Below are 128,005 nucleotides of genomic sequence, written 5' to 3' on the forward strand. Positions count from 1 at the left end.
TGAAACTTTTATTTAAAATGAAGGAGGGCAAGAAAGAATAAAAACATAATCCCTGAATAAGCAGACACAGTTAGCATGCCTCCTCAATAGCAGGCTGTGTGGCTGCTCAGAGGACAAAAGAGATGCTTGCCCCCATAAAATTTTTAGAAAGCTGAAAATGCAGTAGATAGATAAAAATAAAAAAATATTGTGGTTCAAGCTATAGACAGAGAAACTAAATGAAGAAATATTCAAATGAAATGTCTGAGCCCAGGAGACTGCCAGAGGGCATCTGTTAAAATTGAGCCTGTAACAACTCTGTTCTTGCTTCTTCACAGTGCACCACTCTCCAAAATACATCCTAGAAAACCATTTTCCACAGTTCTTTAAAGTACTGGCTACCTACTTTGCCTTTTACAATTGCTTACAGGCTGATTTAAAAGGATATTTGCTCTAAAATTCAGTTCTGATTCTGAAAAATCAGTAGAATGAAAAATCCCCTTTCGTATTCAACATAATCAAAAGTGGTGAATTTAATAATATAAAATCTATGTGCTGTGTTTTACTGCATTAGCCCTAAAGAAACAATCTGAGATGAGAGGCAACCTTGTGTGAGATGTGCAGTTGTTCACTAATATCTACTTACGACAAACTCAGGCTAAATTCTGTGCTTGATGATAGTAAAATAGAACTAAGCCTTATAACTTGAATGATGGGTGCTAATATGTGAGGTGAAAAGGGCCTTGAATTTCAGAGATTATGGGACTCACAAACAGAATCAATTATATTTCAGATGTAGATTAAATTCTCCTGATGCAGACTTACTTGAGTCATGACTGTTAAAATGCAATAGTCACTTGACCAAAACTCAGAGACTTGTGTCTCAACATGTATATTTTAAATGCAATGCCCCAACAAGAAATTACATGGAAGTATTGTGTTCACGGTTAATTAGAAACAGTGGGAATTCCATAGGCATTGGCAATGCTTTAGAAAGTGTTAGCAAGAACAGTGTTTCTCAATATTTTTTTGGATTGAAGTACATCCATGTTATTTTCCATTAGTTACAGCTGTGGACCAGATATTGAAGTTTCATCAGTCATAAAAATCATAGAATCATAGAATGGTTAGAGTTGGAAGGGACTTTAAAGATCACCTAGTTCCAACCCCCCTGCCATGGGCAGGGACACCTTCCACTAGGTGACCTTCAAAGCCCCATCCAGCCTGGCCTTGAACACGTCCAGGTATGGGGCATCCACAACTTCCCTGGGCAACCTATTCCAGTGCCTCACCACTCTCACAGTAAAGAATTTTGTCCTAATATCTAAGCTAAATCAACCCTCTTTCAGTTTAAAACCATTACCCCCCATCAAAATTCTTCTCTTCTGTTCAGTCCCCAAATCTGCTGTCCCCATTTGTGGTTTAGATTGTACTTGATACGAAAGCTCTTCAAATAGAATCATAGAATCACCTAGGTTGGAAGGGTCCTTTCATATCATCTAGTCCAACCATCAAGCTAACTCTAACAAAAACCATCACTAAACCGTATCTCTAAGCACTATGTCTACCTGTCTTTTAAACACCTCCAGGGATGGTGACTCCACCACTTCCCTGGGCAGTCTGTTCCAGTGCTTGATAACCCTTTCAGTGAAGAAATTTTTCCTAATACTTTGCAATATCATAAATAATGCTTGTGAAATGCAAAGAGAACTGACATATTTTTTTCAAAAAAGAAAAGTGACCTCATGTCTCCTGGGCAGAACCCTCAATTTCCTTGCCCTGTATTTCCACCAAGTTTTCATTTTATGTCTTCTCTTCTAACCCTTTTCATCCTGTTCAGTATCTCTAGTTATTGCACTGTGTTTCAGTAGTTAAGGCCTATACTTAGGATGCTGGAGATTTCAAGTTCCACTGCTAACTTTGATCCTGACATGATATGTGGTATGATTCGATGATCTGCTAACTTAGCAGTGCATGTGTAAAAGGGAGTTGTTTCTATCTGCCCAGCAACATAGCATGTTTTGAAATTTACTCAATAATTTCCTATGTGACTATGAGGTATTATTAAGTACCAAAGACCCCAGTACACAAAGTCAAAAGACAAACTGAACACCCTAATTAGCAGCAAAAGATTTTCTCCCAGACTGATGAAATAGAAACAAATGCATTTTTAGTAGGCCTCTATGAAGTTAGATGAGTAAGCTGTGCTTTCATTCACTTCTCTTCGCAAAGGCAGGATCAGCTTTCCTTGTGACATTCCTGCAACTTCTTGCTCAAACTCTTCTAAAAAGTTTGCTGTGAGAATACATGTGACTTTTTTTTTCTCTTATAGTAAAAAGAATCTGACTTTGTCATTATGAAGCCTGTCGCTCCTTGGCCTCTCCATAACGGACATGGAGAAAAGCTTATTCCTGTATCTTCAGAGTTATTTTTTGCATATGTAAGCCCTTTTGCAGATTTCTTCTCTCTAAACTAAACAAGGCTGGTGTTTTCTATTTTTACAAATGTTTTAAATTTTTGCAGTTCTGCAACACAACCTTAATAGTGCTACATAGAGCACTACAATGCCTTAATTTGTACAACAAAAAAAAAAATTGCTCTTTGTATCCCAGCATGCCATTTATCTTTTTTACAATTGTCTTCACAACTGTTGCTGTACCTACCAGATCCTTCTCTGCAGTTCTGTTAACTGACAGCTTCTTCCCTATCCATTATTTATGCCCATGTTTATTCATATCTATAAGCATTTGTCCACATTTTTTCAGTCTGCATCTCCAGTGTGTCAAGATAATTTTGAATTCTGAATCTGTCTTCCGAAAACTTTGCAGCCAGTCCAAGCCTGGTGTTACCTGCAGATTTAATAGTTCTCCAGTCACTAGAAAAATAAAAGTACCCCTGAATATTGGATGCAGTATTCCAGATACTGTCCTTAGAAGTGCTGAGGGAATCACTTCCCTTAATCTACTGGCTATGCTTCTGTTAAAACAGCCCAGGCTACTGTACACTGTATACTGTGTCCTTACTGTCCCCTCCTGCCCTGTAGTGATGCTAACTTCCTGGCTCACCTTCCCTTATGGAACAGCTCCTCCTGCTGCTCCTTGACACACACATGGCAATTGTAATCTATGCTTCATTGATAATTCCCCCTCTGGTTTTACCCCATGTCGTGTAGCTTTTGAAATGGATGTACTGATAGCAGCCTCTCAATAAAGAGCATATGGGGATATGTGCTTCGTTAGTTGTCTCCATGAAGATGGGGAGTGCAGGTTCAGCTACCGCCCATCTGATCTCCGTGATGTTCCCTGGGGAATACCGTTACAGGCCTCCAACTAGACTCTTCGCTGCTGATCACAGCCCTCCAAACTCTGCCGTTCAGCCAGTTCTCAATCCACCTCACTGTTCACTCATCTAACCCACACTTCCTCAGCTTGCCCATGAGGCTGTTATGGGAGACAGTGTCAAAAACCACTTGTACTTCCTGACACAGTAAAAATGACTGCAATAATACACAGACAGCAATATGGCGGCAAACTAACTGCATTCCTTCATCAGCAAACACTGTTGGAAGACACATAGAAAAGATTGCTGGAGGTTTGAAGAAACAAGCATCAGTACAACTTGCACAGTGTGAGAGCCTTGCTATGCAGCTGGATGAAAGTACAGATGTTTCTAACATGTCTCAGCTTATGATATTTCCTAGATTCTGTTTTGATCATGAAATACATGAAGAACTACATTCTGTGAGCCACTAAAGGGAAGATCTACCAGAGAAGCTATATTCGCTACAGCAAATTACTTCTTTAATAAACATGTTTTATGGAAAAACTGCAAGTGTAATGACAGGTGGAGCAGCTGCCTTTTCTAAGAAAAGGATTGCGTGGTAAGGTTACCCAGACAGCACCACACCTGAAATTCAGTCACTGCATTGTCCGTAGGCAAGCTACTGCAGCAAAGAGATGGGAGCCAGACACGCACAAAGTGCTACAGGATGTCATCGACGTGGTTAATTTAATAAAAAACAAGACCTTGAAACAGTAGAAACTCTACAATACTTCATCATGAGATGGCAAGCGACCATGGAAATCTTTTGACCTTGGCTGGCTGCCAGGTGCCCACCAAGCCACTCTATACTGCTCCTCCGCAGCAGGAGAGGAGGAGAAGATACTGTGAAAAAGCCCATGGGTTGAGACAGGGAGATCACTTAGCAATTACCATCACAGGCAAAACAGACTCGACTGGGGGAAATTAACTTAATTTATTGCCAATCAATAACAGAGTAGGGTAGTGAGAAAGAAAGAACAAAACCAAAAACCTTTTCCCCCGACCCCCTCCTCTTCGTTTATGACTCTCCTACCTCCTCCCCTCTCCCCCCGCCCCCCCCAACCGTGCAGGAGGATGGGAAATGGGGATTGCAATCAGTTCATAGCACTTTGTCTCTGCCACTCCTTCCCACTCACAGTGTTCCCTTGTTCCAATGTGGGCTCCCTCTCACGAAGTACAGTCCTTCAGGAACTGCTCCATCATGGATCCTCTCCACAGGGTGCGGTCCTCCAGGAACAGACTGCATCAGCATGGGTCCCCCACAGACCACAGGTCACAGGTCCTGCCAGAAAACATGCTCCAGTGTGGGCTCCTCTCCACAGGTTGCAACTCCTGCCAGGAGCCTGCTCCAGTGTGGGATCTCCACAGGCTGCAACTTCTTTCAGGGCACATCCACCTGCTGTGGCATGGGCTCTCCACAGTCTGCAGGGTGGATATCTGCTCCAGTGTGGTCCTTCCTCCATGGGCTGCAGGGGGACAACCAACATCACCATGGTCTTCTCCAGGCGCTGCAGGGGAATTCCTGCTCTGGTGCCTGGAGCGCCTCCTCCCCATCCTTCTTCACTGACCTTGGTATCTGCATAGCTGTTTCTCTCACATTTTCTCACTCCTCTCTCTCACAGCTGCTGTGCAGTGGTTTTAACCCTGTCTTAAACATGTCATCACAGAGGCACCGCCAGCATCACCAGTTGGCTCAGCCTTGGCCTGCGGTGCGTCCATTTTGGAGGTGACTGGAACTGGCTCTGTGTGACATGAGGGAAGCACCTGGTCTCTTCTCATAGAAGCCACCCATGCAGCCCCTCCCACTACCAAAACCTTGCCACATAAACCAAACACAGAATTACACAAACATTTGCTAGTTATCTTGTGGCAATGGGCTTAAAAGAGTTGTTGAATTTAAAGACCAGTTACACATTTTTCTTTTACAAAAAAGTGTTCTGAATTTTCTGACCTTTTTTATGACGACGAGCATCTGTCAGCAGCAGGTTACCTCGCAGTTATTTTCAAAAAAATAAACACTGAAAGTATCCCTTCAACTTGAAAGTGACATCCTAACGGTGGGTGAGAAAGTAACTGCTTCTCAAAAGAAATTTGTGTTGTGGAGACTTTTGTGATTTTCCTGCCAAAAATGATGTGTGTCACCTACAGAAACTCTCATACATGTGCACTTACAAAATTTGAAATCAGAACTTGTTAATCTGTTTAAAAATCTTCCAAAGGAAGAGTTTCAGTGGCTTTTGAACCCATTTGTTAAAAATGCAACACCTTCTGATTAGTTTGCAAGAACAACTGATTGACATCAGGGAAGATGGGCATTTACTAGCTGAATTTCAACAGAAACTTTTGTGTAAGTGGTGGATGGGATTGACAAATGAGCATCATGATTTGGTCAGTGCAGCCAACAATATACATCTTCCATTTGGATTTATGTATGAGCCAGCAATATACTTCCATTTGGGCTTCTGTATCTGTGTGAGATATGCAATCACATTTCTCTGACTAAAAATAATTATTAATAATATTTTTAGTGTGAACAAGAAAAGGCATTGTACCATTAATAAAATAAAATAAAAATTATTTTTAAAATATTGTTAATTCATCTTTAATCCCTTTTTTCATTTCTGGTCTTGCGTGTGTTTTATAATGTACATAATAAGTGCATTATAGAAGAGGCCATGGTAATTATTTCTCATGAACTCAGAAGTGATAATTGTGCAATCCAGGGAGAGGTTTAGGCATCAGATATAAAATACAAATATGGGCATGTAAAGTGGGACATCAGACACCAGAGTTCAAAACTGTAGTTGTAAAAACAATTCAGCTGCTGCATAACCCCAGACATGTCTGTATTTCCTAGCGTTAGGATGTCGGTATGTCGTCTGGTCTGTCACCTCTTCCTCTGCCAGTGCAACGGAAAGCATCTGGTTTCCCAGTGATCATTGAGCAGACCCAAAGGAAGAAAAGGAAAGAAAATGCCCAAATCTCTCTCAATGGAGTGAAAGAGATGTAGATACTTTCGCATTCAGCGTATTATTCACCTTGGAGTACCTTTTCAAGGTAGAGAGAGATTTCTGTTCTTCTTGGTAATGTCACCTTCAAATAATTTCTGAAATTATAAGGCCTTTTTGCCATGGGAAATGAGGCAGGGACCCTGTGTCTTTCTCTTCTACTTTATAGCAGTCAGGTCATTTAACTGAAAGTTAAATGGAAGGCTTGGACAGATCCTCTTCTGACCTATCCCCCAGACCACTCTGCTCCAGCATGGTGGGTGAATAAAAAGAGGGACAAGAAGTGGGCTGGCAGCAGTCAAATCAAAGAAACAATGCAGTAGATCAGATCCACATCATGACGTGATGATCAGCAAGAGCAAATTGTGTGCTTGCTTCATCAATTACCTGGTAGGAGTGAGTTGCCAATCAGTGTAAACTGTACTTTTCTTTTCAGTTGGCTTTGGTGCGATTGGTCCTTAAAGGTGTAGTTAGGCTGCTGGCCACAGAACTTTAATGCTTAGGGGCTAGCTCTTCTGACGGGTCAATACATCAAAAAAACCCACCACAGATTCAGTGGTGGGGGGAGAAGAAGGAAAATAAAAAGGCTGTAAAGCAAGTGCACTAAGGTTCCCTGATGGATGGGATGCTCTCCTTAGATAACACTAAATATTCCATTACAAGTCCATAAGTGGAGTTGAACCAAGCTCTGAATCCTTTGTTTTGTTAGGAAAAATCAAGCATATAGTAGCCAGGCTGTGAATGTCTTTTCTGCAAACTTCAGACCCACAGTGAGAACGCTGGTGAAACAGTTGCAGGAGTGAGGGAAGAATATTAACTGCTTGATGGTCAGATGTGGAAATCAGATCAGGCTCCTCAAACATGTTTAAGAGACTTTAGGCATTTGTGTACAAAATTTAGTTCATTGTGTATTTTCTGAAAAAGTTTAGTATTTCTTGCACTTTCTGATGTTGAAACAATCTTTCTCTCCCCCCAGATAGGGGTATGGGGCTCAATCCTAGCATGAGGGAGAATACACACATCTGAAACTCTTCTCCATCTTTACATACATAAATTCAGAGGGTTCTGTGCAAACTGGACTACAACATTTTTTAAAATGTGTCTGAGCCCCTTAAATGCAAATCCTTTCTCTGAATTGCAAAGACTGTAATTGAATCTTTATCCTGTTTGCATGCTTAGAGAAAGCATCTGAGCTATTAATAACCCCCCAAAAATGTAAAACAACATAATATTAAATTACTTATTATGATACTTCTTCCTCTGAGATAAATAGGTGAGCATGTGCTGATAACAGCTAGTTGGGATTGGCATTGACCTGCAAATTTGAGGCTTTCAGAAGCCCATGAAAAGCCAAGTAAAAATTGTGATTTTTTGAGTTGCTATGTTCACAGTATTTTACCTCCTTTTTCTAACAATTGCTATAATTGAATCCATAGCAGGACTTCTAGGAAATGGAATTATCTTGACTGTCAGTTCAACTAGCTGCATCAGGAGCAAAATATTGTCCTCATATGATATGATTATGATCTTTCTGAGTTTATCCAGATTCTTTTTGCAGTCCTGGCTGATGTTGGATTTATTCCTAAGTCTGTTTTGCGAAGGCTCCTATTATCAAGAAAATTTGTTTGTAATTTTCAAGACAGTTTTTGTGTTTCTGAGCTACTCCAGCCTCTGGTTTTCTGCCTGGCTTAGTGTCTTCTATTGTATCAAGGTTGCTAGTTTTACTCAGTCTATCTTCATCTGGCTGAAGCAAAGAATTTCCAGTCTCATGCCCTGGATGCTGATAGCATCATCTCTTTTCTCCTTTGCAACCTCTCTTCCTTTCGCCTGGGATGTCTACAACGTACAAGACAACATCACTGCTCCTTTAACCATGACAAACTCTTCAGAAAGGAGAGTCACAATGAAAGACAGGGTTTTTCTACTGATTCTTCTCTGTAATGCTGGTATAGTTTTGCCTTTAATACTGTTTGCTTTTTCAAGTGTCCTGCTGATTAGGTCTCTGTCAATACACACCAGAGAGATGAAAAACAATGCAACTGGCTTCCGGGATCCCAGCTTAGAGGCCCATATTGGTGCCATCAAGTCAGTCTTTTCCTTCCTTATCTTCTATGTTACATATTTTATTTCTTTGGTTCTCATTTTATCCAGCATTTTTTTACCTTTTAGCATTGGGGAAATCATATGTATAGCTGTAATGGCTGCCTGTCCTGCAGGACACTCTATGGTCTTAATCTGGAGCAACCCCAAATTTCGAGAGGCGCCAGCTAGGCTTTTGCACCACACAAACTGCCATGTCAGAACTAGACACATGTAAAAGACGCTGGGCTAGCCTGGACTTTCTAGTTTAAATCCAAACTAATTAAATTGAAGTCACCAGAGGTACAAAATAATAGAAGCACAAATGAGTGGATTGTGGCCCTGACCTGGAATCATGAAGAAGCTGGGAATTTGCTTCACTTGGATGTGATCCTTGTAATGAAGATTTCTGTAAGTTCTCTTCTGTTTTAAAAGACAGTTGCCTGCAGAATAGAAGTACTGTACCTGCTGTACTTTCTTCAGAAATCATCACCATTTCTCAAAGACAGCAGAAAAACAAGGCCAAGACTCAAGATAATAAGGTAATCAATTGAAAAGTTTTAAGTTACAAATCAGACTCTCATCAAACTAAGAGAACAGACCTGCTTAAGCACAGGCACGCTCAATTCAATGAAGCCTGGAGGCTGTTTCTGGTTAGTACAAGCACACAATGAGGATGCTAAGTAATACCCAAGAATTTGGTAATTTCTTACTGATCATTTTTGACTGCTTGTTGATTCTCTAAGTTGAAAAATATTTTTTGATTCTAAAAGCATCTTTAAGATTCAAGCATGATCCAGTAAAGAATGACACAGCCTTTTGAGCTTCATGGTATTGCTGAACTAGTAATCAGTGTCTGCGTTACCAACAAAAAGACACACTGGAAGACTCCCCAAAATCCTGTGATTAGAGCTAACAGGAAAAAGATTTTCCTTATATGAGACTTTTCTGAAGAATTAATTAAAAGGTTAATATTTCAGGTTTTGTTATGGAGAATATATTCCTCAAATCAGAGGCATGGATTTGTGTAATTTAAATATTGTCAAATATATTTAAATTACTAAATTATTAAAATTAATTAATTAATTAATTAGCATTATTGAGAAAATAGTTCACCAGTGTTTACATATATGGCTTGAAACGCTCTTTAAAAGTTTCTAGAAATCGCACTTCTCCATGATGTGTCTCAATTTTGACAAGCTGTCCCCTGTAATTTTTTCTACACAGGAATTCCTTCAACTTTGGAAATAAATTAAAATTTCCTCAGCAAAACTCAGCACATTACTGTTACATTAGGACTGGAACTTTATGATCCTTTTCAGTTGCAGTGGGAGCTTACATTCTTTTAAAGTGATCATCACTGAAATATATGTGGCTTGAGCCTTGTGTTGACTAAATGCATTCTGATTTAAAATATCTGGTTTTGATGTTGTCACAGTCAATCTGTTTGAAGCAATGGATCTGTTTAAACTGAGTTTGTGCCAGAATTGCTTTTTTAAAAAGATTTAAAAATACCAAGTTAAAGAATTTTTTCTGTTGGAGTCTTTCTTCCCATTATGACATATACTGTTCCAGAGGTGACAGCAGTGGCTTGCAGAAGAATTTTGTATGACATTTAACAGACACGGGGAAAACTCAGGACGTGGCAATAACACCATGACATGGCATTTTCACCATCTGTGAAAAATGGTGAGAGATTTGATCTGTCTTCTCTATGGTGTCCCCTCGCTGGCCTTAGGGAAAAAAATCTCAGATCTCTCTGACCACAGGAACAAGCAAGACACATGGGGCCTGGTCAACCCATAAAACATATTTTTTCCTGCTCCAGGGTGAGCTATAAGGTACGTGGCTGCTCAGCGGGGATACCCTGAACAGCCTCTATCACATAAGTTGGTTTACGTTACATTATTTCTTCTCCATTTCCCCCCTCATGAGTAAACAACCTAACCATGTTCCTCAGTGGACATGAGATTTGAAAGAGGTTCCTGTGTTATTTTTCAGACTCTTTAAGTGGGTCTTCCCTCCAAAGCTTTCTTTGCATAGAGCTAAATGAAAAAGTTACCTGTGCATCAACATGCATTTTGGAATCTAAGAGGGAAAGTAGACAGAAACACTGGAAGTGACCCCTTATAGGGTCAGTCTTCTGGTAGACCTTTCTGTAACTGACCAGCTAACTAACTTGGCATACTGATAAAAATATCTTTAAAATGAGTTTTATAAACAGTCTACTAAACCCTTGTTGTTCCACTTGATAAATTATTAAATAAGATCGTTAAACATTTGTTCTGGTGAAAAAAAACCAACCCATGTACTGGTAGGAAAACAATAGTTGCTAGAGTTATGATTCTTTGATGTAATGCACCTTATCTGATAGTAGGCATTTTTCTCTTTTCTCTGTTTTGTTTGTAAGCTGGGAGTTGGTTTGAGTCCCCCATCTTAAACTTACGAGTTTGCAAGCTGAAGAAAGTTTGAAATTCATCTTATCAGACCCTTCTAAAACATTTCAACTATTTCCACACACACCAATGCTACTTAGAGATACTGGCAGCTCTATTTAAAATCTGGTATGATAAATCAACTCAGGAAAAAAGCAAATTCAAAGCTCATCCTGTTCTAACACTAGCAGAATGAAATGATACAAATCATGTTGTCTTGTAGCAATTTTCATTGAGGATCCAGAAAAAAAAAATACAAGATTTTCTAGAAAAGTGCTCAAACATAGCATAAAACGAAGATTGCAGTATTTGAAACAAAGCTCTTTTCCACTAAAGAGACTTTTCTGGATTTCTGTAATTTACCAGTTTTACTAGAAGCCTTTCTTTGTGCCTGAGCAGCAAATTCCTTGTAAACTCTATGTGATGGGATTCCTGCTCCCTGAAGGAGAAGTACTATAAAATTGCAACATTATGACTGTATTTTAACAAAGTGTATTGTCTTTAGATTCCTTTGTATTGGACAGACAGAAAATTAGTTCCATTATACTGCATGGGTCTGTGGACTATCAGATACTGATGAAGCCATACACAGAAAAGGCCCCGAACAAAATGTTTACCGGTTCACAGTCAGAACTTCAGGTTTGTGACAATATCAATATATTGTATAAAAGTACCCTGCAGATGACTGGTAAATCATAAAATCCTTCGTAATGATAAAAAATAATCAATGAGAAATTCAGAGGAAAAAGGACAACAGCCCTCATTTGTTTTCTGAATCAGAGTCTGGCCTCTTTTCCAAGTGATGAAACAGTAATTTGATTCTAGTCATTAGCTCAAGGCAAGAAATGCAAAGATGTGCTATGTAATTGATAGATCACTACGGGATCATTCTCTGATTTGCATACCAGTAAGCACAGCCGGAATTTTCCTAACTGAAATTCTAGAAAACATGCTATGGATTCTGCTTTCAATGCGCATCAAAATGGGATTTTAAGAAATAGGAAAACCTGTCAATGGTACACAGATACAGCTCATTCCTCACAGACCTTCCTGAAACAAACACTGCACGTGCACACCAACATATACCTGCACATGCACACACTGGCAAGCAGGCGACTTGTATGATGGTTCCTCATACTTTTGCATGTGCATGTAAAAATGGACGGCAGGACTTCCACATTAAGCTGGATAGCAACTTAAAGCAAAATATACATCTTTTAAAAGGGCATAGTTTCTTCATTACACTTCATTTTCTTTCATCTTCATGTGGCTTAATTTGTGGACATATGGAAATGCAACTGTTAGTCATGCCTAAACCAGCATATCTGATATGGCAGGTTACAAATGTCTTCCACAAGTCCAATTTTGTTGTTTATTTAAGCCAATTCACTGAGCTCTCTTTGTGTCCACTCTCTTACTTAAGCAGGGATACCTCTTAGAACAGTATCTTTGTTGCACAAAGGGGAGTTAAAACAGTGATGCCTACACTTAGCATTTGAAATATTTCCCTCTGTCCTATGAAATGGAATTCTTTTCTTTCCTTTTTGTCACCTGGAACGCTACGCTAAGCTCAGAGAAGAAAAATGGGATTGCTGTTACTTTCAGGTTGTTGCGAAGATATGTGTTGTATGAATCTAAATTACAGCATGGACAGAAATTCCAGTTTATTGTGATAATATATATATGTTTGTAAAATCCCAGGAGCCGTTAAGATCAGTTCCTGCAAAACGGAAGACATTTCTGCTGAAAGGATTTGTCATCAAAACACAGTTTGTCGAAACAGAATCACAGTAAGGCTACATCTGCAAGTATATCTTACATTTATATGGATTCCTACATCACTTATTTTAAAGGGCAGAAAAAGACACCTGAATAGAAAACCTCATCTTTCCCAGAAAAAAATGCTCATTTTAAAACATCTCAGCTTCTGTGTGTCTTTGCATTTTTGTGTGTGTTTGTGAAAAGCTGTCCTGAAAGTACGTATTTGCCAAACCCATTTTCTGCAGAAATCACTTTTGTAAGGCTTCTAAATTTAAACTTCTTCATTGATATACAGACACTGAGGTTTGAAAAGCTGAAGTGACAGACATCAGCCTTAATGGTATAAGAGCTACCAAATTTTTTTCCAACATTGTTTGATCAAAGACTAAGAAGATGCCACTGTATAAGAACAAGGCACGAAGTAACTTACACTCTCTAAAGTGGGGAAAGAGTTGAAAGGGAAGACAAACACGACACATACTCAGTGCAGGACAGAGAAAAACTAAAGGAAAAAAGTAGACTGTTGTAAGACTGGTTATGAGTACAGGAGGCTAGCAATACGAAGGGAATTAATTAATTAATTGGTGGGACTTTCCTTAATCATCTGTACCGGCTTTTTCTCACCATCTGAGCACATGTTTCTTCACCATTTTTGTTGGAGGTCACCACAGTTTTCAACTCCTGGACAGGCAAGATCATCAGAGTCTTCACTGCTTGACACATTCCTTCCAACCAGGGGCAGGAGCAGAAGGACACGTTATACAAATAGCCGATATCATTTCTCAATGGGTTGTGTCTTTTATGGCAAAACTTGGTCATCATATGGAAGTAAAGCAGAGGGGACAGCATGCTCAGACATATTTCAGTTGCTAGAAGAACAATATAGACTTTCTCAGGAAGAAAGAAAGTAAGAGAAGGACATTGAATTATAGAAGAATTTCACATACATATGGATTTTCCCTGCAAATTTGAAAACAATTAAGACTATATTTTTGAAGGAAGCCACAGTTTTTGTGCCTAATATTTTTTAGCAGGGTAGCTTAGTCTTGTAGTTACACCAGAAATGAGGCAGAATTTTGGTTAATTCTGTGCTCATTAAACACAAATGTGTCTCAAGGGTTTGGTGGGTGACTTGAAACTCCATACATACTTTTCTATGTACCCAATACTTTAATGAATGAGTAAGTGTAAGGTAATCCTTCAAATTGTTTTGAAACGCCTTTGTGCGGTTATCATATAATTGTATAATTATTTGGTTTGAATGTAAGTTTTTAGCGTAAATGGTATTATAGTTTCACACTATATACACTGTATTTACATACCGTTTCAGACATTTTTTTAGATAATTTCCTAAAATTGAATAATTCTAGCTTTTGCATTTGCAAGGAAATTTTTATGATTAAATAAAAGTAAACTGTTCTTAGTCCTGTAATTTTTTTCATCAAATAATACCATGTTATGGATTAAAGTGTTCTGCATCTCACATCCAAGCTTACAGGCATATGGTATCTGTGGATGGATTTTTTGCAGGCTGTTTTTTCACAGTTTCCTGACAACAGTGACTTTGAGAATTTTGAAAATAAAATGACTGTTGTAACTGCTGTTATCTGGTGTGGTTCATCTTTACTAACGGGTTAATCAAAACACTTATGAACTGTGGTACACGCCTGCTCCCTGATCACAGTAAGAACTCACAGATACCAGGGCTACAGGTACTACAGATAGCTACGTATTTAGGAGAAGGCTACAGAGGAATTAACTTGAGAAGCAGTAACACCAGTCTCACGTGTGGGCATCATTATGCAAGTAGGTTTGATATTCTTGAAAAGTAACTTTTCTCTGATTATTGTTGCACTTCTTTATATTTTTGTGACTTGCCGACAACAACTCATCCTAAACAAGGGTAGTGTCAAATATAAAGTCATTGTCACTCTGTTAGGAGCAACAACCATGCTATTTCTGCAAGCCAGAAGAGGACTTAAACCTTACTATTTCCTTCACATAACATGTTGTAAGAAAGCCAGATTTGAAACAGAAGTCCAAAAAACACTGGAAGAAACTCCTAAAATTTTCTAGATCTCTCATTGCTTATCTTTGAAGTTTATTTGCGCCTAGAGCTTCAGTTCTGCAAGCACCAAGAAGCAGTCTACACTATTTCTGACTCAAATTCTGGTGAATAAAAAACAACACCTAGGTAAAGCAGCACATACATTTGCCATGCATTATGTTTGCCCTGCCCACATGAAGTGTGAATCAATAGAGTTGAGCAGCTTCAAAGATTTAATACCAGCCACCTTATATTCGTGAAGAGTTAGTAGGAGAGGAACATGGCTCTCCTCCCTTTCCTTGCCTACTGTCTAGAATACTTCTTCAAGGAAAAGAGCCTGGACTGAGTGTCTTATGAAACCTGATAACATGCAAACAGACATACCAGCAAGAGGTTATTAGGCTGTAAGCATGAAGGGGCTTGGGCAAGTAGGAGGTTCTCTCCACTCACTTGGTTGAGATGCTTCCTAGTATAAGACTAATGGCACACAACAGAGAAACTGCCTGCCACTTACCATAGTAAGTGTCCTGAACTAAGAAGCAAAGTCCTTGTTTCCAGTTCCTTTTCTATCCATGGATTATTAGATTTAGATGAAATGTTTGTTGGACAAAAACCCAGTAGAAATGGGGGAAAAAAACCCAGATGCAATCCTACACGTAGGAGCTGAAGTGTCTTCCTGGGAATCTGATGTCATGCTCGGGTTTGGGCTACACACCCTCGGCCTACATTTTTCTATAGAAGAGTCTTAGGTGTTCTTTGTTTGTACATGGGTTACCAGTTCCCTATGGGGACCCTATCCCTTTGCTTTACCAAATCAATTTCATACAACCTCCAGAGCCTTGGTTACTGATATTAGCTAAGTCAGCTTAATTCTAGGTGTATGATATTCAATTTTTCTTCTGTAGAGTGTTAGGCTGCAGTTACAAATCAGAAGCATTTTGACTGGCACATCTTGCAAATGAATTCCTGATTTTTTTATTGCCTGTTCTTTCTGGGCACAGGATGGAATTGTACAGAAAGATGATACACAGGTTAAACATAGAAAGATTTAAATGATCCAAACAGGATATGCAAACAGCCAGTCACCATAGTTTGCATTCTTATGATTACTGATTGGGCTTTTACAATCAAAACATTCTTTCCTGAGATAAGAGAAATGTCTTTGGGACTTTCTGGGAGATCCACAACTTCGTCTTTATCTGAGTATGCATTGTAAGAGCAGTACTATCATCCTGATTTTAGTTTGATTAAGATCTATATACAGATGGTACTTGTGAAAGGCGATAAATAATTTTAAGGCAGCATCTTGAAAATATGCCTAATATATGTTGTATAAAAATATAAAAACCTCTAAAGATCAGTCAAAAGGGACTAATCATACTTGATGCTCAAATTTTCAGTGCTGAAATTATTTCCTTGAAAAGATATAGGCATTCTTCTATTCTCCAAACTTGAAAATGTAACGATTCAATCACACATACATAACCGGAGCATTTAAAACTCTTGAATAGATTTTCTGCTTCTGTATATCAATACATGCGACATCAGGGTTATTGCAAATTCTACTTTCCTTGACAGAAGATTATGTCATGGAGAAACCCAGATCACAAACGGTATTTACTTTAATGTCTTTTATTAATTAAGCTGCTATTTTATTAGAATACATTTTTCATTAGTAGATAGCTATTCACACAGTACAGACACTTAACTCCTTACACAGTTCCCTCTCTCTCTCTGTCTCACACACACGCACACACACCCCCCTCTATAAATGCTCACTCATAGTAACCTGGTCAGAGTAATGGCTGAGACCAACCCCAGCTGTTTATTCAACAGCTGTGCAACAGTAGCTTTTAGGTCAGTGCTCAGAAAATTCCTAAAGAGATCCTTTATCTCATCAAGTATATATATATATACACATATATGTGTACATACGTATACCTATATTTGTATATCATCTTCTCCTCTTTTTATAGAACAGCTATCGCCACCTCGGTTGACAAAAATTTTTGTGCTTTTGCTGATTTTCTTACATTTAGGGGGGGTTTGTAGCCTAATTTGGCATTTTTTTGGTGTGCCACCATGTAGATGCAGATGAAGGTGGTCATGGTTTCTTTCTCCCTTTAAGCCTCTCTGACACTTTATGGAGGGTCATAAGTCAAATCTGAGATCTACTGAAGGAGTGATTGTTTCTTTCAAGTGTTTGGTGACATGTTTCCTAACAATAACATTCTAGAAGTTCAAGAGTACGTGCTAATTCAGAGTTTCCATATTGTAAACGTCAGAACTATTTTTTTAGCCTTTTTAAGGATCAAGAATCCTGAGACACAGCTAAGTTCATAGGATAGGTATACTTCAGATTAATAAGTAAAAATCTGTTAAGGATATCTGGCTAACAGCTATACAAATACACAGAAAGCAATGAGTGGAAAATCAAAACTCAGTCTAATCCCTCTGAATCAGCTACTCCTAAAACCACTGAAGATTACTAATTTAGTAATTATCCCTGTTGTAAAACACTCAATGGTGATTCAGTTCTCTTTGGAATGCAATGCAAGTGAAGACAGACTACTGCATAAAGGAGTACAGAGGTTAAAATGGGGAGCTTGGGGAAGAGGAGAATTTGGGGATTAAACAATGGAATTTTGGGAATGTAGAGGAAGAATTAAGGGACGTTTACAGGGAATAGGGAGGATCATCTTATGGAGGAAACTGGAGAAATTGGGAAAGGGGAGTATAAAGGATGCCATTGCATATAAGCAGTAAACTTGTCTGATCACTACAGACTGTCCTGTCTTCTTATTAAGTTCTAACTGTTTTCATGTGAGTATGTTCTCTCTTTCTTCTGTGTCTGTGGTCTGCCAGCAAACTTCAAGCTTGACTCTCTAGTGAGTGAGAAGTTCATGAGCTAGGTACTGGAGAATCCGAGGGTCCAGAAGCCAGCTACCAGAAAGACCCACTGGTTTTTGTTGGAAAATTTCTGACGGCCACTTCTCCGAAAGCATTTGGACCCACGAGAGAGTAACAAAATGTACAACTAGCTTTTGGAAGTTTTTGACAAACACATTCATAAAGATTCACAAATGTAAATACTACTCCAGATGACTTCATTTCAGATGTTTGTTTAAACCATTGTCAGTTTGAGATACAGAGATTAATCATTCTCAAAGCTCAGTTTTAACTTAACCACAGGATACATCTCATTTCTCTGAAACTTAAAATCCCTCCAGCATGGTCTGAGTAAGGAAGAAAGTGGTTTCCTTCCTAACTGCTTGTTTTCCTTCAGACACCCCCATCTTTACCTTAGCATTAAGTGTATTAGCTCCATCTCTTAGCTCCATCTATGTTTTATTTCAAGATAACATCAGTTCGAAGATACGCATACTTATATAGTCCCAAAACAAGTGCTGAAGCAGCCTATATTAACTTTGGACCACAAGACATGTGTTTGCGTGTGTGTATTTATCTTCCTCACCCACTTTCATAGATGTATGGGACCGAAGGTCTTAAGACCTGGAGGAAACTTTTTGAAACATGTACAGCCTCCTGTACAAAAGGGTTCATATTCTGATTAAATCAATTTAATAACACTGTAGGACAAATATATTCAAGAATTTGGTTTTACTTGTAAGCCTAATAGTTTGAGAGCTTACCAGAAACCCTTACTGATGGCACTGTCTGGTAAGCAGAGAGCACAGCATCTCTTCCTGAACACTGCAGAGCAACAAGTTGCCCCAGCGCTGGGGCAGTAGCTCCTTCACCTGCCTGCCTTTAGCAGGCTGGAGAGGCTGACGTGGGTAAGCAGCCAAGGGGCAGCAAAAGCAGCTGCACAATAAGAAACGCTGGAATGCTGTCTGGGTGGAGACCAACAAATTACAGACAAAGATTTGCTGTGCTCCGCCAACGTTAATTGGAAAACTGTGTGCCCCTGGAGTCAAAAGTATGGAAAACAGAGCTCTATATGGATACAGTTCCTGTCATTCTAAGGGAAACACTGTGTCAGCTGTGGAAACACAGCCACCCTGCATGGTAGAGGGAATTAAACAATTGGCGTAGAGCTGTTTGCCTCTTAGTTATGTTGCAGTGAGTGATGTATTTTAAAATTCTAAGTTTTAATGTGCAGCAACCATAAGACACAAATTTCACACAGATAGAGGAGAACTGTGTCCAAAGGGACTGGAGGTAAAGATTACTGCTGCAAGCTGAAATCGTGGGAGCGGAGAGTGTCTTGTGGAAAACATTTTGGCTTATGGGTCAGCTCTGGTACTGCATTTCTGTCATAAAAGCCTGTATTGGGTGAATATGTATGAACGAGCAGTGCCTATGTGTGTGAATGGAAAGACAGTAACCAGAAATCTGATCAAGGAATGGACGGGTAGGTGCTGAGAGGCAGCATGTTGAAGTCTCCCAAAAATATATACGGTCTGGAGAGTCTCAGTCCTGTGGATCCACAAGAACAGAAAAACTCAGAACATCAAGAATCTCAAGTCTGTCAGGGCCACCAGCACACAATGATACCAGCTTAGATAACTTAGACCACATCCTAGGATGCAGTGTCTTCTGTATACAAAGACAACAAAATTATATACACACCTGCTGAAAAATGAGCCCTAAAGGACCTTTCTGAGCTCAGTTGGAAGCCCTTGGCATCACAACCCTTTGCTTTTGGGATGGGCCTCCCAGTCTTGCCCTAAACGGTAACTGACAGTGAGTGCCCGAGTGTGAGGCAGTAATTGAGCGTACTGTGTGAAAAGTTATCTGCTATTAATAATAACAGCTTGTTTCTATTAACATTTTAACTAGTAAAACATCATTTAATAAACATTGATTGTGATCTTTTTCTCCCCTGACTTGAACACCTATCAGGAAAATTTACAATTCTACTGATGAAACCATCCTGTCCTTGCTTGACTTTTTAGGATTAGCACAGGCTCATCAGTGGTTGTCTGCCTGAGTCCCACCTGTACCTCACTTGACCAATAAGTATTCTGTTAATACTGCTCATTCCCTCTTCACTGACCTGCCTCCCCTGCACTTTGTTGGTCACGGTATAGGGAAATCTGAGAGTTTGCATGTCCATAGAGGAGGGTCCATTGCCAAGTACCAGATGAAAATGCTACATTGTCATGACGAAGTACGTTTTTTCGGTCTACTCTACAGCAATCTTCCTTGTTCACATTCAGATTTACTTCTCTGGATAATTCCAGGAAACAGAGGAGGTTGTAGTTCTACCACATCTTGCACTATGCATTCTCTAATGTTTCTACAGCAAAAGTATGATTTATACAGAAGGTCTATTGTGGTAAGGGATTTAAGGGGACAACCCCAGTCATCAAGCCTACATTTGTGTTAACCGAAAGAAACGTGCCCAGTAATTCCTTTCAGTGATTCCGACCTTGGTCATCACTAAAAAAGTTTCTTTCTGTTACCATTTTTGTTGGAAGCTTATTGCAGGACCTCATTTTTCTGATTGCTAGAAGCCTCCTTGTGACATCCAGTCTTACATGTCTTCACAGCATCTTTATACTTTTCTTCACATTATACAGTTCTTGTTCCAGTTAGTGTTAACCTGTCTGAAAATACTTAGAAGCAGAAGTTTCTTTTGTGAGACTGGCATTTTTTGTTATTTTCTTCATCACCCTTTGACCGTAAGACAGACTCTGTATTCCTCTGATTATCCTTAAAGGCCTTCTTTGTATTGTTCCAACTCTAGTACATTATTTTACTTATACATGAGTAAAATTGTTAACTGCAGAAAATACTCTGTAGAGTAACCTTAAGAATCCTCTATCTGTACTGCAAATTCTCAACTAATACAGCCTAAAATTGCATTTGCCTTTTTTTATAATGATATGATTCCGCTTCATTGATTACAGAATGAAAAGATCTAGGCATTTTTCTTCCTTTTATGTAGTAATATGTTTCATCCAGTCACCTTACCCTCATCCTCAAGTTATCTCCTTCCTCCTTGGTGCTGTTGGTGCGTCCTAACTTTGCATTATCTACCCATACTACTCTTACCACTGTCTTAAGGGAACACCATGCTTGTTTCAGCGGAATGTCTCAACAAAAAGTCTTTTTCCTCTATATGGAATTGTAACAGGTCTGCTTTTAAAAATATTTGCCCAGAAGAACAATCTGAGAGCTAACACAAAGGGCTGTTGGTAACCACAAGGGTGTCTTCCTCATGAGCAGAAGAAAAAACCTCATAACAGAAAAGATTTTGAGTTAAAATTAAAAACTCATGTCCAAAAATCCATAATGGAACAGAGTCTTGATAGGATTAATGTTGCAGCACAACCAGGGTATAACATGACCCAGAAAACAGAGGTAAAACCTGAAATTAGGAATAGACAAAAATTACAACCCAGACAACAGAAGGAAACAAAAGAAAAGGAGCTTTAAGGGAAAAGGGGAAACATAGCTAATTGTAGAAGAAGGAACTGCTACAGATTCAAAGAGTTGTCTCTAAAAGAGAACACTGAGAGCCTCCTGAATATTTAGAACATGCCTTCCACCTCTGTTATACATACAAGCAGAAATAACAGACACCATATTAAATCCAGCGTAGCTTTCTGTGTCCCTTATTCAAATCAACCAAATATTTTTAACAGAAAGGGAGATTTGGAAGAACTGGGACAAACGATATACTCTACATTTAAAGACGTCTCATAAGCTACTTCTAAGGAAGGAATGAATTAAATGAGATTCCCTATTTGTTTAAGAACGCAAATATAAGATGGAGATAGAACCTGCCTTTCAAAAGTCTCTTTACCATCAAGAAAAGAAAAAAAAAACCACAACACAAAAGAAAAGTTAAAAAAAGAAACATTCCAGTTCAGAGAAACTGAAAGACTTGTTCTCTAGACCCTTCACCAGCTTCATTACTCTTCTTTGGACGTGCTCCAGCACCTCGATGCCTGTCTTGTATTTAGGGCCCAAAATTGAACACAGTATTTGAGGTGGAGCCTCACCAGTGCCAAGTACAGCGGGACAATCACTTCCCTTGTTCTGTTGGCCACACTATTTCTGATACAAGCCAGGATGCTACTGGCCTTCTTGGCCGCCTGGGCACACTGCTGGCTCATATTCAGTCAACTGTCGACCAACACCCCCAGGTCCTTTTCTGCCAGGCAGTTCTCCAGCCACTCCTCCCCCAAGCCTGCAGTGTTGCATGGGGTAGTGGTCAACGGCACCACTGCCTTCTTTTTATCATATCCCCAGGTATCTTCTAGATACCATTGGCCTAAACCACTGCCTGGAGGAGCAGCTTTTCTCTCATCCCATTGCAATCCACCAAATATGTGGCTCTCAGCGAGGCAGCTGAAATGATTCCAGGTGCTGCAAGAGAGACCAGGCAATTCCCAGGGAGGTGATGCCTGTCTGTGCTCCCTTGTCACCACACGTTGCCATCCCTGTGTGTTGAGCCACCCCCAGGCTATCCCTTTGGCTATGGCAAGGCTGGCAAGACCGAAGTACTCCTCTGCAGCAATAGTCAGGAAATTGCAAACGGCAGGCCTAGCAGCTCACCTCTGTTTCTGAGAGAAAGTTCCTCTTCTGAATTCCTGCTGAGGCTGCCATTGGGTCTGCTGTGTGAAAGGTTCAGCAAGGTCTAGTACTGATATGCCTAGAGCTGAGGAAGGTGATGGCATCTCTGTTGCTCCCTCACTACTAAAGCTTCTGGCAGCAAGAGCCTCAGAAACAGTGTACATCAACATCCCTGATTTAGCCTTCTTGAAAAGCCCTGAGATAGAGCTCAAAGCAGTTTGTGGCAGGAGGGCTTCTTGGTATGCAGAGATCAAACCTGACAGTTGCAAAGATGGATACACTGAGCTTTTTGTGACCTGAAGATCTGCTGATGTCCTGGATCTCCTGTCCCCATAGGTTCCCTGTGTCTACCTGCTGGACAATCCTGTGTCAGTGCAGCTGAGGTACCCATTCCCATTGTCTCCCATCCCTCCATGACTTTCTTTGCTTCACCTCTGTTTCTCGGGAAATGGTCTCTAACAAATGTTTTCTGTGTTTTCTTTCCTATGTTCTAAAAGGGCCTGAACTGCCTCCTTTGTTGCTTACCCTGCACCAGTGTGCATGCCTGGAATCCTGCAAAGGCTCCTTTGTAGTCCAGATGATCCAACAGAGAGCTTGCTAATGGGTCTTCTTAGCCATCTCCACTACAACTGCTTCCTAAGAGATCTCCCACTAGACAGCTCTGTACTGCCAGGTCTTCAAAACTCTTTTAGAAAGAAAGTTTTTTACAGACTGCAAGGACAAGACTTTTCTTGCTGACGTCCTACTCTATATACCTCATCTTCATGTGCGTGGGGAGGGATGCCCCATACTGTCATGAGGATGAATCCTGGCATGTGTCAAGAAGGTCAGGGAGCTCTTCAGCTGGAGGAGAGAGAGATGGGAGGGACCGTGTGGGTACAGCTACAGTGCACGATAAGCAAGCAAACTCAAGCACTTAACCTCTGCCCATGGCTCAGGTGCTCGTTCAGTCGCTAGCTTTGCTTTGGCACACTTCAAGGGAAATGTGAGATAGAGGGAATTAATCCCATGCAGTGCTGGCACAAGTCAGTCTGTGTCACTTGACACCGGTCCCAGGAATCAGTCCCTGACCAACTTTTACTTAGCACTGTAGACAATACTTGTGCTGACTGCTTCAAAAATGAGATGAGCCTCTAACCACATCCTTCATTGCTTGCTCCAGAAGATGAAAGCCCCAGTGTCTCCATGGTACTTGCTGCCTTAGGTGAATCAGTGTGAAAACAGTCCCTGCACACCTCTCAGCTAAGGGGTCCTGCCGCGCAAGCCTTCCAACTACTCTTGCTACACAACCCGCGGGTGGTACCCATGCAGCCTGCTTCAAAGCCATGCAGCAGCATCCTTATGTGTGTCAGTTCCCCATGCTATCTTCCTTTGCAAATGCAAAGTGGCAAACTAAGGAGCATCTGAAGAGAAGAGAGAACTAATGTCTCACTATACTTATGATATAAACCAGTGATTTCTTTATGAAACAGAGGGCTATTTATTGGGCTTCTCCCACCACCCTCCTTTTGCAGGAAGGTAAGTATCTCCTGTATATGGACAGATCCTGAGAACAACAAAGCTTCACTTTGTGCTCCAACCAGATTGTAGGCCTGCCCCCTATCTACTTTTCTTCTTCCTTCCTTGCAAGCCGGAAAAGGTGGGCTCTGCCACCTCTAAATTTTTGCTTATTGCAGTAAGGAAAACTTTCTTGCAAAAGAACCAAGAAGTAATCTTTAGCCAGTAGGTACCCCTAGAGCTGACAACAGGAGCCCCTGGAAGAAAGTGCTGCTTGGGTGTCTTGAAGCACCTACTCAGCAAACACAGAAACAGCTGTCAACCAGTATCCTCAGACCCCATTTTCATTTCTGTGAAGAAATATACTTCATTCTGCTCTCAGAATGTGTAGTAGGGAAGTCAGACAATTGATACTAGTACGATGTTTCTCATACAGCACAGGAAATTCTCTCTTTATTTCCTTCCTGCTTTCTCATGCAATCTAACTATTGGCTGCAAAATTTCACAGTTTATTGGGGATCCTGTAAGGGTCTTCTATCTCTTTCAGATTCTAGACACCAATACCTGTTACATCTTCCTGTCCAAGGGTGTGTGCTAAACCAGTGTCCCTGCAACTCTATATGCAATATGATTTTAAGTTACAGAGTTGTAAAGTTTGTTTTCAAGTACTCAATGTTGAGTCTTGTCCCCAGCACATTTTGTTGCATGCTTCCAGACCATAAGGGTTAGTTTTTGTCCATCTTCCCAGGCTTTTCTGGTGGGGAAACCAATTCTGAAATAACCTTCACAAGTGACAGAAACCATCCAGAAGTCCCAGAACTCATGTGGAGTCAAAAAAAAGAACACCAAGAATTCAGAAATGTATGTTCACATTGGGAAAACTAAACCTAAAGCAAATATACTTCAGTATTTCTTCATAAGTCTTGAAGTCATTCCTAGTCTTCCAGACCCTCTTGATGACCTGCTATCAGCTGCCCTTGTTTTAAACTTCCAATTCCCTCTCTTTGTCCCATTACAGACTTTTGCTGTGGTGATCAACATTTTGTGGAGGAGAAGGCATCTATTTCTAAGGCTAACAGCAGGAATACAATGTGGAAAGCATCAGGGAATACTTCTGAAAAGGTGGGGATGGACCTCCAGAGGGATGAAACTGATGGCAGAGAATCTTTTCCAAACAGGTACTCACTTTATGACATTTGAACTCTGCTTTAAAGACAACTGCAAGATTCCTGCTCAGCATCCCTATTTCCAGGAGAGAAGAGACAGAATCCTCAGCCTGTGACTGGCTTATAAGCGGCACGGGAAAGAAGTGAAGAAGGGAAACAGTTTGACTGGAGGGGGTGTGGGGAGACGGGAGGTAGGGGGACATAGGTGGGTTCCTTAGAGAAGAAGGAATTGTTTCATCCATCTGAGGAAGAAGCAGAACTTCTGGACGTGTAGACCAAGATGTTTGTGCTTAGTGGAGATGATGCTGGTTTTCCTTCTGCTATCTGAGCATATATGGTGTCCCAGAATGCCCCTCTATCCAGACAAAGGATACAAACAGTTCTGATGGGCTGTGGAATGGTAACTGATGAGTTACTGTTCCATATAGGAACATTCAGTATACAAGTCTAGTGAGAAGATACCTTTAAGGTCCTTCACAAATATTGCTAGATGGATAAGGCTGGATGAAAGACATGGTGTCACGTTTCCACTGAACTTGTCCTAGAATAGATGTCTTCTCCTGGTCATTTGGCTAGAAGCACACCCTGGTCTCACCAGACATATTCAGGACTTGTTAAAGTCATCAAGGGGACTGTGGTTTTTAGGTAAGCCCTCATGGCCATTGGGCACAGGAAATCCATGCTGCCAGTCCCAACCCAAGTGAATACTGATCCTGATGGCATCCCTGTCTGCAGTGGGAAAGAGAAGAAAAGGAGAGTAACAGCTTCTCCCCAGAGAATTCTGGAGTTCTAACATCCATGGGCATGTACCTGGTTACTTGGTCATAGTGCCCGTGAATGAGACTCTGTTTATCAAGGGACAGCACGCTGAGTAATAGATCTCACTCTTAGACTTCCTGGAGTGGGTTTAAAATGTCAGTGAAAATTCTGTTGATAGCTACTAATCAGCAAGGAAAAGAGTGTTAAGTGAAACCACTGAACTTCAGTACAGGAACAGATATTATAATGGATACCTTGTCTATCTCTCATTAACACATCTGTAGTGTTTTTTTCCTCACCCTGGCCACATTTCAAACAGAGTGGAAGCGACTTTCTGTTTTTCAGAGATCTATATCAAGGAGGAGAAGCAGGCTGCTCTGCAAGGGAAGGTCAGCCAGGAACTGAAGTTGACAGCAAGCCAGGCATGAGGCAGGATCCTCACCAAGGGGTACAGTCCCATAGTACCTGAACAAGAAGAACCAAATAGGTCCAGTGACTGCACCCAGGTTAAGTCAGCAGCTGAGGCAATCCAAACGAGACCATAGTAAGGTGGCAGGTACAAGATCAAGCCATAAAGTCAAGTCAGCAGATCAGCTGACTAAAGTCAGTCAGCAAAGTGCATGGCCAGACCCTAGTTTGTGTGCCATATAGCTCTAGCAGAGACCACAGGCAAGTGTCTGAGCTCCTGAGCAGCTCCTGAGCAAAGTATGGGCAGCCTCTATCCAGACTTCTCTCTGCTCTTCCTCATGCAGCTCTTTCCCCAGCAGTCTGATCCAAGGTTACACCGCTGCGAGGTTATACAGACCCTGCACAGGCAGTCAAAGCCCAGTGAGAAGGGAAGAGGTTGCAGAGCTTACTGGTGTACTAAGGACCTAACAGCTTGGACATCACTGAACTTGGGATTCTGGATAAACACCAGATAGCTGCCATCAAACAAAAAGAGCATGTGCGTTGCTGTCATAAAGAGGATTGTGTGTTCAGACCAGTGTAAACAGATCATGCTCTGCAACTGGTTCCAATTGCAAGAATGAGTCTAGTAGCCACAGTTTGATTAACAGCAGCTTTTATTTCCCTAAATTCATCATCATAAGAGATTGGGCAGAACTACCAGCAATGGTCATACATAACCTGAAACAAAAAGAAACTCAGTAGACGAAACAGGAAGTCCTGTAATTCGCATCCTAAGGAAGATGGTCTTTCAAGAGCCTCTGCCCATATAGTTCTCAAGTTTTGACCGAATAAGGAAACTCCGAGCAGCGCTTGCCTCAAAGACTGAGTGAGTGTCAACTACTTACGTTGATTTTACGGTGGGGGTACAATTGGTCCCAAGGAGATGGATGAGCTACAAATCTAGGGATTTTCTTTGCCTTTTTCTCTTCCAAAATGATTCACAAAATGACCAATGTTCTGGACTTTCACATTGTTTTGTCAGGTGAGAAATAACCATTTTGCGTACTGCTCTGCCTGTACTACCAATGTTGGTCCCATAGTAAAACAAGACAATATCGATAATGACATCAGAAGCGCAATCATCCTTCATATATGGTCACAGGCAAAATTTTTGAATTTTATTGGAGGTTTTGGTTCTTTCAGATTTGAGATTAATCTGTTGATAATGTCTAAAAAGGTGAACAATATTTCTATTGGTTCCTTCATGTAGTTCATGCTATCATGTGAATCTATATTTCCTCCTTTGTAGTCATTTGTGAGACACAGAGAAGCCCATGCAGAGTTTGGTCTAGGCAGAGCCCAACAGAGAGTGAAGTTTCTTCTGTCCACAATCAGAATGGCAACAGAAGGACATCTTTCTACTCCAGTGTTGTGGCTGCTTCTCCTCTCCGTTCAGGTCTCCCTGGGTAAGTACACACTTCATTTCACGTAAGGCAGTGAGGTAGGAAAACTATGTAAATTCAGTATAAATACGTTGTTATTCCATCAATATGTAAGGCAAAGTGTCAAGAAGGTGTTTAAATACATTTTTGTCTTTGATTCAATCTCCTTGGTGATCCTGAGAGAAAGAAGGGTAAGCCATTTGTAATAGTTTTCTATTTTACACAGACGTCAGTGACCGGCCATTCTCATAACAATTCGAATCCAAGCTTAGTAAACGGCCGAGCTGTAATGGAAGCCAGCTGGGTATTGTTACTACTGTCTTGCCTCACCTGTTGAGCTCTGTGTAGACAGAATTAATTACCCCAGGTCTTAATTCAACACCAGTTAAAATGATGTTGCTGTGCTCTGTGTGTCCAGTGGAGTTTGGCTGGGTAACATACCGGCCCTTCAGTTGTTCCCGTATACCCGGAGCTTATTGCTATTTGTCTCTCTGCTCTTTTAGAGCTATGTGTACATGTTTGAAGCTGATGACGAGAGCCAGATTTTGGAATCCCCATTTTTGTCTCTATACACATGGAGGTGGCGCTACGGCATTGTGACTGGTGGTCGCACCCTCATGTGATGAGAACAAGACTTCATGGTTGATACTTTGATGTAGCGTGGCCCTAATCTTAATGGTTCTCACCAGTTGTGTGGATGCAGTCACCGTTCAAGCAGATGGGAAGAGACGGCATGGGCCTTTCTGTGCAAAGGAGCGTGAAGAACCATATTAAACATTTGTACTTGGACATCTTCATAGCAATGTTTGAGCATCAACTGACCAGTACTGTAGAAATGAGAGTGAGTTTTCTGCCAACTTCTTTTTATTAACAGGGGATAATACCCGAGTGACTCACTGGCAGATGCAGACACGAGTAGCTCTAGCTTGACACCATGATCAGCACCCGCAATCCATGTCTCTGCTCTGGCAGTACTTGCACTCTCCGTGCTGCCTCAGCCCCCTGCTGTTCCCCAGGGAGGGTGCAGCCCGCAGGCAGTGCAGGAGACATGGCCCTCGGGGAATGAACAGGCAACCTGCGACCGAGGTAGCACATGTGTGCCGAAAACCTCCACTGAGGCTCTGGGTACAGGGCTGCACGGCTCATTCTCATCCCTGGCCTAGGAGAGGAATGAGATATTCAGCTAGAGCGAGCCAAAATCTGATGCCGCCTTAGCCAAGCAGAACCTCACTCTGGGACTAGTACCACTGAATTCAATGAAGGGTGGGACATGCTACGGAGCGTGAGGGATACAAAAGAGTGTGCCTGTAGGTATCATAAAAAAGCACATAAGACTGATTACAGCAAATGATAGTTTTGATTAGGGAATATTTAAATCTGTTGATTGGGTTATGCCTACTGCTGCATCCAGCCTTGCATGCTGTGACACGTTAAAAACATCAGATGTTGGATGATTTAAAACTTTAAATGCAAAGAGGTCGCTCAACCAAGCGACAAGCTGGTTTACTCCTGGATATGGCTGATGGAAATACATTATCTGTTTCCTTTAATAATGTATTATGAATTTAATTTTTCTTAGAAATTATTTCTCTTTTAAATATATATATATATTAGCTAAGAAAACTCCTTTCTGGGATATGTTCTTCAAGTAAACTGTGGGTTGTTCTCTAGAATGTCTTTCAGAAGAGTCTTAAAAGACTTATTACAGAAAGATTATACTCCTGAGACAACATGTGGCAAGTACAAAGGGATTTCGTAGTTATTAGAGACTTGTACTATGTATGTGAGAAACTTTTTTACTCAGGAAATTTGAGAAGAGAGGACAGTTTGCAGAAAAAATAGTTTTTGGAAGTTACTAGTTGTCAGTCACTTGAATAATCTCCCTTAAATTTTTTGCATTTCTGAATCTAAATGATAGGCAGGAAATTGTGAGGAAGACTAGCAGTATTAGCAAAGAGGTAAAACCTTTGCCTATGTACAAGAGGTGATCATGTATCAAAGGTGTATTGTCTGTGTGTGATGAAGCAGGGAAGAAGCAGGCTACAGACCATATGGAGATGGAGGCAAAATTTTAGTTGACTACTGCGAGGGCTTTACTCTGGAATGAGAAATGAAACGATGGTTAGTTACTGAAGGAAGTGGCTGCATTAGCATCAGTTACGGGCTAAGACTGACATACTTACAGTGAATAGAGAGAGGAATTATACTTGTTTTCAAATGCAAAGAAAAATTATATATTCTTGTTTCACAATCTCAAATGACAGCAAGCAGTGTGATACGTAGGAACCCCTCTCTCTTGATTAAGAGAGGGAAGGTAATATTTTCCACACCAGATTGTTTTAAAAACTCTTACTGGAAAACCCAAGGGTCTTAGTGCAAATTAATTATCTTTTGTCATTTATCAAATGCCATGATTGATAGGAGATGATCTCTGAGAGGTGTCTTTCTGGACTATTTGCAAGATGTGCATAGCTGGACTGTTTTCTCTTCACATCACTGTCCAGTGCTGGGTCATAATGAGTACTGCAGGTTTCTCTTGGTACCTGGTCAGGTTCTGACACCTTTCTTGCTTCCAGTGCAGTCTTACTAAGAATTGTGGTTGTCTTAGCTAACTGTGTCACTTTTGGAGAGGTGACTCTGATGAGTTATGAGCTCTAGAGTTGGCATGAGGGCAAGGGCCAGCTGCTCCATCTGCAATAACATGTCTGGCAGGGTGAGGGCCTCACCAGCCCAGGGCCCAGCCCCGGAGAATGGAAGAGCAGCAAGAAGGGCAGACCTAGGGGTGGCAGTTGGGTTCTACTCTTGTTGCCAACTTGCCTCATATCATCAGGCAAGTTCATAGAGATGAGGCAGGTCCAAGGTCAAGCTGAGAAGTCAGTCTGTGCCTCAGAGTGCCGATCAACAGCGCCCATGGCCAGGTGCAGCTGTGCCCAAGTTGAACACAGATGCACCAACGATGTAGCTCAGGCAGGACAGAAGGTCCATGCTTGTGCTTAAATAGAGGCCTGGGCCCATGGGCAGAGTGTGTGGGTGGGGACCTCAACTGGAGAAGCTCAAGGCCATTAAGGATTATTAGTGCACCCAGGGCACTGACAATTGGATCAAACCAGTCCTATAGATGTTTGCTTTAATTTTCCATTGTGTGTCACGTTTTGAAACAGCGCTAATTTGAGACCAAAGTTACTAGGCTTCCTATGTGACTGTCCTGTAAGCGTTGTCTAGCTATGTGGTCAATCTGAATGATCCTCCAGTACTCAAAAGAAGTTGCCAGCCCTCTTCAGGGATTTCCCTGTTTCCTGACATGCTGAAATTCAAATCTTGTCAAAATGAAGACAAGTCTCACATGTAGTGGCTAAACTCTTCCTGAGTGCACTTAGTTTGTAGTTTGTCCTTAATATGGAAATACCAAAGTCTTGCATGTGGGTTTCTACCATTTGATTTCCCACCCATTTTGTTGTCTCCTGTTTCGTGCTCTAAACACCAGTGGCTTTGCATTCACCTGGTTCAGTAATGTCAACACAGCTTTTTTTTCCATTTTCTCCTTTTAATTTTTCGCCTTGAGAAGCACAAAGCTCATATCCAACAACTTGGTTCCAAGGGGTGTATGAGGTGACTGATAGATTTAGGTTGAATATAAGGAAGCCATTTTTTACAATGAGGGTGCTGAGACACTAGAACAGGTTGCCCTGAGAAGTTGTGGATGCCCCATCCTGTTATCCCAAAGCGGGGTCGTTTACCCGATGTGCAAGATGCCACTATACACACAGAGTAGAGGTATTTATTGAAATCATCGCTGCTGAGATGGGTGCTAGGTGGCAATCCTCAAAGCCAGCACACAGGCCTACACACTCCTCAGAATATTTATACAGTTCAAAACACAGAAATACACACCTTTAATTACAATTATTGGTTAATACCTTATCTTAACAATCTGTATTGGTTAGTACAGCGTCTCGCTTTCATTTAAAGCCACAATGTCTTTTAATTGATGTGCGCATGCTCCGGTACAGTGGGAGGGGCTAGTTCTGTTCAGTCTCTAATTGAGTCAGTGGTCGCCATCTCCCACTGCCGCCTGTTCCTTTCCCCAGTTACTGCAGATCTTTGTTGACTTTATGCTTCATCCAGCAGCTGTCCGGGTTTCAGCTGGTTTCAGTGCCTTCTGCGGAGGGATGTTCCCTTGTTATCAACCTTCTGTTCTTCTCCAAGGGTATATTCGTTAGCAAGGCATGTGTTGTTTAAAGTGTCCTCTTTCACAAGGCCTTGTAACCTTTTCACAGCTCTTTGCTCTTGCTTAGTGAGAGATTCTACCTTCTGAAATACATTCTACCTTTTAAAGTTCATCAATTCTTGGAAGTGTTCAAGGTCAGGTTGGATGGGGCTTTGAGCAACCTGATCTAGTGAAAGATGTCCCTGTCCATGACAGGGTGGTTGGAACTAGATGATCTTTAAGGTCCCTTCCAATCCAAATCATTTTGTGACTCTATGATTCTGTTTTCTTCTCTGACTGATCAGAATAAAAATCCCTCAGTGGAAAATATGCAAATACATACAATCTGGATTCCTCCAGACACTCAGCCCATCCAGTATCTGGTCCTGGATCCTCAGCATCTGTAGCTCATGCACTGACACAAATGCAAATGGGTCTTTGAGTTGACACCCTGACCCTACCATCTCTCCAGTAGTTGGTCCGGACCCTCTGGTCCTTCTAGTAGCCAACTTCTCCAGTTACTCGCTTCCAGAGACACATACTTCGCTCCCAGGCCAATTAACTTACTCACTGGCTAGTCCAGCTTGATATTCGCTAGCAATCACACACTGTCATGCAATACCCTCACTCACTCCAGTTGCTGGCATCTGTTGTGGCTTAACACCAGTAGACAGCTAAGCACCACACAGCTGCTCACTCACTCTCCCCTGGCGGGATGGGTATCACAATCCATTTGGATCTCTTAAATTTACAGGACAACATATACTCTGTGAATTAATCTTTGTTTTAGCCGCTCATTAAGAAATACAATAAACAAACACAACTACAGGAGCTCATTTCCCCTTTGCCCAGGCTAGTCTGTCATCTGAATTCACTGATTCAAGTTATAAGGTTTCATAACTTATAACCCGTAACTCTTAATTTGTGCACTTATGAGAAAAAAAACCCAAACAACTTAGTTACCTAGCCAACAGTGAGATTCCTCATCCTTCCTCCTCCATCACAGTGTGGGCAACCCCTGTATCACACTGGGAAGCATGAACGCCTCAGCACTCCAGCTGCTGCTGCATCTCCTTCAAAGGCTTTTTGGGTAAGCTGATGTTTTATAACTTCCAGCTTGGAAGTTTTGTCTATACCATTTCCATAAGTTAGCAGCTTCTGAAGAGACTGCCAGACAAAAGCCAATGGCTGCAGGAACCAGCAATCTGCAGGTGATAATGGCTGTATTATAATGGCCCTTTATCTCTTTCTGGGCACCTAGACCGCCTACATGGTGCTCTCCCTTTGACCTAATGGCTCTCCTCCCAGCACACATCAGGGTTTAGCATGAGCTGTGTTAGCCAAAATCCGATCAGGAGCTGAGTGAACAGTCGCAGATGGGGGAGAGGTTTGGAAGGGTAAAAATGAGAAAAACTCATGGGTTGAGATAAAGACAGTTTTAACGGTAAAGCAAAATCTGCGTGTGCAAGCAAAGCAGGGCTCCATCACTCCTAATGGCTACTTGGGAAGACAAACGCCCTAACTCTGAACATCCCCCCTTCCTCCTTCTTCTCCAGCTTCTATTGCTGAGCAAAGTGTCATATGGTATGGACTATCCCCTTGATTAGTCGGAGTCAGCTATCCCAGCTGTGTTCCCTCCCAACCTCTTGTGTACCCCCAGCCTACTCACTTGCAGTGTGAGAAGCAGAAATGGCCTTGATGCTGCATAAGCGCTGCTCAGCAAGAACTAAAACATCCCTGTGTTATTATCAACACCGGCTTCATGACAAATGCAAAACATAGCCACATACAAGCTACTATGAAGACATTTAACCCTATCCCACCCAAAACCAGTACAGCACCAAAGACATGTGCTTCTGTGACCTGTGGTCCAGCTCCAGTTACTGGCACTTGAAACTCCATACACACACATCCACACTGAATAGAGTCACCTTACCCAGGAAAACAGTTAAAAATAGATTTTAATAGAAGGACACAATGGACAGTGCTGATTAGGTGCAGGGCATAACCAGACAAGCATGCTGTCCAGCAGCCTGCTTACCCACCACTGGACGTTTTCACAGAATCACAGAACTGTTGAGGTTGGAAAGGACCTCTGGAGGTCATCTGGTTCAACTTCCCTGCTCAAGCAAGGAAGCCAACTCCACAACCTCCCTCGGTAACCTGTTCCAGTGCCCAGTCATCCTCATGGTAAAAAGTGTTTCCTGATATTCAGACAGAAACTCCTGTGTTTCAGTGTGCCCATTGACTCCAGTCCTTTTATCCACTTACCCTTCTATTTTCCCATGCTTTCTCCTAACTTAACATCCTTGATCCCTCCCTTTCCCCACCTTTGATTCCTCTTCTAAACATCCCATAATAAACCTTATGCCATTCCAAGATGCTCTTCTCTTGCATCCCACAGAGTGTCCCATAGCGTCTAGACAGTAGCCCCCCTCAGTCCCTAAGGTGACACAGAAAGCCCTCATGTTGATTCAACTGATGGGTTTCATACCTGGACAACCCTAGAAGGGGGCAGAGCAGGGTCCTGACTAGATTATTGGTGTTCCCCGACCTGCCATTGTTCCAGTGTTCTTCGCACATGGAGACAAGCTTTCTATCACATAACCTAACAAATGAATGCCATCCATATTGTTGTTTAATTACAACAGTGACTGCTTTTGGTGGAATTTGGCAGAAGGTTTGGGCTTTTTTTTTTTTTTTTTGCTTCAACATTTGTTTTCACAAATATCTACAGAAAATCATTGTCTACATCAATTCAGAATGTAAACTCAACATGTTCTATAATTCTGTAATTCTGCATGTGCTTTTTACTCAGAGTTTTACCTTTCTGCAGGTAAAGAATCTTTTTTATGAAAAGACGTTCCAAAATTCTTGCCATAAAATTCCTGACTGGGAAAAAAACCTTAAGACATTTCCTGAAAAATTCCACTTTTTTTCTTTATGTGTCATTACATCTTAGGCTACACACTTCAGTTTTTCCAGTGTTTACTGTGTCTATGTAAGACACAATCTCAGACCTGTTCCCCTGTGTTTCTAGGGTCCTAGCAGGCCTTTGTGTAGCTTGATTTCCTAAGAACTGCTTCTGTGTCCCACCATCATTCCTGCATTTGAATGTAACAAAATGGTTCCTGTGTTTTCTAGCCTGTAAGTCCCTGTGCTAAGCTACTGTATAACATTTGATGAAGCATCTATAGTAGCAGCCCAACATTGTAAAGCAAGAAACCAACATGTGGATCTTCCCTCTTCTGTCCATCTCTTTATCAAGTGCTCTGTGATGACTGTAATGTTATTTTGTAAGTCCACGGGTAAAAGGACTGGGAAATGTGTATCCATATAAAAGGAAAGAGGCAGACCTGGGAGCAGAGGAGGAAAAGAGGTTCCTTTGGGCATCAGACCCACCCCAAGAGATGGCGGGGCATGAGGAACAACATGAAAACCTACCTGTCTTCTGTTTATGCTGCTGCATCTCCTGAGATAGTTTGCCACCGCTCATGACTAATTATCTTCTCTCCTCAAGTACCCCTGACTAGGGGACCCTGTGGCTAGGGCAAGAGAGAAGAGAAAGAATAAAGAGTATTGGGACACTGAGTTGCAAGTAATAGTTTATCTGAGGGGAAGAAGTTGAGGCAGACAAGAGAAATTGCTTCTTCACACCATATGGAACACGGGAATGAAGAAACTGGTGCCCAGTGAAAATTTTCAGCTGGATATCATCATGCCAGAACAACAAAGAGAAAGGAGGAGTTTCTGTTGAAGCCTTTGTGAATCACGCAGCAGGGATATTACTCAGCATTTCCCAGCCCTGGTAGGTCAGAAGAAGAGAAAGCTCACCTGTCATTAAAAATAACTTACATTTTAGCAGTGCAGTTAGCTCAAACTTGTAAATACAGACACAATTCCCTGCAAGAAACCTTTAAATTGGACTACTTAGAAAGGTGAGCCAAATAGCTCTGATTTAAGAATAAATTAAGAGTAATAATAATATCATTAACCCTCTGGAATAGATAATCATGGTTAGGCACTGTCCTTTCCATAACCTTGCTCTGTCTCTGTGTATGAAGGTGCTGATGAATTGAGGTTGTCAAATGGAACTGGCCCCTGCTCTGGGAGAGTGGAAGTAAAACACGAGGAGGAGTGGGGAACTGTGTGCGATGGTGACTGGACCATAGAAGATGCTGAGGTTGTTTGTAAGCAGCTACAATGTGGATCTGCTGTTCAGGCCCTTAATCGAGCTCCTTTTGGAGAAGGAACCGGACCAACATGGTTGTATCGAGTTGATTGCCGTGGTGATGAATCTGCTCTCTGGAACTGCTCACACACAGGATGGGGTGCCTTTACCTGCCCTCATTACTTTGATACTGGAGTGATGTGTTCAGGTAAGAAGTCACCCAACCTAATATAATAGAAAAATGCTATGAGGCCGAGGTCAAACTTTGTCCTAGCTGGATAAAGCCCAGTATTGCACAGAGGTAACACTTCCTCCATGGCCTCCACTCAGCTAAAGCAAGTTGCACTAGCATTAAGTCTTCTGCTGACTACAAGTGTATGTCTCCTTTGCCTAGGCACAGCAATGACATAGCCTTAAAGTACACATAGTAAATGACATAGAGCAGAAAAAGAAACACTATTTGTTTCTACCACAGCTCTCCCAGGCAAGAGGAGAGCAGTACTAAACTTGTCTTTGACCAGGCATGGGGGCTACAAAAGCAGGTGTAGATAGAGAAGCAAGAAAATGCTGTGTTTTGCCATACAGCTACCCTTCTTCTCCAGATCTCTGTGTAAGCTGAGATGGGACAATCTGCAATGGCAAAGAAATCCAATGTCTGTCTGGCTGCCTTCCTCTGCAAGATGTGTTTGGTTTTGCTTTTTGGATAAAGCACCGTTGCAAGAGTTTTTTTCTTCCTGACTTTACATTTGCCCTTTTCGATTTTTGGTTGTGGTCAGCCCATTAATCCAGCCTGTCTACGTCCCTCTGAATGGGAGCTCTGCCCTTGGGTTTATCTCCCACCACCCCCAAATGCACTCCATCACCTCCTCCAGGTTGTTGGTAAAGATTCTGGTTCCACAAAAGACTCAGCAAGTGGTACTCCACTTGTTTCCAGCCTCCAGGTAGAGTGCAACCCACTAATCACTACTCTCGGAGCCTGACTGCCCAATTACCTTTTTAACTATGTAGTTGTCCACCTGCCCAAACTGTAACATCCTAATTTGGACACAAGAACATTGTGCAAGACAGTGTCAAAGGTGTTGCTAAATGTGAGATAAATGACATGCACTGGTCTCCCCTCATCCACAAATTTAGTCACTTTTACCAGAGAAAGTAATAAGTTGTTGGCGTGATTTACCTTTGGTAAATCCATGCTGAGTCTTCCCAGTCACCATCTTGTGCCCAGAAATGTTTTCCAGGAGGACTCACTCCATGGTCTTCCCAGGTAGCAAAGCAAGGCTGACCAGCCTCCAGACTGTCTTTTCAGGCTTTTCTGAAGATGGCTGCAACATTTCCTCTTTCCAGCGTGCTTCAGCTTCCTATTCATTTGAATAATGACATCTCAAGGACACACAGTAGTACATGGCTTTTTTTTCTTTTTTTTTTTTTTTTTTCATTTGGGGATTGCTATTTCTGAAGCATTTGGCAAATGCTCAAAATTTCCCTCCTTCCAAAGGATTCAGTATTTTCACATATTAAGAAACAAGCATTCCCACACACCATTTTCTCTCTTGTCAGTGGCATACAGGAATTGCCACAATCGTTATTTAAAAGTGTCAGCGGTCCTCAGAGAACTTGTCCATGAAGGTATGGTAGTTATTAAATTAGGTCAGTACAACCAACCCTTGATGCTGGGTTTCTTGGGGGTTTATTTCCAGGTTTCTCTGGGCTGCATCTGACTGGAGGGGACACTGCCTGCTCAGGACATCTGGAAGTAAAGCAAGAAGAAACTTGGGCTACAGTCTGTTTTTCGCACATTGATTTCAAAGCTGCCTCTGTTATTTGTAATGAGTTAGAGTGTGGCCAGGCTGTGGATATCTTGAGAGGAACTCACCTTGGAGACAGACATGAACTGATCTGGCAAGAAGAGTTTCACTGTGTGGGGAATGAGACTCACCTCGCACACTGTCCCAGGATACTGCACCATATTAAGACATGCTCTCATGATGCCACTGTTGTATGTTCAGGTGAGACTTTGGACTGATGGATATAATTTATGTGTGTCCTATATGTTTTTGTCCCGTCAACCCACAGTTCAGAGCCTCTGTATATTTCTGTGGTCCTCAGGGTGCTTGAGTGCTTCCCCTATCACACCTTGAGCCATCCAGGGAAGGCCAGGAAGTAATAGAGAGCAGCCCCACGATCTCTCATTTACTCTACTGAGAGTCTACATTTAGCATGGGCTGTTGTTACCTCTTCACTTCTGCATCAGGGATGCAGATCTCAAAAGGGCTGTAATTTCTTTTATACTACTAAAGGTATGCACTCAATAGTGCTGAGAATTCCTTCTTACATAAAAGGAAAGATGGCCAGAGCAGACAAATTGAATGTATTTTCTGTGCTGCCAGTGTGCATGTTAATCTCTGGCACTTTAGTTAATTGTAAAACTGGAAGAGGTACCATACCTCCAAAAAGTCAAAGGAGGCACAAGTTACAAATTTAAGTTATTAAAAAAAAAAATAAATAGAAAAGGTTGTCAGAGGTCTGGATAGCTTTAGTTGTGACTGCCAGGTAACATTATTTAAGAACTCCCTAGAGGCAAGGCTGCTGGGGACTCTAAATACAGTTAATTTATTGCCACCCACTACAAAAGTGATGATTAGACCTAGCAAACACAACTTTTTTCCTGAGGGCACAAATCAAAAGGGGCAAACTGAATGTGGGGCAGAGCTGCTGGCAACACCCTGTCACAAAACAAGCCTGGAAAGGACTGCAGTTCATATCCATTTCCCAGCCAAAGGGCTGCAGTCCGTTTCAAGACTGTCTTGGACACTGTCCCACTGGCCATGGCTATCTGGAGCACTGGCTGGGGACCTGTCACAGCCAAACGGCCCAGTTAAGGTATCAGTAGCTGATAGGTCTTGGTTCCTGCCTCCATCTTGCAAGAGTCGCTGCTCAGAGTGGAAATACAGGTCTCATTAGGGGGAGTATGATGCAAGGACCAGGCAAGGGTAAGAAATAACAGCGTGAGAAGATAGAGGGACTGCACAGGGCTGGGAGTAGGACACCACCTACCCATGCTGCACTTAAATTATTGTGAATATGCCGATGGGCATGGCCTGTTGTGTTCAGAACCTTGTGCTGTGGCATGGGTGAAAGTTGAGAATGGCACACTGCAGTTGCTGCTTACCAGGTAATGTGAGATGACTGAGAGAGTGCTACTAGTAGCTCCTGCTCTGAGTTTCTCACATGCTCCATTGCATGGCAATGCTGGAACTGCCTCTGCAAGAAATGATGCTGCAAGGTAGCAGAGTATTGGGGGGTGGGGAGGGGAGTGCAGGGGAGAAAGCAGAGGAGAGGAGGAGAGACTGAACTTAAAGAGTCAAAAGGCTTTTAGTCATGTAGCGCAAGCTACAACCTGGACAATAAAGACTTTTTTCAGAGCTGGCTTATGAGCATCCTGGTCTAACATGCTTCCCAGTAACCTGAGACATACTGAGTGCTAGTTCCTTGCAGTTAGATCTGTCTTACAAATTTCAATGCAATAGCACACCAAAAAAATGACAAAACCAAAAAAAACCCCTAACAGCTAAGTTCCTTTATTCTTCCTGCAGGCTATGGTGGGTACAGGCTGGCAAATGGCAGTACCACGTGTTCAGGGAGAGTAGAGCTTCTTCATGGAGGCACGTGGGGAACCCTGTGTGACTACCTGTGGGATTTACCAGCTGCTAATGCCCTCTGCCAGCAGCTGGACTGTGGAGTCGCCCTACTGATACCAGGTGGACAGTCCTTCGGGAAAGGAAATGGATCTGTCTGGAACGGCACATTCAGCTGCAAGAAGAATGGCTCAAGCCTGGGAGCCTGTCCTGTCAGTGTGTTACCGCAAGATGAATGCCCTGCTGGAAAAGACGCTCGTGTGATATGTTCAGGTGAGCAGCGGAAAGGACTAAGAGGAGAACTGAAAAACTCCTTCTTTGAGGAAAAATATGGACCCAAAACCCAGAGGGCGTCTGTGGAGCCAAGCTTTGTTTTTTGTCTGCTACTCCAGGCATTTCCAGGGTTTGAGGCTGCACTTTGAGCCTGCACAAGGCTGCCCTCTGTGAAATGCTCCCGGTGTCAGGCAGCAGCAAGAACAGGGCTGCTCCACAAAGTGGGATGAGCTGGGGTCAGAGGGCGAGGACAAGACAGGCAGTGTCCTTACCCATCAAGGCACAATCCAAAGCATCTGCACAAAGGACAGAAGGAGGTACTGATAACAATGTCTATGGACAGTCCTAGACAAGGCAAAGTAATCAATCCGATGCTGGGTCCAACTGGAGAATAGTCAGGAGCAGCAGGAGACAAGACTGGAGACAGTTACACCATTCACAGACTGCAGGCATGGTCCAGGTTTAAGTGAGGCCTTGGACCAGTAGGATGCACAGCTGGAGGCCCCAGGCGAGGCTGGTCAGAACAATTAAGGTCTATTAGTTCACCCAGAGCCCTGAAACCTAGTGTCCCGAGTTTAAAAATTGCAAAGGGGACCAGATCCTGATTTCTAGTCATTCTTCTTAGTAAGACAGGGTGGACTGAAGTCTAGTTATGAGTATGGAAGTTCCAGTGGCCCAGTGGAATCTTTTTCACTACTGAATGATAAGGGAAATTCATTTCCATTTCCGAGTCACTTTCAGGCCATGCCCATGAGCAGTTATTAACATGACACCTCAGTACCCACTTTCTCTTATATTCAGGGTGCCCAGGGGGCAGGCTGGTGAATGGCACCACATGCTCTGGCAGAGTGGAGATCCGCCATGGAGACACCTGGGGAAGACTCTGTCGCTCCCACTGGAATTTGCAAGCTGCCGACGTTCTCTGTCATCAGCTGAACTGTGGCTATGCAAGGTCAATCCAGACAGGAGATCGTTTTGTGGACGGGAACGGGCCTGTATGGAGGGATGCTTTTCACTGTGAAGGGACAGAGTCCTGCCTGTGGGACTGTGCTCAGGTGACTTTGGGCAATCCAGCCTGTTCAGCCGAAGACGCAGCCACTGTTATTTGCTCAGGTAAGTCAGGAGTGGCCTTTTATGGGCAGTGCGACTTCAGACAAACGCAGCATTGGTGATCTCACTCCGACAAGTAAGTCTGGTTTGTCAGCCTGTCTCTAGTGCCCCTTCCTTTCCCTCACCCGGCCAACCTTTGCTTCAGCATAAAAACTTCATTTAGTAGAGGGATTCATATTGTTTAGATGTACTTGACTCCTCATCTAGTCTTTGAGCTGGGGAAGCCTTTCTCACTTCCCATTGCAGACTTATGTACATGAAAGCAAACAAAGCCCTAACAGAGGTGGTCTCCTTAACCAGCGGTGAGAATTATTTTCTTTACCAACATAGAAATTTGTCTTCCATCTCTGTCCTGCATGTTATTTCTATTCTATGCTCTTACTGCAGTAAGAGCAGTAAATTCAATACATTTTTCAACTCTCTTGAGCCCAGGTCTTGCTGAATCACTCAGACTCTTAGGTGGCGAGAGCCGCTGTGATGGGCGAGTTGAGATCTCTCTCCATGGCACGTGGAGCAGAGTCCTGGATGATGACTGGAACATTAAGGATGCTCATGTGGTATGCAGACAGCTTCAGTGTGGAATTGCCGAGAAAGCCTATTACCTTCCAAGGTCCGAGCGAGGCAAGGGTCTTGTGGCCTTAAGGAATGTCCAGTGTGCTGGAAATGAGACTCAGCTGATGCTCTGTAAGACCTCCCATTCTCAGACAGTGCCAATGGGAGTTGCTGAAGACGTTGGTGTGATTTGCTCAGGTGAGTTACTGCGCGAGGGGAACAGAATGCTTCCTGGGTTGCCTCTAGCCCCGCCTTGTGCTGTGGTCTCGCCAGATCTTAAATAGGCATGGGTCTGAGCGTGTGATACCCACCTGCCTGTATAATGATAGTTAAAGAAGCAAGTGTAATTTATATAATGTTTTCTTCTTCTGAATTTGTTAAAGAATCTATCTCACAGAATCAAAAAGAAATGATAGAATACAGAAGTCATAAAAACATTAATTTGGCCATGACTGCCACACATTCTGACTTGGGAGTTAAATAGGTTTTATGTTGTGACATTTCTATATGTATAGATATCTGCAGGCTTTCTAAAGTAAATTAGAACTGTTTCTAATCTTCTTGTATTTTGTAACCCATCTGTAACAGAAACTGTCTCTGTTTATGTAGAAAATAGTTTCTCAGGCTTTCTAAGATAAGATGATCTCCTCGTATACTTAGTATGACTACACACTCCTTGTTTGCAACAACTCACAGGAATTATTCAAACATTTACCTGATGCAGGAGAAGGCCTTTCCCTTTATGAGGTTTTAGCATCACAGGAGTTCTGCCCAACAAATCATAACAGAAGAACTGGAGTATAACAGGAACATGACATGGGTATAACAGGGAACTGCTAGAGAGGGTGCAGCAGAGAGCTACCAAGATGATCAGGGGACTGGAACACCTCTCTTATGAAGAAAGGCTGAGGGATTTGGGTCTCTTCAGTCTGGAAAAAAAACGGCTGAGGGGGGATCATATCAACACTTATAAATACTTAAAGGGTGGGTGTCAGGAGGATGGGGACAGGCTCTTTTCAGTGGTGCCCAACAACAGGACAAGAGGTAATGGGCACAAACTTGAGCATAGGAAGTTCCACCTAAACATGAGGAGGAACTGCCTTAATTTGAAGGTGGCAGAGCACTGGAACTGGCTACCCAGAGAGATGGTGGAGTCTCCGTCTCTGGAGACATTCAAAACCCGCCTGGACGCGTTCCTGTGCAACCTGCTCTAGGTGACCCTGCTCTGGCAGGGGGGTTGGACTAGATGATCTCCAGAGGTCCCTTTCAACCCTATGATTCTATGATTCTATGATGATTCTATGATACCTTAAAAGTGTTTTAAACATACAGTCATTACACTGACCTGTGCGTTCTCATTATATCGCATGTTGAAAGCTGGGTTTTCTTCCTGCAGGTAGCAGACAGATCAGGCTGGTGAATGGAACAAACCGCTGTGCTGGGAGAGTAGAGCTTTATCATGACGGCATCTGGGGCACCATCTGTGACGATAAGTGGGATCTATCAGATGCTAATGTTGTTTGCAAACAGCTGCGATGTGGACATGCCATCAAGGCATTTGCCTCTGCTCATTATGGCGAAGGCTCTGGACAGATCTGGCTGGACGATGTGAACTGCACTGGGGCTGAATCTGATCTCTGGGCATGTCCCTCTAGGGCATGGGGCCAGCACAACTGCCAACACAAAGAGGATGCTGGAGTCCTCTGCTCAGGTCTGTTCAGAGATTCTTTTTCTGAGCCTGTGGGTTGAAAAGGGAGGGTTACATGAAGGGTAAGCAGAGAATAGTGGAGACCTGTTTGGACAGCCTCTTGCTCTCTCTTGACTACAAGCATAGTTGGTCGGCACATCCCCTTGGTTCCACCAAGACGCAAAAGGTTTACAGAAGTCCTTCTTTTGCGTTAACAGTCACACACAAAAAGTGTGTGGTGGGGTGGGATACTTGGGGGATAAATTGGAGGGTTTCCAGCAAGGGGCTGTGGGTGTTCCTTGTGCAGGAGGAGGTCATCCACTGCCGTGTGCCCATTACAGTCAGTTACAGCTGGCTCTAAAAACAATGGAAACAACCCACTGTGCGCCAAAGCATCAGTCAATCAGAGGAGCACATGGCCGATCTGCTCCTGTGTATTTAAGACAGAGTTGCAGCTGCAATACAGAGGAGAAATGAAGAAGTAGGAAAAGACAGAGCTGGGGACATGGCTGGAGACATGGTTTCCATGCCAGAGGAGGTATGCCTCTGAGAGGGCTGTGTCCTGTGGATAAGCCACACTGGAACAGATACACTCCTGAAGAGACTGCAGACGGTGGAGGGCCCACGATGCAGCAGGTACCAATCCTGAAGGAACTGCAGCCTGTGGTCCACAGTTGGTCAGACATGTTGGACCAAGTACAAACCCTGAAGAGACTGCAGCCATTGGAGAGCCCACAATGGAGGAAATACAACCCCTGAAGGGACTGCAGCCTGTGGAGCATCTATGCTAGAGCAGAGGAAAATAAATAAGAAGCAAGGAGCAGCAGAAAAAAACCACAGCCTCCTGCACTGCCACCCTCACTGAAGGAATTGGCAGGGAAAACAAAGGAAGTTAGGACTAATGGAGCGCATCAAAGGTGTTTCCCTCAGTGTTTATTTAATTGTTAATGTTTCTTTTTTTTTTTCCTCATCGCCTAAAGCAATAATTAGGATTATGTTAAGTGCAAAAAGTAAAATTAAGTTTCCTAAGTGGAAACTGTCTTGCTCATGATAGCAGGCAGTAAATGTTGGAGACTCTCTTGCCCAAACACGAGTACCCGGCATGCCCTGAGACTGGAATAATTGTAGTGACTTCAAAGCTCCAGAGAAGCCTTGATTGTGATACTGGAAAGTTGTTGTGGTGTGGTGTAAGTGGTACACCTATTGTTGGGGGAGTGCGGTGGAAGGATATGGACTATGTGTAAACAGGTGGGAAATGGAGAGTGTGACAGACCTTGTTGAAGGGCAAAGTGATTGGGAAGAACTCCAGCGGCCTGTAGCCTGGATATTTTTCTGTCCAAGAATATCAGCCTGAGAGATGCAAAGGGGTTTTACTGCCTGTGAAACACCAAGAGAGTGGTGTGTTGCTTTGCTGTGGGGTACACCAGAGCCTACCATGTGTTCACAGCAGGGCTTCAAGAGGCACTGGGACAGCTTAGCAGAGCTGGGCAATCTGGCTGACAGTCTCAGTCAGAGCAATGGTCTGGTAAAAGTGGTATTAACTAGCACTCCGCACAAAAGGGACAATTCCGATCAGAAATTAGCAGCTAGTAGCACTGAAATGGTCAAATTTCAAGCTTCAGGCTGCTTGTGGGAACACCTAGAGCTTAAATTCACGGAACTGGACACCTTGGGAAGTGAAAGTAGGGGCTAGTCATGAATTAAAAAATGAGTCCTTTCAGACAGCCCTAGTTACAGTAATTAAGGAGCCCCACAGAAAAGGGTACGCTGCTCTCCAGACTGTGACCACTCAATGGGTCTTTACTCTGAGTGTAAATGAATAGAGAAATGTGGAGAAACTTACAGTCCCTGCTCTGCAGTGGCATTGCTGGGACACCAGAGCAGATGAGATACAGCTGAAAGCTTGAGACAGCAGGACTTTGGGGAGCTTGGGCATAAGACACTTGTAAACACTGTCCTGAACAATGTAGCAGGGCTCTGGGATCAGTTTCTGGAGAGATGTGTTGAGTGGTGCCTAATCCTGCTGATCCTACAAACAAAATACCCCTTTGAAAGGACTGGGAAGAAGGAGATAATCAACAGCAGTCTCCTGGACTCCTGGAGTGTGGTTACAGGCAAAGGGAGAGGGACCCTGAAAAGCCTGTGATCACTAATGTTAGGGCTTGAAATCTCCAATGGCTAGGCACAGTTGCTAATGCCCCTCTTGTACCGTCTGGCGGGATGGCCTGTTGATCAAGGAGTAACCTATGTTTACCATTCTGGAGTGAGGACGCCAGAAGAAGAGCGCAAGCTAACAGCACAGATGAGGATAATACCGAGGATCCAGCAGTATGGTCAACCTCAGGAAAAACATGAAGAGAGAATGAGAATTCTGCATGTTCCCCTCCTACACGCCAGGACTTTAGGATGTATCTGAAAGAAAAGGGAGACAATATGAGAGACTGGGAGGAAAAGCCCTTCACAGACCTAGCATTGTGGGCACAGGAGAGAGGTGAGAGCTTATTTAAACTATTTCCTTCTGCTGCCCCCACTTCTGGACCACATACTGCTCTGACAACTGATTTGAACTTAATGCATCAGGGGGGTTCTCCCTGGCCTGGCAGTGGATGAAGCTAACCAAATAATTTTGACTGTCCAGACAAGGTGGCCAAGCACCCTTGCCTCAACAATACTGTGCCCTAGTGGGTACCTAATAATTGCGGTGCTCAGTGCACCTTATTATCCTCTTTGTGTAGCAGTGATAAACAAAGAGTTCTTGGAGTAACTAGAGGATGTTAAGTCCAAAACATGCCCAGCTTTCGAAGAAGGGAACCTAAACTTGAATAGATGGGTTTGGTACACCTCACTTGTGGCCACTGGCCCTACTGTCCCTGTCATCCTTGCTTGACTATCTTGACCACTGGAGATGGATGGATGTGTAAGGAAGGCTTTGGGTTTTTTGGAATAGGCAGTGTGGCTTGCACGGGTAAGAACCAGCTATGGGACTCCCCAGGACTCTCTAATCACCCAAACATTGCTGAATTTGCTTAAATAAACCCAGGTGTCGGTCCCTTGGCAATACAAGTAATTTGCTGAAAGTAGTATCAAACTGACCAAGGGGACACTGATGAAATCCCCAAAATAATTGTTTCCCTGGAAAAACAAGGGTTGGTCTTAAACAAACAGTCACCTTACAACAGTCCTGTCTACCTGTGTGGAGATCTGCTGGAGAATAATCGTTTACAACAGCCTTCAGAGCTCTGAATAAAGTCACACCTCCACTAGCTGTTACAGTTCCAGACACATTGTCACTTTTGTATGAGCTAGAAGCTAAAGAATACATCTGGCATGCTACAACTGCTTTTTTTTTTTTTTTTTTAATCCCACTGGTCAAAGAAGCAAAACTTCAGTTGTCCTTCACCGCAGTGGTGTGCAGTACGCCTGGAACCAACAGCCCTTTGCATCTGCCATGGCAGCATCCACAAAAATTTAAAGCAACAGAATGCCAAAGAACTTTTCCTCTACCTTGATGATGTTTTGATTGGAGGAACAACTCCAGAAGTAGAATTAAAGGGCTATAGAAAATCATTACCCCTCTCAGTGCTGGATTTGCCATTAAGCACTCTGAAGTAAAAAGGCCTCCTCAAGAAATTCAGGTTTAAGCCATTAAAAATGGATGGAGATATATGCCAGCTGATCACATTGCTTGGATAAGCACCATGGGCCTCCATGCAATAAACAAGAACCCAGGGCTTCTTTGGCATTACTGGATTTTGATGTACACGCATCCCCTGTTACAGCCAATTGACCAAACCCACATACCAAGTGACGTGAAATAAGTCTCGTTTTGAGTGGTAAGAGGAACACCAGCAAGCTTTGGAGCTGATCAACAGAAGATAGTCCATGCCATGCCATTAGGACCAATATGGGTAGGTAGCAATACCCAAAAAAAGTGTAATATACACATGCAGGAAAGAAAAGCATTAAATGGAGCTTGTGGCAATGAGCATCTCAAGAGATGAGAGACACTGTTGGAACTCTGGAGTCAGAGCCACAAAGGAGCAGAAGATATCTTCTCCCCTCTAGAACAAGAAGTCCTAGCTGCATGTGCAGAGGCTGTCTGAGTGCCACTGAAGTGAGTACAGAGCAGTCACTGTGGTTATGCCCTAGACTAGCTGTCCTGAATTTTAGGTTCAAGGATTCAAGACTACTGAGGGAAGAGCAATCACAACTACCTGGCAAAAAAGGCTACTGGCCCTTTACCAATCTGCACATATCGGTTCAGGTTCCGGACCAGGATTAGTTGAATTTACTAAGTCAATAGCTGGTAAATCAATAGTATGAGGAAGACCAAACATCTTTGGCTGTCGAAACCCTAGCATATGATGAATTAAGTACTGAAAGTAGACAACAGAGTTTGTTCACTGATGATGGATCCTGCAAAAGCACAGCAGGAAACAGGCACTGGAAATCCTTGGAACCCCTCTACAAGAGAAGCTGCCATCTTGAAGGAGACTTGAAGAACTTTGGAAGGCCTTGAAAATAGCCAGGAGCATTGACAGACCCATGTATACAGACTCCTGGATGGTGAACAACGTGGTAGGGAAATCACTTAAAGAATGAAACTGTGATAACTGGCAGCAGTGAGGAAAACCATTTTGAGGAGAAGTATGGAAAGTAGTACAATCACTGCTTGAAGAAAGACCTGCTTAGTATGTCATGCTAATAATGCATATATCCCAAATTCAAAGACAACTCAAGAAGAGAAACACAGCAACCAAGCTGAACAGCTGGCTCAACATGTCAGTAGAGATTTGGGATGGGAGCGTAAAGGAAAACTATTTTTAGATAGATGAGCCTATGAAACTGCTGAGCATGCTATGAGGGATTGAGGACAGAGAAGGCTGCTGAGGTTTGTCTTGGGAAGATATAATGCAAGCAATTAGGCTGTGTGATGTCTGTGGAATAACGCGATATACAGTGTGAGTGATGAAACAGTATGCACAGGGAAAGAAATGAATGTTTGGAGACGCCTGGCAAATGAATTATATAGACCAACCCCTTCCTCCCCAACACCACTGGCAGATGCTCTCACAGTGGCAGAGCATCACAAGGGTGGTTAGAAGCTTTCCCCACTCAAACAGCAAATGCAGGTAGCATCCTAGAAGGAACAGAGAAACATCTCTGTTGGCACCATGGAATGCTGCTTAGGCAGGAATCAGACAATGTAAGTCATTACAAAAATACAACCATTCAAGAATGAGTAGAGTGGGTACATCACCACGTAGCTGGAAAAGTAGAGCTGTGCAATGGTTTACTTAAATCCATGCTAAAAACACTAGGGAAAGGATCTATCAGGGAATGAATGACATCCTCGCCTTCCTCACCTGTGTGGCTAGCTAACCTTGAACCAGGAACTTGTCATAGCAGCCCAAAAGAAAACATGAGCTCAGCTGGGTGATAAAGTACCAGCCAGTCCTGATGCTTGGATTGGGAAGCCTGCAACAGTTGAAATTCCTAAGGAAGTGGTCTTTACTGTTCAAAGAGCAGAGTTTACTTACAGGTTGGTCTTTGGAAAAAGAACAATGAAATGTGTGCCTTTACATCAAGTAAACAGAAGAGAGTAATCTTACTTTGCCTCATAAACTACATTCTTGTTCATGCGTTTTGCAGGCACAAGGTCTGAATTTCGTAATAAATGTATGTTGAGATTGGTATGATGTTAACTCCTATACTGTTGTTCCCAGAATGAGAGGTAGCATTTTATTGACAACATGTGCACATTGTTACAACATCAGTACCTGTTGTCTGGGACTAAGAGTAGAGTTTATAAGGCATGTATTTTGTGATTATGGTGATGGTAAAGTAGAGTGTATAATGGATGTATGTTCAAACACTTCTCTTAAATAGGTGTTTCTCAGAGGTGGCCGGTGAAATGTACTGTCTGTAACTGGCAGGGTTTCAGGCACCAGAGGCTGCAGGGGTGCCCTGTGCTTCTGCAGGGGAACTATTCCAGCAGGCTCCTAAATTACTGTAAGCAAGTCGTTGTGCACCAAAACTTCAACAGATCAGAGGAATGGCACGTACGCTTCAACACACCAAAGAAATATGCCTGCGACTGTGGGGGGTGGCCATCACTGTTGTTTGTTTGTGCAGATGCTGGTGAATGCTGGCTAACCAGAGAGGATCACTGTACAATTTTTTGGTTTTAAGCGTTTACCACTCTTGTAGTGGTTTCCTCTGGCACCTTCTCATTCAGAGTGATTAGCAGGATTATTAGCAGATTCTGGTTTTCACTTATCACAGCCAAGTTCCTAGCAGGGTCAGGCCCCTCTAATTCCATTTTTATGTCTTCACTTCTAGAGTTCCTGGATCTGAGGCTGGTGAATGGCAGTGACTGTGCTGGGCGTCTAGAGGTTTTCTACAATGGGACATGGGGGAGTATTTGCTCCAACCGTATGTCTCAACTCACTGCAATAACTGTGTGCAAACACCTGAACTGCGGAGATGGGGGGGAAATCGCAGCAGACTTCAAATACGGCCCAGGTTCTGGGCCCACATGGCTGGACCACATCGAGTGTACTGAACAACATAACTCTCTCTGGCAATGTCAGTCAGACCCCTGGGATGCTCAGTCATGTGGTAACCGAGCAGAAGAGACCCATATTTCTTGCTCTGGTAATTAGAAATGCATCTGTACGGGACTACTCAGACATACACATAAACCTGTGCATGCATATATGGACACTGTAGTAATTACCTCATGTTCATTTGCTATCTGATATATATTATTTCTAGTTTCATGCAAATGGCAGAAACACTTTTCTTTGGCTATATCCTTGATGTAAATGAGTGAATTAAAATTACAGGAGTGTCAATGAGTGCAGTTACCCAGTGGAAATCCCAAGAAGACCCTGATAGGATGGTGCCATTGTGTATTTTTAAAGCAAAAATCCATGACACATGGTCAGTCTGTGGGATCTGAGTTAGGATCAGACTTCTCAAGAAGTCTGGAGGCATGTATGTGTTTCTACATGTATGGAGGCATACCAGCGCATATGTACATGTACACACATGCACGCGCACAGCCATGGACAAGTGTATGAATTAGTTCAGTTCTAAAGGTCCATTTCTAATGCCTGCTCTTATGACAGTATTTCATACCTGTGGGTTCCCACTATAATACAAATGAATTCTAGATGACATTCAGATCTCTTGAAAGGGACTGCGGCTGCCTCACACAAGAATAAAGAAAGCACAGTCATCAGGAAGATTATTTAATTCACAGCAATAGACAAAGTGATCCACCAAATACTAAATAGGCCATATATATATATATATATATCTCATAGGAAAAAATTTACTTAATTAATTTTCAAGCATTTTATACTCCCTCGCTCTTTTCAGAGAACAATGAATTTACCTCAGTATTTAAATTCTGCAGGAAGAAAAGAGGCAATGTCTCCAGCCACATTTGCTGAGTGTCCAAACTCTACAAGTTGTTCAGGTACCTCTCCCTCTTTGTTTCTCCTTGTTGGTCACTTCGGACCTTCCTGCAGTTTCAGCAATACAGAAGGTTTCTGTGTTTTGCAGACAGGGAGAAGTTACGAGTCATAGGAGGAGAGAACGGATGTTCAGGCAGAGTGGAGATTTGGCACCAAGGTTCTTGGGGAACAATCTGTGATGATTCCTGGGACGTGGCAGATGCTAATGTTGTATGCAGGCAGATGGGTTGTGGATCTGCTGTGTCTGCTCTGAGTGAAGCCGCCTTTGGGGATGGGACTGGTCCCATCTGGTTGGAGAAGGTGCACTGCAAAGGAACAGAGCTGTCTCTTTGGGAATGTCCTGCCAAGCCCTTGTTTGGCAAGAACTGTGATCATAAGGAAGATGCTGCTGTGAATTGCTCCGGTTAGTGACTGGTCCTTTGGCTTATTACACAGACCTGGGAAGGAGGTGGATAGAGGAACATTATGTCAGCTGTACATCCCAGTGACTAGCCCCCTCATAATTCTGACTACAGGAACCTCACAAATGATGTGGAGATGTTCTTGCTATTTTTCACACTTGCCTCTTCCTTAATCTGGACTCACCTTCCTTTTGCAGGTGTGACAGAAACAACAGCATCGCCCACTAGAGCAGGTAAAACGTTCCTTCTTCCCCCTTTTTTTCTCCCATCAAATGAGGATTTAATGTCCCCGATACTGCATAGCAGGTAAATCAGCAGTATATTCCAGCTCATGAGAAAGCATCTCCTGCAGCCTTTTGCAAAGGAGAGCCGAGTGGCACTATCCCCAGCTGCTGAATTCTGGCTGCTTGAGCAGGACCCACAACTGGGCAGCTGGTGGCCCGCCTGACCCTGCCAGCACAGCAGGAGGCTACGGAGAAGCAGCCCTTTGGGTCACCTGATTCTCTACCTATTGCTTCTTCATTTCCACTCAGATCGTCCCCGCCGCCCTGCAACAGAGAACACAAGAATTTCAATGCCTGTCATCTTCTGCATTGTCCTGGGGGCCCTGCTCTGCATGGTCCTTGCCATTCTCGCTGGACAGATCCGAAGTGCCAGGGCACAGCAGAGAGGTGGGTCCCTCAGGACTGGTATGGAACACCTCCTCCACACAGCTGGAGCCGTTTAGTTGGATGGGGAGGCTGGGGGGATGGGTGACCGGGATGAATGGCATCTGCTGCCAAGCTGAGATTTTCACTTACCATCTGGCAGTGAAAGATTCAGCCCAGCAGTGCTTATCCCCAGCTGGCACCTCTTGGTGAATTTCTGGGTACCAACTAGGCCACATAGACCCAATTTGGGTCACTTCTCCTTTTCACGATCCCAGAGACTGTGAGTGATCACTGCCTTTTACTTTCAGGCTCCAGACTACCCTATGACCCCTTCTCTGAGGCCGTCTATGAGGAGATCGACTATAACCTACTGAGGGAAAAGCAGAGCATGACTGGCCTTTCAGGTCTGTGTGTCTTGATCTTGTCAAAGGAAAATAACTGAGGCTATCTCCTCCTGGTGGCCCAGATCCCCATCTGATACTTTGCAGCTCCCAAATCCACGGGGAAAAGGAAAATTCCTAGATTTGAGGAGAGGGGTTTCCTGCCCACTGGACTCTGACAATTCCTCTCCTAGGGACAATTCATTCTGTGCTATCTTCACTGCAGCCATAGACCATAGGTCAGTATAGGTGAAACAACCAAAAAAACCCCTTCTTTCCCCGCCAAAAAAAGGCTTTTGCTGCAATTATTTGAAGCAGGAACAAACAAAGGAATAATTGTATCTCCTTCCCAGCAGCTATGTGTCTCTGTAGGCCTCCTCCTGTCGACTGCTTTTCTCGTGTCGTGGCTTGCCTCCCAAAGAGCCACGAGAGGCCTTGTGAGCCCCCTGAGGGATTCTGTAAGCCCTTTACCTTGCAGGAGTAATACTGACTGCCCAAGAACCTTCTTGACTTGTGTGGTATTGCTGTAGCCTATTCTTTTCCTCATGATGCAGTCTTAGCAGGTAAGGAGAATTTAATCTGATATCGCACTCTTTCTCATTCTCCTAGATTATTATTCAGAGAGTTCAAAAACAAAGGCACGGTTTTATAGCGGGGACAGTGATGAAGAAAATGGTCCTGGAGCAACTCAAGGTAATAGAAGATGGGTATTCTATAAAGAAAGAGACCCAAAATCAGAGTAGTTTTTCATTTCCAAAGCATTATTGGTGATTAAACTAGTTTCTTGCTGCACTTCATGTCCACTATTGATGTTTTGATGTGAACCAAAAAATTTCTGTTTAACTCTTGTGGTGGAAGAATGTCATACAATCTCGTATACAAGTGCTAGTCTTCTCTTCTGTATCGGAAGTTGAAAATAAATGTTTGCTAGTATTATTGCACTTTTCACAAGATCCAGTCACATGAATCCAACAATGTGACAGCTGCTTCTCCCAGAAATTGCAGCTGTAACAGCTTGTAAGCTTCATTTCTGAGCTAAATGGGGAGAGTTTAGACAGAGCTCCAAATAAGAACAGTGGCATACCATTGGAGTTGATCAGGGAATTTTAATCTCAGTGATCTGAAGAAAAAAGCAGTTTTCCAGATGTGGTTTTTTTGTTTGTTTTTTTTTTTTTTTGTTTTAATTTGAAAAAGCTGAGGAAGAGAAAGTGTTTGGAGAAGGATTTCATTTTCCTACAGCTGATCTTAGCTCTCAGCTGGTCTCAGAGTTCAACTGCCAAATGCACAAGCAGTTTTGGACCTCGGCTGCCCATATCCCTAACTCTCTCTTGTGTTACGTCTTTATTTCTGTTGTTTTCCTTATATTAAGATTTTTTTATTATTTAAATTAAAAGCTTTTCTTTTCTGTACTTGCTTGGAAATGCTCATCACAAAGACAATTATTCCAAATAAGATCTCTTTTTCTTATTCAGATTGAATACTGAGTACTAGGTAAAAAGTGAAGTAGGAGTGCTTTGATTGACTTTAAATTTTATATACGTATTATTCGTATGCCCATGTGTGTATGTATATACTATAAAACAGTGAAAGCTAATATTCTCTGAGGGATGGCTTCCAGTTGAGTACAGACCACAGCGCTAGCTGCCCCTGAGGAATCAGAGCGCTGGCTACTCACAAAACTGAGTTTTATGAATGAATAAGGAATTGGCTGGATGGCCGCATCTAAAGAGTTGCAGTCAAAGGCTCGATGTCCAAATGAACATCAGTAACAAGTTGTGTCTCCCAGGGGTCCGTACTGGAACCAGTACTGTTTAATATCCTTATTAATGACATAGGTCATTAATGACCTGAGTGCTGCAGTTGATACGCTTGAGGGAAAGGATGACATCCGGAGGGACCTCCAGCAGGTTGATGGAGGCGATTTTGCCCCTCAACTCTGCTCTCATGACACCCTACCTGGAGTACTGCATCCAGCTCTGGAGACCTCAGTACAGGAAAGACACGGACCTGTTGGAGTGGGTCCAGAGGAGGGCCACAAAAATGATCAGAGGGATGGAGCACCTCTCCTATGAGGCTGGGGTTGTTCAGCCTGGAGAAGAGAAGCAGAACTGCAGACATTTTTCTCTAAAGGTTTGGCCTAAATTTGTAGCCATGCATCCATAAGTGTCCTGGCTTATTGTTTTAGATGTTGCTAGGTAACGTTTACATTAGTCAAGGTCTTTTTCAGCTTCCCATAGAAGCTGAGAGGGAGCACAGACAAAGGAATATTCCATACCATAGATGTCAAGCTCAGTATATAAATGAGGGTTGTGCAGGGGGCAGGAATCCGCGATTAGTGCTCGGGATGGGATGGGCAACCTGTCATTGGGTGGCAAGAGTGACTTGTGTTGTATCGTTTTATTCTCTGTATTCTTTTACCATTATTATTATTGTTATTTTACTCTTCCATTGCTGTTCTATTAAACTGTCTTTATCCGAGACCACAAGTTTTTTTCCCTTTCTTCTCCTTTTGTCCCTCCCCTCCCTACCCTGGAAGAGGGGGGAGAGAGCGACTGGCTGCGTTGGTTCTGGTTGCTGGCTGGGCTTAAACCACAACCATAGGCAAATGACCAAGGGTGGCTACTTAGCTAGAACATTTCAAAGAAATTTAATAGAAGGTGGTTAAAGTAATGAAAAGACAAGGAAGCAGGTGCTACACAGAGATAAACAAGGAGCAATTTGTCATTGTTCAATTATGAAATGCAATGGGGAATCTTACTCTGAAATAAAGCCTGTCACTAATTGTCTACTTCTCCAGATCGTCTTTCCCCTCCTGTCCCTCCTCCATGTTGATTTTCGCTTTCTACTTGTTACAGCAATGTATAACAATTATTGGAGCTATACCATTGTTGTCTGGAATACCTTAGAGTCCTCAGAAGGATTCTTGGTTTATGATCATTCATTATCATCATGATAATATGAGTATTACAGGCCCTTATTGCTGGATCATCAGCTACTGCTTTCTCTAGCGGAAGATCTCTCCCTGTTACAGTTAATACCTGTACTGTTCCAGATGTCTCTCCACTGCCTGGAAATGCCCTGGAAGATGGTTATGATGATGTGACAGAAGCTCCTGGACCCAAAGATGCTTCTCTTTCTGGGCAGAATGAGCAGGAAATCATTGGGATCTCTGAAGAAAGTGACAGAAACAAGGAATCACAGACAGGTGAGGCCAGAAGAGCAGTGCTGTTAGTTTTCATAATCTATAGTTACTGTAGCGAACTCAGGGAAAATCAAGGTGGAGGGTACCTGAAGGGATCACCTAGGTTTTATCTAACTACTGTCAGGGAGGAACACTACTTACTTAAATGAAAAGTGTAGGTCAGATGTTTGTTATTCTGTTCTTACAGCCATTCAGTCGCAGTGTTTCCACGTCTGCAGGTAATCTATACCCAGGCAGTGTTTTCCTTACAGCTATAGAATTCTTGCCTGTGGCCTAACCTAAGTTTTCACTGCTGCAAATTAAAATTGTTACTTCTAATTACAATGACCATGGAGATACAGGAGTTGCATTCATCTTTGTAGCAGCCTTTTAAGTACTTGAAGACTGTTAACATATCTCCCCTCAGTTCTGTTTTGTATTTCATTTCTCTAGACTGCCGTAACCTAAATTAGTCAATTTTCTACTTAGGTCTTGTTGACTAGACATCTGCTCATTCTGTATGTCTCCAATCAGGCTGTGTCAATAGGTCCGTATCTTCCAAAAAGTGTTTCCAACCCAAAATTTTACAGTATTTCTGTACAGCATGGTACTGTGACTTTACTAGTGGCATGTAGAGCAGAAGGACCACCTCATGTCTTACAGGATATCCTTCTGTTTATGCATGCTAGTGTGAAGTTTCCCTTTTTTGCAACAGCATAACACTCCCAAGAGTGTTCAATGTCTGGCCTGATGCAACTTCAAATCCTGGCCTGTAAAATACTACACACCATTAGACACCAATCTTTCTAATTATGCAGTTGATCACTTCTCTCTTCATCTGTAGTCTTATAAGTGTCCTTATTAAATTTCATTCTATGTTCATGAATACTCTGCCAGGATCATTTGAATTACAGTATACTATAATATCATCTGGAAAACGTAATAAGAACAGGTGTCTTTTATCTTAAGAGTTAATAAAAATACATAGTTGTATCTAGGGCTGTCAAAGGATCTTATTTGGTACACTGAGCTACACTAAGAATACCATTTTTGACTGAATTTGTACCCAATCTACTGAGCTTTGAGTTAGACCATATTTCTCTAGTTTACTTATAAAAGTATCTTGTGAAAATTTTTTCTACTCCCTTATAAAAGTATTTTTAGATAATCAAAAAGAAAAATCAGATTTATCAGGTGTGATTTATTTTTGACAAATCCATGTTATCTGTTATCTACCAGGTTTTTTTCTTCTGACTCCTTACAAGTAGTTTATTTGTTCTCATATCTTTCTGAAGTTGAACTTTCTTCTACTCCTAATCTTGTTTCTTCTATCGCACACATCATCTTAAAAATAAGTATATGTTGTTCATGTTTTCCCAGTCTTTCAGAGCCTGTTCTCTGTGAGTTTTTAAAGACAGTGGATAGTGCCTGGAGGATGGATTCAGCTAGGTTTTTATCCTAGCACTAAATTTTGTCAGGCCCATCTAATTCAAAAAGAATTAGCCAAAAAAAATATTTAAGATAGACTTTTCTTTCTCAATATAACTGTGGAACACCTTCTGATCAGCAGCTCAACTCCACCTTTTGGGGTAGTGATAAATATATTTGACAGACTGAAGACATAAAATAATAATCAAAATGTTTTAGGACTCAAAGTGATTAGAGAAACATTAGAGATTTTTTTTAACAGCCCGTGATTATATTCATTTTAACATTATATATAAAGTTGTATATATCTCTACCTTGCTTAAAGGAATTCTCAGTGTCTTTGTGAACCTCACTTGCTGTTGACTTCATACAAAGCTGCTCTGTTGCATTGACAAACTTTGCTGTTCGCAAAAACTCTGTATAGCTAAAGTATATTCATCTCTCCCATCTGTTGTTTGCTTTCTAACAAGTAGAAGATAGTAGGGTTTGCTAAATCTGGTAGTCTGATGGAGGTTCCATGTCCCTACATCCAGCCAGTAGTGAGGCTGAGCATGCGCAGGCATGCACATATATGCACGAACATATAATACATAGATGCAGATACACAAGGCTGGCTTGTAGAGCCAACACAGACCGAAAACAAAGCACTAAAGCACAAGCCGCACCAATAGCCTCATCCTGTTCCCCTCCCTGGATGACCACAATGAAAGCCAATTAGTGGAAAATGTATATGTACACACAATATATGGATCCCTCCAGCAGCTGGCTTTAGACAATCTATCCAGTAGCTGTCCCTGGATCCTAGGTCTCTCAAGTTGCTGGCATCTGCATGTACGGACCCTGGAGGCCCACAGACCCACTCCAGTTTCTGGTAATCAGACCTACACACGCACATATGCATACGAACACTATCCTTCTGCCAGTAACTGGCCTTAGACACTCTGTCCAGTAACTGGTCCTGGAAAAAACCATGGCTTTCCAGTTACTTCACAAACCCACATGCACACTAACACCCACGCATATGCACAACACGTCCCCCAGTAACTGGGCTTAGACATCCAGTCTACCAAGTAACTAGCACCTGGATCCCTTGACCTCTCCCAGCCGCTGGTGCCTGGGCATGTGAGCTCCCGAGACTCAGAGTCCCACCCGAGTTGGTAGCACTTGAAGAGTTCTGTCCACTCCAGTCTCTCCAGTTGCTGGCACCACAGATGCACAGACCCCTCTGACACATGGTCCAGCTCTGGTTGCTGGCACTTAGACCTCCATACACACACACACAAAATGGAGAGCCCCCTTCATCAGGAAAGCAGTTAGAAGTGGAATTTACTAAGCAAACTCTTATATTTGAGAAGTCGTGGCAGTCCAGTGAAGTTCCCGCTGACTGGAAAAGGGGAAACATAACCCCCATTTTTAAAAGGGGAAAAAGGAAGACCCAGGGAACTACAGGTGAGTCAGTCTCACCTCTGTGCCCAGCAAGATCATGGAGCAGATCCTCCTGGAAACTATGCTAAGGGACATGGAAAATAAGGAGGTGATGGGCGACAGCCAACAGGGCTTCACTAAAGGCAAATCGTGCCTGACAAATTTGGTGGCCTTCTACAATGGGGGGTTCCAGAGTTGGTGGAGAGAGGAAGAGCAACTGACATCATCTACCTGGACTTGTGCAAAGCATTTGACACTGTCCTGCCTGACATCCTTGTCTCTAAATTGGAGACACATGGTTTTGGCAGAGGGACCACTCCGAGGGTAAGGTTTACTTGCCACCAGCCCCTTTTATCCCGTTATCATTCCATTTTCTCATGTTTCTTCCTCCCCAAACTATGTTGATCCCTCCTTTTCTGTGCTTTTGTTTCCTTCTCGAAGCAGCCCATAGTAAGTTGTCTATAATCCCAAGATGCTCTTCCCCTTTATCTCATAATAAGTCTCCTACCTTTGCAGGCAACAACACGCCCCAGTAAGTAAGGTGTGTTACATCTTCTTAATGGGTTTCGAACAAAGACAATGGGCTGAGCTCCTATGAGGAGCCACATCAGGGCACACTTGTGGGATGGACAAGGACCGATCTACTAAATTTGCAACGTGTCAGATAACGCTTGAGGCAGTAGAATGGAGTTGGGCTATCTAGGGATTTTGAAGAATTGCCTTTATTAGAAGTGTTTCCAGTTAGAACAGTAACTCGTTTTCTGGGAAGAGTAAGCCTGATCCTTGCATATGTGTACGTATAGCAGGAGGCTGGATGAGACAAGCATTTCTCAGGGCTTTCACAGCGATGCATATCTATGGTTCTCATCTCTGGAGAAGACAACGGACAGGCCATGCTGCCAAGTGCACAACTATATAAAGGTAATACCTGCAGGATATACGTTTATCTGAGTGTTCTTCCCTTCATGTTTTCAGACCGGAGTCCTAATGTGTCAGGAAACAGGACCTCTGAGTCAGAGAGACATTCATCCCCTGCTCTTGAAGATACAAGCTATGATGACATTGAAGAGCTGGGACGCTGACAGATACTGCTGAGCTGTACTGACCCTTTTTGGAAATACACCTCTGTTCACAAAATGCTAATTGGGTACTAGCAGAACACGAACAACCTGCATTTAGGATTAGTTTACCTAAGTTTTGTTTATTTTCAGCATGACTGTTAAGAAAATCTTTCTAATTTCCCTCTTAGTTTCTTGTTGCCAAGACCGTGTGAACACTTTTGCTTTTTATTTATGAATATTTTCATTGCAATTTTTTTTTCTGCTGAGTTAATTTTTCAAGTTATGATCTTTTCTTATTAGAAACTGTTTAAAGATCTCTCAAATTTATGCTTCTCCTTCCAGATACACAAGGCAGCTTTCTGGAGATTATTAGGAATGGAGACTGAACTGCAAGAAAACAATCATTACGTCTTTTGGACGTAATTATTATATCATTTCATCTTTTGGATATTCTTGCTTGTCACACAGAATGTGAGGACTAGAATAAATTTTCTAGATAGTGCTTTGTGAGACGAGAAACTCAGCAAGAGGTTATTCTTGTCCTCACTTTACATGCATGTCCGTCATTTGAATTTTGTACCAGTGAATCACACATTTGATTGGAGGGAAAAGCTGTTCTCTTTTCTGCCTCTATACCGTCATGACTTATTATCTCCCACAGTCATACCAGTTATACAGTAAGAGTATACAAGTAATAAATTAGAGGACAAAGAGTGGGTTTTGCTTCCTTCTTTCTGTCTGCACTTTATTTTTTTACCTTACTATGAGTGTTGCCAGATGTAATGTTCAGATGGACAGCACTAAGTAACGCATGGTTTGGGTAACCTTAGACAGCTAAGTCAAACACCTTAAACACAAAGAGGAACGACATGTGCTCCACTCCAAGGCAGCCAATCTGACTCTCTCAGCCAATCTCTCCCTCTCTTTATATAAATAAGCATAATATGTAATATAAGCAGTAATTCTGAGCTAGTCTGGCTTCTCCAAGGGAAAATTGAACTTCTTGATTGTTTATACTATCAGTGAATGAAGAATTGAAATCAAAAAAGTGAACTGGATTCAATTTGTAGAAGCACTCAAAATCATTTAGAAAACACGTATTGATTATAGCTGTTAATGACGTCAGCCCATCCTTACGATGTCATTTCAGAACTACCTGTGAAACAGCGCATCTTCTTTCCAAGGGTAGATCTGTAATGACCAATCAATATAGTTTCATAGATTAAACCTGTTAATTATAAAGACAAACAGTTCTATTATAATGAACGTCTTATTTTTCTAAGGCATAAAAGTTTGTAAGAAACCATGGTTCTATGCTGGAAACTGTTATAATCTCTACATTTAAAATCTATTGTCTGAAGTTAGACACATTAATGTTTTAACTTATTGAAGAGGAACAGGCCCATTTTCAGAGCTTTTGAGCACTTAGAAACCTATAAAACCCAGTGGGAGATGCTCATCCAAGAGCTGAATTTAGCCCAGCATATTCAATATTATTAATTGATATAAGGGAGGAAGAAAAGACCAAAAAGCCGAGTCTGTAGATGGTACCTCAGTTACTCCAAAGAGCAAATACTCAATGGTGGAAGAAGGTGGTGGGGAAACATACTGCACTTCCAGATCAGGGAGCATAAGAGATGAAATCCACTTCTCTAAGGCCAGATTGTGACTGTCTCTGAGGATGAGGAGTCACCTGAAAAAAGAGAGGATGGAATTAGCACAGGCTGTGTGCTTTTGGAAGAGCCGGCTTTGTTCTGTTGCTCACGTACATAAGCCACACCTAAAATAGTGAAATGAATTTACTGAGCATATCAAAAACGAGATGGTGTGCCCTAGTTTGTTGTGACCCAAACCCCAACATGGTGGCAAAATTTTATCTTGCTACTATGAGGACAGGCTGAGAGAGTTAGGGCTGTTCAGCCTGGAGAAGAGAAGGCTCCAGGGAGACCTTATAGAGGCCTTCCAGTACCTGAAGGGGGCCTACAAGAAAGCTGGAGAGGGGCTTTTTACAAGGGCACGTAGTGATAGGATGAGGGGTAATGGCTTCAAACTGGAAGAGGTTAGACTTAGATTAGATATCAGGAAAAAAATTTTCACGAGGGTGGTGAGGCACTGGAACAGGTTGCCCAGGGAAGCTGTGGATGCCCCATCCCTGGAAGTGTTCAAGGCCAGGCTGGATGGGGCTTTGGGCAGCCTGGTCTAGTGGGAGGTGTCCCTGCCCATGGCAGGGGGGGTGGAACTAGATGATCTTTAAGGTGCTTTCATTCTACGATTCTACTTCCCACGTGATTCAATGGGATATTGGAATATACTTGCCAAGACTTTTAAATATCAGAAAGGAGACAGAATGAGACTTACAGATTATTTGACTAGTGTAACACAATACAATACCCGAAAAAAAGGATAATAAAAAAAAAAAGGAAAAATAGTAATTGCTTCCTGTGCTTTAGATTGTTGCGTAAGAAAATACTTAAAAATGTCAGCGTACTTAGAAAGAATGGTTCACAACTATGAATTTTCCAGCTAGCAAGAACTTCAACTTGTTACCCCAACTGATTCGGTTTTGGGGGGGAATTTTTTTGCCTTTTTTCTTTTTTTTTTTTTTTAATTTTACATACAGGCTCCAGCAGGGAAGGCGCGCTCCCGGGAAAACATGCTGGGCTGCTCCGCTGAGTCAGCGCCCGGCTTCCCTTCCTCGGGAGCCTCCTCTCCTCCCGCCTCGCCATGGAGAAGGGCACAGGCTCCCCCCGGGCTCCCGCCCTCACCCCTCCTCCCGCTCCCGGGCCGGCCTTCAAAGGAGAGACGGCAAAGGGCACCTCACAGACGGGACCGGGCCTCGGACAGAAAGAACCAGATAGGCGGAAGGAGGAGCGCGGCCTAAGGGATCCGAAGGCCGCCCCGCCTCCGCCACCGCCCGCCCCGGGGGAGGTGGTGGTGCCGCGGGGGCGCGCTGGGTAGAGGCGGCAGCGGCGGAGGTCGGGACGAGGCCGAGATGGGGCGGACGCTGGTGGAGCTCTTTTACGATGTGGTGTCCCCTTACTCGTGGCTGGGGTTCGAGGTGAGGGCGGCCGGAGGGAGGCCCTTCTCGGGGCGCTCCGCCGTTCTCCTGCCGGGGCCGGGCCCGGGCCCGGGCCCGGGCGGTCGCTCTGCCGCTGCCTCGGCCTCGGTCTCCTTCAGCAGGCGGCTGAAGGGCGGCTCGCCCGGACGACTGGCGAGGCCTTTCCCGCCCCGCTGCCGGCGGCGCCCTCCCCGCCAGCAGTTTCGGTGTTAGTTTTACCTCACTTTTGAGGGGCATTTCGCTATTCCGGTTTCTTCATGGGGTTGTTGAAAACCAGGGGCGCCCGGGGAGGCGTGTCTTCAGCCAAATGGCAGCGGTGGCCGGCGCTTCTTTGCTGAACGTTGTGCTTTCGGGATAGTTAGGATGTTTAACACATGCGGGTGTGCACTCATAAGCGGGATCTTATCCTTATTTACCGCTGCTTACACTTGTGCAGTCGTAATACAAATGTGGTCCTTTCAGTTTTTGTGAGATGGGAGTTCTCGGGCAGCCTCCAAAAAAGGATTTTATCCCCATCACTAATGTAATAGAAAAGCATTTATCTGCAGTGTCTATTAGCGTTATTTCCTAGCTGCACGCAGCTCTTACAGACATCTCCTCTGACTGTCTGTCCGTCACTGCTTTTTTTATGTTGCAGGTGCTCTGCCGGTACCAGCACATCTGGAATATTGATCTGCGCTTGCGTCCGGCTTTCCTTGGCGGCATAATGCAAGCAACTGGTAGGCAATACGGGGAGATTAGCTCTGTGGGGAAGTGCCTTCACTAGTAGGACACTGGGGGGAAAGCTCTTAGTGAGTGCAGAGCCCGCTTTAAACTAAGTTTTGGCACCAATAATAGATCAATTATAAGGTTGTGGAGCTCAGTAGTGACTGAGAAAGCAGCCACGAGGAATTTCACGCAGCACAGACAGTCTATGCCAAAGTTCATCATCCCTAGAAGTATTTAAGAAAAGTGTAGATTTGGCACTTCAGGGCATGCTCTAGTGGCAGAGATTGTAGGGGTTTTTTGGGTGTGTATGGTTGGACTCAATGATCTCAAAGGTCCTTTCCAACCATGAAGATTCCATGATTTTATGATGCTAAAACAGGATAATAATAATTTCATATGGAATGTTTTCCTACAAGTTTCCTGTTGAGTTTAAGCCAGAATTAATTTGTGGAACGCTTGCAGGTTGTAATATGCATGAAGGATCCAAGTATGCCATAAAATAGAACTTGTGGCCTTATTAGAACAAGTTAATCACTGACATTTATAAATCATGAAATTAACAAGTCTCTACATTTGTTTACCCATGCATTAGTAGTTGTTTAGCTTAAAAGTCATCAGTCTGAATCAATATAAATCCCTGCTAGGACATATGTGCCTTGGTTTAAAACTTACTCTGCTAACTTAAAGAGTTGATCTGTGCAAAACCAAAATAAACCATGTTTAAATCCTAGCATTATCTTTGGAAAAGCTGTGTATGTTTCTGTAAGCCGGTATGAAATCATACTTTGCCTTAGCCATGAGGTCTAATTTGTCCAGTTTTGTTTTGTCTGGTGTTATTATAATATAGTTGACAATCTAAACAGAACTTTTTCTGAAAGGTAACAAGCCCCCAGCAATGTTGCCAAAGCGTGGAGAGTACATGCTGAAGGATATACAAAGGATGGCAAAATACTACCAAGTGCCTGTAAAAATTTCAGAAGGTGACTTCCAACGTATCTTTGGTACAAGTAAGTAAGAGACTTAGCTTAGCTGCTGTCTTTCAACTTCAGCATTTCTGGTTCAAGTCCTGCGTAACAGTAAAGGTGAAGATGGATTTCCTGTCCACAGCCTCTCGCTGTATCTGTGAGCAATATGAAGTACGTGCATTTTTAACCATAAAAGGAACTTCTGGAGAAACATCCTTGTGAATGGTACTAGCATGGAAGATACTGTGAGTCAACATAAGCTTTACTAGTAGTTTGGGGACTGTTACAGAGAAGATCATACTGTTCTTAGGTAGCGGTTGTGCAGGCAGTATATGTTACTGATCCTGTGCCTCGTCTCAGTATATTTCTCTGTCTTCTCACTAATCCCAGGCACTCTTGGGGCCATGCGCTTTATCACAGCCATGGATATGACACAACCAGGATACTTGGAACCCTTATCTAGAGAGTTCTGGATACGTTTTTGGTCACAGGTCAGTATTTTATGAAGTCGACTTCCTGATCCTTTCTCTGTCACCCTTCCTGCCCCACTTCGCCCAAATGTGGAAATCGAGCATGAGAAAGGAAATGTCTTTTAATGAAGAGTCATAGCAGAAAACTTAAGGTCTTAGAGGTTCAGGAGCCATTACAAGAAAAGAACTACCTTGTAGTCAGCTTAATTTGCCTTTTTTTAGGTGTGTATGATGAATCCTGTGGGCTGAGTGGATCAGTAGTTTGTATCAGAAATCAATACATTCCCAGATTAGGTGACTTACAACTTTTTCTGAGGAAATTTCTCCAGCAACTAGTATTGGTTTTATGTATATTTTCTTAGAAAACTGCTGAGCTTTTGTTCTTAGGTACTGAATTATTTATTTTATTCTTTTACCAGTGTGAAGATATCAGTCAGCCGGAGAATATATTGGCTGTAAGTGTCTCTTTTTTTGTTGGTGCTTCTGTGTTTCTGATAGTGATTCTTATTGATGGCTTGGATCAGTAATAAAAATGAAGACAGCTTAATCAAATGATAATTTGGAGCTTTGAAAAATTTCAGCTAGAAAAAAGTGGATTTCATTTCCCTAGCAGCTCTGTTTGGAATGATTTTTATTTTATTATATTTTTTGTTATGCTTTGAATGACACTCGGAAAAAGAATCTCCTTTTTTGTTAATGCATCTGACAAGATACCCACAGTGGACAATGCATTATCTGTTAACAAAACAGTAGTGAAAATATGAACAGTGTCTCCAGAATGCATTGAGGTTTTGCTGCTATATGGAATCTTCAGGTGAAATGCAACACTTTGGAGCCAGGCTTTACTATTAAGTTCAGTGTTGTATTGCCCTTTTACATGCTTAGAAATTGTATCATAAATATGTGCAGAAAGCCCTTATGTAGTCTCTGAATACATCATTATTTAAATAAAGATAAAGCAAGGACATGCATAACTTCAGAGAAACAAACTTCATACTCAGAAAGATCTCTGTGTAATTTAGTTACTGTTTGGCGGCCGGTGAGTATGCCTCTGTCTTCCGCAAGGCAGAGAGGTAGGCATCTCCTTGTTTGCTTCTGTCTCCCTTCATTCACCCCTGCTGCAAGTACTAGACTTACCTCTCTTCTGAAGATATGCCATCCAAAGGTGGGTGAGGGGTCCCAGCCTTTTCATCTGAGTCTTTATAGGTGAATTTATTTTACACATCAATTAGAAAAATGGACTGCTGTTTACTTGATAGAGTTCCTTAGTATTTTTTTTTACTTCTTTTTTGTTTTAGTCAGCAGTAACTTCACTTAAATTACTATAGAAGCAATGTATAGTCTTTGAATCCTGCCCCAGTCCGCTTAAGTTACCCCATCTGCCCTAACCTGGTGAGGACCAGATACTACGTCTCTGTGTAAATATTGCAGTCTAAACACTGTGGCTGCCAAGCACACACAGCATTTTGTTCTACTCCAGTGCTACACTTATCTCCTGTTGAAGCAGAGTCAAAAAGAGCTCCTAAGCTCCCTGATCTGGGAGTAGGAGAAGGTACAATAAAATGTGGATAATAAATGAGAAAGTGATTGAGGGAGAGAAAGAAAAAATCATTAACACCTGCATGTGCAGGATTACTGGCCCATGTGCAATACTGTAAGCATTTTTTAATTCTTTTGTGAAATACTTTATTAAAATAGGTACTTGTAACTGCGATGTTAACTGATAAACTTTGGACCTTTAGCTTTGGCCGCTGTCTCGTTCCTGTGTGGCAGAGGCACAGAGGAGGCTAAAAGGAAACAGCAGTTAAGACTGGGAACTGTTAACACCTGTGAGAGTTAACAGTCTCTTTCGTGCAGCACCACTTACAGATCCTGCGTGACCACATTTGTTACACAAACTGTTTTTGTCTTAGCAGGCTTGTACTGTAAGATTTTCTTTTTCAGAACATTATTTTTTGGGGGGTAAGTTATTTGGTAAGTCATCGGATCAGAGGTTACACTTAGTATTTATCTTTTTTTTTTCTTTTTTTTTTTTCTGTTTAGGAACTCCTGAAAAAAAGTGCAGATTTGGGGCTTAGAAGTTTAAAATATCCCTTCTACTTTGTATCTGAAAGTTGATAAATGATGAACGGGTGGGGAATACAGCAAGACAGTGCTTCAACAGTACTCTGTAATTTTTTTGGTAATAGACCTTGGGTGATAAAACTGAAGATTAAATTAACTAGACCATAGTAGGAATGAGAATGTTTAGTATTTATATCATATTTATGTTCATGTACTGAACATATCATGTTCAGTATTTATATCATCTTTTCTCAGGTTGCCAGACAGGCTGGGCTATCATCAGAGCTCACCCAGAAGCTACTTGAAATGATTTCATCCCCTGCAGTGAAGAACCGACTGAGAGAGACAACAGAGGAAGCAATAAAACATGGGGTGAGAACCTTCCAATGCCATTTGGCATCACAGCTATGCATTCCTTCCCTATTGAGAATACTGGGAAGCAAGGAACAATGAAGGTGATGAGTAGAAAGCACCATATAGACCATATAAAGCACTACAGGTCGGTTTTGCTTTTTGAACATGTGCAAGCTAACTCACTGTTGTCGGTAGTTTGTCATCTGGGAAACCAAGGTTGACCCATTCAGCTCACTCCATCGGGACAGCAAGAATGGGGAGCTACAGGACCAGTACTAAGAGATACCATTTGTCGCTACTTGACATAAAACTCTGGATTTATCAGGTTGCTTTTTTTGCACCTTCAAAAGGGGCACACAAGCTCTGGAGAGTCCCCTACTTTCTGATGGCTACGTTAGACTCATCTTAAGAATGAAGAAGGTGAAAAGAAGGGCAGGAAAAAAAGTCAAAGCTTTTGCTTTTTATTCCTGAAGATTGATCATGTGTCTGCAAAAGTTTCTCTCATTGTAACATTCTCTGTTTCATCTCCACGGTGTCAATAGGCATTTGGGATGCCTGCTGTTGTGGCACATTTTAACGGAGAACCTCATCTCTTTTTTGGCTCTGATCGTTTAGAGCTGCTAGGCAGTGTTATAGGTGAGTGTACCTTATAACTTCACTTTTGATTTCATGCTTTCACCCTCTTCTAATGCAGTGTGCAATAAGCTAAATAAAACGCTCTTAAGGTCTTTCAAATATTAAATAATATTGGTATCCTTCTCATGGGATGAAACTGCTGATTGGAACATACAGTTCAAGTGGCCAGAGATGTAGTCCTTTTCCAAACAAGAAGTAACTCGAGTTCTGCATCCTCTCTTTGTATGTTTCAGGGCTTTGTGCTTCACGTGCCATACTCAAATTATTATTGAAACTCTTTAGTTTTCAAAATGTTCATATTTAACTTTTTGATACCGGGCATTAGATCTTGACTAGGATTAAGACTATGGCTGATACTGCTTTTATTTTGTTTGTAGCTTTAACATTTTAATTTTACATCTGTTCCTTCTTAATATAAGGCACGTTATCACAGCTTCCCAATACATAATTTGTAATTACTTAACTACACAACTTTTAAACAGAAATACATATATTGACCATCTTTCTTTTCATTTTTCTGTTAATAGAATACGAACTTCAAATTTTTGAAGAGAATTGGAATAGGTTGTGATAACTAATAAAACTCAGACACCTGCTTTTGCATGAGTTAGAGGGCATTTGACTAGAATTTGTCACTGGAAAGAGTTACGCACATACTTATCCCTTATACATTTGTTGAAAAATTTCAGCAGCAAATCTTAATGTAAATTAAAATTAGTTTTAGGCTTAAACAGAAGGGAATTTTGCTGAGGTTTATTTTCTTTTCTGGATGGATTTCTGATTGTATAAAAATATTCTTGATGAAAATGAGAGTGAGGAAAATAAACCCAACACCCCCTATGATAGTCACTAATCCCGATTGGAGTGTTACAGCCTGGTTTGTAGTCTGAACTCCAGGGACTTCAACAGATTTGCCTTTTGTTTCTCTCACTCCCCAGCCTTCCACCCTTTTTCTCTTCCTTACCCCCAGTCCCTCAAAAAAGGACTCCTAAAAAGAATTGGCTTCACCATCACGTGGAGTGCCACAGACCTGTAGAAATCTCTCATCTGTGACAGAGGAAATACTTCTTCTGTACAGCTTCAGTTGTGACTAGATGGTGAAGGATTTATGGCGCTGGCTGAAGTATGCCAAACAAGATATAAATCTGTATTCCATCATCAGTAATTACCCGTCAAAAGAGGAGTAGGAACGCTCATCCTACTGCAGGGATGTGACTGGCCAATCACTTCTGTGTATTAAAACTTAACTTTCTCTTTTGTGCTGGATTGCTTTGCAGGTGAAAAATGGCTGGGACCAGTTCCATCAGTTCCAAGTCCCAAGATGTGAAAAGTCCTGGGGAAGTATATGAATGAAAATACATATGTACATGGTCAGTCTTCAGCAATTATCTGAATGTATCCAATTTTATGGAAAGATTACTTTCTCGTCCTTAATGGCTAACTTTACAGCTCATTCTCATTTCTAATTAAGAAGAAATTCAAGGTTTGCCAGTATTACCAGTCTGGTGAGGTCTTTACCAATACAAATGTGCTGCTTTTCTTTCAAAAGATTAATGATTAACATAAAAGATGAAACACTAACTTCTTGCAGATTAAACATTATTCTTTTCTGATTAGTTCTTTCTTTTATTCTAAAAGCATGAGGATTAAATTTTTGTTGTGGGACTGTGATCTCAGACTCTTCTTGCCTGTCCGTTAGAAACACACACACACACGGACACAGCCGAAGAGAAGCTGGCTGCATTCTCCTTTTATTTTAAGTCCAAGATAACTACATATACACTAGAAGCACAGGACAAGGTATTCACGCTTCCTTTTACTCTGCAGTATGGCAAGTGGAGGGGACACAAGAGAGAAGAGTAGAAGAAAGAGGGACAATTCCAAGCCCAAAGAAAAATCTGGGGAACCAATCAAGTATTTCAAAAGGAACTGTCCCCCCTCCTGGACAGTGTTTTGTACTGCAGGGACTGACATGTGAGAAGACCACCACACACAGGCATTCTTGGGCATGGACCCCAGACCTTGCAGGGGTTTTTAATTAGTGCCAGTTTCACAGTAATGTCTTTGGAGGACAATGGTGAATACCATATAAGTTTGGTTCAGTTATCAACTAGACTGTGTTTTGCTTCCTCGAGGATGGCCTAATTGCTGCCTATCCAAAGGTGATTTGAATAGGGCTCTGAGGGACTTCCCATCATATAGTCTGCAGAGGGAAAGAGATGCAAGCAATAAAATTAAAACCAAAAGGCTTTGATTTTCACTCTCATCTCTGATTACAGTAGTTAGAAATTTCACACTGAACTAGTTTGAACCGGGCCCTGTATTGGCTGAATTGGAATAACACACTGAAATTGATTTGTATGAGGCTTGATTTCTCAGTGGTTCCTGGCTGTCTCTGACACATCACTGAAGGAAGCAGAAGAACTAGCAGCAGCTGGAATTCCATTTTTTGTCTCTTTCTGAACTTTAAGATAAAGCATATTCATGCTTGTTCACTTGAACTGCAAATCCTGGAACAAAGCATCAGAAAAAAAAATATCTGTATCATGCATGTTCTTACAGCTCTAAGTGTTCTAAGAATATAATTTGTTCCCCTGGCCACAGTTTTTCCTTCCTACACCTCTTCAGGAAATATCCTATAATTTGAGACCTCTTTCTTCCTTTCCAGCAGTGCACCCATTAGTCTTTGGGCAAATCCAGCCTGGAATTTAAGGAAATCTTTGTGAGATATAAGAGGCCACATTTATTTAGGAGTTAGAACTGCGGGGAAGTTATCATTTATGTGGACACCATAGATTTCTTTGAGTCCCTTGAAGCCACATTAAAGAAATTTTTTTTTACTATTCTTCCCCCCTGAAATTTGCTAGTTTCCAATTTGTGCTATCAGACTGATTCTGAGGTTGTGATTAGAAACGGAATGACTGAAACATCACTTTAAGCCAGATCATCCCAGTGACCTGGGGCCGCTGCCATAGGCAGTGCTGTCTGAGAAACAGGTGAAATAGGAGGTAAATGAACTCTGGTGGGGAGGTGGAGAGAATGCAAGGAACATCTTGAAATAATCTCATGGTGAAAGCCAGGGTCTCACGAAGCTTTGTCCTTCAAACCAGCTTGACTTAAAAAAAACAGCCTTTGCGACAAAACATTGTTGATTTGGCAGATGGACCAAATGAGATGGATCTTAGAGACTGCAACATATGTCCCAAAATGATCTTAGATGCCCTTAGACCTACTTGAAATCAGTGGAAATAAAATGCTCAAAGGCTTAGGTACTAAAATAGTACTTAAACACTACTGAAAGAAGGAAAATCCAAACTCGGGATTTTCCTTAACATTGCATGTTGCCTTTGATAACCACTAGTAAGCGATTACAGCCTTTGCGTCTCTCTCAGTGAGTATGCATATTGTTGCAATTCTGACTGCATACCTACTTCGAGAAAAAGTTGTCTGTTTTGGAGTAGATCTTTGAGGAAGTTCTGCCTCTTGTTTAGGCAGCCTTACTCCTGCGTTACAGAGACCTGATCGCATGCACAAGCACTTGGCAGACTCTGTTGATTACCCCAGTGAACGCTGGCTGGCAGCTATACATTCTCGGTACTTGTCTTTGGCGTAGCGTGCATTTAAGTAGTCTCAGAGCTAAGCACCAGCTTTTTTACCTGGCTTCATGGAGTTGACCGTTGAACTGTTTATCTGACTGCTCTGAATGCCACCAGGTGGCAGGGCAGCCAAAAGTGGAGCATTACTTGAAAAAAACATAAGAGGATCTAAACACTTGTGTCTTTTTACCAGGCACGTGGGTAGATGCTAAGCAATAATAAGAACTGCCAGCTATTTAGGAATAGCTGGAAGAATTTTCTTCCATGAAGAAGAACTTCTTTATGGAATTCTTCTACTTTGCTATATACCAAAATAGTTCCTGAGAGCCTCACATCCACATCACTTTCAAGGTAGCATGCTGTTCACCTGTCAAGCCAGAGAAGATACTGGGCAAGGAAAGGGACTTTGAGCCAAAAGAGAAATTCTCAGCGATGCAGGCGAAACTGGATTACAGACTCTAGGGAACAAACTTTGAGTTGTGTTCCCTTTGCTCTATTACAGACCTCATCAGGAGATCCAGTCCCACTTCCCATGTCTGGAAAAGCTGTGAAACTGGCATGGAGAAGTAGGTCCAACCAATGCTAGGCTGAAAGCAAACGAGCAAGAGTAGAGATAGGCACAAAGTCACAAAATGAGAAAAAGAAAGTGGTTCAGCAAAATAGTGAAACCATAGGAAGCAGAGAATAGGGACAGGTAAAGCCAGGTGGCATCTGAGCAAAGGAAACCAAACAATGGAAGAAAAAGAAGAGAATAAAGCTAAGCATAGATTAGGGCAGGGAGAGGTGTCTCAATGGGAAACGCTGTTCCCTGAGAGGGAGCCGGCAACCAAGAAAGGCAGAGCTGAGGTCGATTAAACAGGCCGGAGTCAGCTGGCCACGGAAGATCATTTGGGGAAGAAGGTGTAGGATTAAGTCTATTTGCTGTGAAGCCCTACAGTACTTGCTGCACTCTTTCTGTGAGGCCAGGGACAGCCCAGGGGCCTGCCTCCACCCTGAGCCATGGCGCTGTGGCGCTCTTCCATGTCCGTTACCTGTGCTCCTCACCCAGCGCACGCCGAGACTCTCCTCCAGCGGCGGCCTCACACGCAGCACAAAATGGAGGCCTGCAGAACAAGGAAGTTCTTTAACCTTCCCTGCAAGCACCTTCTTCCCATCCTTTCATAGAATCATAGAATAGAATCATAGAATCATTTAGGTTGGAAAAGAGCCTTGGGATCATCGAGTCCAACCAACAACTCCACTCCACAGAGTTCTCCCCTACACCATATCCCTTAACACCACATCTAAACGAGTCTTAAACACATTCAGGGATGGTGACTCCACCGCCTCCCTGGGCAGCCTATTCCAGTGTCTGACCACTCTTTCTGTGAAGAATTTTTTCCTAATGTCCAGCCTAAACCTACCCTGCTGCAGCTTGAAGCCATTCCCTCTTGTTCTATCGCTAATTACCTGTGAGAAGAGACCAGCACCAACCTCTCTACAATGTCCTTTCAAGTAGTTGTAGAGAGAACCCTCAGCCAGCAAAGCCTTGCCTCCTAAATTAAGTCTGTCTCTTTTTCTCCCGTCCTTATCGCTGTGCAAGTGAGAAGGAAACATTTTATTAAAGCACTTACTGGATTATGGTGCTGAGCATCTGCTTTGCTGCCTTTTCCTTTTCCAGTGGAGCCAGCAACACTGCTGGAAGGAAGCAACCTGCTTCCTAGAAGGGAACCAAGCACAGAACAATAAAGAAACAATCAAGAGGGTATCCCAGGAGCTGCACACATAGCTGGTTTTACCCCAAACTTTTCACAAATCTGTGGCTTATCCACGGGTAAGAGCGAAAGGAATGTATCTACACCCAACTTGACCTACTTCTCATTCCAGCTTGAAACACAAGAAAAGCGACTACTTAGCTTTCGTTTCATTCAGAAAAATCACTTTGTCCCCTGGTTCCAGACTGTGTGTCAATGCCACAGTGATAGCTTCTTGCCTAAAGAAGCTACGTCTGTAGCTATCTAACGAGTAATGAAGGCATTCTCCAACTTTCCCAAATGTTTCCATCAATCAATATCAGTCACGTTTTCAATTTCTGTATCGGTCTACTGTTTTACACAAAAAATTGTTTAAAATAATACAGCAGGTTCCAGTAGGTGACAGCATCATGCAGTCAAGCTAAGAAATGCCATTACTGAATACATCTGTGCAACCTGAATGCCTTAAGAATACACTTTGTGCAGCAGAGTCTAATCTTATGCTCTCACAGTGTTTCTCTTCCTTCTTCTCCCGCTGCCCCCTCCCTTAGGATTCTCACATCTGACCTCAGGGTTCTTCTCCATTTGGTATATATCCCAGCTCTAAGTACTATGAAATTTAATTGTGATGTATATTTGTAATTAGTGACTAATAGACTGAGTAGCTGAATAAAAACACACCTAAAACAACTATGCATATTAACTAACCTAGAAGCATCTTAAAGAAAGCGTTAAGGAGGGCTGTAGCTGAATCCTGACCTTGGGGCTAGGGAGAAAGTCACCTCTGCCTCATGTGAAATCCACTGGCATATAAGATATGTTGGTGCTTTAAAGCCAACTCAGAAAATAGCAGGTTTGGCAATGGTAGTTCTCTATGTCTTTATCTAGCTCTGGTAGCATAGTGACCACAGGCTGCTGCCATTTTTTTTCTTCGTTTCTGTAACTTTTCTCTCTCAATCTGAATGGGAAATTGGAGAATCCAAGAATGTGTACGTGGGCCAGGAATTCTAGAATCATTCAGCATAAGATACGGACTTACAGAGGGCATCCAAAATGTCTTAGGTTTCTTCATAAAAAAATCAGTTCAGTCTGATTTTAGACAGTAGCTTAACTGTGGCTGAACAGTTATTGTATAGCTCACTAAAGGACAAAACTAAAACACCTGTGTGCCTCTCTGTGTTCCAAAGTGTTTTCTTTGCTTTCAGTTTAGCTTAACTCTGACATTTCTTCAGTTTATTATGCTTGGTTATGGATAATTACAGTTCTTCCCTGTTACATAGATTAACCCAAATTATCAATGTCCATTTAAATGTAATTTTGTCTAGGTGTCGTGGTTTAACCCCAGCTGGCAACTAGGACCACGCAGCCACTCATTCACTCTCCCCTCCCCAGTAGGGTTGGGGGAAGAGGGAGAGAAAGGAGATAAAAAAAACGTGGGACGAGACAAAGACAGTTTAATAGAACAGTAACAGAAGAGAAAAATAATAATAATGGTAAAAGAATATACAAAATAAAGTGATGCAACAAAAATTGCTGTCATCAACCAATGATCGATTGCCTAGCCCATCTCGAGCAGTGGTCACTGATCCCTGACCCCATCATACTGAGCATGATGTCTAAGGTATGGAATATTCCTTTGGCCAGCTTCTCCTGCCTATGCTCCCTCTCAGCTCCCATGGGAAGCTGAAAAAGTCCTCGACTTGATATAAACATTACTTAGCAACAACTAAAACAATGTGTTATCAACATTATTTTCATACTAAATCCAAAACACAGCAGCTACGAGGAAGAAAATTAACTCTATCCATCCCAACAGAAACCAGGACACTGGGAATATTAACATGTATTGCCACACTTGGTCTTTTGGTAATTAGTTTTCTATCAGGACTGGCTTGTAGTACCTAAATAGAAAACTTTTTACTACTTGCAAAAATCAAAATAAATATATCATCCTGTGTTTTTTTCCTAAATTTTTTATCACAACACATTGCTCTTAATCCTATCTTTTTCTATGTCAAGAATTGTCAGAATTTCTGTAAAATGAATTTTCAAAAACTTTGAAATTCCTAGGGACAAGATTTCACTTTGTGCTTAGAAAATGCAGGCTTAACTCTGCTACCTCACGTACCTCACAGACACACGTAATCTTTTATTTCCTTCCTCTCTACCCCTTCATCTATTACGACAAACACATTCTAAATGGTGTGGATGGTGACATCATCAAGCTTCCTTACTGGCACTTGAGGCTACATCTCTACAGTCTCCTGATTAGGTGAGCTGATTTCAAAGAGTCAGAAAAGTAACCACTATGTTTATCCTTTTTAACCATGGCTCTCCTGGCATAAATTGGAAGTCCAGATACAAACCTGCATCTTTGTTGGTGTACCTTTGTATGCTTGTTCGGGTTTTTGTAAAAAAAAAAAATCTCTGCACTGAAGATATAAAAGTAGATATGATACAGAAAAAAAATCCCCGTTCCTACAGGGTGCAGCTGCCTTACCATGCCAGGGTACCAAGAAACCACAGTGAAAGAGTGTCAGTATCAGGTCACCGCCATTGACAATGGAGTGTATAAAACCTAAAAATTTTGTTGAACTTTATATCACGTTCTCTGTAATGATTATTCTCAGTGATATATATTCATGATGTATATAGCTGTGGTAAAATAAGGAGTCAGCAGGTAGGGAAACTCTCTAGGAAGAGCAGCAGAGGCCACTGGAAAGCATGCCTACTTCCAATATCCATAACAAAAGGGGAACAGCTAGGCTGAATAACCCAGCACTCTTCTGCTGGAGAGTATATTGGGCCAGCAGCTTGTCCCCAAGGTGGCAAGCTAGTAGCTCACACTGAGTTGGGCCTGTACTATCAACCTAGCACTTGGATCCGGATGTGAAAGTTCATAGCTCAGCTACAGCTCTAGGATCCAGTGGGATTTTCTGGCAAGAAATAGAATGCAGGAAGGAAAACGTTGCATAAATGAGTAGAGGGGTGTGCTGGTTTTGGCTGGGGTAGAGTTGATTTTCTTCATACTAGCTAGTATGGGGCTGTGTTTTGGATTTGTGCTGGAAAGAGTGTTGATAATACAGGGATTTTTAGTTATTGCTGAACAGTGCTTATGCAGCGGCAGGGCCTTTTCTGCTCCTTATTCTGCCCTGCCAGCGAGTCGGCTGGGAATGCACAAAAAGTTGGGAGGAGACACAGCCAGGACAGCTGACCCCAACTGACCAAAGGGATATTCCATACCATGTGATGTCACGCTCAGTATAAAAAGCTGGGGGAAGAAGAAGGAAGGGGGTGATGTTCGGAATTGTGGCGTTTGTCTTCCCAAGTAACCATTACGTGTGATGGAGCCCTGCTCTCCTGGAGATCACTGAACACCTGCCTGCCGCTGGGAAGCAGTGAATGAATTCCTCGTTTTGCTTTGCTTGTGCGTGTGGCTTTTGCTTTACCTATTAAACTGTCTTTATCTCAACCCACAAGTTTTCTCACTTTTCCTCTTCTGATTCTCTCCCCCATCCCAACCGGGGGAAGTGAGCAAGCGGCTGCGTGGTGCTTAGTTGCCGGCTGGGCTTAAGCCATGACAAGGGGTAAAAGGAGAGAGAACCCAAGCCAATACAACAAAAGCTTATAGTGGATGTCATGCGGGCTTCCACTGTGCTTTACATGATGCAGGTAGATGGGAGTGATAAGCGGATTTGTGGAAAGAGCACACCTGGATTAAACTATGGGCCATGTCAGGGGAGGCCTAACAGCACTGCATTATCACTGTGCCTGGGAATGCTCTTGGAGAAATGGACGGCAAAGGGAACTGCAGTTACCCTCAAGGTCAAAAACAATGGGAAATCTTTTACTTGATGACAATAGTCAATTTCTGATACTCAAGCAAAACAAACTACTTTACATTTACACTAATTTTATGCTCCCATTAGTATTTCCCATCATGAGTAAACACAAGCTGTTTGTTCGCTTTTGACAGGAACCATCTTTCCCACCTGCTTGGTCTCAGTGCAGCGCCACAAAGGCAACAGGAGTGAATAAAGCTCAAACATTTGTGAGGGGAGCTGTGGCCTGCTCAGGGTAATCCCAGACATGTGGAAATGGTAGCATGGGCAATGCCACGGTGATACAGTGACAACCCTCACACCACCAGGCACAAAGAAGCTATTGCCTTTATGGTGTCATTTCTAGATCCCTTCAAAAAGAGACAATTTAATCGTGTTGGGCCTCCTGGCCTTATAGCATCTATTCATCACTCTTGCTCTGAGCTGATGACACTGAACTCTTTCTTCCTAGCCTTCCTACAGAAGCTCATTCCCAACTTCTGCCTCTTAAGCAGTTCATTAGCTGTCTTCTGCTGTGAAGGTTCCTCACATGCTGCTTTTTCATGTCTCCACATTTGATACCTTTATGTCTCTCCCTCAGTACAGGCAGACTCTGTATATAGCACCCCACTTCCTAATTATAGCATACAACATGGCTCTCTCCTCCTCCGCACAATCAAAAACTCCACTTGTTTTTCTTGTTCTTCCAGAGTGTCAATACCAGCCCCTTGGGCCCTCGTGTGCCTCTAAGTGTACAAGCTCTCGTGTTGTGAGTTGTTCTGCAGAAGTGGAGAAATCTTACAGAACATCTCACAGAACAGAGGTCTCTGCAGAACATCTCACAGCATCATATCTTCATTGATGTTGCTAAGATACAGGCAATTTTAAGCAGGGCCACTCTTGATGTCTCAGGGCTGCTGCAGAGATTGAGGCACAAAACTCTGTCTTCAAAGTAAATTGGCTTCACTTTCTGACCTTGCAATCCCTTGTAATCTTTTTCAACAATCCCTTTTCACACAAGTCCTATACAGATTTCACTGTTCCTTCCAACCTATTTTCTTCCTTGCCATCCACATAATCCCTAGTATCTCTTACCATCTTAACCTGCTCCTATTCCAGAATCTTTTAGCAACAAATGTTGTTTTGCTTTCCACAGTTCCTAATGATTTCCCAATCTCAAAAGCTTAATCTTTTCAATCATACTTTCCCAAAATCAAGGCTGAAGCCTCGTTCTCAAAAACAGACTGAAAGGGATTTAAATTTTCCATAATTTTAACTTTTCCGTAATTCAGTGCGGGTTAGTTACCTGATTACCCACCTTCTCAGGAGCATACTGCTTTGTTCAGGAAGCACTGTTTCTGTAATTCCCATATCCAAACTACCTAATTTATAAAGGGGCACTGCATGCAGAAAAGCAACCGTTGAGATACATGCTCTCCACAGAAACACGTAAACACATTACTTCTTTGCAATCTACTGTAACTCCTTCTGCAGTGTACAGCACTATTTATTCATGCTACTGAAACACACTTCCCCTTCCCATTCTCTCCCCATTACAGTTTGCATGGTAGCTTCTCTCCCCATTTCTCTGAGCCTGTCCATCATCTACCTGCGCTTCTCAAATCTTAAGTATACCTATACAAAAGATTTTGCCAAACAAATATGGCTCAACCAAGCATCAGCAAAGGACTTTTTTTCTGATTTTCTTTCTTTCTTTCTTTCTTTCTTTCTTTCTTTCTTTCTTTCTTTCTTTCTTTCTTTCTTTCTTTCTTTCTTTTCTTTTCTTTTCTTTTCTTTCTTTTTTACCTGGTGAGCTGGAAGTACTGGGTGTGCAGTCACTGTCATCCAGCCACATACTCTGAACCATTGAATCCTGTTTTGGAGGGCCCTCAAGAGAGCACATCAGCTCCTGGAGAGGGCAAAGAAGACGTGTTTTAATAATGGACTTGGTAAAATCAGGGAGGTAGCCTGTTTGTTAGAGATCATACACCCACCCTGTCATTCTCGTCTTCCTCGGATGTTTCATTTTCCCTCAAACCACTACAACAACTGCTTACACTGGATGAAGAACGTGAGAATGGCTGCATCACACAGTATCCTGAAGTCTGACTCCTGAGCAGTCTGTGAAATGCAAGCATTCGACATCATCATGCTTATTGTTACACATAGCCCTGCACTTTTTGTGACATAACTTTATTATACAGCAGTCAGAAACATTGAGAAGAAACTATTCATCCACAGTTAGATTTTCCACATAGGAACAGAATTGAGGTGAACTGGCTTGCATTCCTTAATTTCTAGTTGCTGCTTCATTTAGTAGAAACACCATTGCTTGTTTCCTTGCTAGATAACTGTATGAAAGGACAAGACTAAGTAAATTTTTAAGTCACAGACCTAAGTGTCTTAAAGCAGAGTGAGTCAAATCACCTGCATTTAAGCGCTGTTTACCTCTAGACATTCATAAAATCAACAGGTGCCTTCGTTCTGGAGATCAGATATTTTAAAAGCCTAAACACAACAGGATGAGGTGTTAAACTGAGTATGAAGGGAAAGCACTACCCAGCCTAGGCTACCTGTTCCCATAGCCACCCTCAGCCTATCATGTTTGGTCTTATGTGACATTCCAGACAGTACAAGGGGATTATAAAAGCACATTTTTCATGTCACAGAGCTTATAAACTGTCACCACTATGTTTCTGAACAGTTGTAAGAGGAGGAGTCAGGAAAGCATATAGAAATTAACCAGCATTATAGAATGGTTAACTAAGAAAGCTTGAGGAAGCAATGAGAAGGTAGGAAAAAAATTACTGAGATCTGCATTATTTTAGGATATCTCTGTGCCAAACTATTAGGATCAAGTGCCAAGATCTTACACAGACAGGTCAGAGCCCCCCTCTTCCTGACAGATAGGAACATACCCAGGTTAGGATGGCCATCCTGGTGATTTTGCATACGCCCAGTTGCCAGTAAACTGGCTCCTGTAGGTCCACCCCACCAGACTTTTAGCTCCCACAAGGTCATTACAAAAGGAACATTCAAAGCAAACTGCATTGGATCACTTGACCACCACTCTCTCAAATGTCATGGACACTGAGGTAGCCTGGTGCATGTTTCTTATCTGTCAAGAAAGACCCTTAAGGTCAGCTTCTCCCAGCTCAGAATTTGGGATCCACTGCTTGCAGTCATCTGGGAGAGAGAGCCGTCCATGAGGCTGATTGATAAGCTTACATGGTGGAAGGTGCGCTGTGCATGTAAGCCTAACATTTACGGTGAAATACTGCCTGCACAAGAGACCAGTCTATAAGAGAGAGATGAAGCACTTAAAAATGTTAAGAACCCCCCAAAAAAGCTATGAGAAGCAAGAAAGATAAGACACTTTTAACATACTAAATATATTTATTCCTTCAGAAACACTGCAAAATGTGGCCAAGTCTTGACCTACAAGCAGTAATGAAACCTAAAGCCCCAGGCATATTACATGCCAGCATGCAACAGGGAGAACAGTAAAGACAGGGCCAATATAGGCCGAAGATACTTCCTCAGGAGATTAGGAAATATATTTTGGAGGAAATGAAGGCCAACATGCTTCTCCCTTAGCAGAGAAAATCAATAACATGAATTTAAGTGAGCTGGGACCTAGATTTCCACAAAGCATCTCCTTCTCAGCATCTTTCCTCAGCAGGTTTCTCCATCCTCGTTCTCTGCGCTGCACTTCCTGACCTATGTCATCCGAAGGCACTAGAGACAGAGGTGGAAACATATTCTCCCGCTCTTTCCTTCTGCGGACGACCTGTTCTCTTCTCGCTCATTTGAGCGGAGGGGAAGAGAAGGGGAGGCACTTTCCCTCCCCCATCCTCCTTCCCCCATCATTAGCAGGGGCTGGTTCAGTGGCTGCTGAATGGGCAATGGGAAGGGCATAGAACCAAAATGCTCCAATAGGAGCTATCTGTCCATCTCCCTTTCCCAGGATTTCTGCTCTAGGAACTGCCAGTGGAGCGTTACTTGGTGCCACTTGGTTTCTCCACAGTCCTTGAGGTCCTCTAAGTTCATGCTCCTCTTTAGCCAGGACTCTCATTTCACCCCAAAAGTCTTGCCAGTATCTTCAGTGAGGTAACCAATGACTGAGTAGCATCCGGTCCACTCCTGATTGGCTTGATGTCCCCACTCAGATGTGTCTGAGGAGGGAAAACACACACACAAAAAACCCATGTACTTTTCCCAGGATTTGGACATACACAGTAGAGTGCTTGATTTTTCAGATGCAACCCAGAAAGCCGTCTGATCCTGAGGAGTTTTGCTACCCGGTTACTTAGGCTGGGTTCATTCTTTTGAGTCTGTCCCTTGGGAAGAAGGATTATTTGGAAGGCTACTTGGACAGTGGAGCAGGAAAACTAAAGAAAATTGTCCCTGTATGTGGGAGAGAAGACACTGTTAGCCCAAGAGAACAATGCGGTTTCACAGATTGCAGGCTGATCACTGCAGAGCATGTTGGAAATCAGCATATGGGGACAGAAAGTAAGTGCTGGTTTGTCTCTACTGTAAAAGAATTAATCTATCATTTATGTATTCTTTTTGCATTCATTTCCAAGTTGGTTTTAGCAGAACATAAATGAAGAGTTTGCTCATTCAAGTCTGGAATCTGAAATGATTATTTAAGACCAGCAGCAAGATGCTGGAGGTTTTTGCAATAGAGAAGTTTCCTGTGATGCTATTCCCTGGAGAGAGCCAGGAGTGGACTGATGACGTACTACCAGGGATAACATTTTTAATATGGGCTGCATAAATTACTGTAGAACCAGCCGGAACTCTTTTTGCATTAGAAATATACCTATATCATGATCCTGATTTGTGGTTCCACAATTAATGGACAATAAATAGACTATTTCGGTAGAACTTCAGTAGAACTGTCTCTGAGACAGACTGTTAGAATTACACACCTAGACTGTTCCTGCAATACCGTGCCAATACTGACTTGGTGAAACTGGTGTGCATTACATGGTGGAATTACGTGTCCTTGATTCCCTGTTCCAGATGTGATGCAGAAGGTATGGCTGCACGTGGGCTGCTCCCTAACTCTGAAATCATGATCCTAACTATGGCTAATCATCAGTTGTGCAAAACTCCATGCCACATCCCATCTTGTAAACAAACTTTCCAGGAATGGGCTGAACCACCACAACTGTGAAAAGACTTTTCCTGGTGATTGTACAAGTGGTTTTGAGGCCATGACTGGAAAAAGATGCATGGAGAGAAGCCTGGGGACAAAAGTAAACAGACTGCCAAATCATGCAGGTCATGCCTCATGTGCATAAACAATATTCATGCTAGTACTTCTAGTGAAATCCCATGCTATGTTTGCTCGCCGAAAGCATGTGATATCAATTTGAAACAGATATTGCAGCTGGCTCACCTCCTCAGCTGATGAATGGGGAATAGGGGTGGGGAATTGGGGAAAGCATACAGTCAAATGCAGAAATCAGGAACAGATGTCAAGAAAGCGTCATCATTTTTTTCCAGGACATGCGCACATTCTACAGTAGGGTAACCAGGACTAGCCAAGCTATGAGATGTTTTCTTACTAGGCAGAATTCTTGCTGATTATGCAAGGTTGCTTCAGCTACCTAATCAGAGCAAGAGTCCCTCACACATGCCTAGCCAGGAACTTCTGGTTCACTAACAAAGTCCCAGGCAGGAAGAAGAAGGGGAGGTGGAATGATGTGGTAATACTGGAAGATGGGGGGTGCTGACCAGTCGGTGGTTCCATGTCCTGTGTTCTTTCTTGTCCTTGGCTGCCAGAACTAGCATCTTAAATGGTCTGTATCTCCTAGCTGCGCTCCAATCCTCCTTCCCACCAAAATTTTGGACACCCACTCAACCCAAAAACTAGTATCACAAAAGTATACTTAACAGACCTCTGCACCTTGGCTGTGACAAAATTCTGGGCAGTCCTACAGCATACAATTGGGTAGCTGAACTACTGCAGTCACCAGCCTGTATTTCTCAGGGACCATTGGGTCTAGTTGGAAGGAAGGCCCTTCCTTGTCAGACTTAGCACCAGGAGCAACCCACAGAGGCCTGGCTCTAGGGCACCTCCTGGAATTTTCTTAGAGCAGCCCCAGTCCTAAGAAAGGGACATGCCCAACTACCAAGTACTCAGTGCCCTCTTTGCCACAGGTCTCATACAAATTCTCAGCGAAAAAGAAATTCAGGTGTGGCAAGCTGCTCCAGAAAGTCAGCTGCAGTCTTGGATTTAGAGACAGGCTGCTCCGGAGTCTTGGAAATGAAAATGCGTGGTTTCCGTGAAGTCTTGAAGTATCCTAGATAGGATCACACCCCAGCATAATACAACTTAGCAACAGCAAAGCTGCGCTACCCGGAAAGTGCATTTTTCCAGTTTTTGACCATCAGAAGCTAGAGAACTGTTTTGCAGACTACCACATGAAGTGCTTTGCAGGAGAACACTGGGTGCGGTATGGCGTGCTTTCGCAATGAAAGATAGGTGCAACACATGGGACCCTGCTGTAACACTCTGAGAGGACCCAAGACAGGCTAGTTTATGCTGGTTGGGAGCAGCAGCATGAATCCTGCTTAAAGGGGCAGAACTTGAGTACAACCCAACATACCCTTGTCCAAGCTTCTCCATGAAGCTCCAAAATCACTCCAGAGCAAACTACGGAGGAAACATACACATGAGCAAGCATGGATAATCGGACAGCTAGGGCTTTGTGTAACCTATTGGATGTGAGCTAATGTTACAGTAAAGATATAGCCAAAATCACCTTTAAGTGGTCCAATTTTTCTTCACTGACTGTTTAAGGAATCTGAGTTCCTTACTTATACGGCCTGAATTACTGTGCCATGGCCAGACATCTAACTTTTAAGATGCTGCAATGCCTGATGTGGACAATCTCAGAAAAGCCTTTAACAGAGCAAGACATGCACCACACTTAAGCCAATACCAGACACAGTGAGCATCTTTCAAACATTAAAATTATTTTCAACTCACTTGTTCTTCCTGCTAGGGAACTCTGGGGAGCTGGGACTGGATGATCCGTCAGACTTCAGGTCAAAGAAAGTTCCTGGATTGTCCAGCACCTTCTGTATCCTCTCTGCAGTGTCTCTGCTGGGACAAAAGAGAAACCAGCTATACTCCAGGGCCAGAGTTAACCACTGTCTATTCTAACACTTCCTTGCAAGCTACAACACAAAGCTGGATCTTGCCTATACACATGAAAGGGAAGCAAATACAGTTGTATTTAAAAGGGCAGACTCCTTAGATATGACCTGTTGAGGGCAATATATTAGAAATGGCCAACTTGAAGCTCCTTTTTAATTGACATAAAAGCCAAAATTAATTTCAGGATTCTCCTTTAATTCTACAGCTTTTTCTTCTACCTTCCCCATTTCATTGGTCTTAAGAAGCTTTGAGATTGATTAGAGATCTTATATATTTATTGCATAAAGAAAAAGGATTCAGCTAATTTCTCTGTTTCAGGATGGTTACAATAGTTTTGTTTCTACTAGTACTTGTCAAGATACTTCTGAAGAAAGCTGTCTGTGTGAGTAACTGGAAAGTGGCATATGATTAATTAAGGATTGGATAACTCGTGTTTTTGTTGTGGGGTTTTTTTTGTGGCTTCAGTGATGGAGTTCACAAAGTTCCTTCTCTGCTCTCTCGGTCAGTTGATCACAGTTCCTCATTCCCTCACTTGTGCTAATACAACTGTTAGGGAGACTGGAAATTACCCTGGCAAGAACCGATCCTACATGACCCTGAAACTTCTATGACACATGAACAAGCGGGGCGGACTGGGTCAGCTCTGTCATCAAAGCCTGCATATCGTTAAACTACAGCTTCAGGGTGAAGTCACACATGACACGTTGAGCTCACTGTTGCCACACGGAGAGCCTGCTCCAGCCCCCTCCACTCTTGCTGAGCGTACTTTCCATCAGTCCTGGTACCCATCAGGCTTCTCCATGAGACAGTTCATGGCAGAACCTGGCAGACAATTAATCCAACGAAAGAAAGTTGATAGTTTTCTGTTGGATTAATGGACTGAATCAGTCCACTAAGCATCTGAGCCATCACGAGGAATGGGACAGGATTGGGTAGTTGAAAGAGACAGTGGGAGAGGGAAAGTGTGATACCTGCTTTACAGCAGCCATGAACTATTAGACCAGTTGCTTGTCCTTCAAGAATCACCCAAAAAGTGTTTCAGAAAACACAAGATAAGGCCCGCTGTTCCTCATATGTAAGATTACAAATAAGCAAAAGGAAAGCTGAGTGAACCCAACAGCTCACCAATTCCTTCCTAGCAAAGAGCAGGAAAAAAAGAAAATAAATCCAGGGTTTTTCCTTGTTGTAGAAAACTTTTACAGGTCTTTTAAGGGGATAGTGAAGGATGTTGCATGCAAAATAATGGATTGAGGGGCACAGCTGCATAAGGTACAAAATTATTTAAAGTAGTGAGGAGCTGTGGCTACTGTGTTGGCTTAGATTGTTACAGGGAAGTTGTCTCAGAAGATTTTATTTTTCTCAAACAAATTTCTATACTATTTTTATTCAGATTAGGTCATAGGCACCTCATTAATGAAAGGTCCAAGAGAATAACTGGAAAGAAGGGAAAATGTAGTAATTCTTCATGTTGTGAAATCACTAGTTTCCACATTAAAGATGGCTTTCCGCCTTTTACACTGAGTCTTTAAGCTGTTCCCTGGAATTCTTGCAACTGGGAAAACTGTATGTTAGATGCAAAGCACTCCTGTGAGACTTTTGAGACTGTATAATCTTAAAAAGATGTCTCAGCTAGAGCCAAAACAAATTTATTGATTTAACTAAATAATTCTGTCAAATATTCCAAATCACTCCTTAAACCTGTATGTTACCCCTTAATTATAATTATTGTTCAGACCATCTAATTTAAACGCTAGTTATTTTGACTTAAACCTTTTTTTAAGAAATCCTTTTTTAAAGTTATCAGAAGTTTTTTTTATTTGAATTTTTTAACATGAAAACAAACAAAAAATCAAACACCCAATTCCCCCTTCCCAAGTAAAAGCCTTTCATCTGACCCTTACCTAAAAGTGGTGAATACTTTTCGCCACAGGAGAACCAAGAGTTCCAGATCACAATGCACGATGTTTAAGAGCGATCTTACCATATTCCTCCACCCATCTCCTCGCTTCTTCCTCAAATATTGATTCTCCCCGTTTCCAAATGTCCTTTTTTATTTTGTTTGTTTCTGTCATTTGTCCATTTCTCCGTTAGCCGATAATCAGGCTTTTCTTCCCATTCCAACCATTTCCATTTCAGTTCTCATTCCTGTCGATTCCCTCTCTGTCCTTATATGTGCCTTTCTACCTCCCTTTTCTCATCTCCTCCTGCTTTTTTTCCTCTCTTTGTCCCACCTTCCCACGGCTCATACCTCTTTTCCTCCTGTATGTTCTCAATGCCAATGGCACTACTCCGTCGCCCATGGAAGCGGCTGGCTCGAGTACGTGATGGGCTCCTACCAGGCAAGGCAAAAGACTAGAAAAAAGGAAAGTGTGACAGAAAGGAGGGAGGGGAACAAGACAGGAAAAACCGGAGAACTGGAAGTATGGGACAGGGAGTTTGCGACGTGGATCCAGATCCTCTTCTTTACTCTGCAATACAATAGCACGGCCCAGCTCCACCGGTGCAAGAAGTACTTTCTGTCAGTGAGAAAGAGAAGCTAGGGCTCACAAAGGTGGTATGAGAAAGAGACAGAGAGATATAGAAACAAAGGCAGAACAAGATACACAGCCAGCGTACAGAGAAAGAGGCTCAGGAAGGGAGGTATCCCCATATTACGAGAGGAGAGGCAGAATCAAGAAGGCAGAGAAAACTAGAAGTTAAAGGAGAAAAGGAGGCAGTAAACCCAAGTCATTACTATTCTGTGACTTTGTTGTGCTGACATAAAGAATGCATACAAACTGTCACCAAGAAATTTCCACACTGAAAGGCACCTTCTTGGCTTACTCAGAGATGTTTTTTCGTAGTTTGCTTGTATTGACATCAGTAGCGTAGAGACCACAATAAGCTGGATGCACTTTGGCCAAGGTAACCATATTTCCAATATTAGAAACATATATCCTTTTCTGGAAAAATTTGTCACGGATTTATTATGCTCGCACTGATCATATATGTTTAGTATTCCTAGAAAATAAAAAAGACTTTGATAGTGACTAAAAATATTCACTCTTTCTCTCACCCCAGACTTTATTAATTCTGCTGTTTGTTGCCAACATGCAAATTCTATTTGCAGCAAAACAGCACACTGAATAAACATTGTGCACTTGTTTATATTACAGAAAAGAATCTGACTGGCGAAATTGAAGAAAATGGAACAAATCTAGTGTTCTTATGTTCTCATCTCTTGCCACATGACAATACTGTACCCTTCTGGTCAAACCACAGTGCATTCATTTTTTTTTAAGGTATGGCAACGTACAAGATCTAATCCAGGATAGCAGAGATAGATGTCTGATACAGAATCACGTTTGGCTTTCTTCTCTCAGTCTGCATCAATCTCAGCTTTAGTTTACAGATGAACTGGGGCTAGGCACAGACAAAGCAGACTGCAACATGTGCCGTCCCCACTTGTGAAACGGGATGATACAACAAAGAGAGATTCACAGAAGGACAAGAGGACAAACTAATAGGGAAAGAGAAATAGAACGCACGAGTGGGTCACAAAGGTATGCTGGGTTTCTTCTTACAGCCCACCCAAATACCTTACCGCAGCAATGGCCTTAGGGCCCTCGGCGACACTCTGGCTGAGGGCAAGGCCAGCTGTAGTTGGGCGGCTGGGCAGGGTGGCTGGCTGCTGCTTTCTCATGGATATCCCCATGGTATCCAGGCTCTGGCTGCGGCCTCTGATCACCCGCTGAACAGAAGGGAGGCAGGGAAACAGACAAACATGGATACACATATAGACATGCACACGGTAGGGCAGCATGGAAAGCACCACAGATTGGGTGGAAAGTTGTGACAGACCAACACCAGAACCACAGAAATCCTAGCTCCTAGAAGGCAGCATCTTAGATGTTACCCGTTTTTGGTCCTAGGTGATTCATGGAGCTCACTGCCAGGGAAGAACTCTTCCTCAAGTATGTGCAATACTTTCACCTACCTTGTCCTGTTGCAATAAGCAGAGATTCCCTACCAGTATCCCAGTATACTGGGTAAGACAGCATCATCTGGAGCAGTCCTACCCAGTACAGGCTACAAACCACAAAATCAAACTCCTCTTCAAGACTGTAAGGTTCAGTCTTGCATGAACTTGAGTTCAAGAGGAACTTGAACTTGCAAGGGGAAAGCAGCCATATCAAAATCTGCAGCATTTGAAAACGCCATTTTCTGAGTTTAATACGTAGTCTTTTCCAGCCTTTTACAAAGGTCATCTGTGTACATGACAAGCAAATCACAGCATGCGCTAGAAGTCAGAAAAGGACATTTTGGGATAATTAGTGGAAGACGTGGATGGGTATGAAATTCCTGGTTAGCAGAAAAGGCAGGGTAGACTGTACGGAAAAATACACCTCACCAAAGCACCCTCGCTCTGACCAAATCTACGCATATAGCTACCAAACCTATATGTGAATGGATTTGTTTCACAGACCTTAATGACTCTAACCAGCCCACCATACAAAGGAGGTGGAGGTCACCTGAAGAAATGCTATTTATAATATGGCTCTATGTCCAGACAGATACCTTATCATAAAAGAAGTGGCGAGGCCCTTCCCACAGAAGTGGGAAAGGGGAAGTAGGTAGGAAAGTGATATTAGATTCTCTCAATACAATCAATTCAAAACTCAGTTTGCCTTTTCATACAAAACCTTTGCTTTCTCCTATCACCTTTATCACTTTAAAGAGTAAGTTCTGTCACACCTGATCTTCATTTATTAAAAAAAATAAAAAATAAAAAAAATAAAGTGTCATCTACACTGAACAAAGATAAATTAACTCTGTCTTTTAGAGGGTAAGTAAAGCATCACAGTTTTTCTGGACAGTACACTCACAGATATGTTAGAAACTCTCTTGCAACTCTTTCAGTTATAACGAAAATTAATTGGAAGAGATCTGCTGTAGGAACTGAAAGCTGCTTGCTACTAGTTATTAAAATTCCTCTGCAAACACTCACTCCTTTTTCTGTAAGTCATGGAGTGAAACCCCATCTGACACTAGACACCAGCAGGAAGCATAAAGAGTTTGACTTCTCAGGGACAGCATGAAATTCCACCCTAGATCATGCTGTAGCTCTGTAGAAAGGAGCACAGAAGGGGGAAAATTTCTTTTCTTGAGAGATATGATAAAGCATAGTTAAGATGCTCTAAAGAAAGGCTGCTGGATGGAAAGACTTCTTTTCTGTCTCACCCTAAGCACAGCTGATCAGCAGGGTCAATATTCCTTGGAGGGACACATAATGAACTTGAGAAAAGTGTGAGCAACTGGGTAAGGCATCAATCCACTATGGCTCACCTTGAAATTCTCGAGGAAGCCCCCACTGCCATTCTCTATCTTGTCATCCTCCCCTATGGGCAATCCCATCATACTGCGACTGCGAAGCTGCAGCTCCTCAAAAAGGCTTTCCAAGAGGGCACTCCGGGTTCTTTCCTGCATCAACATTGGGAATGAAAACACAGCTATTATTGGGAGAGAAGGGATTTCCCCGTCCTCCCCCGTTTTTGCAACATCTCACATCCCCCCTAAAAAAAAAAAAAAAAAAAAATCAAAAAATCACCGTAAAAATTAATTTAAATAGTTTAAATAGTATGAAATGGTTTTAGCTGTATAGTTATGGAATATATTAGAGTAATACCCAGCCCTTTTAAACTCTTTCTAAAGCAAGTCATAAAGGACATCAGTACTTCTTTACAGGTGATGAAACAAAGGCATGGATTGAGGGCAGGTTTTTTCTAGATCAGGCAAGCAGCAGAGTCTGGAGCAGAATTTTGGTACCTTGAACCAAAATCAGTGATATCAGTACGCATCCTGTAGCGCAATACCAAGTTTCAGCTAATACACAATTTTCTCCAGCAAAATGTAAGCATCATATTCCCATTCTTACTTGAGCGTTAGATCTTTACATTAGTATGTACCTTTTCATATTCTATCACACCTGCTGTGAAATACAAAGGAAGCATCACATAGCTGAGTATAACCACAATTCATCTTCCTTTTTTAAGCAACACAAAACTAGAAGTAGAAGAAAGTAACAAAATATATTGTATTTTCTTAATCTGGCATTAATATAGTTTTATAATTTTTAATGGAAGCAACCAGGTAATAGACCCACCTCTAATTTAGCAAATTTCTCAGCTCGATAGCAGCTGTACTCAGCATTGATGAGCTTGGCCAGGAGGAATTCACGAAACTCTGCACTCTACAAGACAAGATGAAGGCTAGACTGGAGATGAAAACAGTAATAAAAATGTCATATGAGAAAAGCTCTGCCTTACTGCTCTTTAGACCTCCAAAGTCATCTAGCCAGATTGACGACACTGACTCAGAACACAGAGGTGTGTACCACATCCCCCTGCCATCTAACACTGGACCAGAGAAACAAACCTTTCTAAATATGGCTGGATTTGGCAGAGGGGGTCCAAAGAAAGGGACGTCATCTCGGGCTGTGACTGAAACCTGAAACAATATAAGGGGAAGAAAAATAAGTATCATAACACCAGTGAGACTATCAAAGCCTTCAAACTGCCACGGTATATATACGGTATGTCCGATCCCTCCTGAATCATTTACATATCGAAGAGAAATCTAACATGATGTCCTGTGCATCCATCTGTTTCTGTACTCAGTCAACGGATGTGCTGATTTATCTCCCAGAAATTCAGTCAGTTAGATGTGCACACAGTAAGAGCAACAAAATACAATTGAGCAAATTGCTTTTTAAAAAAAATATATTTTTAATAAATATTTTAAATAACAATCAGTTCATTTAGAACAAAAAAATGAGATGCTTCTATCCAGCCTGCAAGATTTACCTCCACTAGAGGAACCTTTGTCAATATGGTTGGACTGACCTATTTTTTTTTTACAAGGAATCCTCGGTGGAGATAGACTGCACGCTGAGGGGAGCGTCTCAGCGACACTCCCTCTCTGAGTCACATGTGCTAAGTCTACAAAAGCACTTTCCCAGTAATACATGTTTCCGTGTTGGTTTTTTTGTTGTTGTTTTTGTTTGTTTGTTTTTTTTAACATGCTCCTACATGACATAAAAATGCCAAAAAAGTAACTGTAATGCAGTTCAGTTTTTACATACTGTTACTTGGCTCTTCACAGTGCTTACCTGTAATTATATGCAGCTATCTTACCAGATACATACAGCACTTACAAATATCTCACAGTTACTTTTTTTTGTCATGTTTGAGATGGAACAATACCATTATTTGCCATTTCATACAACAGGGAACAATGTCAGAAAAACTTAACAGCAACTGCCTCAAAATAACATTTACACTCCAGTGTAAATGTCACCGAGACAATGAGAGGCATGAGTTTAATGAGTGGAAGAAGGAAAGGGGCCTTTGATTTAATTCAGATTTCTCACATTATAGGCCAGCTCCCCTAATTACAAGGCCTCCCTCTCCCTCCCAACAGAGATCTACCAGTCAAAATCCTGCTTTGCATTTTTATTTTCTGATTACAAAAGTTGATTCAAATAAACGAATGCCATTAATTTTCCAATTTAACCACTAGGCACTAAAGCTTAAGTAAATGCAACAAAGGATGGGAAAAAAGTCTTCTCAAACTGCAGTCTTTTAGGTACTAGAATGCTCTCAAGGCAGAACGAGTTAAAACCGCTTTGGAAGAGCCTTTAGAGAACACTCTGCATTGGCTCTAGGGTCTTGACTGGAACGATTTCTTTTTCATGAAATGATGCAGCCAACCCTATTATACTGAAAAAAAAACAATGCCATTGCAGACAGGCAAAAACAATAGCAGGAAGAGAAAAGAGAAATGGCAAGCTTCCCGAGCTCTTTTTTCTTGTCATTAAAAAATTCCAGTGAATTTCTGTGCCCTACAAAACAGAGCAAGAGGAGAACTGGAACCCCATGCTCCTGATCAACATGAAGCTATCGGGTCACTGCAGACTGGCTGCCCATAGCATAGGAAACAATGGAAGGTTTTGTTCCACCACCAGCACCCTCTTTGGTGGGACAGGAGATGGGGATCCTGTCCTATTTTTTACATTCTTGGTGTTCTTGTAGACCTCCAAGGCGTAAGGACTCATCACCAAATCAGAATTCCTACATAACATGAGACATAGCACTTTAATTAAAATATTTCAGCAATGGAAAATCCATCACAGAATGCAAGCTTCTATATATTTTCTGCTCTCTCAGCATGACTGAAAGTTGGACATAAAGTTATATAGACATCCATACAAAGTCACATGACAGAAAAACAGCTGTGTCCAAAGGCTGCAACCAGGGAATTCGTGTTCTAGAGGGGGCTTGTTCATGTTCTAGCCAAACTGGTGGGCCCTAACAGATAGCAATTCCCTGCCAGATGGGCATCAGTTCTGGGATCCCCCAAAGCAGATGTAGCTGGTTGGGATTCCATAGATGAGGCCAACCAGCTGTATCTGACCTGCAGTCTCAGGCAGTGCAAGCTCTCGGCACTGTGCTCTGCAGCGTGAGCAATGCAGACATGGCTTTCAGTCAGGTGAATGAGTTTTATCTGGCTTAGATAATGTAAACAAGACATCCCCCAAAATGGCATCAATTGCTCCTTGTGCTCTTTGATGTAAACAAAAATTTTTTATCCAAATTCGTCCTGCTTTCCCAAGCATCATCACGCACTCCCAAGCTTTAAGCTTCAGAAAATAATTAGCTACTTCGAAAAACATATAAGTACATTCTAGTTTCATGTGTAGATATACTTAATGAATTCATCAAATTATTCTTTGACCTTCTATTTGCTAGGTAGGTGCAGTAAGCAGTCCTGGACTCCTTTCAGTAAAACACTTGTGTTACAGGATTTTAATCATTCTCAGCCTCACCTCCTAGCCCCGTCCAGCTTACCAATACCTTTATGAAATCTGAATACTCAACAAACGTGAACACAGATTGCTAAATAGTAGGAATCACAGCAAACAGAGGGGACCTCTGCAGAAGTATAGAATAGAGAACAACAGAGCAGGAAGGAGACTCCCGGTCAGAGATCACAGGGTGGGTGAAGGGCAAGGAGAGCTGGTGGCAGCTACTGGATCTAATTATTGCCTTTCACTGAAAACGCTGATCAAGTTTACTAACAGAGCAAGCAAAGCTGAGGAAGACAGCTGGCTGAACCTGTACCTCTCCCAAAGGCCCAAGAACAGGTTTCCACTTCAAGGATCAAAATCAGTGAATCAGTGCAGAGGGATCTATTGGCTCTGTTTACCTTGTAGAAAGTGCCTCCAGTGGTGCCAGGGGTGAGCTGAACTACCACATAAGCATGTAGGAAATTAGAAGCAATCATATCAGGGACAAAAGGCGTGCTTTCATCCTGGAAGATGATGGCTACAATGTCATTCCCAATATGACGCTTCCGCTGAAGCTGGAGAGGGGAAAAAAACAATAAAGCGAAGAAGGCGGGTGAAAAAGAGTAGAACAGTACGATGGGGCCTCAAACACCAGTCTGTCTAGCATCTCCAACCATTTGTTCAACCAACCCCCTCATCACTACTTTCACCATTACTCCAGCCGTAATTCCCAACATTACATAGTTAGGCATTCTCCCTTCACCACTGGCCCCTCACCAAATACCCCTCCCTCTTAGCCACACTGTTGAATTCCATAGTTCACCTTCCAGTACCTGCTGGGAATCTCCCTCTGTGAAGGGCAGTTTTGTAGACACATGAAACATGATCTCCTTGCCCCGGAAATTTGTGTAGACTGACTCAGTGCCTGTTTGACCTCTAGTGACATCCAAGCCTCCCCGGAACCTGAGCAAATCCATACCACACCAGAGGTCAGGCAGGGCAGAGATGAGAAAGTGGAGACAAGAAAGAAGATATCAGTAACAGTAGCTTGATACATCGATATTATCAAAGGTGATTTTTAAGAAATCAGTGATAGTGGGGCACCAAACCTTCCCAAATCAAAGGCACTGACTGAAGCTGTACGATGAACATACCAGCTTGCTAAAAGCTATGAAGCTAAACCATGGATTCTCAAAGGAGCTACTTTCTTTGTAATTCTTGTGAGAAACACAATCCATATTTTAGAAGTACAGAAAGGACAGGCCGCCCCACAGAAAAAGACTAAAACAATACTGACCCCTACCGTTGTGAAATAAACTTACATTTGCAGTCAAATAAAATTATTCTATACCGACACCTTGGGTCAGACTGAGATACCAGGAGACCTTTAAATGAAAATACCAGCAGAGACCTAAACTCCAACTGGTTCCCAGAGCGGGTGGTTGACAAAAGCATTCTGGGCTTCCCCGCTTGCACTGGGACACAGCACTTTTCCAAAAGCAAGGCTCTAACAGAGTCGCGGCCCCTGATCATGTGGCATTCCCTAACTCAGTCTGGCTTTCCAATGGCACTGGGTACGCACCCACGGAAATCCTGCAGCTGAATCTTGTCACCAAGGAAATCCAGGAACTCCAGGAAACCCAGACTCTCTTCTGTGTTACTGAAGACTTCTTCTTCAGTCGTCTTCAAGAGGAAAGGAGAAGTCATAAGGAACACAAGCAGTACAAAGAACAGGCAGTAATTTCTATATACAGTTCAACCAGCTTTGAGGACCTGCACAAATTGATCAACATAGGGCAAGCTTCTATCCTTTCTCTTTACAGCATCTGTATTTTTCACAGGATAGTGCAGACCTTGTTACTATATTTATGCTAAGAGAACTGAGTCTGGATGTTTTGCCTCAAGTATCCTGGGATTTGAGGGAGCTTACCTGTCCAGGTTTCTGGTAGATGACCCCAAATTTGAAGTTATTGCTTATGACATGTTCATCAAATGCAACAATAAGCTGAGAAGCCTGAGGTAATGAAAATACAAATTATCAGTCGGACGTCAGTAGCCAGACCTTGATGGAAAAGGGACATACAGACATATCAGAACATTATACCTTGGGGTAGAGGACAGGAAAGAAGCGTTCAACATTCACATCCTCACACAGTAGCTGTCGAGTGAGAGAGAGAGAGAGAAAGAGAGAGGGAAACAGAAATGTGATTACCATGTGCCCTAGCTTGCTGCAGGCATGAGAGCGTAGGCACTGTTTATAATTATCTGACAGGAGTCCCTTCAGGCAAAAAATTCTGACGTAAAATTAGAAGAGAAAGAAGAGAAGCTAAATCAAAGTGAAACAGGGAAGTATATGACAGTACTACTGGGGAACAGTAGAAGAAGGGAAATGGGAGGAAAGCAGTGAAAATAACTTGAAGAATGAGGCTGTAACAGTGAACAGGCAAACACGAATTTCACCTTTGCCATCTGGACAGCATTGGGAAACTCATTCAGACAGGAAATGGGGATCAGGTCGTGTTTGGTGCCAGTCCGAGTCCTGACAAAACAAAAAAAGGCATTAGAGCAAAATCTGAAGGGAGACATAAGCAACACTGGCTCTTGAAAGAAAGAGTAGCCATTCCTTCAGATTATCTCTTAAACCTGCTGCATAAAATCACTGGGAAAGGGACATATTTACACTTCTTATTGCTCATCATTTGTTGTGTGGGAGCAGAGGAAGACAAAACAGGGATGCTTAGTCTCTTCCTCGTTTGCATTCTTTTCTTGCTTGAAAAAAATATTTTGCTTCCTCCTCCCCACCCCCCTGCCATTTTCTTTCACAGAAATCTAAATGTTGAAATACAATTCATGGACACAGTCTTATATAATATATATATATAATGGATTCATAAGATCATACAGTGAGGGTTTGAAAGGCTGCTAAAAGGTCTGTTAGAGACAGCCTAGGAAAGCAGATCTATGCAAAGTATAGGAGGTAGAAAATGGTGTAGAAGAATAGGAGGTAGAACTGTTTCCAGAAAGTTGATGGAGAAAAGCTTCCTTTCTCTCTGTATAAGAAATGTCTTTCTAGGACAGATGTCTTTCTATGGGAGAAGAAATATTGGGCTGTCAGAGTCCTCTTCAAACCATTATAAACAAGCTATTGAGCAAAAGGTGCAGCACATAATACAATATCTTAATAGAGGAATTACTACCCTTTTGTACTTCACCAGTCTCTTCCATGTAGGAAGGTTTCTGGGCTCAGATAAACATTCCCTGGGACAGCTCACAAATAGGCTTTCTCTTCCCCCTGCCCCAGATTATTGCTCTGCCTGGTACTCTAAAGTGTTCTCCACATACAACAGAGGAAACTCACCAGTAATTCTCTTGTGGTTGACTCCCATGCAATCAGTATTTTCCCTCAGTCCTGGATAAGTCCTTGTCAGCAGCAACTGTACGTCAGTTGCTTCCAGCAGCATATTCCCTATTGGAAGTGCACCCAGCCCATAGTGTGGTAACTTCTGCAACGTGCCTCTTGCCTATGCAAGATCTATCTCTGTCCTTTGTCTAGTTCATTCATCAGCTCTCTCGGGGTAATGGCTCTCGGTGGAAGCCCTAAAGGTTATGGCACTTTGTAGGCTATCCTGGGAAGCTAAGGAATGTTCTAGCTCACCTTCAAGGGAGCCTTAGCCTCAGGTACAAAGTTCAAACGCAGGCCTGGGCCAGGCTGCCCTCCATCAGGGAATCCATATTGTCCTAGAGAGTACTCACATGTCTCTAAGTGAACAGAATAAATGTAAAAACTTTCTTTTTGAGGAAAGAACAGATGTTTTTCACACAGTAACTATGAAAATGTGCCTGCAAACACTACTTCAGCTTCCTGAAGGAAGCTGCTGAGAGAAACTCAGAGGCAAAGGCAAGAAAAGAAGGCTCAAAGGTTCCTTTGCAGTCCTCTCCAGGAGAAAGACATGGTTCACAACCATATCTATGCAGAGGATGCTCAAGACACACAGCACAGTAACATACACTTCAAAAACAGGCACCTCAGCAACAGGCGTAGATTTTCCTGTTTCTCGATCTGTTCATACTTCACAGAAAGGACCAGGTAGCCCAAGGACACGTCACTGGAGTAAAAGTTCTGGTGCTCCTGAAAACAGGAAGCCAAAATGCATTATTCTCAAAACACTTCCCAGAGAAGTTTACCAGATTTTTTGCATACAACCTGTCACTCAAGATTAGCTAATTTTTTCTTTAACTAGCAATGGCATGCTTGAAGACATGCATACACTGTCTCCCAGCCCCCTTGGTGATAAATGCATGAACATATCAGTCAAAGTTCATCCACTGCCAGTTCAGTTCCTCCTCAGCTGTCCATCATTGCAAGGGCTCCTGAGAAGGAATAGGATGAGAACATTCAGCAACACAAGTTTCTTGTATCTTTCATGGACTTTCCCTGTATGCATTCAGGCTCTGCACGACTAAGTAGTGGTCTCCAGCACATTCAACTGGATGTGATCATGGGACTTTTCTATACAAACAGTAATGGCAGGATCGTTATACCAAATGGTTGGTCTCTAAGAGCGCTCACATCTCAGGGAGGATGCAGTCAGAGCTTCAGGCAACTACTTTGCAAATGAAGACTGTTCTCAGCAGTGCCGCTAACACTGCTTGAGCTTTAGTGGAGTGTGCCTCGAACAGAGAGACTCCTTCAGTCAAACAATGAACCATAATGCGTTTTAGGTTTTATAGAAGTGGCTGCGGCCATACATTTCTTCTGGGTATACAGCCATGTTCCAGTGGCCTGGGTATATCAGTATATATTTATATATATATACTTTATATATATAAATATTTATTGACATATATAACCTCAAACCTCAAAAAGTTAAAGCCTTTTGACAAAGGACATGAATGGAAACTTCTAGCACAATGAGAATACTAAATAGGTGGAATCATCCAGACATGCTTAGATCACTCCCATCTTCCCAGTGGAAAACCACTTTATGGCCAGTTTTGGGAGCTGGCTGCTACATAAACTCTGATCAAATAGAGATCTGAGACCGAACTCACGCTTTCAGCAAACAGTCCAAAATTATTGGGCTTGAGGCATAAGCAGGACAGAGAGACAAATGAGAATGTCATGCGGGTGATCTGATTCTCTTTGGATTAGATTTGATTAGATTAATATCTTAATCTCTTGCTGCTAATGAGACCTTCTGTTGAAAGAGGCAGTAGCACATTCCAGTATTTAGCCTCCAAATCAGGAGAATATAGTGAGATTGGTATAGTACTTCTGGGCTAGCAATGATGGAATTTGCGGTAAGACTCCTTCTCAGCAAAGCAAAATAATAATGAATAAATAAAATAAAAAATAAAATAAAAATAAATAAAAAATTAATAAAGAATCATCTCAGCTACCCTATAGCAGAATTATGAGTGCCTCCTTATGCCTTGGAACCATGAAAATCTGGAGAAAGTCATGCAGCAATCTGCTGACAGTGAAATCAGGAATGTGTCCACAGAGATCTTCAGTGCAGAACAGTTTAGGCAACAGCAAAAAAATTAAAATATCAAGGCTTTCTTTTGGTATCTTTTGTAGACAAATCTTGGGATTTTTCCAAATCCCGGATGATGTACTTCATAATATCCAGCTGGACTGCCCACCTGTGGCTCTGTAAGAAAAAGAAGCTCTGTCCACTCACTGAGAAGTCAGACGCTCCCAGGATATAGAATGGACATACTTTAATGGGGAGCTTGATTCCCACATTCCACTTGTCAACTGTTTCACAGAAAAGAGGTACCAACTGCTATTTTGTTTGTTGATATATTTTCTAATGATAGTGTTGCCCATCACCAAGTTACTTGAAAGATATAATCAAAGTGCTCTGAGTACACTTTAGTGTGTACAGCTTCTGTTCTGATGTACACCAGTGGGTTTATGCTGTTTGGTTGTAGAAATTATCTTCTCAGCCTAAACGCGAAGTGTTTTTCACGATCGAATTAAATGGAGGAGAGAGATAAAACACCATTCCCCTGCAAATAATGAATGGGCTGTTCTACCAGCAGAATAGCAGTCATCTCAAATCAAAGACAAAGTCACTTGCAACACGAGAAGACAGCCAGGGAGCATGGAGACTCAGAAGGAGCATCATAGGATGCACTGTATAAATGCATCCTTGTGCATGACGCAAAAGTGTTATGCACTGAGACAGTAAGTTAAGTGTCCAGTTGTACAGTCAGAATGGGCACGATTTGGAATGTGTTCTGTGAAAGGAATACTCTGGACACAATTAATTAATAATATGGACTCAATGGGAGCAAAGCGTGTCATTTGATCAGAGAGAGTTGCTAGTCTGAGAGATCCTTCCTCAGCCTTTTGCCTAGAAAATACAGACAGTCTGTTCTACCTCTGGTGGATTTCAACATCTCTCAACACACTGGTGAGATTGCCTTTTGCCATGGAAAAAATCTAGGCAATTTTTTGTATTAGTCATAGTTCTGACTCACTGTGAAACAAAGGTACATCTACTGAAATACTCTGATATCTACGTGGAGGTAGGCATCTTGAAGTCAACAGACACAAACCAATTCCCTGTTTGGGAAAAAAAAAAAGAATAACTAAGACTATAGCCGCTACCCTGAACTTTGATGTGAAGATGAAGCTATTGTACTTCTTTAAGTATTAGAGATATCATTGTCCTCACTTCCTCTTTGAGACAGAAAAAACACCAACACCCAGAACTGCCCTGCTACTGACTTATGGTGAAAAAGTTTCACGTCTTCCAGTGCTAGCATGGTCTACCTTCTGCTGAAGAAGACCGAACAAGTGTCTCCTGGAAAAGATAAGGTATAAGTAAAGAGCAGCAAACAAGCAAACAGAATAATGCGACCTCTAGCTGCAGTGTTCAAATTACAGAAGTCCAGCGTGATCAGTCACACAAGTCAATGGTAGTGACTGAACTTACCTCTAGGTGGGAAAAAAGCTGAAATCAAAGGAAGCCACAAAGGCTGAGAGCACAGTTAATTTTTCCTGACCATGGCTTTCACGATACTAGCAGATTTTGGGGATGTGAACAAGGATCAGGTGCAGCAGTCATTGTGACCAAGGGCAGAAAGACAGAGCAGCTGAGGAATAGAAAGATTCAAGGGGCAAAACAAGAGCACACCCAATGATCAGTTGAAGTCTAGAATCAAAAAGGTCATATGCTAGGGTGGATGCCCAAGACAGGCTGTTAAAGAAAAAGATGGTGCAATGCCAACAAAAGTCAGGACTAGAAGGCAGAACAAAGGAATAGGAGCCAAAGCGTGAGGTTAGATGCAGCCTAAGGTAAGACTGAGCTGCAAAGACCAGAAAACAGGATGCTTTTTGATGAGACTTCTAAGCCAGACCCCAGCAGGTCCGATACATTGGGATCTCAGTTGTTTTGAACCCTGGGCTATCAGCTCTGCAGCCGGCATAACCGGGCAGAGCTGCACAAAGGGGCGCAATCTTCACAGGGGAACAGGCACCAGAATTAGTGGAGGTCAGAATAATTGAATTTTTGTCAATGCTACTCTGGATGCCTAGCTTGATCCTGAATATAAGCCTGGGTTTTAAACTGAGATCCGAGTAATCGTATGTATAAACAAAACTATAGTTTCCTCGTTATGACTTTTTTTTTTCTCCCCTCTGTGATTTTCTTTCTCTGTAAAAACACATAGGTAACAGAAGGCAGACTCAGAGTCCTTCAACGTACAACAGCATTTATCATTTGCTGTCCTGAAGTTCAAGATGAACCATCAAAAGGCTTTATGGCTTATACTGAAGATTGCAACTCAGCGGTGGCAAGACACCCTGGAGCTGAGATGACCTATGTATAGGTACAAATTTGTTCAGCCATAGAAGCCATTTCTATAACATTTAAGGCAGTCTGAAAGTGAGTTCTGGATTTCAAATGGATCTCTGTAAAAGCAATTAAGTATCTTCCATGGGGCCAAGGGAAAAGACTAACAGAATACACAAGGAGTGCTGACAGTTTGCCTGGGAAGTTATAAAGCTATTAAGACATCTGCCACGTTCTTAGTTGCTTGGGTTCTTTTTGATCAAATAGAATAATTTTTCACTACTCAGTAGCAGCAATTACACCAAAGATGAACAAACCAGACAAAAGTACAAGATGTCTTCCCCGTGGGACCTGGTTTCAGTCCTTTTAGCAATAGAAGCATAGGAAGCCAGAGAAGACAAAAAGATCTTTACAGCTTTCAAACTAGGTTCATTAGTCCATTCTCTTCCTTCAGGACAATTGAAAATTAAAAATACAATTAACTTTAAAAAAAAATTGGCAACCTCTGTTCACGTGGTAAAATACTGTGATTATTTCATCCCTGAAGAAGAAACAAAAGCAGTTTGGGTGGCCAAATGATGACCTACAGGAAGACAACAATACCTGAACATCCAAGCCCATCAACAGTGCTAGATAACTAAATGAACTTACAGTACTGAGTAGGCAACATCATTATTCCGTCAAGCCTTCTTTTCGTAAAATCATAAGGTGTAGTTTGCCAGTCAGATGATAAGGACCTAGGAGCTACTGCTATTGTTGGCAACTGCAGAACACAGACCCACTAAGGCTGGGCTGGTACTGCAATAATACCTGATAAGGTTGTCTCCTTGCAGGCCCTCCCTGCATCTCTGCTTGGAGAAAACTAAAAATAAAATAATAAAAAAAATCTTGGGCTGATGGAGCTTGTTACTGTTTTCATGTCATGACAAGCTGACATAACACATGCATTTGCATACCAGAGGAAAACGTTCCTGAATATGAGAAGATCTGCAGTCTGAGCAAGTCAGAGAATACATTTACCAAAATTATAGACTTGTAATGAAACAAAATTACAGACACTTCAAAATAACAAAAGAGATCATTACAATTATATCTAATAATAAAAATGTCCTTTCACTACTTCAAACAGTTTCCACCTCTGTCCTAGGTTAAGCTAGAATTTCACACTAATAACTTAAGAAATACAATAATAACTTTCTGCTGAGAGGACCCCACTGAGTCAGCTCCCCAACAGTTCACATCATTGCAGCAACAATACTTTAACCAGCACAAAGAAAGGACAGCATAATGGACATTGGACGTTGTCTATCTGGACTTTGGTAAGGCCTTTGACACCGTCCCCCACCGCATTCTCCTGGAGAAGCCGGCGAATCATGGCATAGACAAGTGTACTCTTCACTGGGTTAAAAACTGGCTGGACGGCTGTGCCCAGAGAGCTGTGATTAATGCGGTGAAATCCTCTTGGTAGCCGGTCACCCGTGGTGTCCCTCAGGGCTCAGTTTTGGGGCCAGTTTTGTTTAATATCTTTATCAATGATCTGGATGAGGGGATTGAGTGCACCCTCAGTAAGTTTGCAGATGACACCACCAAACTAGGTGGGAGTGTTGATCTGCTTGAGGGTAGGAAGGCTCTACAGAGGGACCTGGACAGGCTGGATCGATGGGCCAAGGCCAACTGTATGAGGCTTAATAAGGCCAAGTGCCGGGTCCTGCATTGCGGTCACAACAACCCCAAGCAACGCTACAGACTTGGGGAAGAGTGGCTGGAAAGCTGCCCGGCAGAAAAGGACCTGGGGGTGCTCATGGATGGCCACCTTAACATGAGCCAGCGGTGTGCCCAGGTGGCCAAGAAGGCCAACAGCATTCTGGCTTGTATCAGGAATAGCGTGGCCAGCAGGAGTAGGGAAGTGATCGTGCCTCTGTACTCGGCACTGGTGAGGCCTCACCTCAAGTGCGTGTTCAGTTCTGGGCCCCTCTGTACAAGAGGGACATTGAAGTGCTGGAGCGTGTCCAGAGGAGAGCTACCAGGCTGGTGAGGGGTCTGGAGACCAGGTCATATGAGGAGAGGCTGAGGGAGCTGGGCATGTTTAGCTTGAAGAAGAGGAGGCTGAGGGGAGGCCTCATTGCCCTCTACAACTACCTGAAAGGAGGTTGTAGAGAGGTGGGGGTTGGCCTCTTCTCCCAAGTGAATAATGACAGGACCAGAGGAAATGGTCTGAAGCTGCGGCAGGGGAGGTTTAGATTAGATATTAGGAAGAATTACTTTCCTGAAGGAGTGGTCAGGCACTGGAACAGCCTGCCCAGGGAGGTGGTTGAGTCACCATCCCTAGAGGTGTTTAAGAAATGTCTAGATGTGGCACTTCAGGGCATGCTCTAGTGGCAGAGATGGCAGGTTGTTTGGTTGGACTCGATGATCTTAAGGGTCCTTTCCAACCATGAAGATTCTGTGATTCTGTGAATGGAGAAATACATGACCGCATATGAATGTATGGAAAGAAAGCTTCTCTCATAAGATTTTACAGCCTTCCTCCTACTGGCAAAATTAATCTTACTGAGTAATAGTCATATAAAATATAGACGATGAAACAAAGAAAAGGAACTGAACTATGGCTTGTACGCCCTTGCGCATTTTTTGTGGTTGTTTTATAGGATCTGCTACAAAGTTCTGCAAAAAGCGTCAAAAGAATTGTCCAATTTTGAGTGACCTAGGATATGCACACCCACAACACAGACATGCATACTAAGTTTGTAATACCACATATACTCTAATCTCCCATCGTGCTTAAAGGATATTCCCTAAACCACTGGCTATGCCTCTCCCATCATACGATGCTTACGGACTCTTCAGCTGAGAATTGTTCGCAGTTATTCAAAGCATGCAAGAGACCTTTCTTTACCTTTCTGAAATAACCTTCCCATGTTATCAGCAAGGAAAGGACCCAATCCACATAGCATCAAAATCACTGGTCTCTCTTAACTTTGAGCTGAAGAAGTATTCTCCTCGTGGAAAAGCTCTGAGCTCTCTCCTTACCTTAAGCTATGGGTAGAGACATGGGTAAAGTTTTCTACCCGTGGGTAGAGATTTCTGGGACAAAAGTCCTATTCACCTTGTTCTTTTCTGACACTGACTTGCTCAAAAATTTACATGTTTAATGGAACACAGACAAACATTCATGTCAATTAAGACAAAGAATAAAACACTGGACACTCTAGAAAAGAAAGAATATAGGCGAGTTTTTCTGTAGTATTGAAGCACTGATGGTTGGTCACTTTGTAGATTGTATAGAGTCTGATGGTATGGGAATTCCTGGATCTCACTTGGAAGGAACAATGATGATATGGCCCTGGTTGAGCACGAGTATGGAAAAGACGAGCTCCACAGGTCCCTTCCAACCTCAACCGTTCTGAGATTTTGTGATATCAGGTCAGCAGTGATTCCTACAATTAGGCTGAAAAAATCATATCCCAATTTGCCTCTCATCCTAGCTGGCTCTGGAAACCTTCAAGCACAACCCTAAATTTACCTTGACAGAAAAATAATTACAGTTGGCACACTGAAGGCTTACAGAATGTCACAGGGTAAATGTCCATTAACAGATTGTACAGCAGATCTGTCAGTCTAGAGAGGAAGCCTCCAGGAAGGGTACTTTACATATCAATTGTATTAATATCAGTTTCTAGTGCTGCATACTACACAAGATCATTCAGACAAGTCCATCTACTGCAGAACAGGTCCCAGGCACTTCCCAAAGATCCACCTCTTCCTGGTTTTAAACTTACTAAGCAATCACAGAGGGAAACCACTGAATACGATGCAGCGTGAGTATACCTGTCAAGCTTTCTTATCTCCTTATGCCATGAATTGAATCTCAGAAAAGATCATGGGTTTGTTCTCACTTGTTCCTGAGATCCAGTCTGGGAATTAATCAATTCCCTGAACAGGCCAACCCAGATGGACCGTAATGGCCAGCCAACAAACATACACTTAGTGAGGCCAAGCTCTGCCTCCCTGTGTCAGACTGAAATTTTTAAAGTCAGGCAACACTTAGCACCAAATTTACTTAAATTAAACAACTATAAAACACATTGTGCAATTTCTTCATACAAATTCTGTGGTGACCATCCTTGCTATTTATCAACCTGAGGAAAATGGACCCTTTTTCTTACTACTGAGGGCCTTGCACTGTCAGTGCTGAAGTCCCCTCTAAAAATTATGCCACCTCCATTTCCAATATTATTACAGTTTTTCCCCCTTGTCATCCCAAGGTTGGTATCTGTCCAAGAGTCTCAAAAGAGCTTCTTAACCAAATATAAGCATTCATGTGCAAACCTTTCTCTTCTGTCAACACAAAGGATGACGCACATATCACAGGGGGACAGGAGCAACCCAACACACTACTAGTCATACAGTAGTATACACCTTATTTACATTAGTTCAAGGCATCATGAGGAACTGAAATGGAGTGGCTGTGCAGTTATTTCTAAATCCATAAGGAAAAGCCAGAGATGCGTTTCAGCCTTGAGGCCGGGTGGGCTGAGAAGGCTCTGAAGATCACCCTTACCTTCCCCAGAAAATGTTTGCGGTACAGCTTGGCTGTAGGGTCACTTTCCAGTTTCACTTTACCACTCCAGGGAAAGGGTACGTCAGACAGAGTTGGACTCAAGCTGGAGAGGTTGTGGCTGGTCCCTTCAATCCAGTAGCCCCCAAACTGGGGTAAGATAATGAGAGGATATGGCCACCCTTTCTGTAACACCTATTCAGAAGGACACAGGAACATGAAAGCTGAAAGGCCAATAAGATGAAATGCCAATAAGCTGAAAGGCCAATAAAGTCCAAGGAAAACCAGAGGAGAGCAGTACTAACTCACCTCATGGATGCTGGGGTAAGGAATATACTCCTCTTCTGTCTGAAATCAGAAAAGACCATTAGCAAAAATGCATGATATCATTTAAAGTGCTATGCTCTCATGATGGCGCAAGCTGTGCCCTCGGCTTCCACTCTGCCCTTGTCCATCTTTGGAGTTTTACTTTAGGATTTAAGGTTAGACTCTATTTCCCAGGCCTCAGCATTATAATATAGAACTTTGAGAACAACAAATTTAGGAATCAGATTTCACCCACCTTCCTCCTTGAAACTACACAGAATACAGGTATGCAAAATGCCAAGGTAGTCAAACAACAGGCAAACTGGATGAGGTTAGGAGTGGAAGCCTCTCTCCTTTCCCTCCACATAGTGTTAGACAGCTGCAGACAGAGATGACAGTAGGGATGGTAGAAACAGTACTGTATTTACAGCTGTACAGTTGTGGTACACAACTGAGCAGTGCTAAGGCATGACTGCAATAACAGGACGAGTATCTGAGCCACTTTATGCCAGTTGGATGCCCCTTCCATCACCACAAAGAGCACTGACTGTCTCTGTCAGAATGGAGCTATATCCATTCTCTATGTGGTTTGGTTTTTGGTTTGTTTGGTGGGGTTTTTTTTGGGGGGGTGGTTGTTTTTTTAAGGTCATTCCAAGATTGAATTCAAGGTCAAGGTTGACTTTAAGGTTACTGTGCCTGAGCTGAGACTGAAAGAACAGAGAGGAAGAGTTGAGAATTTAAAGATGGGAATCTGTTTTTATTAGCCTAATATTGAGGGAAACCGACCAGCTTCCTATGAGTCCTCAAGCAGTCTGCTGAAATAAATGCAAAGTGGGTTCATAAATATTATTATAGCTCTTAAATTAAATAAAATTTAAGAAATTATTTAGTCAAACCTAAGATTGTTAATAATATTAAACGCTTATTGGAACCACTTAAATTTGGAAGTATCGATTCTGTTTCAGCTACACAGTTTCACTCTGTCACGCAGCAACTTAATAATTAAATAAATAAATAAATAAATAAGACAGGCATATATGTGTTCTTGGGCTGTTTGTAGGCTCCCTGTTCACTCCAAGATGAGAATACACTGCAAGCCCGGTCAGTTATTGTCTTCCATTGTCAGCAATTTAGGAGGCAACAACAGCTTGGCCTGACCTTGAGAGGAGCTGGAAGGGAACATCTTTGTTCGTCCAGACGACTCCCCTGGAAACACAAAGTCACAGACAGTGAATCCCATGTTTTAGCATTTATGTTTCACTTACCCTCTGTGTCCTTCTCCATATCCCCAATAACTATATTTTGTCTCTCTCTGTAATCTTCTATTTTAAGCAAGTTTGGAATAAACGGAAGGAGTAAAGCTAGAACTTGGTCAGTCCCCTAGTTTTGTATTAAAATGGAAAAGCCCCCTCCCCACCTTACATCTTTTAAAAAGCAGAAAGCTAACAGAAATCAAAAGCAATCTCCTGAACTGATTTCCTTATTTAATTCTCTAATCTCTTCTAGCTACTTTACTTCCTAGCCCAAGCAATAAAAAAAGGGAAGAGGTAAAGACAGAACGCAAAAGAACAGTATTTCAGACCATTCATTCCTGTGCTACTCTTCCCTCTCCCTTGAAGATACTGTCAGGCAAAGCACTGAGAACCTCAGAGCAGGGTTAAGAGAAGTAACAAACACTTGTTTTGAGGATTAGGGCTAGGCAGGAAGACTTTTAAGCAGCTTATGTGCCTTGCTTCCACCCACATAAGGGAACAAATCTGTCTCCTGGAGGTAAGAGAGAAAATCAGAGCTGCTCTCCATCCATCCATCCATCTGACCAGTGCAACAGCCTCCTGCAGGCAGCAAGGAGCCACATAGCAAAGCCCTGCACATCTGCTTTCCTAGGCACTGTCACTGTGAGGTGGGTTGGAATGGCAGGGCAAAAGACTACTGGCTGGCTAGTTTCTTCCTGAATCAGTAGCTGGCATCCAGACTTGATTCTCTTCCTTAAGATTGTTCCATCCTCTGCCTTCTCACCATGGCAAGACTAGTTCAATTCCACCACACTTCTGCAGCAGAAGCACACGGGAATAGGAAAATTTTAGTGAGGACAGCCCCAACATGGACCGAGCAGAGAACAAGAACAAAATAAGCCAAAAATATATGGGGGGCAACACGCTCCCATGAAATGCTGGTCATAGTCCAAGTGGGCATCAATACAGAGAGAAGAGTAAGAAGCAAAATTTGCATTGTCAGATAGGAAGCTGAAGACCAGGATTTAAGTTGTAGCTTTCTGTTATACACAATACATGAGTATTCAACTACTGCCACCTAAATCTTGTAACTTTCATACCAGAACATGATGCTGAGAATATGGTTTTTTATGCCGTCAGTGACTGCTTAATGGAGTGGCTAATCAGGGATTCCAGACACGATAAGCAGCTCTCGACTTTTTTCTGAAAATAAGCAGGATCTGATTTATAACAGCTGTGTAACAGAATACAATTATTCCGCAGTGGAACTAGCTTGTAAACTAGTATCTGGTAGAAATACATCTGAATGGAAGTCTACAGTAAGAGGCCTAAGAGCAAAAGTTTGAGGCCAATGCAGGGTGAAAAAAATGCTACTGTAGCAACAACAGTAACATTGGGCAATAGCAACATTAGATCAATGATTAATAATAATCGGGATGCTTCTTGCAGAAGCAACAAAAGAAAGAAAGGAAAAAAAGAGAAGGATAAAAAGAGAAGGGAAAAGAGAAGGAAAAAAAGAGAAGGGGTAAAGAAAAAAGAAGAAAAAAAAAGAAGAAAAAGAAAAAAGAAGAAAGAAGAAAAAAGAAGACAGAAGAAAGAAGAAAAAAAGAAAAAAAGATATCTATTACATAAAACCTAAGCTATAGAAAAATGAGAAACCTTATTAAAAGGACATAAAAACAAGCCTAAAAAAAAAGCTAAACCTTCATGAAATGTTGAGGAGCCAGACCTCAAGCTCACAACAAATGGATAACACCTTCGAAAAATTCTTAGAAACACCAGAAGTAAACCAGTATGGCTAAACTCCAGGGTAAGGGAGACTAGTAATAGATGTATGAGGGCATTCTTCATAGGCCTGAAGTTGAGTTCAAACACAAAAAAATGGCAATATCAACAAATTTTAGTTGGTTAAATATAGAAACACAACAAGTGGGGAACAATCTGCAGGTAACATCATAACAGCAAAAAAAATATTTTCCTTAACTATACTTTGGCAAGAGAAAGAAGCTTACCAAAATGTCTACAGAGTGACACAAGATCAAACCATAAAAGCTGAGCTTAGAGAGAGTTACCCCCCCCCCAAAACCAAAATTTTTAAAAATATTTTATTTTTATTTTCAACAGAGAAGCCTGAGCAAATATCAGCTAAGAACTATTTTTCACAGAAGAAGATCTGTTTCAAATTGCAATGTCAGCACTGACAAAATGAACAACAAATTACCAGGACATGGTAGGTTGTGAAATCAAGATGGAGCAGAGGCTGACAAGCGATCTTTACCTTTTGCAGAGGTAGTAATAACCATTTTGCATTTGTGGAAGTCATAAAGCTGAGAAAGTGGAGTGTGTGAAATCTAAGTGTAAATGGATGTTTTGTTGATGTGATCTGGAGTTTCGCTTGTCAACCTAGTGTGTTGAGGTTCATCAGGAAGGCTACGTTCTGAAACAGGGCTCTCAGGAACAGTTCACTGGGACAAGAAAGTCCTATGCTCTATCAAAGTAGGTTTGGGATAGGAGAGACATGCAAGTACAAAGCAGGCCCAGCCTCCCAGAACAAACTGTGGAAAGTACTGGGACAAACTTGCTATGCACAGGGGGATTTCTGCACACAGAAATGGAGGTTGGGAAACTGCAATTTTGTAAGATCTCTCTCCCCTTCCTTGGCATTTTTGGCAGATCTGATAACTGCAAAAATTTTCCACTTTCAAAGGAGGTGCTGGTAGAAGACCAGTATCTCAGAGAGGCCTAAGGGAAAACTTCCTAGGCTGCAGTAAAGGATCTGCTGTTCATATCTGAGACTCTACAGAGAGCTGAGGAATGTGCAAGCACATTCCATGACTCTGCACTGTTAAAGGAGCTCCTGGTAGCCTGGGAGCAGAAGACGTAGGCCTAAATCTACCAACCTCTCCTCTGGAGTGAAGCTTAAGATACTGGCAAAGATCTAATTCAGTCTTGGGCCATAGAGTCCAAAGCTTTATTTCAGAGGGGACTTACAGCATAAGTACTGCAGGGAACTTACAGCATAAGTTGTTGAAGTGTCAAAGCATGGGCAGAACAACTGGTTGATGTAGGCCACGAGGATGATCAGAGGGCTGGAGCACATCTTTTACAAAGACAGGCTGAGAGAGTTGGGATTGTTCAGCCTGGAGAAGAGAAGGCTCTGGGGAGACCTTATAGTGGCCTTTCAGTACCTGAAGGGTACTGAAGAAAGCTGGGGAGGGACAAGGGCATGTAGTGACAGGACAAGGGGCAATGGTTTTAAACTAGAGCAGGGTAGGTTAAGATTAGACATTGGGAAGAAGTTCTTTACGGTGAGGGTGGTGAGACACTGGAACCTGTTGCCCAGAGAGGTGGTGGAGGCCCCATCCCTGGAGACATTCAAGGCCAGGCTTGATGAGGCTCTGAGCAACCTGATCTAGTTGAAGATGTCCCTGCTTACTGCAGGGGGGTTGGACTAGATGACCTTTAATGGTCCCTTCCAACCCAACACATTCTATGGTTCTATGATTCTATGATCACTGTCATTCCTCAAAAGGGAGAGGCATAAACTACAGCAGTTTCAGCCACCTGTGGAGACACCCATCTGGTTTGGTCCAGTTTGGCTTGCAGCGCTGCCTTTACGGAAAGACTTTCCCTCACTGTTTTCCTGGGTCACTTATTGTAGACAGCAGTGGTCTGGGAAACCAATATTCCCAGGGTCTTTTACAGGGGAAACACCTGGCCTGAGCAGGATGAAAAAATGGACAGCAGAGGAAAAAGCCTTCCAGACCCACAGTTGGGTCCAAAATGGCACAACAATGCTGTGATAGCACATGTTTTTTACAGGGAGACGGCAGTGCCTTGAGGGAACTAGTTCAAAATGGACAACTTGGATATAAAAGGGGACACAGGAAAGCAAAAACATGAAAGTAGTTGTGAGAAAATAAGACTGAAGGCTATGTTGAACTGTCATGAACGCAGAATAGAGGTAGTGAACATCACACCATAAAACACAAAAGCAGGTAGGTGAAGAGGGGTTGGTTATGCAAGTATGTAAAGACCTAAAACATCTGAGTTTATTGGCTGAAATAAGATTTGCTTGCTTTTCAACTGCTTGCACTGCAGAGTAATCTAGGAAAATGTATTCCTATGTGTCCTTAACAAAGTATTTACTATGACTTCATTACATCTGTGTGCATAGAACAATGTGACCAGTAGCCCATTTACTTCAAGTAATGATTATTAAGATTAAACAGGAAAAAAAAAAAAAAGGTAAACTTCCTTCCTAGATGTCGGGGACAGGTTTCAGTTTAAAAAGAGAGCACAACTTCACCTGTTAATTCATCACACATAATGAAATGGCTATGTTAATTTTCAGTCAAACAATTATACTCCAATCCAACTATTAAAGTACTCAAAAGTACTGTGGCTTTGTTGTTGTTATTTTACAGGAGAAACATCCAAGTCTCCAATTTTGCCTTTTACTCACTTGATTGCTGCTGAAAATCCCAGATTTAATTTTCAAGAATAATTCACTAAATCTAAAGGATAGCCAGAGTCAAATGGAAGGAAAAGGAAAGAAAAAAACAAACAAACAACCAAAATAAATAAAGACTTAGTAAAAATATAAAGAAAGATCAAAACAAATAATATAAAGAAATATTGGGGGGAGTTTTTTCTTTTGGAAAACACCACTCTTCCCTTCTTTCAAAAAATTGCTGTCATACTTAAGCAGCAGTTATTAATTCTCCTAGTGCAAGACAGGTGACAAAACAAGCTAAATTAAAGAAAAATACCACGCCACTATACAGTCTTAACAATGGGCAGATAAGAAATGAATACAGATGCAAAATTAGGTGGTCTACATATGTTGGAAATTCTCATCAGCTCCCTCTGTTATATCTCTAACTAAAGAGGTACAAATCTAGCGAGAGACAGTTTTCATATGGTAAAGTGGGAGCTAAGAAACACTGAGAATCTTAAGCAACACAGTCTTCTAGTAAGGGACATCTGCTAGTGATTCTTCCTTATTTCAAAAAGGTTCCAGATTTCAAAAGGCCTGGGGAGGATTGTCATACCTTTCAACATGTGCTTGAACTGAACAAGCAGCTCTGCACGCTCCAGCTTACTTTCTAGCACAGAGTTAAATGAGCCAGGCAGGCTTACAGAGCCTGTGATTCTAAAGCCCTGAGCATATATCCCAAACATACTTCGGGTGTCAGAACAGTGGTTTCAAGGTCTGTGTCTGTCTACACATAAATACATAGAATATATACCTTCGGCCCCTCCTTACCCCATTTCTCCTTTCTAGTCTGCCAAATAGTACACTTCAGCCTCATAACACCGTACTCAGCATTTTGCTGCTACCTTCCACCTCCTCACCTTTATAGTCCCAGCAAAGTCTTGCTTTTTCCTCACGTACATAATTCGATCACCCAAATTCCAGAAAAATAAGTTAATATTTTGCTGAAAGTTAAATTCCTGCACATAGCAAAAGGCAGGCATTACTTGCCGTGTTATGTGTCATGTTAGGTCAAAGTTAACCACAGCATTTTAAAGAAGGTGTACCACTCAGAAAATATTAGTAGTCTGTAAGGATGCTCTGAGAACAGAGCTTCTGAAAATTTTGTTTTCAAATATTTTGTTGTAAGATATATACCATATATTACTGTCTCTTCATTTTGTAGGGCAGGGGTTTTTTCCCTTTTACTCTATTTTAAGTTTATAATGTAATATATGCAACTAAAATGCATGCATTTCCATAAGTGAATTAATCCAGAGTCATTCTTTCTTGTGCAAGTTAAAGACGGGGCCTACAGTAGTTATTTATTAAACTGTTTGACCTTGATAAATGCAAATATCTTAATGCAACTTTGATTTTCTCTCAGAATCACACTTGTGCAAAGAGCAGACAGAATTATAATAATTTGTGTCTATTCCTTCCATCATGCTGGTTGGAAAAATGAACACAGGAAAATGCTTGCGAAACTGCATTTAAAAGTAGGTATGGGAGCTTGGGCCTAGAAGAGGTAAATATGCTGCAGGCCCAAATTAAAGGGTATTGGGAGTAGAGTGACAAGAAAAATAGCAGCTGATTATTTGTTTGGCTATGAAAAATCAAGAGATCCCAAAGTTTGGCAGAATAACTTCTCCTTACCTGCATTTTTTCAATCATCTCAAACAAGTCCACAGTCTGTGAAAAGGAAAAGACAAAAGGGAAAAGAATTTAACGTCTGCAGAAGCTAACGTCATCTTTTGTGGTAACCAGATATTGAAAGAGCCATCACGTCCTTCCATGTTTTGGCACAGAAACTACTTGTTTGGTGAAGACAAGATGGAATTGTTCTGGAATGATGGAATCTGAGGCACCTCTCCTATAAAGACAGGCTGAGAGAGTTGGGGTTGTTCAGCCTGGAGAAGAGAAGGCTCCGGGGAGACCTTATAGCAGTCTTCCTGCACCTAAGAGGCCTGCAGGAGAGATGGGGAGGGACCCTTTATCAGGGAGTGGAGCGATAGGAAGAGGGGTAACATTTTAAACTGAAAGACGGTAGATTTAGATTAGATATTAGGAAGAAATTCTTTACTGTGAAGATGGTGAGACACTGGAACAGGTTGCCCAGAGAAGCTGTGGATGCCCCATCCCTGGAAGTGTTCAAGGCCAGGCTGGATGGGGCTTTGAGCAGCCTGGTCTAGTGGGAGGTGTCCCTGCCCAGGGCAGGGGGGTTGGAACTGGATGATCTTTAAGGTCCACTCCAACCCAAACCATTCTATGATTTCTATGATTCCTTAACTGATAGCATGGACAATACAACTGGCCAAATTGTCTTCAGCTTCTGTTGCAAAAGCTTGACGTGGAACCTGATCAGGCAGGTACCAGGAATTCCCCTCTTTCAATGGATGAGACTACTGGCTTAATACTGAATAGCATAAGAAATTATTAAATGAACAAGTTTAGGATTCTCACAGAAGTGGGTAACTACAGCTATAACACATGCATGCACACGAGCTTTCTTTCAGTCATTTCTTCTGCTCAGTGGTTCAAGGCACATTCCAACCCTGAGCCAGAGGAACGTGGACTGCCTTTACCTTGTTGGGGACAGCAGGAGCGAGAGCACATGGAAAGCCTTGAGTGGGAGAGTCTATAACATCACTGAAGCAACGCAGCCCCTCCTCAGATCTCCTGCAAGAGACAGAGGCAGAAGGGAGGAAAAAAAAAAAAAGGGGGGGAAAAAAAAGGAAAAAGAAACATTTCTAACTCTTGGAGAACTCAAGATGCCAGTACTTGCCTGCAGTGCCTCCTTTGTCTTCTGCTTACTCTTCCTCTCCCCAGACCATTTCTTGCCTATGAGGAAGCTGTCATTCCCTGTGAGATTCCCTGAGCTGTCTTAACTTACCACTTGCCACCTGAAACATCATGGATGTAATAGCAAAAATCTTCTGGCCCCGACTGCTCAGTCTCTGTTCACAGGCACCATTTGCCTCACAACTGTCATGTAAGAGCTGAACAATCTTTTTTGCCAAGTTCCTCCTCTATCACAGATTTGCAGCAGAACAAAGGTCTCACAGGAAGCTTTGGGATCAGATCTCAAAACTGAACCATATTAAAAGAGCTGAAAGTTCTGAAATATCACTGAAATCAGCACCTAAAGGACAACACCAATTACCACAGCCTGGGTATTAGTCTCCAAGACAGGAGATGGTGCCAGAACAGAAATTATACACCCTGCAGGAGAGATGCAGGCATGGTTCTGTGGTACCACTGCTGGTAAAGCCAGTGCGCATATTAGATGGGCTTTTGTCTGCACATCTGCTATTGAAAATATATTATTATTTTGGCCCCTGCTGGAGCAGCAACGTATACAAATAGCAGCACCATTTATTTGATTTCATAGAAGAGAAAACAAAAAATAACACAAACAATACACTGTAGTTTAAAAGACATATATTGCATTGCTCATTGCACTCTGGACAGCCTCACTGTTACCTGCAGCTCTCCTGCTGCCGGCTAATAAACTTTCCATGCCATTCACTGATTTTACTAGCAGTCACAACTGGGATTTAAGTCATGGTGAGCGTCACATAGGTGGGGCTGGGAACAAAGCCCAAGTTTCTAATACAAGGGACAAGGCTCCTCCACTTCGGAATGCAATCATGAATTGTTTGTTAGGTCATATAATGCAATTATGAACTGTTACCCTCTAGCTGTTAGATTCATGACGCGTAATGCTTCCGTGCTGAGACACCAGTATCTGTAAGTCACACAGACTCTTGCTTTGAAACCAGTGGCTACATTCCCTGTTGTATGGAAATATAACGTATTTCTATAATCATGAAGCTACACTCTATTACAAGCTCCAAGAATCTCTATGCCCACCAACTCTCTGACAAGTCACAAACTATGTGGGTAGCCCAATGGCATCACGTAACTTGTAGACAGGCTGATCTACACAAAGAAACACAATGCTTCCATCCTGCAACTTTCTCCTAAAACTCAAATGAGAGAGATCTGTGTAATGCATCTAAAGATTAAATCCATAATGTATATGGGAGGGAAGATGTAGGAGTCAGTCTTGACATCCTCACATAAATATTGGAGTAGTCAGATGGCAAATGTACTTCAAATTAATATTAATATTATACCAGCACATGCTTTACTTATCATTTTAGTCATTTACTTGAAGCATGTTTGGGACTAACAAAATTTATGTCCAAGGCAGTACATGAAAGATTTTCATTGTTTCTTTTAGTAAGCTGAAGTTCCTGTTCTGTGAGCCCTAAAAAGCTAAGAACTTAATTTGATAAATTCACATTTTCAGAAACTAGCCATCTCCACAGAAGTGCAGTATTAGAACTTCTGTGCAACTGGATGCTCTGGGGCCTTGTTGCATGCTATAGTGTTTTTCTTTGGCTGTCACTGGTTTGAATACCAAAGCATTCAGTAGAGAGTAAAATACACACCTGTCTCATGAAAATCTGTCAACTCCTACATGAGGTCAGCGTGGCCAGTCCTGTCCCTGTTCTCTCACTGTAAATTCATCTCTACACTTTGGACTGACCTGAGCACTTCGTGCAGCAACTGCTTCTCACCATTCAATTCCAGTACAGTTCTATTGTCAAAATGACTCCAGCAGATGCAAAAATCACTGGTCTTATCATACATTTAAAGATGTTCTCAATTCTATAATTATCCCAGATTAGGAATGTGCTGAGGGACTTTAAAAATCCAGGAGAACGATTTAGATTTTATGTTATGTTTTACAAAATAACACAAAAATTTGGGGCCATTGTAACTATTGTTTGAAAGTCCAGTTGTGAATTTTGAATTTCTGGAATTAGAAGCACTAAGCTTTATTTATAGAAAGATAATATACTTCTTTTCAAATTGGAGCTTCAAACTCTTTGACCACAGAAAAGCAGAATAACGTCCTTCTGAAAAAGAAAAGCAATTCTGCAGACTGGGAGAGGAATACGTGTACTTGCTGAAGCTTTATTTTTAGGAAACGGCAACAAGGGGAAGCAGAGGGCAGAGAAAATGCTGAAGACTAAACTAGGATTTTACTAGCGACAGTAACTAGTGCATTAATTTCAAGCAGGTAGCCAAGCTAAAAGTAGGCAGTGCTGATCCACTGCTAAAGACTCCACTCCCAATACTGAAACTGTGCAAGAAGCACCTTTGCAGACCTCTAAGCCACTATCTCCACACACACACAACTCGGCTCATGTCCTGTATTCCAATCTGGCAGCATCCTCTGCTATTTCAGTCCTGGGATCTCTCTATACAGCTCTCAAAATCATTCCTATCTACTATAGCTGAGCCAGTTCAATAACCAAGTCAATGCAAATACTTGCTCCAAGAAAAACACAAATCGGCCTTGACAGATTTCATACATCCTTTCACCCACCTTTCATAAGTATTCCAGAGGTAAAGGGGATTTGTTGTGCTCTAAAGAGCGAAGTGCCCCAAATCCTCAGGGAACGTTCACAGGGAAGCAGGTGTATAGCTATTGTAAAAATGCTTGCTAATCTGGAAGCCTTCCAGTATGAAAAACAATATGGCACAATTTGCAGCTAATTATGGAATGACAGTCAGTATAATATCCCGTGTCCCTGCCTGATGAGTGATTCTTGAAATGAGATGTTTTGGTATGTTTTTGAAATCATTCACCGGAAGGGACAGGCAACTCAGAAGAACTGAAGCTAATGTGAAACAAGAGCAGGCCTGAAATGCTCATAAGGAAAATTCCGAGCAACCACTTCCCTTGAGCAACAGCTTCTGCTCTTTCACTCCCTTTTTTCTCCTTTAGAGAGACATATTTGCTCTACCAAATAAGATTTTTAGGTATTCAGTGTGAAAACACGACATGAATAGCCTTACTACTAACACCAGCTTTGAATTTTGCTCACACACAGATTCCTAAAATTCAAGAAAAAGAATTACCAAGACAGAAATAGGAAAAGGAAGCAACTACCACGGATGAAATGCAGTTTGTGTGCTCTAAGCTGGTCACAAACTTTTCTGCCCATAGGCACTCGACTTCCACTTAGGAACTTCACTTCCAGCTGCTGGGGAGCTCCTACCCCTCCCGCGGGAGCCACTGCTCGAACATGCAGCCAGTCTCTGCTCAGGGCTTTCTGAGTGTACCGAAAAGGCCCAGAGAACCCAGCTAGCTCTGGCTGCCCACCGGCTACCACCCTGCAGGTCAGGAAAAAGAACTCCCGAGGGAAATCGATCTCGTCGCGCAGCCGCACTCCCGAGAAGTCCGAACTGGGGATCTCCGCCACTCCCGGGGAGGCAGGAGAAAAGCAAACGAGCCTCCCTCCCTCCCTCCCGCTCTTCCCCTTCAGCGAGAGGAGCCCCTCGCCAGCCTCACTCGCCCGCCTCCTCCCGACCAGAGCGGGGCCCGGGGCGGGAGGGACCGCAGTGGCTCCGCTGGCAGCGGGGACCGGCCCCAACGCCAGACCTGCCGGGCCGGGGGACACGGCCATCGCCTTCCCCCTCCTCGGCTCCCCGCTCTTTCAGACAACACGTGAGGGCTCTTCCTCCTGCTTCCCACGACGTGGGGGAGGGACCCGCTCCACCGCTTCGCCCCAAGCGCCTCCAGCCGGTCCCGGTCCCCGTCCCCGGGCTGCCGGGGGAAAGGCCGGGTCGCCCAGTACCGGTACCGGTACATACCCTCCGCAGGCTCCAGCAGGGAAGGCGCGCTCCCGGGAAAACATGCTGGGCTGCTCCGCTGAGTCAGCTCCCGGCTTCCCTTCCTCGGGAGCCTCCTCTCCTCCCGCCTCGCCATGGAGAAGGGCACAGGCTCCCCCCCGGCTCCCTGCGAAGCCCCGGCTCCCGCCCTCACCCCTCCTCCTGCTCCCGGGCCGGGCTTCAAAGGAGGGACGGCAAAGGGCACCTCACAGCCGGGACCGGGCCCAGCGGCACAGGGAAAGACGGAGAGAAAGAAGAGACGTGGAGGAAGATGAGACAACGGAGGATGGGACAATGAGTTCTGCCCTTCCTCCGCTGTGGAAGATCAGTTCCCCCTGGATTTCCCCTTTCTGGGGGATCCGCGGGTGGTGCGCAGCCTGCAAGAGCACTCTGCGGGGACAGCGGAGCCGAGGAAGCTGTACTCCGGGTTGTCGGTGATGGTAAGACAAGCAGTATTGGACAAGGACAGCAGAGGGGTCCTTTATTCAACTCTGCTGTAGAGTTAAGAGCTCTCCCCAAACTCGCAGTATCCAGAGGGAAAAGTGAGCATCAAGGCAGTCCTCCACAACTTCCCATTCCCTTCAAGGGAAGACCTTGGTATTTGGAGCTGATATGCATCAATTACTACAGAGATTTGGCTCTACCCCCCCCTTATGAAATAGCTCACTGACCTAACATGTAAGCTATTCTCTAGGGAAGCTCAAATTCTGAGAGGTCAGATACCCCTTAACCACGTGTATTTGCATTCACTCATCAACGATCATCACTCCTGATAAAAACTGAGGATAAGAACACGCTCTTCCATTGCGAGAGTGTGCCTATACTTGTGCTTCAATAACAACACACACCTCTTCTGGACACGTTTTTTTTTCCTGTCATTCCCAATTTCATTCCACAGGATGATGTAATGTTTCCTTTTTACATCAACAGCTTTTACATTTGCCTTTACATAAAGGCAGCAGCTACAACCTTATGCCAAGCGTCAGCCTCACACTGGATTTGTTCATATTCACGAAGGGGAGAGTAGGAAACACAGAACAAGAGACAGAATTTGACAGAGGAGCCAGAGAGCTAGGAAAAGACACACAGAGGGAAAGCAGAATGCAGAGACCAGACAGAAAACATGAGATAGCTAATATACATGGGCAAAAAGAAACATGGAGAAAGCAAGCAGCTACATCAAAGTTTTAGGGATAAGAGTGTAGCAATTTTGTCCTAATGCTTCCTATAAATTCTATTCCTATGAATTCCACTATAAATTCCTATATTCTATGAATTTCTATAAATTCCATAGAAATTATTGTGGGGGCTTCAAGGGCCTGTGGGTGGGAAAAGAGACTGTAAGGAATCAATCAAGGTAGGTGACAACTTTGAATGGACAAAGAAAGGATCCACGTGCTATTTTTAGGAACTTGCATGGAGGCCAGGTGTTTCCATTTCCTCCTGTCTATCTCTTTTTTTTTTTTTTTTTTTCCTTTTTTTTTTGTTTTCACCCCTGCAGCAGATCTGATGCTGGAGTATGGGCTAACTCATACAGCCGACCTCCTCGCTCCAACCCAAACGCTTCCCAGTGGTCCAGGGCGTTGAATTACAAGAGCTGCTCTCTGCACAAGCAGGTCGTACTCATTCACTTGAATCTCTGAGCAGAGATGTGACTGGGCCAAGGCCAAGAGCCAAGCTTGCCAGTGCTGCTGCCTCCAGGAAGGAGGAAGAGACATTATTTTCTGCTGCTAGAGGGGGCTGCCAGCAGTAACTACTGCCCTCCCCCATCCCAGGGAGAGGGGGAGTATCGGCAGCCATAGGAAGCCTGGCCGTGGGGAAAGCAAAGTATACAGAGGGGCCCAGGTCTTTCTGCCATTCTTCGGCAGCTTGCCACTCCAGACAAGAGCCAACTTTGTTCACATACAAAAACACACCGGGCTCAGCTTTCATTTAACCGTCTCACAGATTTACCTAACTTCCCGTGCAACTCCAGTTGTGCACAAAGCCCTCAAGACCCACTAGCAAACAATTATTAAATAGCCTAATTACTGTTCTAATTACCCTCCTTCAGCAATAATCATACGAGTAAATCACTTCCACACGTAAGCAAATCACATGTCCCCTTTCCCCTTACTATTCCTCAACTTACAAGCAAGCTAACAAGTGTTACTATTTACACAGCTGATGCAACGATATCACCTAATATAAGCCTTTAGTTGTACTAAGCAGATTGAGTTCCTAATATTTGCATTCTTATATGACTAATTCCGTGTACTTATTGTCTTACATTGTAATTCATATATTTATCTGTATTTGCATAGATCATTATGCATTTGATATTCATTGTGTGTTTTAGGGACTGACACACAAGTTCCTGTTCTTTCAGGTATCCTTATAGGTCTGTTAATATATGTATTACAGAAATTGTTGTCTATACCTTTTGCTATGTATTCTTCCAGTTTTTGTTAACAGAATTTTTTCATTCTTATAACTGCGTTATCATTTTATCTTGCTCACATAGGAAAAATCCGTATTAGCTGTAGCACAGAAATTGATGTCTGCAATTTTATTAATTATTTGAGTCATTGTAAGAACATCAGAAGCTGTGCAGTAAACACAGCAGCATATCCTTCAATGCTAAACTCTTCAGGGCAGAAACTGTCTTTTTTTTAATGTATTGCTACAATATTACACTCAGTCCTCACAAACTCCTAGACGCACCCACAGACAGAACAGATACATGTTTTCACGTGAGCTGTTTCCACTGATCTATGCACACAGCTTCTAAAAATAGTACTTAGTGTGCACAGACAGCACCTCCCGCTGCCCACTTGGACTCATCCTGTTATGCCAAAGGTTGACAGAATTGGGGTGGGATTCCTTGGAGTCTGGGCAGACCCTCTTTCATGCCCCTCCATCTCTTCAGTCTGTCTCATTTCCTGCACAGACATCTGCTGTCTCTCGCTCTCTCTTTCTAATTGCTTCTCTACACAATGCAGTATAACACAATGTCTTTTAAAAAGCGTACAGACACTTTCCCTGCTGAGGCTGAAACTGCCCCAAGATCCATCCATTACACAACGCCACGCCAGCAGCAGAAAAGATCTGGATCAACCCTCCCCCAGCTGTCTTTGCTCCCATTCCTTCTAGATGCAAAATATACTTAATTGGCATTGCAGGCAAGACGAGAATAAAAGCAGCTAAGCTGTTCATCCCCTACCTGAGCAGGGATCTCTCATTCCCAGCTGGTGAGCGGATGGAGACAGGGAACCCAGCTGCTCTCCGTTCCTCGCACTATCAATTATTCACGTAGGTTGCAGTGTCCTCCCTCTCCCTCCCTCCCTTTCTCTTCCGCTGCCCCCACCTGCGGATGAATGGAGAGGGAGCAGGTCAGTGCTGTCATACTTGAAACTAGAGATCATCGTCGATTGAACAGACAGCCTGTGGAGCAGCTGGGCTCTTAAGCAGAGAAGCTCGGTCCTAGGGGAAGGGGCCAGACCCGCAGCTCCATAGGTGGAGCATGGGCAGCTCTGTACACCCACATCCTGCTCCCTGCACTTCTAATCCCAGACCTGCAGGGATGACCTTTAAAAATGACAGGGGGCTTTTTTTTTTTGTTTGGTTGTTTTTTGTTTTTTGTTTTTTTTTTTTTCTTGTTTGGGTTTTTTCCCACAGAAAAGCACATTTCTTTAGTTCTCTCAAGTATAATGATAGCTATTTGGTGACAGCAAACTGGGTCATGCGGATTCATGTGTATAGATGAGAGTAGGAAGGGAAAGTAGCAGGCTGGGAAAACCTGAAAAATGCTTACTTAGTACCGACTTAGTCCCATAGCAAAGGCACCGAAATAGGATAATCTGAGGGGACAGGATGACATGGTACTTTCTGCAAATGCTTTTGGTGATCATGGGCCAAGAGACTGACCTGTGGATTGGAATGGTTGTTCAGTCGCAATTTTTGTAGGTAATTAAAGAATTTACTATGTGGTACCAGTCTTAGGCTATAGTAAAATTAGTTCTGCAGACCTAGGTGAAGGCATTTAAAGCATTTTCCTTTTGTAAAGGGCTACTACCTATAACTGGGATACTGCTTTAGATCCATCTCAGAGCAAAATTAGGTTTAATTCCCAGGCCAAATTAACCACTCCATTTTACACCGAAGTAGCTCAGCCCGACTCATACTGGTTCCATCAATCTGACGGGTAGACCTAATAGGTCATCTCAAACATCACAGTAATTTCTTCTATTAATTCTTCCCATGACCACATCCATGGCAGAGGCACCACAGCGACAAAAAAAAGCATACTAGGGTGCTCAGAGACTAGGTCATCATTGGCTTTTCTGCCCTATGTAACTTCTCCCATGTTTTGAAAAAAAATCTGCAGGAATTTTACCGGAAATAATAGAGTTTCCTGAAATTGCATTAAAAATGAAGTGCCTAATAAAAACTGTTGGTGTTGCAACCTCAGTTGTGAGTAAGATTCCTGAAAACTGGCAACTCTTTTTCAGAGGGCACGGTGATTGTTTCTATCTACAATTGTTTTTAATTACATTATTGTTTTCAAAGCTTCATGGATCGAGCTTTGTCAAGCTTTTTGCCACAATTATGCAGGCTGGAAATGCTTTATTTTAAATAAAGAAGAAGTCAGCACCTTTTTGTCTTCATATGAGCATGGGAACCAACAAGTTCTACAGATGGAACAAGGAATTTCCCATGGACTTGTTTTGTGTAGTTGTTCCAGGTCTAAGAACTTGGACTGAATCTGCTGGAGCACTTACAGGACCCTTCCCGTGTGCTGAATCTTTGATGAGGTCTACTCTTTTGGGACATTTAGGGGAATTTTTTTTCCTGGTTGGCCATCTTAATTAAGTTTATAGGAACCTTTTCTGTGAGATAAGAGTACAAATTCTTTCTGCGATAATTATCAAAGCTATATCAAAGAGATAATTATCAAATTATCCAAATATAATTTTGAGAAAATTATCAAATGAACAAACTATCTTTGAGACCTTGATCCTCTAATTTTAGTAGAAGATAACTATTCCAAAGCTTACTAAGGGATAATGGTGTACGGACACACCCACACCGACTGTCTAAAGTATGTTTTGCTTACAGAAAAGTAGGCTAAGAACAAAGTACGGTAAAACTCAATAAAAGTAAGAAAACTGGCATTGTAAATATTAGAAAAGCAGTCATGCTTAGCTTTTCAGTAAGCAGCAAATATTGATACCTATATATCTACCTACAGATATAGGAGCATAAATTTATGCATTTTATTCTGAATATTAGACTCATGCTGGACTTATTGTGTGATTATTCTGGTATCTTACAATTTTAAATGAGTATTATTCATAACCTGATTAATAAAATTATAACATCGTGCCATTTCTACAAGACTTTCAATCACCTTTAGATTATAAACTGACTGGGTCTTCACATTTGTCTATAAAGAATCTAGAAGAAATTGTTTCCATGTAAGTACTAACTCTTCACGTTTCCTTGCCACCGTTCCCTGAAGATCTCGCAGTACGTTATTGATATTGGTTCTCATTATTACCACTATTCCATGTATGGATAAATGGCACAGAGAGACTAACCCTCACTGTCACCCAGAGCTAGGAAAAGCCTAACAGAGCTCCCAGTCCATCAGTACAGTTGCAGAAACAGCTTGAGACACCTGTGTACCACACTGACACCAGGGCAGTCCCACTCGGATCAGTCAGCTGATCTGGTGATGTCCTGAGTGCTGGTGCAATGAAGGGGACTGGAATAAGTGGCCAGGGATAGAAATGCGATATGGCAGGACTCCCTTTTTTGAAAGCAACGGTATTTAAAACTGGCCCGTGAAACTGCATCATCAATCACCTGGCAGAGCCCCTAGATAACAACTCCATTTATTTTCAAGCTTTGGGCAAAGTTGCCTGCTAGTAGAACTTAATGATATGAGAAATATTTATTAATTTATCTGACTGACAGTGCTGTATGAACTGGGGAAGGTTTTGGCAGTATACTCTGGATATTTGTCAACAGGGAAAATTCATATGGATGGAAGTTAAGGAATTACTTGCTAATTTCAGAGATGACTGAAATGGCCACAGTTCAGAAAAGAGGAAGCAGCTCCTCCACAGAAGTGACATCCAGGTTCTCACATATGTGCACAGTAGAAGCACAGAGGTAACATTCAAGTTGCACCAAGGAAAATTTCAGCTATGTGTAAGGAAAATTTGGTTCCTTCTATGAGGGCGGTTCAGTAATGGGAATAAGTGCCAAGAGAGGTTGAGTAATCTCCATTCTTGGAGATCTTCAGAAGATGTATGGACGAGGCCCTGAGCAACCTATTCTAGCTTTGAAGTTGTCCATTTTGTGCAGGGTAGTTGACCTAAATGAGACCTTTCCGTCCTAATGTATTCTATGATTTATTCACTGCATGTGAGAACACCCATGGCATGAAATATTCAAAAGCTCAAAGTTCATTGTTTCAGTATGAAATGTAAGAGCTTCAAGTTCTGCAGTGTATAAGATAATAACCAAGTTGAAATTCTTCACCACCGGTTTTCCACCCAGAAGTCATCAAGTTTTGTAATAATTCAGCAGGTAAATTTTTTCTTGGCATACGTGAGAGCACTCCGAAAATCAGAAAGAGTTTGTAGCATCCATCAAGTCTTGCCCTGGAAGTATATCGCAGGTGCTCAACAAGAGAATAGCTCTGGCAGATGGAAAATCTGAGATGCAAGGACAGCTGTAGTAATGGAAGGCACTCTAATAAACCCACATTTTGCAAACAATAGTGCATTATCTATATAATAATTATGTCTAAGAGAAAGGACTTAGTTCCTGGGCTTTACTGCACAATTAACTTCATAATTGGCTTTAAATAATAATTTTAACAAAGAAAAACTTTCTTTATACCCTTAGCCAGACCTGTCCCTCAAAAGAAGTAGTATATGGATATACAGTTCAAGTCCCTGAATTACATGTGAAATCATGGCAGAGAAGTGAAAGGATTTCCAGAGTCACAGTAAAAAAGGTGGATGGACAGATCTTTTAGACAGCAGAGAGGCAAGTTATTAGAGTGAGGAAAGGCTGAAGAGCACATAGGTGAAGATATGGGCCTTGCCTGGATTGGGTCAACAAGCTTAACAGTTTGCAGAAATGAAATGGTATTCAAACAAGGGGAATAATAGCAGTCTAGCCCACACAGAAGGACAGGGTGCACACGCAAAGTTTTTGTGCTATGTATGCGCCCACAAGTTTCCAAACTGGCACTAGGACTGCTCAAAAGATACACGGGATGGGGAGGAAGGGACATCAGACCTGGAGGGATGCAGTGTGGGTGAGGACAACAAGGGAACAGCTGGGTGGAAAGGCAATCGGACAAGCAAGTTTCTGTCACAGAATTAGGGATAAAGCTGCTCTCAATTTCTCTGAACCAACTAGGATTATTCCTCACAAACCTCCTGTCGGCCTGAAACCCTGAAGGGAGCAGAAGGGGTTAAAGAAGCCTGCAGTAAAAGGGGTGGCAGGGAGCAGAGCGGCCCCTGCCAGGCCGCCTCAAGCTGGGGAATCCCTGGCGGCAGGACACCATCAGCCCAAAGCCCCCTACTCTGGCAGGAGTGTCCCCCCACAAACACTTCTTTTGGTGACTTCCCGGGAAATGGGAAAGATGCCTTTAAGAGCTGGAGCAGCTGCTTATTAGTGTGGACGGCACGATCCACTGCGGCTCGGCGGGGAGCAGCCAGCAGCCAGCAGCCACAAACTACCATGCCCTCAAAACGTTAGGGAAACCCAACAGGACTTGTACCCCGAGGTACAAAAGTTCGCTTGGACGGAGGAGGAGCTCGTGTTGCTAATTTCTTAGACGTCATCAACACACGAAATGTTGTGAAATTATGTGTTTCAGTAAAACATTTCTATTCCTTTTTTTTTTTTTTTTTTTCATCGAAGGAGGCTGCAAGAGAGCTTAGCAAGATCTCGGCCCTGTTTGCAAGGCACAAAATAAGAGTCAGTCCCCATTCTAAAAAAATTCATGTTCCAGGAGACCTGTGATGAGCCAAGGCATTTGCTTAAAGTCACAGCTGAAAGATTACGCAACTGGAAATTTAACTGCGATTACCTGACTCAGAGTTCAGTTCCTCCGTTACAAGCACAGTCTTCTTGCTCCTCCTTTCCTTGCTATTACTACTCAATAAATGAAAAGCATGGAATACAGTGTCTATCTTTATTTACGGGAAGGGGAGTACATTGTTACTTACTTGAATCAGGACAGTAAACAAAACAGTACGCAGACTGTTCACGATTACTGCCTCAGGAGAATTTCATCAAAAAGCACCCAGCAATTAGTCCACAATGACAGGCCACCAAGAAAGCAGCAAAGATGGTTTATGCAGAGCATTAGGAGAAAAAATAACAGATCATTTATTTGTTAACCAGTAAGGGCACATAAAGAATAAGGAGGATCTAGTAGTGTAAGCATGTATGACAGCAGAGAACGGCTGATACTTCCTTTGACAACTACTTAGCATATATAATGTCTTAAAAAGAATCGCTTCATGATCTTCAATAAGAAAATGTCTACCACTTAGGAAACATACACTAAATACCCAGAAAATCTATCAATGAAAAATGTGGGGGACATTTTGCTTGTGTGAATGGCTAAAAATGTATCCTACTGTGTTTGTACAGTACATATCACAATAGGACACAATTGGCATGTATCGGCTGTACAGTATAGGTATGCATATATTTATAAAATACATAATATATTCTGTCTGCAGTAAAATCTGTCTATACTGTCTGCAGTAAAACCTGAATCTATGGCTTCAAGTTTACTCATTACAAAGAAGTTCTCCCTAAACTTTTTGGACTATTGTCAGACAACATGTCTCACAAAATAGTGTTTCTGTATGAAACTTAAGTGACAGAGCAACTAAGGAAAAACGATGCTGTAGACCAGTTTGTGAAACACCTCACTGGCCTGGATAGCACTAAGAGGACAAAAAACCGAGCACCGCTTCAAAATCAGCTAGCATAGAGCACTATGGATAGTAAGAATCCAGTAGAATTCCTAGACTGCAGGCAGCTGAACTGCTACAACAACAACAACAAAAAAATCCTAGTAGATTGCAGTGCATCTGGCATGGAATAAAAAGCATCTAGCCATTCTTAGACAGCAAGGGACCACTTGGCTGGAATAGGACACATCCAGCAATTTCTAAACTATAAATTGTAGGCCTGAGATAAAGAACGCCAGCAACGCTTCAGTGACGCATAAAACTGAAAACAGGGAAAATCCATCAGTCTTCTAGCAGGGAGTAGAGTTACACAAACTAAAATATAATGAAAGGAGGGCAAGATGTTTACTTCCTTCTCAAAGAATATTAAGAATTGATAAATATACTGATATAACTGATGTAAATATATTTGTGGAATGAAAGGCAGAACTCTTACTACGGCAATTTCTAGCCAAAACTTCTCCATTTAGAGAGCCACAATTCACAAGAAGCCTTGCTTTTGTTTGGAAATATGTTTACAGCCAGACTTCTTGTTTGACCTACCAGTTTCAACGCAACCTGTAAGAAAAACATCCAGCCTGCAAATTAACAAAATAGAAAATAGGACCACAAAAATATCACCTCTGAAAAGATCTCTAGAAGTGTTGTAATGACTTATATTTTGGTCTTAATTACATTAAATAAGCCATACACAGTTTGCATGGAAATTAAGACATTTCTGCCTTCTCCAGCCCCGTAGTGAAGTGTGTTGGTCTCGTAGAAACTCATGTTGCCAGTTTCATGTACTTGAGGTTTGGAATTTTAGAACTGTGAGACAGGCTTAATGAAGTTCACTGTACCTTCACTGTCTTGCCATGCAAAGACATTTCACGGTAGGGTTCCAAGGGGAAAGCAGCAAGCAGAAGCAAGAGATGCAGAAAGCTGTAGTACTCGATATAAGCAAACACTTATCGGGGATTTTGCATAAATAAAAATCAGTGCATCATTTGGCCTTTACAGTGCTCATAGGAAATTGAACAAATCACTTAAAGGCTACAATTCTTCACCTCCACACATTCCTCATTCTGCCCCATCCCATACTTTGCAAATATTATTTGAAGAACAGCAGGTGAAGATGATATTGCCAAGGAAGCAGAGGAGCCAGCTCCCATCATCAAGGCCCTTTATCTTCTCTTCAGGTGGCCAAATGTACATCCCATAGCAGGGGCTGAAGTAGAAAATTAGTAAGTCTTGATGATGGTCAAAGTTGTTGCTGAGTAGCTTGATGAGCAGGAGAATCAGGGTAAAAGCAGAACCACCATGTATCAAAGACTTGGAAATTTCAACAATATCACTGGAGACTGTGAAATTTTGTCAATATCAATGGATCTACAACCAGGTGCTGGAAATTTGTGACAGATCTGGATGTCACACGTTGCCCCACTTCAATGTGTAAGAAGTAAAGGGTCATATAATGATGAT

The 128,005-nt window shown here is 42.4% G+C and overlaps 4 protein-coding genes and 1 long non-coding RNA gene across 40 annotated transcripts; 3 read left to right on the plus strand and 2 right to left on the minus strand.

Annotated features, from left to right (window-relative positions):
• The first annotated feature begins 7,689 nt into the window (after positions 1-7,689).
• On the plus strand, positions 7,690-8,625 carry LOC141737823 (taste receptor type 2 member 40-like). Its single transcript, XM_074572801.1, has one exon. The coding sequence runs from the start codon at positions 7,690-7,692 to the stop codon at positions 8,623-8,625; it is 936 nt and encodes a 311-aa protein (XP_074428902.1).
• Positions 8,626-27,386: 18,761 nt separating this feature from the next.
• On the plus strand, positions 27,387-55,406 carry LOC141744759 (antigen WC1.1-like). Its single transcript, XM_074591375.1, has 15 exons — positions 27,387-27,456; positions 35,704-36,018; positions 37,508-37,816; positions 39,404-39,718; positions 40,520-40,831; positions 41,261-41,578; positions 42,777-43,091; positions 49,410-49,724; positions 50,491-50,553; positions 50,640-50,954; positions 51,150-51,185; positions 51,486-51,623; positions 51,911-52,006; positions 52,604-52,675; positions 55,035-55,406. Exons 1-15 carry the CDS (start codon positions 27,387-27,389, stop codon positions 55,331-55,333), a joined length of 3,288 nt encoding a protein of 1,095 aa, XP_074447476.1. The 3' UTR covers positions 55,334-55,406.
• On the minus strand, positions 50,442-55,405 carry LOC141744865 (uncharacterized). 2 transcript variants are annotated; one of them, XR_012587611.1, is made up of 4 exons: positions 55,021-55,405; positions 53,939-54,071; positions 51,137-51,500; positions 50,442-50,988 (listed from the first exon to the last, which is right to left on the minus strand). It is a non-coding gene; the product is annotated as an uncharacterized LOC141744865 (long non-coding RNA). The 2 variants fall into 2 exon arrangements; XR_012587607.1 differs by having other exon boundaries at positions 50,442-51,500.
• Positions 55,407-61,693: 6,287 nt separating the features above from the next.
• GSTK1 (glutathione S-transferase kappa 1) lies at positions 61,694-69,003 on the plus strand. Its single transcript, XM_074591677.1, has 8 exons — positions 61,694-62,135; positions 62,773-62,854; positions 63,722-63,850; positions 64,199-64,299; positions 64,698-64,733; positions 66,598-66,714; positions 67,239-67,332; positions 68,610-69,003. The coding sequence occupies exons 1-8, from the start codon at positions 62,070-62,072 to the stop codon at positions 68,657-68,659; spliced, it is 675 nt and encodes a 224-aa protein (XP_074447778.1). The 5' UTR covers positions 61,694-62,069; the 3' UTR covers positions 68,660-69,003.
• Positions 69,004-69,060: 57 nt separating this feature from the next.
• LOC141744762 (rap1 GTPase-activating protein 1-like) lies at positions 69,061-121,596 on the minus strand. Of its 35 annotated transcripts, none has more exons than XM_074591513.1 (24): positions 120,754-120,888; positions 113,447-113,540; positions 112,518-112,553; positions 106,311-106,358; positions 105,156-105,194; positions 104,850-105,041; positions 96,509-96,612; positions 94,944-95,022; positions 94,588-94,641; positions 94,414-94,497; positions 94,066-94,166; positions 93,317-93,446; positions 92,903-93,058; positions 90,074-90,145; positions 89,802-89,888; positions 88,985-89,119; positions 87,243-87,389; positions 85,908-86,011; positions 83,489-83,602; positions 78,477-78,603; positions 78,289-78,391; positions 72,542-72,627; positions 71,960-72,031; positions 69,061-69,842 (listed from the first exon to the last, which is right to left on the minus strand). In XM_074591513.1, exons 3-23 carry the CDS (start codon positions 112,533-112,535, stop codon positions 72,008-72,010), a joined length of 2,004 nt encoding a protein of 667 aa, XP_074447614.1. In that variant the 5' UTR covers positions 112,536-112,553; positions 113,447-113,540; positions 120,754-120,888; the 3' UTR covers positions 69,061-69,842; positions 71,960-72,007. The 35 variants fall into 35 exon arrangements, 30 of the variants coding, with proteins under 30 accessions (XP_074447614.1, XP_074447518.1, XP_074447509.1 ...); XM_074591417.1 differs by lacking the exon at positions 120,754-120,888 and adding an exon at positions 117,534-117,948; XM_074591408.1 differs by lacking the exon at positions 120,754-120,888 and adding an exon at positions 117,534-117,948 and having other exon boundaries at positions 83,489-83,605.
• Between the last annotated feature and the right edge of the window lie 6,409 nt (positions 121,597-128,005).

This window comes from Larus michahellis, chromosome 1, assembly GCF_964199755.1.
Source record: "Larus michahellis chromosome 1, bLarMic1.1, whole genome shotgun sequence".
NCBI lineage: Eukaryota > Metazoa > Chordata > Aves > Charadriiformes > Laridae > Larus > Larus michahellis.

Bases quoted from the DNA above. Each gene is read 5' to 3' on its own strand.
- LOC141737823 (XM_074572801.1), top strand. From the start codon at position 7,690: ATGTTCACAGTATTTTACCTCCTTTTTCTAACAATTGCTATAATTGAA.
- LOC141744759 (XM_074591375.1), top strand. From the start codon at position 27,387: ATGGCAACAGAAGGACATCTTTCTACTCCAGTGTTGTGGCTGCTTCTC. The intron at 51,624-51,910 runs GTGGGTCCCTCA...TTTTACTTTCAG, and splicing joins TGCCAGGGCACAGCAGAGAG to GCTCCAGACTACCCTATGAC. The intron at 52,007-52,603 runs GTCTGTGTGTCT...ATTATTATTCAG, and splicing joins GAGCATGACTGGCCTTTCAG to AGAGTTCAAAAACAAAGGCA.
- GSTK1 (XM_074591677.1), top strand. From the start codon at position 62,070: ATGGGGCGGACGCTGGTGGAGCTCTTTTACGATGTGGTGTCCCCTTAC. The intron at 63,851-64,198 runs GTAAGTAAGAGA...CACTAATCCCAG, and splicing joins CCAACGTATCTTTGGTACAA to GCACTCTTGGGGCCATGCGC. The intron at 66,715-67,238 runs GTGAGAACCTTC...CGGTGTCAATAG, and splicing joins AGGAAGCAATAAAACATGGG to GCATTTGGGATGCCTGCTGT.
- LOC141744762 (XM_074591391.1), bottom strand. From the start codon at position 117,577: ATGTTTTCCCGGGAGCGCGCCTTCCCTGCTGGAGCCTGCGGAGG. The intron at 112,554-113,446 runs GTAAAGGCAGTC...TCCTTTTCACAG, and splicing joins CTCCTGCTGTCCCCAACAAG to ACTGTGGACTTGTTTGAGAT. The intron at 89,889-90,073 runs GTTTGTTTCTCT...CTTGTCTTGTAG, and splicing joins ATCCAGCCATATTTAGAAAG to AGTGCAGAGTTTCGTGAATT.